The sequence below is a fragment of the Schistocerca cancellata genome, chromosome 7 (assembly GCF_023864275.1).
Source record: "Schistocerca cancellata isolate TAMUIC-IGC-003103 chromosome 7, iqSchCanc2.1, whole genome shotgun sequence".
Lineage (NCBI taxonomy): Eukaryota > Metazoa > Arthropoda > Insecta > Orthoptera > Acrididae > Schistocerca > Schistocerca cancellata.
The window spans coordinates 341,881,312-342,025,490 of NC_064632.1; the positions used below are offsets into that span (position 1 = coordinate 341,881,312).

At 40.2% G+C, this 144,179-nt stretch overlaps 2 protein-coding genes across 2 annotated transcripts; both read right to left on the minus strand.

Annotated features, from left to right (window-relative positions):
• Nucleotides 1-2,203: 2,203 nt before the first annotated feature.
• Nucleotides 2,204-55,134, minus strand: LOC126092426 (leucine-rich repeat-containing protein 1-like). The gene is made up of 5 exons (XM_049908021.1): nucleotides 54,954-55,134; nucleotides 54,656-54,869; nucleotides 19,246-19,486; nucleotides 15,633-15,823; nucleotides 2,204-3,255 (listed from the first exon to the last, which is right to left on the minus strand). Exons 1-5 carry the CDS (start codon nucleotides 55,095-55,097, stop codon nucleotides 2,996-2,998), a joined length of 1,050 nt encoding a protein of 349 aa, XP_049763978.1. The 5' UTR covers nucleotides 55,098-55,134; the 3' UTR covers nucleotides 2,204-2,995.
• Nucleotides 55,135-62,655: 7,521 nt separating this feature from the next.
• LOC126092156 (cleft lip and palate transmembrane protein 1 homolog) lies at nucleotides 62,656-108,538 on the minus strand. Its single transcript, XM_049907625.1, has 11 exons — nucleotides 108,358-108,538; nucleotides 107,901-108,119; nucleotides 81,208-81,366; nucleotides 80,027-80,224; nucleotides 73,527-73,644; nucleotides 72,918-73,020; nucleotides 70,187-70,419; nucleotides 67,089-67,264; nucleotides 66,137-66,383; nucleotides 65,429-65,596; nucleotides 62,656-64,978 (listed from the first exon to the last, which is right to left on the minus strand). Exons 1-11 carry the CDS (start codon nucleotides 108,466-108,468, stop codon nucleotides 64,794-64,796), a joined length of 1,917 nt encoding a protein of 638 aa, XP_049763582.1. The 5' UTR covers nucleotides 108,469-108,538; the 3' UTR covers nucleotides 62,656-64,793.
• Between the last annotated feature and the right edge of the window lie 35,641 nt (nucleotides 108,539-144,179).

Below are 144,179 nucleotides of genomic sequence, written 5' to 3' on the forward strand. Positions count from 1 at the left end.
GGCACAAGGGAGTGTCCTGTAGCCACTCATGATTCCACCCCAAAACATGACAGAACTGCCTTGATAACATGGGCACAAACATTGTCGTCATTGCCTCCACATAAGTATATCAGTGTTGTGAAGGTGGAGACTAATAGGAGTCTCATCAGAAGAGTGTATGTGTCCCACTGGCGGCTAATCTACAAAGAATGGTTTCGTGGCCATGTGGCATGAGCCCTCTCCAAAAAAAATTTAGAGGAGGAGCCTTGAGAGGTCCCTGCACATGTAGCCTATTTCGTATCATTTGTGCTGTCACTTAACTATTTAGAACTACAAATGTAGATGTGTAGAGCTGTGTTGAAGGGTTTCAGCCTGCTGTTGTACACAGATATCATTCCACCATACCTGTTATTTTTCTTCTGCAGCTACTTCTTTGATCATCCTCAGCTGTTTCTGTTGCTAGAAACTTGTTCCAGATTCTGGAGACATCACTTTGTCTCAAAACAACATTCACTGTGATGTCTGTCTGTCTCATTTCCTGGTCAATTAGCATGACTATATGGAGTCTCGGACTGAATGTTATTGCCATTCAAACCATCCTGAAGCAACACAACACTCTTAATGACATGCAGCACAAGTTCTGCATTTTTTACAGATGACACGGTTGCCATAGGCTGCATGCACATACTGTACCCTTGTCGTAGAAATATTGACTGTTTCCCCTAGAATTACATTACAAACTGACATCATAATGTATTTCTGGATGACAGTGTTATGTATTATAGTTTTGGCAATATCTAACATATATTTTGAACACTGTAACTGACTAACATATATTATCACTATGCATCCCTGCTTATAATTCAGAATGGGGTTTTATATTCTGGTGCAAAAGTCATTAACAGATTGTCATAGATATCAGCAGAATACAGGAAACTAAGTTAACCTTGTATCAGAAAATTAGGACTTGGACTATGTAAATTTCGGTTAATACTAATGTGCACATTAAAAAGCTTTTAACATTACAAGTATAAAGAAAACTGATAGTGTTCTGTGTAAAGATAAGTAAAAGCTCAGTTTGAAGTATTAGATGAAAACAACAGCTGACTAGTGTAAGAGGAAGATTAATGCCTTTTTTCAAAGTAGTTGTGTGTCTCTTAATATCCCAGGAGGAATGGTCAATATTTAGGGGAATGACAGGAACAATAATAATAATAAAAATTGGGCTACAGCACTTGTTTATCTTTCATTCTGTGAAACAGTTCTCTTCTACAGAACAAGTGCTCACAGCTCATAAGTTATGGTTTTAGCACCTATGCTTACTATACTTTTTGACTTCGGATAATCATTCCTATCATGTCCCTGAATACTGATCATTCCTCCTGGGACATCCTTTACAATATAAAAGTGAGTCACACGATTATCAATTTGAATAAATTACAGCTAGTTGGAAATGGTTATTAGTATACTTAACAGAAATTGGAAGAAGGTACCCCACACAAATAAAGAAGTGCAGCAGAAGTGATCTACAAAACTACCATCCAATATCGTTGACATCCATTTGTTGCAGAATATATTTGGAGCTCAGACATAATGAGGTATCTTGAACAGAATGACCTGATCCACCTCCATGACAATCAGGAGGGATTCTAAAATCATTTGTCATGTGAAGACCAACTCACATTTTCCTCACGACACCCTGAGAGTGACAGATCAAGACAATCAAGTGGAATTCAGAACTGCTGGTGGTACGGCAAGTGTGCATGAGATGTGCTTGCTTTTGTGTGTGTTTTCTTTACTGAGGAAGGCTTTGGCTGATAGTTGCATGTATATCAGTCTTTTCTCTGTGCCTATCTGCAACTCAGCAGGTAATATTTATGATGAGTAGCTATCTTATCGTGTTCCTTACAGTGTTGTAATTCCAACCAGGAGTTTCCATTGTTTGATTTGAGCATTATTTCTTGAGTTCCAAAAAGTATTGGATTTAGTAACACATCTCTGCGTATCAAAGAAAGTATAATTACATGAGTATGAAATAAATTTGACTGGCTTGAGGATTTCTACGTAGGTAGAACACTGCATGTTATCTTGAATGGAAAGTCATCCAGAGATATAGAGGTAACTGCAGGTACATCCAAGGAAAGTGTGTTGGAAGCCTTCCTCACTGTTTATGTTGCATGTTAAAGATCAGACACATGATATTGAAACACATTTTGCAGGTCATGAATTTATCTATAATGGAGTACTACCTGAAAAAATTGAGACAAATATTAAGTCAGATTTTGAAAAGACTTCAATATGGCACAAAGATGAGCAACTTGCTTTAAGTGCCCAGATATGTAAAACTGTATACTTAGCAAAATGAAAAAGAGTCACAGTTGGAATCTGTGAATTCATGCAAATACGTGGGTGGAAACATTTAAAAGGATATAAAATAGAGTTATCTCATAGTCTCATTAATAGTTGAAGCAAGTGGCAGACTTCATGCCATTGGTAGAATACTGGGAAAATGCAATCAGCCTACAAATGAGATTGCTTACAAAATGTTCGTTTGACCTGTCCTAGAATATTACACAAATGTGTAGGAGCTATATGAAATAAGACTAAAGGAAGTATTGGATGTATTCAAATAAGGCACAAAGTGTGACTAATGTGTTTAACCCACAGGAGAAAGTTATGGAGATGCTGAAAAACCTGAATTATTGTATGAAAGCATGCTTGCAAAGTGTCAAGATCCATTATTAAGTGACAAATCTCAGAATATATCACAATCTCTTACTTACCACTCCTGTAGGTGCTATGAGGAGAGTTAACTAATTACAATATGCATAGGGGTGTTTAAACAGTCACTACTCCTGAACTCCATATCCAAATAATATAAACATAGTATTTCTCTCTGTATGACAACTCCGTATTCTTGAGAAATATTAGAATGTTATCATGACTTTATTTCTCATAGTAAATTATCTGTGAAATTCCTGTGCACAACACCAAATGTATCACCAGTGCATTCATTTTAAAAGTGTTGTATGATGTTTCTTGAAAAGCAATCACAATTTTTAGGATATCCTGTGTAAGTACAGCATTGAAAATTGAGTTCTGGGGTTAATACTGTGCTGCATGAGCGTGCACAGTATACACTGCAGTGGAGCTCCATCACCAGCAAAGGCTCAATGTCACTGCACAGCCAGATTCGTGCTGCTCCAACTAGATAGACAGGGACACCACAGCAGGCACATAAGGCTGCAGGCTCTGTGAGTCTGGAACCCTCCACATCTGCGAATACAGGTGGATAACTTTACTTTTGGTGTAAAGTGTCAGTAATATACTAAAATGTTCTAATGAAAGGCAAGCAATAGGTCTACTTAAATCAAGAAAGGCAACACCAGTTTCACAACTATCATTTAAAGAGGGGCAAATTATGAGTTTTTTTGAAATGAATAGTTCTTTGTCTGAAATGGATTCTAACCCCTTCACTGTTGTGGGTGTGCATACATGCCCTGCTATGCTGTTCCCCAGGGCTGTGGATGTGAATACATGCACTGCTTGTGTTTTCTTACAGTGCTGTGGATACCTGTATGCATCCTGAGCCATTGACATCTCACTTCTGCAGATGAGTTGCTTCTATATCATATTTGCTATCATTTGCAAAAAAACCTTGTTTCGGTATCTTGAAAACTGTATCTGTATCTGTCAATCCGAAACATTTCCAATGTTGATGCTATAGCACATTATAAGAAATACTGCAAAATATTAAAGACTGTAATACGGATGTCAAAGCAAATATATTACAAGGAAAAGATAGTCATATCAGATAACAAAATAAAGACAATATGGGATATAGTGAAGGAGGAGACCGGCAGAACCAGACATGAAGAGGAACAAATAGCATTAAGAGTAAATGATACATTGGTGACAGATGTGTATAGTGTTGCAGAACTTTTTAACAAACATTTTGTAACTGTTACTGAAAAGATGGGGTTGTCAGGTTCGGTAGATGCTGCTGTGGATTACCTTAGACCAGACATTTCAAGCAACTTCCATAATATGAATTTAACCCTCACTACCCCAACAGAAATAATGTCCACCATAAAATCTTTAAAATCAAAAACATCTAGTGGGTATGATGAAATATCAACAAAGTTAATTAAAGAATGTGATTCTGAGCTAAGTAACATATTAAGCTATCTGTGTAACCAGTCGTTTATCAGTGGAATATTTCCTGAATGGCTGAAATATGCTGAAGTTAAGCCACTGTTTAAGAAGGGAGATAAAGAAATAGCATCAAATTTCCGTCCAATTTCACTGTTGCCAGCATTCTCAAAAATTTTTGAAAAAGTAATGTACAGTCGTCTTTATAACCATCTTATCTCAAATAACATACTGTCAAAGTCACAATTTGGATTTCTAAAAGGTTCTGATATTGAGAAGGCTATCTTCACTTACAGTGAAAATGTGCTTAATTCATTAGACAAAAAATTGCAGGCAACTGGTATATTTTGTGATCTGTCAAAGGCATTTGACTGTGTAAATCACAATATCCTTTTAAGTAAACTAGAATATTATAGTGTAACAGGAAATGCTGCAAAATGGTTCAAATCTTATATCTTTGGCAGGAAACAAAGGGTGTTATTAGGAAAGAGGTGTGTGTGTGTGTGTTGGGGTTTATGGGCGCTCAACATCGAGGTCATCAGCGCCTAGGAAAGAGACATGTATCAAGCTATCAGGCATCATCCAACTGGGAACTAATTACATGTGGGGTCTCACAAGGTTCCATTTTGGGGCCCTTACTTTTCCTTGTGTATATCAATGACCTTTCATCAGTAACATTACCAGATGCCAAGTTTGTTTTGTTTGCCGATGATACAAACATCGCAATAAATAGCAAATCAAGTGTAGTCTTAGAAAGATCAGCCAATAAAATATTTGTGGACATTAATCACTGGTTCCTAGCCAATTCTTTGTCACTAAACTTTGAAAAACACACTACATGCAGTTCAGAACTTGTAAGGGGTGTCCCAAGAGTATATGTCTAACATACGATGACAAGAAGATAGAAGAAGTGGACAGTGTTAAATTCTTGGGATTACAGCTTGATAATAAATTCAACTGGGAGGAGCACACCACAGAACTGCTGAAGCGTCTTAACAAATCTCTGTTTGCAATGCGAATTTTGTCAGACATAGGGGATATAAAAATGAAAAAGCTGGCATACTATGCTTACTTTCATTCCATAATGTCATATGGGATTATTTTTTGGGGTAATTCATCAAGCCAAGCTAAAGTTTTCCGGGCACAAAAACGTGCAGTAAGAATTATATGTGGTGTGAACTCAAGAACATCCTGCAGAAGCCTGTTTAGGGAACTAGGGATACTAACTACAGCTTCCCAATATATTTATTCCTTAATGAAATTTGTCATTAAAAATATATCACTTTTTCAAACCAACAGCTCGATTCATGGAATCAATACTAGAAATAAGAATAATCTTCACAAGGATTTAAAGTCACTTAGTCTTGTACAAAAAGGTGTGCGTTATTCAGGAACACACATTTTCAATAACTTGCCAGCAGCCATAAAAAGCTTAACAACTAATGAAATTAAGTTTAAGAGAAGCCTAAAGGATTTATTGGTGGCCAACTCCTTCTACTCCATTGATGAATTTCTTAGTAAAACCAACTGATTTGTATATAAGTACAACATAACTTCTGCACAATTTCAGTGCAGTAATGTGTTCACTGAAAATTTGTGTGTGTGTGTGTGTGTGTGTGTGTGTGTGTGAGTGTGTGAGTGTGTGTGTGTGTGTGTGTGTGTGTGTGTGTGGTTGTGTGTAAGTATAATCTAACTTCTGCACCATTTCAGTGCAGTAATGTGTTCATTGTAAATAAGTATTACAGTAGTTGTATTACATGTTTATTACCTTATAAATAAATAAAAAACTTTTTTATTTTAAATTCAGTGCATTAGTATTTGTAAAATGACTCTTAGTGTTCATTAAAAAATGACGATCATTCCACTTGGGACCTGTGGAATGGTACATTAGCTTATTTGTTTTAGTTGTAAATATTTGTCATGTATTGTTTTTTTCTGAGATGTTCCACATCCTGGAGGACCTCCTCACTACGGATCAATTGGAATGAAAGTAAATCTAATCTAATCTAATCTAATCGTTTATGAACTATAATGATTGTTATGACAATATGATTCACAGTGAGCAAGGGTGTGTCATGCGCAACTATTCATTGGATATAAAAATCCAGTAATTCGAAAATGAAATGTGCTGTAGTTCTACTCAAAATTGAGTAAAATTTTGGTATCTTAACTGTAATTCATTCACAGCAACGTATGAGCTATAGTCAACCATACATGAAGTTTACGTAATGCATTTTTATGTTTGAAAAATCTTTAAAATTTTGTGCGATGTTTTACTTAATTTGATGCAGCGCAGTAAGTATGGTGGATAACGAAAACTAATTAAGTTCTTTATCGAGTGAAGACATCAGACTGTAAGATGTGCAAAAATCAAGCTTTTCACGTGATAGTTGTTATAAAATCAGATGATAAGAATTTCATATAGGCTGGAATGCTGCTATCTCTCAGCACAGTCACCAGCATTTGGCGAGCGGTACTGCCATAACAAAAACTACCCTCGGCACGGAATGCAGAGAGCATGTCAGTAGCAGCGAAAGGGCTAATGGGTAAAAGTCTAAATGCAGCTACAGTTCATAAAAGATAGAGCAAAAATTCTACTCACAAATGAGTGCATGACTGTCAGATTGGCGAAAACCTGGTGTTCCTTTGCTTCAAAGCAATAGGAGCAAAGAAAGGATACTTTAAAAGAATGACACACAGAATTGCTCCAGAGTTCCAGGTAATATGCACAGCCTGATGTTGTTAATTTCCATATCTTTCTCACTTATTTCTTGGCCATGGATGAGTTTTTCCTACTTGGCCCTTTAAAATATCTGAATCTTCTTTTTTATGCAGATGAATTTCTCCCATATTTCAAAAGCATCTATCTTTCACATAATAAATAATGTTGTGGGGAAAGGGAACCAAAGACTGCTGTTTATTGGCAGAACACTTAGAAGATGCAACATGTCTACCAAAGAGACTGCCTATACTACACATGTTCGTCCTCTTCCAAAGTATTTCCGCATGGTATATAGATAGATTTGACATAGGACATTGAAAATGTTTGACAAAGGGCATTGAAAAGGTTCGAAGGAAGGCAGTGCACTTTGTGTTATTGTGAAGTAGGGGAGGTAGTGTCACAGAGATGATAAATAAGTTGAGGTGGCAATTATTAAAACAAAAGTGTTTAGCGTTGCAGCTTTTTACAAAATCTCAATCACAAACTTTCTCTTCCAAATGCAAAAATATTTTGTTGGCACCTACCTACATAGGGAGAAATGCTCATAGTAATAAAATAAAATAAATTGGAGCTTGCACGGAAAAAGTTAAGTGTTTGTTTTTCTCCCACGTTGTTCAGGAATGGAACAGTAGAGAAACCACTTGAAGATGGTTCAGTGAACCTTCTGCCAGGCACTTAACCATGCATTGCAGAGTAGTCTTGATGCTGCCTAGCAAGATGATGTTTTGACTGGATGTTATTATGGAAGAAATGAATTCTGAATGTGCTATGCAAGTTATTTAGAACTCTATTCCTATTGGCACTGTAAGTTAGGTCTAACTTTTTTCAGTTCACAGATGTAACTGAAAATAGTGTTAAATAATCATTTCACTGAGAAGATTAACTGGTTCACAAGCTATGTAATAATAATACAGCTGTCACACACAGTACACTTGCATGCACAATTTAAGGACAAAAGTAACTTTCACATGATCTCTCACTGTGAGGTAACATAGCTCAATGAAACTTGGATCATATATAGAAAGAACTGATACCATATAGTACATAAAGTACCTTACGGAAATACACAATGAGACAAACAGAAGACAATAATTTCACTGAAGTCATTGCAATTTATGGTGGCCCCCTGAACATTACAAAAAGTGGGCCATAGTTCTTAATAGTGTGTGTGATCACTGTGGGTGGCAATGCATGCTGTGTGACATTCTCCCATCCTGCCATTTGTAATGCCCAGGAGGCCATCATGAGTCACTGTGACTTCAATGAAATTATTGTCTTTGAATAAAAGTGTCATTTTTGTTCATCTCACTGTGTATTTCTTTCAGTTACTCCTGTACTACTATGCAGCAGTTCTTTCTATTTATGACCCCACATTAATTGAGATATGTTACCTGGCAGTGATGCATCATGTGAAAGTTTCTTTCATCCTTACGTCTTGTGCACCAGTGTATTAATAAATTGTATATAATTTACTTAATGCATGCAGGTTTCTTAAAAATATAATCAGGTTGCATTTTTCCAACAATTTCATGTACAAATCAAATAAACCAATGTAAGTATTCAGTACAGTGCAGTACAGTTCAGTACAGATATATCAAATTCAGCACACACCATAAAAATCCACAATCATCGTACATCATGATGTTTAAAACATAGAGTTTTGATTTGATTTGATTTGATTTATTTCATCTCATAGCATACAATATTCAGATCTTGTGATCTGTTGTACTGGAGACAGGTCAATATATAATTTTACGGATTTAATTTACAGACTTAAAATAATACAAGTATAGTTATTAAACAATTTTCTAGCCGTACAATACGTTTACATTTTGTACAATTTTTTTTATTTATTTACAGAGACGTCTGTTGCCCTGTTTAAATTATCACCTCATCATTCATAAACTCCTACCCTGAATAATAACATTTTTCCACTAGGAGTTCATGTAATTTTTTCTTTAGATGACCATTTTCCATGCTCAGAATATCACAGCCCTTTAATTTATTGTATATTTTCATCCTATGTATTGATGAGTCATAAAATATAATTTTAATTGGTGTGGAGGGAGCATAAAATTTTGTTTTTGCGTAGTTGTGTGTGTTTGAAGTGAAATTCTTTGAAAAGTTCAGGTTTACTGTACAGGAAAATTAGAATTTCAAAAATGTATAGTACAGGACAGATAACATTTTAGTTTTTTAAACAATGAGTGACATGGAGTTCTTGGAAGTGCGGCACACGTCATCCTAATGATTCTTTTTTGAAGTTTTAATATCAGTACTGTATAACTTGAATTACCCCAACAGTAGCGCTCAACAAAGGTTAAGTTTCAGTTTAAGGACATATTAGTATCCTTCAACAATTTAGTGCCACTTCAGTATTACTAAATTATTCATTGTGCAGGGTGGTTATAAATAAACTTTCGTTACATGAGAGGTCCCCTATGATTTAGTGGAAACATTTGTAAGAACATGTGGAAGGGAAACAACAAGTTAACCACTGAGAGAAACACATTTTAATTTCCACATGAGAGGCTAACATTTGTTAATTGCATACTATGTTTACATTCCAGGTCACAAATGCTGCATAAAGTTATGACCATTTGCACCCATGACAACCGGAAACTATGCTAGAGGTTGCTCTACTACTGCCCGAAACAACAGTGGACCATGGAATATTCAATTATTGTGACACAGCTTGTGCACTGCTCACATGTTGTGTCCAGCATTCTCAGCCATGACAACAGTAAATTCTTCAGCAATTTGTGGCACAGTTGGCCATTGACCTCTCCCAGTAGCAATTTCCAAATCGGCAGTTAATTTGAATTTCGGAATCATGTTCTTCAATCCTGGTGCAGAAAGAGGACCTCTCCATATTCTTTTAATACATCACCTAGAAAAAGACAGCAACACTATTGCTGTTGTTTTGATAAAACAGCTTGTGGATTAAAGACCTGCTTACCTCGTTCAGACCCATGTTGACTGTCTGAGACTGTAATGCACACTGATACTGGTGTCTCAAAGGAAGATGTGACACTAACACTACTAACAATGCAAATCCTGCAATGCACAGTCTGAACATAATTTCTATGAAGTTGGGTACCCATATGATGAATAATTTCCTGTGTAGGGAGACTCAAGTAGCGAAAGTTTAATTATATCCACCTTGTATACAATGTAACTGACCAACTATTTAAATTTACTTTTTGATTACATGTAGTCGTGGCCTAATCTAAATACAATTTCTGTAACAGTGTAAATTATCATCTGTCAATCTATTTTTGTTACTCAAATTATTTACAACAAACACACTACTGTATCTTTTGTAAATAAATTTCATTACTTGTAGTGCATAAAAAGAGCATGAAAATTTTATAATGCTGTTCTCACTGATTGTTTATGAACTATGTTGGCAGAATTATCATATTTATGATTATATCATTTAATTGATATTTTTCACCAAACAAATATCTTCAGCTGAGTAATTTGTGCAAATTTACATTCAGAATCAAAAAACTATCTATCTGCCACAGATTTACCTGATGACAGAAATCAGCATAAGGGATGGTTCCATATAAACACGGGAGAACTGCCGGGGATGCTAGTTGTCTATAAGGGGTTGTAGTTGCCTGGTTTGTTGCTCTTTAATAAGTTACATGAAGACTGATGTAGATCATTGTTGGTTATATAGTGATTTCCACTGTCTCTGTCTGCTTGTATAGCACAATGCGCAGCATGCTAGCTTTCAATACAGGCAGGTGAGCCAGATATGGATTGAATACGCTTGGCAGATTTACAACCATGGGCTGGTACACTGCCGAGCCTTAGTTTCTGACACTTGCTGGTCCCCCAAATTCCACCTCAGAGGATACAGTACACACAAACAGTTGAAATAGAGAACACACGGACAAATGTTTACACGATTTGTAGACAGAGGGCGCATGCGACTTCCCTCTCTTATGTTACCATTATGTCTGTGGTGTCAAGGAAGGGCATCTGGCCACAAAATTAAATAATAAAATAAAATTTACCAAATCCTGAAAAATGTACTCCATCTTGGACAGGATAAATGCTAGGGGGAAGAAGAAGTGATTTCAGCTGTCACTACACCACACTGGATAAAGAGCAGCAAAACTTGAAACTCTGAGCTGATTTGGCTGTTACATAGGCTGAGTTAGCACAGTTGTGAGCTGCAATTAGCAGTAATAGCAATGACATACACAACACAGTAAGTGTAGAGGCATGCGGACAGTGCAAGGCATGAGAAGCAAGATAAGTTTAGAAAGAAAATGGTTAAGAAGACCACAAATGTTGTAGCCCTAAGTAATAATTGTGGGAGAGAAATGCCATAGCTGGTACAGATGTCATTGGTTGATAATTACCAGGTCACTAGTATTCCAAGCCAAGCACTGGGCTCATCATTGTTACCTGTAATTTAGTTAATGAATGTCCTTAGGGTACTGGGAACAGTTTGGACCACAACCTCAAGCATGCTCTATGGTTGACATCAAGTACATTGCTGATGATGTTCTTCACACTAATGTGAAGATCATATCACTCTTTAAGTGGTACACAAAGCCCTGTGGCATAAGTCAAATGAAGTTTGGACAGTCACTCGAAGCAGGAGGGTCAGGAAGTGTGGCGTTTAAACAATATGGGTGTGACAAATGTGTCACCTCACATTTAAAAAGAAGACCATTGTTACTTGTGATCACAGATTTCACCATGTTTATGGTATATGCAGGACTGGGGCAGAAAAGAAAGTAAGAAAAGTGGGAACTCTAGATAGCTAAGCGTTTAGAAAAAAATTGCATTTTTGGCACAGACCTGGCATGGCATGTGCCATTTATGTTTTTGTAGTTAACAGGTGGTGGTTGGCACACCAGGAAGAGCACAGAATGGTAATCTGAGTGTCGTGAGTTGCAGTCTTCATGTAGAAACGTTTTTATTTTCAGTTTTTATGTTACAATGCAAATAGATCAAAATAATGCTCAGTATATTGTATTTATTAACATTGTCATACAAGAAAAGGCAAAGGAAAATTTGGGATTGCACATAAATTTCAGGGAAGGGATTGTAACCATACACGAGAACTTCATATATAAAATTAGATACTTTTATTATTTTACAATGTAAGGTTTACACAGACTGAGGGACATTCAGCATAAAAACTGGGAAAGGGATAATTTGCTTGGTATCTTGCACACATTACAAACATCACATTTTTAAAATTATGTGGTTGATTTGTAGTTTCTATTCAACAATAAACTTGGTTTACATTTGTAAAAGATTCTCTCTCGTCACACAGTTTGGCAACAAATTATATTTATGTATCATTTCGTCAAATACTAGTGTGGATAGCTGGTGATGTACACTGCTCAACAAAAGTCTGGAATACTATTGTAAAATGCGGTCCAAGATATTTAGAGGTCTCATTGACCTAGGCACTTCATGGATTATCCTCTAATATTGGACAGTGTTTACTACTGGCATAGTTTGTAGCCATTTCCCAGTCATATAAACTTACAACTGCTACAGCAGCACACTGCAAGCAGTCCAATGTCAACAACTTCATTCACCTTCTGTTCAGCACTATGGTAACATGCCATGTACAGGCATACAACACTTTGACAGAGTCACGATAATGGCTTTTCAGCAGGTCATACACAGCAAGATGTTGCCGATCAGTTACATGTCACTCAAAGTGGTGTGTCTAAGGTGTGGAGTACAGAGAGATGAAAAATGTGAACAATAGATCTCACAATGGTCTTCCTCGTATGATAACACCAATGCAGGATCATTTCCTCCAAATGTTGGCCCACAGGCATCCAACATCAACTGCCAGAAATATTGGAAATGACTTCTCCCAGGCAACAGGAATTCATATCTCAGACCGAATAGGACATAGATGATTGAAATGAGGTGGTCTTCATTCCAGAAGACCACTGAAAAGTTTTGCACAGAACCCATGGAACTGATGCAATCAAAGGGGGCTCTTGCACATCAACATTGGACCGTTGCGGAACAGAGTAATGTCATGTTTTCTGACAAGAACAGAATTGGTTTGCGACCTGACACTAGACGTGTTAGAGTTTGGAGAAATGCTGGACAACACCAGGGACATTGATATGTTCGGGAAGTCCATTCATTTTCAGGTGGAAGCATAATATTCTGGGTGGCAATAGTGATGGGACAGTGGATGCCTCTAATTCATATTTGCAGCAAATCAGCTGGTCCCCGATACCTCCAAAAGGTCCTACAAATGACTGCAAAGCCCTACAGACATGACAACTTCATTCTAGTTGATGACAATGCAAGACTGCAACATACTCCAGCAGTGTCTTGGTACCTTCAAACATGCAACATCAACTGAATGCATTGGCCAACATAGTCCCTCCCCGATATGAATGCAGTTGGGCATGTATGGGACCTGTTGAAGGTGGCTGTTGCACATTGACAATCTTCAGGACCTGACTGAAGCTGCCATTGAGGAGTGGGACCTCATACCCCAAAATAAACTAGATGGTCTCATCTAGAGCATGCCTGACAGAGTGGAAGAACTCACTCATGTGCAGGGAGGAAACACTCATTACTAAAGACTGTTAATCACCATCAGGAGATAAAGATTTTCACTGTTTTTGTGTTAAAGATGTGTACTTTGAGAGAGCATGCTTTGTTTTGTAATGATTTTTTGTAACTGTCCAAAATTGTTCTCGTTTTCAGAAGGAATTATGTTTATTTTGTTAATAAGGTGCTGTACAAACTTAAGAAGTCATTGGCAGCAAACTCTATGATATTCCAAACTTTTGTTGAGGTGTGTACAATAAAGTGTAAGAAGTGGGAGAAGTAAATCTATGAGGATGAGGTGTGAGTCATGCTTGGGTAGCTCAGTTGGTAGAGCACTTGCCCACGAAAGGCAAACGTCCTGAGTTTGAGTCTCGGTCCGGCACACAGTTTTAATCTGCCAGGAAGTTTCATATCAGTACACACTCCGCTGCAGAGTGAAAATCTCATTCTGGAAAGTGTATATTGATGCAGTCTTCTTGCGATGTGATTTCTTTTTCTCTTTTGACAAGATAAGGGCAATTTTGAAGCATTTTCATCATGTTCTTCAGATGAAGATAAAATTGGACATCACAGGACTGCCCATTAGCAGATTACATTTGGGAGTGAGGAAATCAGTATTGCAGAATGGCAATCCTTCATCTTGAAAAATCTCATCATGCAACTGTAACTTCGTTTGTCCTCCTCATGAGTTGGTTAACATAAGCAATTTGTTCTCCTGTACATAAGGTTTCATCACATCAAATATAATATGCTTAGCATTATCTAGGTTTATTTGCAGTTCTCTCTCTCTCTTTTTTAATTAGAGATTCCGTACAGGGACTTAAGGAGTCAATCACACAATCCTCAGCTTACCATTCTGTACTCTTTCCACTCTGCAAGAGCACTCCCTGAAAACTACACTAACGTAAATCATTCATGTCTTGCCCGACCAGTGCCAAAAACATCATATTTTCACTATGCGTGACCAGCTGGAGCTCTCACTTCTGTTGCTTGCTTTTCTAGCCAAATCCTGGATATATCATAAATTTGGACGAAGCCAGTGATGAGTAGGCATGGTCTCCTTGTTAGTCATTTTATATATGGCCATAGTCTGCGTTATAATGCCTCTGGTAAAAGCTTACTTCCACCCTCTGTTTTCCAAAAACATCTCATTTGATCAAAGCAAGGTCCATCCGGTCTGTGTGATTTCCAGTGGTTTTGCTGGGCCTTTTTTAGGGAAAAATTATTTGAAAAGGCAATGTTGTAAAGAGCATATAGTTACATTTGAGAGAGCTACTAGCAAAGCAAAACACTTAAGTTTGGACAAAATTAAGAATTATGAAGAATACTCATTAAGTATATTCTGTCAGAATACAAAAAGTACCTTAAATAAAATTGATGACCTTGTAAAATCACTAGTGGAAGACAGAAAGATAGCTGGAATATCAGCAGATGTGTTATCCTTTTCATTACTGTGTTATTCTTGTCCTTAATCTACATAAATGATCTTCTAATGACTTGAAAGAACTCTTAAAACTAATATCAGCTGATGCCAAACTCTACCAAACCAACTCAGGTGACAGCTTCACAAGCCAACAACTGGTTCATTCCAAATGGCTTTAATCTTAATATCATAAAGACAATACTGTAGAATTTCAAACAAATAAAATTACCTGTTGTTATCAGGAATAGGTGTAATGGGCACACACTAAACAAAACACTTTGCATAAAACTCCTCAGGATCCAGCTGGATGACAAGCTAAAATGGAGTCAACACACAGAAGGACTGATCAAGGAGCTAGGTTCAGCATATTTTGTTATTGGAAGTATCTTTCATTATGTTAATTTGAAGACCAGCAGGCTGGCTTATTCTGGATATTTTGACTCTCTGTTGTCCTACAGAATTTCCCTTCTGGTGCAACACAGCTAAATTAAATGCAGTATTTATGCAGCAAACATGAACATAAGAATATTGCAGAAACTTCTTCAAGCATTTTTAAATTCACATTCTTTGTGTACTTTAACCCTCAATAGTGTTAGTTGCTAACGAGTAATGAGACGAGCATTCTAATGAAGAATAACAAGCATAAAATTTTGTAACAACAATACAATGCAAAGCATGTTCATAATTTGTGATTTTGCATTGCCGTTATTTTCTTGTACAACCGCATTGTATAGGACTAGTACATTACTTTTACTATTCAAGCTTTCATGCCATGCACATACTTTCTTCTACCTGTGAACACGCTGTGTAGTTTCCTAAGGCAAAGTTCCTGGAGTGGCGGAGCCTGTGGATGGGAACACTGGCATCGACAGCAGCCCAGCATAGGAGCGGGCAGTGGCAAGCTCATACTTGCAAAGCTGCTGTTTTGCTGCAGTATTAGGAGTCTTGGTTCTTTCAGCACGTAGCGCCATTCCTGGCAGCACCTGCCCAGAGAATATATTTTGACTATATTTTCACAAATACTACATAAAACCCAGGTGAATGACACATGAAATAAAACATTAAATATAGACCTTAGTGAAAATTTTACCAAGCTTCAATAATATGAGATTAAAAAATATGACAAAATGCTAGCTTTTTGAAATCTGAGGCTCCTCCATTCAGTACAAAAAGAATAGTAGGAGGAAGCTAGACTATTTAGGAATTAATGAAGCACCTCAGTCAGAACCCTGAGTCAGAAGAAATACAGGGTGTTACAAAAAGGTACGGCCAAACTTTCAGGAAACATTCCTCACACACAAATAAAGAAAAGATGTTATGTGGACATGTGTCCGGAAGCGCTTAATTTCCATGTTAGAGCTCATTTTAGTTTCGTCAGTATGTACTGTACTTCCTCGATTCACCGCCAGTTGGCCCAAGTGAAGGAAGGTAATGTTGACTTTGGTGGTTGTGTTGACATGAGACTCGTTGCTCTACAGTACTAGCATCAAGCACATCAGTACATAGCATCAACAGGTTAGTGTTCATCACGAACGTGGTTTTGCAGTCAGTGCAATGTTTACAAATGTGGAGTTGGCAGATGCCCATTTGATGTATGGATTAGCACGGGGCAATAGCCGTGGCGAGGTACGTTTGTATCGAGACAGATTTCCAGAACGGTGTCCCAACAGGAAGACGTTCGAAGCAATTGATCGACGTCTTAGGGAGCACGGAACATTCCAGCCTATGACTCGCGACTGGGGAAGACCTAGAACGATGAGGACACCTGCAATGGATGAGGCAATTCTTCATGCAGTTGACGATAACCCTAATGTCAGTGTCAGAGAAGTTGCTGCTGTACAAGGTAACGTTGACCACGTCACTGTATGGAGAGTGCTACGGGAGAACCAGTTGTTTCCGTACCATGTACAGTGTGTGCAGGCACTATCAGCAGCTGATTGGCCTCCACAGATACACTTCTGCGAATGGTTCATCCAACAATGTGTCAATCCTCATTTCAGTGCAAATGTTCTCTTTACGAGTGAGGCTTCATTCCAACGTGATCAAATTGTAAATTTTCACAATCAACATGTGTGGGCTGACGAGAATCCGCATGCAATTGTGCAATCACGTCATCAACACAGATTTTCTGTGAACGTTTGGGCAGGCAGTGTTGGTGATGCCGTGATTGGGCCCCATGTTCTTCCACTTACTCTCAATGGAGCACGTTATCATAATTTCATACGGGATACTCTACCTGTGCTGCTAGAACATGTGCCTTTACAAGTACGACACAAAATTTGGTTCATGCACGATGGAGCTCCTGCACATTTCAGTCAAAGTGTTCATAAGCTTCTCAACAACAGATTCGGTGACCAATGGATTGGTAGAGGCGGACCAATTCCATGGCCTCCATGCTCTCCTGACCTCAACCCTCTTAACTTTCATTTATGGGGGCATTTGAAAGCTCTTGTCTACGCAACCCCGGTACCAAATGTAGAGACTCTCCATGCTCGTATTGTGGATGGCTGTGATACAATACGCCATTCTTCAGGGCTGCATCAGTGCATCAGGGATTCCATGCAATGGAGAGTGGATGCATGTATCCTCACTAACGGAGGACATTTTGAACATTTCCTGTAACAAAGTGTTTGAAGTCAGGCTGGTACGTTCTGTTGCTGTGTGTTTCCATTCCATGATTAATGTGATTTGAAGAGAAGTAATAAAATGAGCTCTAACATGGAAAGTAAGCATTTCCGGACACATGTCCACATAACATATTTTCTTTCTTTGTGTGTGAGGAATGTTTCCTGAAAGTTTGGCCGTACCTTTTTGTAACACCCTGTATAGCAGAGCTATACAAGAGGGAAATCCTTGATGAATTTCTAACAACAGACATAATGAAACATTATACATATCCAAAGTGCTGCTAATAAATCATAAATAAGACTGGAATAAAATAGAACTAAAAGCATTTGTGACCATCAGTTGTATAGTGTCAGAGAAAATGAAAAGGTGACACAAAAATAAGAAGATGTACTTGTAATAAAAATTAATAAAAATGATTGCAGAAATAGGGGAGTGAAAGCGCAAATGTGATGAAGACCTGCATGTAAATTGAGGTCTGATCCATGGCAGGAGATCGAGTTCTGGGATGCTGGAGCACAGAATCCAATTCACACACATTGTGTAGCTGGCATCAGAATCACAGGTATCCCATTATAGTTTTGTCTCTATTACAACATTGAGTATTAGCAGTATAGACACACTATTCTTGTCCATTAATTGTTACTAACAGTTTAGTGGTCATCAAGCTGACAAAGAAAGCTGACACTCTGTTGTATGTCAGCTAACACGAAACATAGGTATCCTCATGAGTAACTCTCCTTTTGATGAGTTAAGCAGGTCTTCCCAGCAATGAGGCAAGAGTAATTAATGTTAAGAATGTGCTTAAGAAAAGTCTTGCAACTAGGTCAACCACAAGGGCATGAACCTAGTAGTAATATGAGGGATGAAAGTTGCAGTCTCCTCAAAATATATGTGTGTGTACTTTTAGACTTCAGTTACTGAAAATATGGCACTACTTTGCTTTATATGTCTTCAGCAAGAGGTATGAGTGGATGTGTAACAATTGTCCTAGACATAGAAGTTGATAAAAATTTAGTGTAGTGTACATAATAAAAATTTACAGTTGTTGTTGTTGTTTTTTGGGGAAGGAGACCAGACAGCGAGGTCATCGGCCTCATCGGATTAGGGAAGGATGGGGAAGGAAGTCGGCCGTGCCCTTTCAAAGGAACCATCCCAGCATTTGCCTGGAGCAATTTAGGGAAATCACGGAAAACCTAAATCAGAATGGCCAGACGCGGGATTGAACCGTCGTCCTCCTAAAAATTTACAGTTGTGTAGGTAATGGGGGTGATTTAACTGATAAAGATATTTCCTTGTTTTTGAAGGATACATTGAAAATGACTATATAAACTGACACCCTTTCCCTTTTGTGAAAATTACACTTCTTAAATTTTACAAAACTTGATGAACTGTGCTAACACTGATTTCCTTCTTATAGACATGCATTTAAGGGAGAAATATTGTGGATTACAACTTCAGATTGTGACTTTACATGCAAAGGAAGTTAAGTGTATTGTTACATACAATAGTTTTAATATTAAAATTGAAATAAAATGAAATGTTTGACAAAATAATAAAGATTTTTAGGAGTTGAACCACAGTTAATACACACATGCAGTTTCCACTGATTGCTATGTTTCTTACTCTCCCATGCCTTCAGATTTCCATGGCACATAATCAATTTTCATAGGAAAAGGGATTTCTTTTCAAAAGTGTCATTTTTGATCTTGAAGAAAAGACCTGGGACTTTTATCATAAAACTGTTAATAGCTGTCATGTTAACGAAGACTCTATGTACCCATCCAGTTTTATCCTTGGGAGAAGAGTCAGCATCTCTGCAGGCAAAAATGTGAGAGTTGTATTATTGCTGACATCCAGTTCACATCCAGCAGGAAGTGTTACCATTGGAAGCCACTTCAGAAAATTACTGGACACATTTAAGCACTGTAGTTGTGACAGTTGCCCGATACTATTAGGCAAATGTGATAAGTGGTTTCCATCAACAAGAAGGCAGCGAAGAGAGGTGAGTTGACCTAAATCTGAAACACATAACCCCAAAATGATAAGCTGACAAATTCAAGTTAAATTGTACATAATGAGATTAAAAAAAGTTGAAGGAAAGAGAATCTGGAATAAACATTCAAAATGAAATTCGTTGGCCATTCACAGAGAAGAGATGCACACAAAACTGTACCATTCAACAGTTTAAAAGATTAGGAGACTCACCTCAGTTTTCATATGTTCAGAGAAGACATCAGAGCTTGCTTATGGCAGAAAATGTAAACTTATAAAACATATGTCAAAAGTGTGGGCTTACTGGCTAGAAAACAGCACAAGTGAAAAATTTATTAGACTCCACAAAGAAAGATACCTTTTTCTTTGCCCATTGTTCTCATTATTCTCCAAAATCTTTGGTACTGCAAAACAAGCTTTAAAAAGACTCTCCATTGATTTTGGTTGGCAGGGAGTCTTGTCAGTTGAGAAAGTTTCCAACACTTCTCTATAATTGGAAAGTGTTGTAGGATGATATGCTAATCGCTGGGATAAGATGAGGAACACAAGGATCAAGGGAGAGAATGTTTGTAAACTACCCACATTAAATGGTTTGTGATCATCTGTCAACAATGTATTTGTGTTCAGCTTGGACAAAATCCCTCTGTAAAAATTTTGTGCAACATTATCCATTTCACCAGTGGAAATTTCATAATGTAGACTAATAGTGGACTAACAATCTTCAAATATTTTCTCTTATGTGCTCGTCATTGTCTTATGGCTAATTACTAGACAAGCCACTCTTACCACGCACTTCATATAGTTTTCCTTAGATGTTCAGTGCCATATGGTTTCTTAATTCGATTCTGAAGACCCACAAAGGTCACACAATTCACAGTGAGTTTTCCTCATGTCACTGTTATTCTCCAACATCTTTGGTACTGCAAAACAAGCTTTTCAAAGCTTTACATGCAATTATATTAGAACAAATAAGCCCTTGGTCACAAATATTAAGTCAAAATTGACCAGGTTTCAATTCTACCATGAGTGTCATCTTCAGAATTAAACTAACTGTTCTAAAACATAATAGGTATGTAAGACATTAATAAACTAAAGTGTGTACTGACTGGAAAGAGATGCAGTACTTCCAAGTCTTAGATTTTTTTTAGAATGTGACTTGTAAGTACTGCATCTCTTTCCAGTCAGTACACATTTTAGTTTATTAATGTCTTATATACCTATTATGTTTTAGAACAGTTAAACTAACTGTTTAATTCTGAAGACAACGCTCATAGTAGCGTCGAAACCTGGTCAATTTTGACTTAATATTTGTGACCGAGGGCTTATTTGTTCTAATATAATTCTGACACGGTCACTGAACCTTAGCAGCTATGTTCAAAGCTTTACATACAATCTGGTTGCCTAGGAGTTTTGTCAGTTGAGAACTACACTGTGCAACAATTACCACGTTCACAACAGCTCGCACCATCGGGGCATGAGGGCCGCCTTGCCTACTGGATGGTGCACACTTGTGTGGCATCATCGACCCTCACAGTGCCAAGGCTCATACCGTCGGCCTGGCTTGTAGGTTAAAAGTGACACTCTGGTCAGGCTCTCAGCAGATGTTTTGCTGTCATTTAGACTGGTTCGTCCATGAGTTGTAGTGTGAAATGAATTTGTTCCAGCACATCAAAATTTCATCTTTATTACAGTAGCATTTTGATATTTGATATTTTTCTTTTTGTTCACAAAGGTAAGTTAATGATTTAATTTATTTGATAAAATCAATTAGTCACGGACATACACAAGATTTTTTGCAGAAGTACCTGGTCCTTTTAATGAAATTGGGGGTGGGGGGAAGGGGCAGGGGAAGGGAGGGTGTGTCAAAACATTTCTGGCTATGCCCTTATCTGTTCTAGGTATTTTACAAAACACAGTGTCATTTCATGTTTGTATTTTCATTTCTGTGGATGTTTTCCAACAGTGAATAAACGAGTGCTTTGGGCATGTTCTGTTGTTATTGTTGTGGTCTTCAGTCCAGAGACTGGTTTGATGCAGCTCTCCATGCTACTCTATCCTATGCAAGCTTCTTCATCTCCCAGTACCTACTGCAACCTACATCCTTCTGAATCTGTTTAGTATATTCATCTCTTGGTCTCCCTGTACAATTTTTACCCTCCATGCTGCCCTCTAATACTAAATTGGTGATCACTTGATGCCTCAGAATATGCCCTACCAGTTGATCCCTTCTTCTAGTCAAGTTGCGCCACAAATTTCTCTTCTCTCCAATTCTATTCAATACCTCCTCATTAGTTATGTGGTCTACCCATCTAATCTTCAGCATTCTTCTGTAGCACCACATTTAGAAAACGTCTAGTCTCTTCTTGCCTAAACTATTTATCATCCACACTTCACTTACATACATGGCCACACTCCATTCAAACACTTTCAGAAACGATTTCCTGTCACTTAAATATATACTTGATGTTAACAAATTTCTCTTCTTCAGAAACGCATTGCCAGTCTACATTTTATATCCTCTCTACTTCGACCATCATCAGTTATTTTGCTCCCCAAATAGCAAAACTCATTTACTACTTTAAGCGTCTCACTTCCTAATCTAATTTGCACAGAATTACCCTATTTAATTCGACTACATTCCATTATCCTCGTTTTGCTTTTGTTGATGTTCATCTTATATCCTCCTTTCAAGACACTGTCCATTCTGTTCAGCTGCTCTTCCAGGTCCTTTGCTGTCTCTGACAGAATTACAATGTCATCGGCGAACCTCAACATTTTTATTTCTTCTCCATGGATTTTAATTCCTACTCCAAATTTTTCTTTTGTTTCCTTTACTGCTTGTGCAATATTCAGATTGAATAACATCAAGCATAGGCTACAACCCTGTCTCACTCCCTTTCCAACCACTACTTCCCTTTCATGCCCCTTGACTGTTATAACTGCCTTCTGGTTTCTGTACAAATTGTAAATAGCCTTTTGCTCCCTGTATTTTACCCTGCCACCTTCATAATTTGAAGCAGAGTATTCCAGTTAACATTGTCAAAAGCTTTCTCTAAGTCTACAAATGCTAGAAATGTAGGTTTGCCTTTCCTTAATCTACCTTCTAAGATAAGTCGTAGGCTCAGTATTGCCTCACGTGTTCCAACATTTCTGTGGAATCCAAACTGATCCCCGAGGTCAGCTTCTACTAGTTTTTCCATTCGTCTGTAAAGAATTCACTTTAGTATTTTGCAGCTGTGACTTATTAAACTGATAGTTCAGTAATTTTCACATCTGTCAACACCTGCTTTCTTTGGGATTGGAATTATTATATTCTTCTTGAAGTGTGAGGGTATTTCACCTGTCTCATACATCTTGCTCACTAGATGGTAGAGTTTTGTTAGGCCTGACTCTCCCAAGTCTGTCAGTAGTTCTAATGGAATATTGTCTGCTCCCGCCATGTTTTGACTTAGGTCTTTCAGTGCTCTGTCAAACTCTTCATGCAGTATCATATCTCCTACTTCATCTTCATCTACACTCCTGGAAATGGAAAAAAGAACACATTGACACTAGTGTGTCAGACCCACCATACTTGCTCCGGACACTGCGAGAGGGCTGTACAAGCAATGATCACACGCACGGCACAGCGGACACACCAGGAACCGCGGTGTTGGCCGTCGAATGGCGCTAGCTGCGCAGCAATTGTGCACCGCCGCCATCAGTGTCAGCCAGTTTGCCGTGGCATACGGAGCTCCATCGCAGTCTTTAACACTGGTAGCATGCCGCGACAGCGTGGACATGAACCGTATGTGCAGTTGACGGACTTTGAGCGAGGGCGTATAGTGGGCATGCGGGAGGCCGGGTGGACATACCGCCGAATTGCTCAACACATGGGGCGTGAGGTCTCCACAGTACATCGATGTTGTCGCCAGTGGTCGGCGGAAGGTGCACGTGCCCGTCGACCTGGGACCGGACTGCAGCGACACACGGATGCACGCCAAGACTGTAGGATCCTACGCAGTGCCGTAGGGGACCACACCGCCACTTCCCAGCAAATTAGGGACACTGTTGCTCCTGGGGTATCGGCGAGGACCATTCGCAACCATCTCCATGAAGCTGGGCTACGGTCCCGCACACCGTTAGGCCGTCTTCCGCTCACGCCCCAACATCGTGCAGCCCGCCTCCAGTGGTGTCGCGACAGGTGTGAATGGAGGGACGAATGGAGACGTGTCGTCTTCAGCGATGAGAGTCGCTTCTGCCTTGGTGCCAATGATGGTCGTATGCGTGTTTGGTGCCATGCAGGTGAGCGCCACAATCAGGACTGCATATGACCGAGGCACACAGGGCCAACACCCGGCATCATGGTGTGGGGAGCGATCTCCTACACTGGCCGTACACCACTGGTGATCGTCGAGGGGACACAGAATAGTGCACGGTACATCCAAACCGTCATCGAACCCATCGTTCTACCATTCCTAGACCGGCAAGGGAACTTGCTGTTCCAACAGGACAATGCACGTCCGCATGTATCCCGTGCCACCCAACGTGCTCTAGAAGGTGTAAGTCAACTACCCTGGCCAGCAAGATCTCCGGATCTGTCCCCCATTGAGCTTGTTTGGGACTGGATGAAGCGTCATCTCACGCGGTCTGCACGTCCAGCACGAACGCTAGTCCAACTGAGGCGCCAGGTGGAAATGGCATGGCAAGCCGTTCCACAGGACTACATCCAGCATCTCTACGATCGTCTCCATGGGAGAATAGCAGCCTGCATTGCTGCGAAAGGTGGATATACACTGTACTAGTGCCGACATTGTGCATGCTCTGTTGCCTGTGTCTATGTGCCTGTGGTTCTGTCAGTGTGATCATGTGATGTATCTGACCCCAGGAATGTGTCAATAAAGTTTCCCCTTCCTGGGACAATGAATTCACGGTGTTCTTATTTCAATTTCCAGGAGTGTACATTATCTTCCATTTCCATAATATTGTCATCAAGAACATCGCCCCCCCCCCCCCTCCCCCATTCAGTTATCAGAGTAAAAATTTGCTAAAAATAAATAAAACTGTTGTTATTTCTCCCATTAGCTGACAGATGTTCATTAATGAGATTTTGCTTTCCTTTGTAACTAAATAATAATAATGTTCTAATTTTTCTATAAATAATATTTCCTGGGGGCAATATTTAATATTTTTCTTCTTTTCCATTTTTTATATGTCGGCGAGTCCATTTATCAGGCCATCTGGAAGCAGAAAGAGAAAAACCTACACTGCAGATGAAGTCATTAACTGCTTAGAGTATGGAAAATGGACAGATGATGAGCTAAAATTATTATAAGATGAATCGAATTCAGATGAGGATGAAGCAGAACCTGCTAACTTTCAAGGTGTACCCTGTGCTACAGACATACCTGGTGCTACTGAAGTATCAGGTGCTAATCTGACAGCAGTGGCAGGGCCTAGTAATGAGGCTTCAAAACCTTGCACAGTTTCTCAACACCGCCAGGTCCCCATATCACTCATTTGTCTTCCTGAAGACAAATGGAGTGAGGAACCACCAGATAATAGGAGGAAGATATCTTTTACTGGTTCTCCAGGACTTTTGGAGACCCCCTTCCCTATCACACCAATATTATTTTTCTTCTTGTTAGTTGCCCAATACTTGTTTAAATAGTGGAAGAGACAAATGCTTTTGCCTTGGAAGTGTTTTTCAACAGTGAAAATGAGCATGTTATATAATTTCTTGGAAAGATACGACCTTCGAAGAAATGAAAATGTTTTTGGGCATAATATTTTACATAGTGTTTGTGCAGATGAATAGGGTGAAGGATTATTGGAAAACACACTATCAATTTAGATTGTACATCACTAAATACTTACAGACGAGAAGCCTACATTTTGCCAGAAATTATGCTGGAATGCCATCTAACAAACAAATTATGCCAGTGATAGATCATTTTGATAACACCATGGAGAAAAATATATTATCCATGGAAAAACCTCTTGACAGATGAGTCATGTTCCGTTGAAGAGGGAGTCTTAGGTTTTGCCAGTACAAACAGGAGAAGTGCCATAAATCTGAGATGAAACCGTGCATGTTAGCTGATCCTAATGGGCTTATAAATAAACTCCAATTATACAGTGGTGCTGAGAACCCTTTATAGGAGGGAAGGATCACACTTCAAAAGAAGATAGGGGGGGGGGGGGGGGAAGGACTATGCACTGGTACTCATTACTCCAATCGGGTGGGTGATCCACAAGAAATTGTTGTGATGAAATTGGAAAAAAGAGACTCAGTTTCATGTTTCAAAGAATATGGCATATATGTTTGTAAATGGAAGGACAAATGGGAAATGCTGGCCATATCCAAGGAATTCGAGGAAAGATGGTGGACACGAGAACTCACCCTGGAATATCCATCCGAGACGATTGCCCAATGCGAAAAATACGTGAAAGGGATTGACAGTAGCAATGAAATGCTCGCCTGTTATCCCATTTCCCACAAGACATTGAAATGATATAAGAATGCTGGACTTCATGCATTTCATCTCATGTTGGAAAATGCACACTATTTATACCTGAAATGTGTCACAGAAAAAATCAATCTTCACGATTTCCAGCTGGCCATTGTTTCAAATTTGCTCCCAGAACAAGAAAATCATGCAGTAGAAATTGCATGGACAGGAAGAAAAAGAGAATGGATAAATTTGGTTTTGCCCTCCCTACTTTATGGAGTACTATAAGCACTAGCCTTTTCATTGTTGTTATTACTTTTTTGTTTTGAAACTGTAGGAAAATCACATGTGCTATTTTATAATTCTGTTTCTCCATTATTATACGTCTAGATAAATTATGTATATATTGTCAGTACTGTATAATTCTTGTATATATTCATTCAGATTTTGAAATTCAGATTTTTGAATATAGATGTAATGTTCTATTGTTATGTATTTGCAGTTGTGTGGGTCCATATAACTATTCCCCTATATAATAAATATATTATTTCTATCAGTTATTATTTGACTCGAGTTTTCTAAAGTTCTTATGTGTCAACCTGAATAGAGAAGCATCCCATTAAAAGTAAAAATAAAAAGATTTTTTTGACACTTTTATATATATTTTATAAAAACATCAACAAAAAAGATCAAAATATGAAATATACCATTCAGAATATGAATGAAAACTGGAAAACAACAATTTTCAATATAGACACAGGTTCCCTGCTGGTTTTGTTACCATAATGTCACTGTTTATGCTGGCAGTGTGTACATGCTACTGTGGCATCATGTCAAAATTATATTGATATGGTGGTGTTTTTTTCAGAGTATATGTTGCATTGTTGAGTCATTTAGTTTCAGTTCAAGTTGAAAAAAGTCAGGTCCAAATGGAAATAAACTACGGTACTAGTAGACCATCAAGAAGGTGTTAAAGGACCACTTTTTCAAAACCCCATGATTGTCTCCCATTGTGATGCATAAGTTTGAAATTTGACTCAAAGGTATTTACTACCCTCCTCTGCAATGGTGCCAAAGCTTGGCACCCTGTGATGTTACACTCAAGCTTGGCAACACTTTAAACAGCAAGATGTCAACACATGGGAAAAAAAAGAAAAAAAACTGCAAGGTGTAAGGTGGGTTCACCATGGTTCTGCTCGATGGCACTGTAGATATGTTACATGATGATAAGGTCATGACACCCCCTTTTACCCATATTTAACCCCTTCTGCCTCTGCAAAGGAGGTCAGAAGCACGACATCCAGTATTGAAATCATGAGGTCTTTTTAATGATTGGCCGAGGAAAACATTTCAGACACACTGCTGCAGAGGATCAAAACAAAAAGGTCTTAGGGAATGGCAAAAATTGTGTCAGTGAAACTACTACGCCCCTTGTGGTGCTGATTCCCACACATTTTGTGGTTGAAAGTGACAGTTGGTAGTGCGATGAGCAACAGGACAATGTTCTTGAAAGTTGTTGATACTGCTAATATCTCTTGGATACTTCAGCCCTTGCCTAAGGAAATTTTGGGCTAACAACCGCTTAGTTCAGCAAGACCCTCGGTGGCACCTGCCCACATTAACTGAGAATTTTAAAAATGCATCTTTACAGAGAAAACCTGTGAAGTAGCCCTAGGCACCTGCAGGCAGGCAACTGACATTGAAGGGGTGTCAGAAGGTTCCTGCCTGCAGGTGCCTAGGGCTACTTCACAGGTTTTCTCTGTAAAGGTGCATTTTTAAAATTCTCAATAAATGTAGGTGGGTGCCACCAAGCGAATTGCCAAACTTGGTGCTCTTAGACGGACCCTTTGATATTGTATTCGTTTTGATCCTTTACAACAGTGTGTCTGAAATGTTTTCCTTGGCCACCCGTTAAAAGACATCATGATTTCAACACAAGATGTCATGGTTCTGGCCTCCTTCGCAGAGGCATTCACACAATCTTGCACCACTCCAGAATCATACCACAGAGGACATGAAACAGGAGGGCTGACAAATCATAAGTACCCTCTTTTGCTTCAGATCCAGTTCATATTTTGTCAAATGGTTTTGAATGTTCCCCAGCAGTGTCACCCAGTACACCAGAGCAAAAATTGTGGTCACACTGCACTCCAAAAGGGAGCAATCACATTTAATTGGGTTGCTGGCCCATGATGTTCTTAGAAAAGGGCTGAAGCTTGCAGGAGGTGTCAGCAGTGTCAAAACCTGTCAAGAATATTGTCCTGTTGCTGACCGCATTGCAAACTGATGTTTTCAACTGTGAAATGTGTGGGAATTAACATCCCAAGGGAAGGAGTGGTTTTATTGATGCCCTTTGTGCCATCTCCTAAGGCCTTTTTCTGAGCGGTGGTGTGTCTGAACTGTTTTCCTCAGCTACCTATAACAAAACTGCATGATTTCAGTGCTCGGTGTTGCAGTTCTGACTTCCATCACAGAGGCAGCAAAAACAATTCAAACAAATGTCACATATAATTACAAACTATGTAGGAAAGCTAATCCAGTGGCAATAGAGAGTTTTTGAAGCCTTATTAAGGAACAAGAGTGGCAGGATACTTGTAGTGCTGATAACATAGATGACAAATGTAATGTTTTCCTTGACACATTTCTCATGCTCTTTGAGAGTTGCTTTCCACTAGAACATTCTAAATGGGGTACTAGCAATAAACGGCAGCCTGGGTGGCTGACTAGTGGGACAATGATATCATGTAGAACAAAGCAGGAATTGTATCAAAATGTTAGAAGTATTCACAATCAAGCTACAGTAACCCATTACAAACAGTATTGTAAGGTGCTTAAAATTTTATTAGGAAGGAAAAGACTATGTGGTACACAAATAGAATAGCTAATTCACAGGATAAAATTAAAACTATATGGTCAGTTGTGAAGGAAGTGTCTGCTCAGCAGCACAAGGTCGACAATATAAAGTCAGTTCATAGTAAAAATATTTCTGTTACTGATAAGTCAGATATATGTACAGTATTAAACTACCATTTTCTGATCATTACTGGTTAATTAAATAAAACTTAGTTTCTACAGGGAAACTCATAAATCTCTTGCAAAGTGCCTTTCCGAGACTGGTGTCTGAAATACTTCTCTGTGATACTAACAAGGTGGACATTGAGTCAATAATTAAATCACTGAAGACTAGGGACTCTCATGGACATGATGAAGTGCCTAGTAGAATACTAAAGTACTGTGCTGCACATTTTGGCCTTGTACTTAGCCATATTTGTAATTTTTCCTTTAAGAATGGTCAGTTTCCTGAATGATTAAAATACTCAGTAGTAAAAAAAAGCACTCTGTCTTCAGACCACAAGTGGCTCATTGGGACCATCTGACCGCCGTGTCATCCTCAGCTGAGGAGTGTGGTCAGCACACTGCTCTCCCGGTCGTTACGATGGTTTTCTCTGAGCGGAGCCACTATTATTTGGTGGAGTAGCTCTTCAATTGGCATCACGAGGCTGAGTGCACCCTTAAAAATGGCAACAGTGCATAGCAGCCCAGATGGTCACCCATCCAAGTGCCAGCCACGCCCAACACCACTTAACTTCGGGGATCTGATGGGAACGTGTGTATCCACTGCGGCAAGGCCGGTGCTGTACTCAGTAGTAAAGCCGCTTTATAAAAAGGGAGAAAGGGATAAGGTAAACAATTTTAGACCTATTTCTATGCCATCAGTGTTTGCTAGAGTTATTGAAAAGGCTGTGCATGTAAGGGTAATTAATCATTTTATATCACATAATTTGCTGTCAAATGTACAGTTCGGCTTCAGAAGTTATTTAACAACAGAAAATATTACATTCTCTTTTCTCTGTGAGATACTGGAGGGGTTAAACTAAAGGTTTTGAACTGTAGGCATATTTTTTGATTTAATTAAGGCGTTTGATTGTGTTGATCACAAAATATTGCTCCAGAAGTTGTACCATTACGGAATACGGTGAGTAGCTCACAATTGGTTCACCTCTTACTTTAACAACAAACAGTAAAAGGTCATTATTCACAGTGTTCAGAATGGCTGTGATGTGGGGTCTGAGTGGGGTACAGTCAAATGGGGAGTGCCCCATGGATCAGTGTTGGGGCCACTCCTGTTCCTTATTTATATAAATGATATGCCCTCTAGTTTTACAGGTAATTCTAAAACATTTCTGTTTGCCAAAGACATTAGCTTGGTAGTAAAGCGTGTTGTGTGCAACACTGGCTGTTTCAAATAGTACAGTTCATGACATAAGTTTGTGGCTTGTAGAAAATAGACTAATGCTAAATCACAGTAAGACCTGTCTTTACAGTTTCTAACACACAATTCAACAAAACCTAGCATTTTAATTTCACAGAATGAGCATATTGTTATGCCAGAGCCAAGGTAGCCCCTGACGGCCAGCAACCTATGTTACCCCACAGAGGATGAGGTTGTCTACGTCCAAGGCATACCAAAAGCACCACGGTAAACACCAGCTATTTACATACAAGGTAATGGAATCAGACATTCCGAGCATTACTTCCTGCAGGGGGAGCTCGAGCCATGGCCTGCAGGAAGTATCACTACGCCAAAACCTGATTGGCCAGAGTCAGCTATTTAGGGGCTAGAACCAGCCCTGAAGTTCAGTTCACTCCGGATGCCGACCTTGTGTACTTTGATCGCTGAAGATTACGTCTTCGTCTCTGAATTGGACTCTTACTAGTGTGTGTTACCACGAACCTTTGTGGAAAATTAGAAGTGAACTTTTGTTTGCCTCAATTAGGAGACTTTTACTGGCATTGTTATTGTTACCTTTCATTTGTTGTTCAGTAATCAACCTTGTGAACTTACATCAATAAAAGTTGTGTTTGTGAAAAATTGCATATTGTCAGTCACAACACAAGTGGCGACGAGTTGGTGCCTATGTGTGTCTTCCTCATGACGGAAGTTGTACTTCAGCAGCTGCTCCAAAGTGTGCATGACTTACTACAAGGTTTTCAACAGTTTTTCAAGAAATCTCAGGATACACATGAATGTTTATTTACGGAACTCTTGCAAAACCACCCGGTTCTGCCACCTCCACCATTTCTGGCTTTCAATGAGGATGCTGAAGACTGGGAAACATACAAGAAGTGGCTCCAGCAGCATTTTCAGATCCACTAGATTGTCCAAGAGGCTGCTCATCATTCCTACATTTTGTCCTGGAACCAGTCCAAAGTGTATGTGTTCTCTTGATGAAACTCCAACTTCGACCTCCAATTCTTTGACTTTCTTCCAGATTTGTGAGGTTCTCGCAGCTTACTACCAGTGAAGGTTCCAAGTGTTGGCTGCCAGTGTCGAATTTTACCAGTGTCGCAAGAAGGCTGGCCAATCCTATTGCCAGTGGGCACCAGAACTGCAAGGTCTCAGCTGGAAATGTCACTTCAACACACGAGTCTCCAAAGAATCCTACACAGATGAGATGGTTCACGACCACCTCATCCAGGCCACCCCTGAGGCAGCTTTCCTACTCTGGACCAGATTATTGATTTAGCATTCAAGTAAGAAGTCTCTATGAGGACCAACAAGCATTTGGAATCCTGGGCGGAAATGGTGACCCTCAGCGACCACGATGCCTCGGAACCCGTCACTCTAATGCAAAGATTTGGGTGACCCCCTGGCGCCCACACCTCAGCGTCTCCTTACTTATAATAAGCAAGCGATCACCCTCTTGGGTCAGTTCATGACTTCTGTCATGTATAAATTGGTTCGCTGGGAAGTTACCTTCCTTGTGGTCAACAATGCGGACACGGCGGATCTCTTCGGGTTGGAGGCCTTCCGGGCCTTGGCTTTGCCATCGACAACAATTTTCATCTGGTGTCTTCCCAGGTTCTGTTCACAGCAGTCAATACCTTGTGCACAGAATTCCAGGACCTCTTCTCGCCAGGCGTCAGCTGTGCTCAAGATTTTCATGCGTTGCTCCAGCTGAAACAGTCTCCCCACCCGAAGTACTTCCAGGCCCAGCAGGTTCCCCATGCCCTTCAGAAGCCTCTTCAACAAGAAATGGACCAACTAACCATGGAGGGAGTCATCACTTCAGTCCATCACAGTTCGTGGGCAACACCCTAGGTCGTCCTCAAGAGACCAGATGGGCATCTTCAAGTTTGTGGTGACTTCAAGGCTATGGTTAACCCTCAGCTACAGGTTGAACACTATCTTCTCCCGTGACCCGAGGACCTGTTCTCCTAGCTCACAGGGGGACAATTTTTTTCGAAGATCGATCTTGCCGAGGCCTACCTCCAATTACATTTAGATGAGCCTTCTACTCACTTGGCCGTCATCAACACACTGTTTGCGCTGTTCCGGTTGAACTGCCTCATATATGGCATCACTAGTGCACTGGCCATCTTTCAGTATTACTTGGAACAGCTCTTGCGGAATGTGCCAGGTTGTATAAACTATCTTGACGACATCGTCGTCACCGGCCGTAATGCGGTTGATCATCTCAGTCATCTGCGACAATTGTTCCTGCACCTGCAGACTGTGAGCCTAAGATGCAGCCTTTTCTCAACCTGCTATATTCTACCTGAGTCACATCATTTCCCGGGATGGCATATCGCCTACCTCCTCCCACATCACCGCTATAACGGCCCTTCCTCGTCTGCACAACACCCACTAATTGCGGTCTTTCCTGGGTAAAACTGCTTACTATCAAAAGTTCATTGCCTCTGCTCCCCACATTGTGGCGCCCCTCCATCACCTATCCCAAAGGAACGTGCCTTTTCATTGGTCCCCAGCTTGTGAATCGGCTTTCCAAACCTTAAAGTGGAGGTTGCACTATGCTGCGTGTCTCATGCCATATAGCGCCTCTCTTCCTCTCCTCTTGGCTACAAACACCTCAGACTATGGCGTTGGGGCTGTCCTTTTGCACTGTCTCCTGGATGGATTGGAATGCCTGGTGGTGTACATATCTAAATACCTTACAGAGGCCCAATGCAAATATTTCCAAATTGAGAAGGAGGCCCAGCCATCGTGTTTGCCTTTACCAAATTCCTCCCGCACCTTTACGGTATGTCTTTTCACTTAATCACTGATCATATGCCCCCGTGGCCTTATTTTCCCCATCAACCCAGTTACCCATGAAGACTTCCCACCACCTGCAGTGATGGGCCCTATTCCTTTCACGTTTTAGGTACACCATCCATTTCCGGCCCACCTCCCAGCATGCCAACACCAATGCTATGTCTCGGCTCCCTTCGGCCAGGATTCAGCATTTGATTCGTCGGACCTCCTAATTTTTCAGGTCGATGACAACATACAGGATGCATTCCCAGTCACAACTGAGAGGGTGGCCGCAGCGACAACCGCAGATCCGCTCCTCCAACTAGTGCGCTGCTATGTTCTCTGCAGCAGGTCAATGCTTCCACCGCCTTGCACCCAGGCTGACCTCCGATTCGTCTTCTCCATCCGCCATCAACTGGTGGCCATCCTCCATGCAAAAAATGATGCCAAACCATGAGTCATTGTACCAACTTCCCTGCAGTCCTGGATTCTCCACGTCTTACATGAAGGTCACTGGGGTATTGCCCAGACAAAAACCCTCGCTCGTCGATGAAAACCCTCGCACGTCACCATGTCTTCTGGGTAGGCATGACAGCAGACATGGAGCGCATGGTCTAGGGTTGTCAGCAGTGTACCCAGGCCCTTCCCACAACACACTGGTCCTTCCAATCCTGGCGGGCCCCCTCTCTGCCATGGGAACGCATTCCTTGGCACTTACTGGTTACTTGTCACGGATGCCTATTCCCACTTCCCTTTCATTATCTGGTGCTCCCCTATCACCATGGAGAATACCATCATGGCCCTATAAAAAATGTTTTATATTGAATGCCTTCCCGTCACCTTGGTATCAGACAACGGCCCACAATTTTGCAGTCAAGAGTTTGCCAAATTCTGCCACGATAATGGTATCCACCACGTCTTTACCCCTCCTTTCCATCCCCGTGCTCGCAGTTTTGGGCCCTGGCCCAGCTGGTTTCCAGGGCTCATTATCCGGCACTGTGGTCAACAACTGTTTCATGTATGTCTGGATGACAGGGTGGTTTTGCGTCACCGCAACCAATTGCTTCCTCGTTTCCTCGAGCAGCCGCAGCCCCAAATGCCGGCTCCTCTCTCTCTCCCATTGCTGGTCCCTTCCTTGGTGCCTCTGTTGATGCCCTCTCCTCAGTTGGTGGATGATCTTCCTGGAGATAGCCAGCAGATGCCGACTGCTAGCCCCACCCTGCCACATACTCTGGACCTGGGACCTTCCCCAGAACCCACTTCCTAGCCCCTCTTCAGTGCTGCCTCGGTTGAACGACGTGCATGTCCTCATGCTGCTTGCCCTGCCCAATTCTCCAGCGGCCGGGTTCCACTGCCTCCTTCAGGAGGACTTAGCTGCAGATCAGCCTATGGCACTGGGCTATATTGGTACTCTTTCCCCCGTCGTTGCCCGTGCCACACCAGCTTTTCTGAGGCGGGAGAGCTGTTATGCCAGAGCCAAGGTAGCCACTGAGGGCCGGCAAACCATATGACACCACCGAGTCTGCAGGAAGTATCAGTACACCAAAACCTGGTGGCTGGAGACAGCTATTTAGGGGATACAGCCAGCCCAGAGTTCAGTTCACTCCAGATGCCAACCTCGTATACTTCAAGCGCTGAAAATGATGTCTCCATCTCTGAATTGGACTCTTACTAGTGTGTGTGTGTTACCACAAACATGTGTGGAAAATTAGATGTGAACTTTCATTTGCCTCAATTAGGAGACGCTTACTGGCATCGTTATTGTTACCTTTCACTTGTTGTTCAATCATCAACCTTGTGAACTTAACATCAATAAAAGTTATGTTTGGGAAAAATTGAGAATTGTCAGTGGCAACACATAAAATTCGTGAAACTGAACAGTTCAAATTTCAAGGTTTTCAGATAGATAGTGAACTGTCATGGAAAACCCAAGTTCAGGATCTTGTTCAAAGACTTAATGCTGCCATTTTTACTACTTGAACAATATCTGAAGTGAACGTTCAATAAGAAAATTAGTCTACTTTGCTTATTTTCATTCGCTTATGTTGTATGGTATTATATTTTGGGGTAACTCTTCCTATTCTAAAAGGATTTTCTGGCTCAGAAACGTGCAGTTCGGGCAATAAGTGGTGTCGACACCATGCTGTTTGAAGTGTCGCCAAGCACAAGGATGCCATGCTTTTGCACCATTAGAGAGGTAGGTTGTAGGTGCCTTTGAGCCAAATTCCAAACTTTAGTGTCACAATGGTAGTCAATTATGGGGTTTCATAAAACCGGTCCTTTTATTATGTTGCACTGTGTAGCTACAGTACAAGAATATGCTAATCGATGCAGACAGTAATAAATTACTCTAAAAAGTTTTGAAGAAACTTCACGATTTGCATAGTCACTCACAATAACAATAGCAACAGCGTATAAGAAAAAACAAATGAAGCTTTTTAAACAGTTGTTCTGATATTACTCATCTCTGATGTTTTGTTTTCTCAAACTGTATTTGTGTTGTGCAGTCTAATGAGACAAGACATTCGTAACTCAAGCAATTGTAATACATTGAAGAGCCAAAGAAACTGGTACACCTGCCTAATATTGTGTAGGGCCTCCGCGAGCACACAGAAGTGCCACAGCACGACATGGCATGGACTCGACTAATGTCTGAAGTAGTGCTGGAGGGAAATGACATCATGAATCCTGCAGGGCTGTCCATAAATCCATAAGAGTATGAGGGGTGGAGATCTCTTCTGAACAGCATGTTGCAAGGCATCCCAGATATGCTCAATAATCTCCATGTCTGGCGAGTTTGGTGGGCAGCAGAAGTGTTTAAGAAGAGTGTTCCTGGAGTCACTCTGTAGCAGTTCTGCACACATGGGGTGTTGCATTGTCCTGCTGGAATTATCCAAGTCTGTCGGAATGCACAATGGACATGAATTGATGCAGGTGATCAGACAGGATGGTTACGTATGTGTCACCTGTCAGAGTCGTATCTAGATGTATCAGGGGTCCCATATCACTCCAATTGCACTTGCCTCACACCATTACAGAGCCTCCACCAGTATGAACAATTTCCTGCTGACATGCAGGTTCCATGGATTCATGAGGTTGTCTGCATACCCGTACACGTCCATCCACTTGAGACAATTTGAAACAAAACTTGTCCAACCAGGCAACATGTTTCCAGTCATCAACAGTCCAATGTTGGTTTTGATGGGCCCAGGTGAGGCGTAAAGCTTTGTGTCGCACAGTCATTAAGGGTACGTGAGTGGGCCTTCAGCTCCAAAAGCCCAAACTGATGATGTTTCATTGAATGGTTCACATGCTGACACTTGTTTATGGCTCAGCATTGAAATCTGAAGCAACTTGTGGAAGGATTGCACTTCTGTCATGCTGAATGATTCTCTTCAGTTGTCATTGGTCCCATTCTTGCAGGATCTTTTTCCAGCCACAGTGATGTCAGAGATTTGATGTTTTGCTGGATTCCTGGTATTTGTGGTATACTTGGGAAAAGGTCATATGCGACAATCCCCACTTCATCACTACCTCACTTAAATCTTGATAACCTGCCATTGTAGCAGCAGTAACCAATCTAACAACTGCACCAGACATGCAGGGGTGTTGCCAAGTGCAGCACCGAATTCTGCCTGTTTACATATCTCTGTATTTGAATACACATGCCTATACCAGTTTCTTTGGTGCTTCAGTGTACAACTGTATCATAAAAGGAAGTTACCTGTTGACATATTAAGAAGTTTAATAGATTTATAATTAAAAAAAGAAATTTTCTTGGTCAGTACATAGATTTTCGAAGGATTTCAGCTTTCTTTCAGTCTCTAGCACTGAAGGTGCTGCAGAGCAAAAGAAGTCCACTAATAAGAAAAGAAGCACAGTTATTTGGATCTATTAGCTAGTCCAAAATGTAATTAACTCATGACACAGGCGACCACAGAAATTATAATACATACAATCCATTAATAAACCAAAAAGACATTTTAAAAAACCATGTCATTTTTGTGTCCTAGTGAAGGATGTGATATAGTCAAGCTAGAGATCAGTAAAAAGAGATTTTTTGAGAAATTTATGAAGAAGAAATTGGAGTAATATTCTGTTGTCCTTGAAAATGAGAGTCAACAGCTACAAATAAGTCACAGTGTGTATACTTTTAAAACACAGTGCGCATGCTCATGAGTCAACTGACAGTGTTTTTTATTATTACAGCTACAGATTGCAACATGGAAGAAGTCTGATAAGTTCACAAGTTGGAAGAGCAACAATGTCAGTTTGTATGACCTGTGACTGGTACTACTTTCGCCTTGACACATCAGTAACAGCCTTCCATGCAGCCAAGCCACGATTGCCTGTCCTTCCCGCTTCCATGATGCATTCAAATATGCTGACAGGGTGTGAACAGCAACAGGTTACCTTCGCACTAGCAGCTCGTCCCCATGATGCATGTGCCTACACAATTCAGACAAGATGTATCTGTGATGAACAATTTGTTTTTCTATTATTTTTTTGTGGAATAATAGCTCAACAACGAGCAATTTAATGATGAATGGATTTTTTTAAATTAGTAGTGCAAGTTAGTGGTTTGGTATTGCTACAAGACTAATACTTATTAGAAGCATATTGCTGAATTTGCTGTATGCCTGTGATTACCCATAACATGGACAGTTTACCAGAAGTATTTAGAAAACTGGAAGAATTAATTGGTTGTCTAATTCAGACTCAAAAAATGAACTGAATGCAAAGATAGAATCTAGTAATAATACCCTAAGAGACAAAGTACATACCAAACAAGAAACGACTAAATAAGAATTATCTGCTAGGTTAGAGGCTACTAAAAATGAACTGTCTGCTAGGCTAGATATGACAAACAACCTAAAAACTCATATCTCAGGAAAATAAAAATATTAATGCTAAGATTTCAGAATTGCAGATAGCCATAAGTACTTTAAAAGGAGAGTTACCAGCAGAGACGAACAATCAGTGTGATTCAATACTTAATGAGGTCAGTTTGCAATTTCGTGAATTAAATAATGACAACTAACAAATGAAAGAATTTACAGAATAGTACTTTAACAACAGTTATGAGCAAATCTCAGACACCTAGGCAACTGAATGTACTGAAACAGACTAAGAATTTGAATGTAATCATGAGCCCCCACCCTGCTCTTACTAATTTGGAGGAATGAATAAATGAACTAGTTGAGCAGAAGCTGCAAGAAAAAATTAACTCAACTTAAAGCACATCTAACTCTGCCCGTGATTTAGTTAAAAATGAAGGGGAATTTCTAAAACTGTAAGGAACTGGAGAAAATAAAACAAAAATTAAGCAGATGCAGGTTAAAGATAATGGACTATCAGAAGATTTAATTGAAGAACTTCAACTGGGAAATGAGACAAATTTGTCAAAACAGTTTGCTAAATTTGAACCAGTTGAAGTACCAGTACATCAGGCCTATTTTTTGAGTGTGTTCTCTTGATCCTTTCCAAAGAGGTGGGAAGATTCTTAGAAAATAGATTTTGCACTTAGTTAACTGGTAGGTGCCATGGCTGAATGGGAGAACCACCCGTCCAGAAGAGTTTAAGTCTTGAGATGATTTCCAAAAAAAATATAAAAAGAAATGTTGATCAAAAAGCACACAAGAAAAGTTAAACTGAAATTTCAGATATTTCTACCTTGTGCATACACTAAACAAACTGAGATGTGGTTGTCAATTGGTTCATTCAGAAACGTGCCCTGGGGTACATTTTCAATGCCACTGACAGGTAGGAATGATATTTAAGTACCGTAGATCCTCAGCAGATTCTGCAATCTGTGCTGATTTGGCGGACTGACAACTACCAGGTTCTGAATTAACTGCTTTAGTCTTACCTATTTAGTTTTCCCTGTAGCAGATGCTTGGGCTCTTACCTTCCTATCATCTATGAATGAATTTTCCTTCTGGTGTCCTATCATAATGATATAAACCATACATATGATGCAGAGAAGTAGAATCATGGAAATGTTTATTCTGCCAAAACTGTTATGAACTTCCATAGACATAAAATTACATTAATTAGTAAGCAAATATTAACTACATTTACTCACCATCTTTTATTATAATACCTAGTTGCTCATTTATGTTTACAACATAATAAGTTGATCCTAATTTGAGTGGAGCATCAAGGTCATTGTATTAATGAGCAATATTAACAGATCAGGTGAAATCACACTACAAGGAGAAATTTCTTCAAATAGATGAATAGGGAAGGAGAGTGTACTTCATTTTTTGAAAGGTTTAGAGTAGTTTGAGAGATATGTATGGTGGGGCAAAAGGTTAGTTGACCCAAGGGAGGGAGGGCCTATACTGAGGTTAGGTGGATCCATAGAAGGGGTGACCTATTTCTTGCTGGGGGGAAAGATTTTGAGAGGAACAACACCACTGAAAAGATTGTAAGTGTCTGAGAAGTATCTTTCTACAGAAATAGGTGTCTAAACTGTTCTAACAGAAGTAAGGAGTGGTAATAAATTTTGTTTCCCACTTGTGAAGAGTTCTCCAAACCAGTCAAGTATAGGAAGATTTACCTTGATTTTGTGGATTAGTGAAAGAGATGTGTCCATACATCCATGAATGTAAAAGCAGATGTCAGAGATTTGTGACTGATGATGCAGGGTTGTGATTATCTCACAATATGTAGCTCCCAAGATACAATAAGCAATGTTCATTTAAAATGAATGTACATGACCCAAGTATAAGCTTCGGTAAATCACAGCAACTAGTCAGGGATTACTTCATTAAAAATAATGAGGCAACATAGAAAAATAATGTAAGATTGAAAATTAAAACCAACATTATTTAATTTCTCTCATATGTGTAGTCTTGTCTATTGCAATTGTATTGATGTAACAATTAGTTAACCAAAATGAAATGTTACCTATCAACTGTTTAAATACATGGAAGCAAATAATTCATCTTACTACAAGAAGTAAAGTGGAGATATTCCACTAATAATCAGTAATAAGTATCTTATTTTACTTTATTTTTATTAGCTAAAATTATAAAAGAAGCACTGAGAAAAATATAGTACATTAATAGAGGTTAAAATGACATTAACAGCATACATGCACTCTGTAATGCCAATCACAAAATAAGGCAGATGCATAGAGATTAGCAGTCATTAACAAAAAGAAGAGCTATGCTCTTTTGTGTTGAAAATATGTTAGAATTATTAAAAAAGATAAGGTGGTAACATTTATTTGTTATGTTAACTATGTGAAAGGAATTAGAAGTTGTTATGAGTTATTTAAAGAAAGTAACTCTCAACATCTTTCATCTCATTGTGGGCATATGAGATCTAACCCATCATTTTAAGGAAAATGATTGTTTACACAGTCTGTTCTTCTAAATGATGAAAGGTGAGTGTGATATTTATTTTTTTATTAATAATTAAGTTTCAGACAGCATATTGTGGGAGAAATGGTCTATTAATAAGTGCAGGTAATACGTGGTACATACGTACAGTATATCTGCCAGATGTGACGACGAATTTGGCATCCCCATGTGCTGTGAGCCCAATTGTAGTTAGATGTCATGGATTGGAGGTGTTTTGTGGTTGTGGAAGAATGCCGCTCACAATAACAATAGTGATGTCATAGAAGAAAACAACAACAAAAAACTTTGTAAACAGTCATTCGCTGATGTTTCACTTTGTCAGACTGTATTCACACCAGCAGCCTTTTCAGAAGTTGCAGGGGCACCAGTCTGGATGATTGACTGATCTGGCCTTGTAACACTAACCAAAACGGCCTTGCTGTGCTGGTACTGCGAACGGCTGAAAGCAAAGGGAAACTACAGCTGTGATTTTTCCCGAGGGCATGCAGCTTTACTGTATGGTTAAATGATGATGGTGTCCTCTTGGGTAAAATATTCCAGAGGTAAAATAGTCCCCCATTCGGATCTCCGGGCGGGAACTACTCAAGAGGACGTCATTATCAGGAGAAAGAAAATTGGCGTTCTACGGATCGGAGAGTGGAATGTCAGATCCCTTAATCGGGCAGGTAGGTTAGAAAATTTAAAAAGGGAAATGGATAGGTTAAAGTTAGATATAGTGGGAATTAGTGAAGTTCGGTGGCAGGAGGAACAAGACTTTTGGTCAGTTGAATACAGGGTTATAAATACAAAATCAAATAGGGGTAATGCAGGAGTAGGTTTAATAATGAATAAAAAAATAGGAGTGTGGGTAAGCTACTACAAACAGCATAGTGAACGCATTATTGTAGCCAAGACAGACACGAAGCCCACGCCTACTATGGTGGTTCAAGTTTATATGCCAACTGGCTCTGCAGATGATGAAGAAATTGATGAAATGTATGATGAGATAAAAGAAATTATTCAGATAGTGAAGGGAGACGAAAATTTAATAGTCATGGGTGATTGGAATTCGAGAGTAGGAAAAGGAAGAGAAGGAAACATAGTGGGTGAATATGGATTGGGGGAGAGAAATGAAAGAGGAAGGCGTCTGTTAGAATTTTGCACAGAGCATAACTTAATCATAGCTAACACTTGGTTCAAGAATCATAAAAGAAGGTTGTATGCATGGAAGAATCCTGGAGATACTAAAAGGTATCAGATAGATTATATAATCATAAGACAGAGATTTAGGGACCAGGTTTTAAATTGTAAGACATTTCCAGGGGCAGATGTGGACTCGGACCACAATCTATTGGTTATGAACTGTTGTAGATTAAAACTGAAGAAACTGCAAAAAGGTGGGAATTTAAGGAGATGGGACCTGGATAAACTGACTAAACCAGAGGTTGTACAGAGTTTCAGGGAGAGAATAAGGGAACAATTGACAGCAATGGGGGAAAGAAATACAGTAGAAGAAGAATGGGTAGCTCTGAGGGATGAAGTAGTGAAGGCAGCAGAGGATCAAGTAGGTAAAAACACAAGGGCTAGTAGAAATCCTTGGGTAGCAGAAGAAATATTGAATTTAATTGATGAAAGGAAAAAATATAAAAACGCACTAAATGAAGCAGGCAAAAAGGAATACAAATGTCTCAAAAATGAGATCGACAGGAAGTGCAAAATGGCTAAGCAGGGACCGCTAGAGGACAAATGTAAGGATGTAGAGGCTTATCTCACTAGGGGTAAGATAGATACTGCCTACAGGAAATTTAAAGAGACCTTTGGATAAAAGAGAACCACTTGTATGAATATCAAGAGCTCAGATGGAAACCCAGTTCTAAGCAAAGAAGGGAAAGCGGAAGGGTGGAAGGAGTATATAGAGGGTTTATACAAGGGCGATGTACTTGAGGACAATATTATGGAAGCGGAAGAGGATGTAGATGAAGATGAAATGGGAGATAGGATACTGCATGAAGAGTTTGACAGAGCACAGAAAGACCTGAGTCGAAACAAGGCCCCGGGAGTAGACAACATTCCATTAGAACTACTGAAAACCTTGGGAGAGCCAGTCCTGACAAAACTCTACCCTCTGGTGAGCAAGACGTATGAGACAGGTGAAATACCCTCAGACTTCAAGAAGAATATAATAATTCCAATCCCAAAGAAAGCAGGTGTTGACAGATGTGAAAATTACCGAACTATCAGTTTAATAAGTCACAGCTGCAAAATACTAAAGTGAATTCTTTACAGACGAATGGGAAAACTAGTAGAAGCCAACCTCGGGGATCAGTTTGGAATCCGCAGAAATGTTGGAACACGTGAGGCAATACTGACCCTACGACTTATCTTAGAAAATAGATTAAGGAAAGGCAAACCTATGTTTCTAGCATTTGTAGACTTAGAGAAAGCTTTTGACAATGTTGACTGGAATACTCTCTTTCAAATTCTAAAGATGGCAGGGGTAAAATACAGGGAGCGAAAGGCTATTTACAATTTGTACAGAAATCGGATGGCAGTTATAAGAGTCGAGGGGCATGAAAGGGAGGCAGTGGTTGGGAAGGGAGTGAGACAGGGTTGTAGCCTTTCTCCGATGTTATTCAATCTGTATATTGAGCAAGCAGTAAAGGAAACAAAAGAAAAATTCGGAGTAGGTATTAAAATCCATGGAGAAGAAATAAAAATGTTGAGGTTCACCGATGACATTGTAATTCTGTCGGAGACAGCAAAGGACTTGGAAGAGCAGTTGAATGGAATGGACAGTGTCTTGAAAGGAGGGTATAAAATGAACATCAACAAAAGCAAAACGAGGATAATGGAATGTAATCGAATTAAGTCGGGTGATGCTGAGAGAATTACATTAGGAAATGAGACACTTAAAGTAGTAAAGAAGTTTTGCTATTTGGGGAGCATAATAACTGATGATGGTCGAAGTAGAGAGGATATAAAATGTAGACTGGCAACGACAAGGAAAGCATTTCTGAAGAAGAGAAATTTGTTAACATCGAGTATAGATTTAAGTGTCAGGAAGTCGTTTCTGAAAGTATTTGTATGGAGTGTAGCCACGTATGGAAGTGAAACATGGACGATAAACAGTTTGGAGAAGAAGAGAATAGAAGCTTTTGAAATGTGGTGCTACAGAAGAATGCTGAAGATTAAATGGGTAGATCACATAACTAATGAGGAGGTACTGAACAGAATTGGGGAGAAGAGGAGTTTGTGGCACAACTTGACAAGAAGAAGGGACCGGTTGGTAGGACATGTTCTGAGGCATAAAGGGATCACAAAATTAGCATTGGAGGGCAACGTGGAGGGTAAAAATCATAGAGGGAGACCAAGAGATGAATACACTAAGCAGAGTCAGAAGGATGTAGGTTGCAGTAAGTACTGGGAGATGAAGAAGCTTGCACATGATAGATTAGCATGGAGAGCTGCATCAAACCAGTCTCAGGACTGAAGACAACAACAACAACAACATTCACACCATGCAATCTAATGACACAGGGCATTTGTAAACATATCTGTTGGGCGTCATCTGCCAATGTGTAAAGAAACTTTAATAGATAATTGAAAGAAGGAATTTTCTTGGGCAGTATTTGGCTTGAGGATTCAGCTTTCTTTCAGCCTCTACCACTGAAGACATTGCAGAGAAATAGAACAAAAGCACTGTTATTCAGATCTGATTAGCAGGTGTGAATCATAATTAATTCATGACATAGGCAACCACAAAAACTATATTATGTAACCTCATACTGACCAACTAAAAAGACAGATATCTACCAGATAAGGAGGTGAATTTCCAACTGTTCTGTGGACAGCATTCATTCATAATGTTACAGTAGCCTGGAAATGTAGCCTTCTGGAACACTATGAGCAAGAATTGCTTTCCAGATAGGGTCATGATGGATGCTGTTAAATTTATTTTATGTTTTTTTACTTCCAGGAATTCTGGTATAATGACTGATTTTTATGTCAACATTTTTCTATTATCGTATGTGAGGCATACACTGTATATGTTGTATTGTGGCCCTTAACAACACACTGGTTTGAGGAAATGTGGGAATGTTTTGTAGACGATAAATTCCTTTAAGAATTTTGGTTGTATGCATGAGAAAGTGGATTTTGAGGCAAGGAGTGGTGCTTACCCACATCTCCTTCACCTTTACAGGCATCTTAATCAATAATACAGTTGAAGAGTACTGTAAGAATCCGAAGTCCTCTTCACCCTAGTATCTTCCACGTTCCAGATGATACATTATTTGGCCCCATCAGCTTCTGTTCTTCATCCTACTCATAGCAGCTCAGGCTGCAGTTCATTTAATGTGACTAGTGACTATGACAGCTAACATTGTCTACTGCTCCTGGGGAACAGTCTTCACTCAGCGAGATCAGCTATCTGCAGCGAGCAATGGGCCACATGAGATGAGAAGTCAGTCACAGTGCTCAGAGAGCAGTGCAGCTACAACTGTCTGTGGAAGTGTAGACTCAGCACCATTCCAGTTAATGAAATTGTTCACTACAAAAATGTTACTTAGAGATGAACAACACAAAAAACTGATTGAAAATGTCTTGAAGTTTCCTTCTTATTTTGGTATTGGTAGTCCAGTGTATAATGGCCATAACATCAAAGACAGTGCTTGGAAGAAAACTGAAATTCATCCAGAATTCAATTAAGAATGATATCATGTACACTCAGTGTCAGTGGTTTATTAACAATGAGGAGCAGAGTTCTATCAGTCACTATACAGTCAGGAAGAACATTCCTAATTAATTCTTGTAATCCGATTATTCTGCCAATGTACTGGCCCTGCATGGATGTTAAAATAGTTTATAATTGATTCATACAATGACAAACCTCAAATATTGGGCAGACTACTATATGATTTTTGGCAGCTTAATTTGGCATGTTTCATAATAAGGTATGTTACTACTTTCCAGGAATGCAGCACTAAGGAGAATGTACAGACAACAAGCCAGAATGATTAAGTCATTTGTCATATTTGAGTTTATGGGAAATGGCATATGAAAAATGTGAAATATGTAAGAAACATGAAAAAGTGTTTTAAGAAACTCTACAAACATGATATGATGATAATTAAAGATAAGTATCTGATGATTGACAATAGCTGTTGGCTGAGAAAAGGGTTTCAGAATATTTTCATTCAGTCAAACTGACTTGTCTCCTACAAGAATAAGTGGTAAACAATGTCCGAATTTGACAGTTTAGAAGGAGCTGGAAACATTTTGCCACTTCTGAAAAGTGTCCTATATTACTTTTGTCGAAAATTTGGCTGAATGAATTACATCATGAGTTACACCAAGAGAATTTAAAGAATCACAAAAATTTGTCTGTTGCTTTCCATAAGATCAAACATCAATGAACAAGACTCTTATGTGCATCCAGGAATGCAGCAACACAACTGATAAACAAATATTGGTAAATGGAGAACAAGGAGCCACCATGGGCAGGGGAAAAACTTGAACATTTTTCATTGATGGATACAATAAATTCTACTTGTAATCAAATTTTTCAGCTGCATCTTCTGATCGTCAGATGAGGATGGCTGCAAAACCAAGAAGCACTAAAGTATTTCAATGTACTGACATCACACTTTGTACAGGTCTGTTGATGTAACTGTGGGATATTTTAATTACAAACACCAACTATCTAAATGACATGTTTCATTGCCATGAACAAAAATCAGAAAATTAGAATACATTTGCAGATGCAGCATGGAAGTTACATATTGAACAACTGCACTACTTTCAATAGGGTAGAACAGGTAAACTATATGGAATGTGACATAATAATTTGCTAATAATTATTGGTGAGCCATTACGGTGAAAGAAGGTAAGAGAAAATAGAGGAGCATCGAAGATACCCATCAAAAGAGGCTAAAAAAGGGAAAAGAACCTTATCTTCAACTTCATGTCAAATATATGGTTTCCTTAAATTGCTTAATGCTAATACTGAGATGGTTGCTTTGAAGAAAACACAGCCAAATTCCTACTCTATCCTCCCACAATCCAAGCTTGTGATCAGTTTATGATAACATCTTTAACCCTAATCTTCCTTCCTTCAAGTCAGTGTACTAAGAAATGACCACTGGGTGATTGTGATATGGTATCATTTCTTGGAGGAGTAGATTGTAAATGATAGTCAAGTTATTCTACAGTGTTGCCTGTTTCCTTAACTTTCACACTGTACAGTTAAACTGTTAATTTCAGTTTACTTCACAGAAGTATATCAAACATTCAGCATTATGATTTCTGCACTTTATGAGGAAAACTCCATATCACACCCCCTTCAGAATTAGTGGTAAGAGGGCCGACTGGATAGCCCGTCAAAAACTGAACACAGATCAACAGGAAGAAGGTGTACTGGTCAGTGAAAAAAAAGCAAAATATAAACAATGCATGGGCCAAGAACAGGAAGTGCAATATTGAGCAGCTGGGAGAAGAAATGGCATTGTAGTTAATTGGTTACGATGTTGGACTGCTACATGGGCGAGCCGTGTTCAAACCTCCCGACACCTTATTTGTATGACTGGTAAGTAAGATATGCCTTCTTGCATGATATGGGTGTTTGTATGAATGTGAATGTGATCACTCTTAAGGAAATGATGAAAGTATAATAGTTTGTCACATAAGTTGCAACAAATGAATGCAACAGTTTCACAATCTCACGGTTTCTCTGTGATCTGTCAAAACATATGTTTATAACATTTTTTTGTTGCATTCATTTTGGAAGTCTTGACTTTTGAATTCCTTTGTTGTAACATAGTTCAACCTGTTTATTTGTTGTTTTCATTTCTGTGAGACGTTTATGTGGTACCTCACCTGCTCTCACTATTCATCACATTTACTTGTGGCAATGCCACATTCTTACCACATGATTCATATTTTATAGTAAATGTACAGTATGACAACTGCCAAGACTACAGATAGAGAACAGACAGCTCATATGTTGTGGGGAAAAAAAAAAAGACAGTGGTACGAGGGAGTTTTGAACACAACTTGGCAGCTCGGCAATCCGACACCTTGACCACTTACCCATGACGCCGTCACTGTTTAATGGTGCTTTTTATTGCACTTCTTGTTCTTGGACCATTCACTGTTTCTATTTTGCTTCTTCCTGTTTCCATGCTTGATCTGTGTCCAGTTTTTGACAGGCTATCCACAGGGCCATCTTACCACTAAATGTGAGGGGGATGTGATGGGGAGTTCCCTTGTTAGGAAGATAATGATTAAACCATTGCTATTGAGCATTCTTGGACAAAGAATGTGGATGTAATTGTTGATTCCCTTCTGTATTCTAGCACAACATTAAAATTTTGGTGCTCTTGAAAATGAAATGAAAACAATGTCAATGCAGATGATTTTTTATGTGGAAAATCATAACAGTTCTTTTGAAGTTTTAATCATCATCAACATATGTGTGCCTTACAAGTGATGATAACTGATTAAGTACCTCTATGAACTGCTCCTGGCTGAAGTGGAAAACACCAATCTACTGCATGCCACTGCACCTAGTGATTTCTGGCAATGTGTGCTGCATTAGCATGCTTAAATGAAATGCATTTACTCTATCAAAATGTTGGCTTCATTCAAAAACTGCAGATGAGCACAGACTCACAAGGTTCAGAGTAAAAATAAATACAAAAATAGAAAGCAACAGATCCATCAAAAAGGAAAAAAGAAATGTAGGTTATGAGAATTATACAATGGGAGGGCTGTACCAGATTACAACAAACAACAAGTTCAGTGTATTAGAAAACAAATACTGTGTAGAAGACAGGAGAAGTTATTTAGTGAAGGAAATAATTTGAATGGCAAATTATGTTGCAGGCACAAAGAAATCGAAGGAAAATCTCAAATGATACAAGGCTGCTATTGAAAAGGAGGCTAGGGTTTCAAGTAAATGACAATAAGTTCACAAGAGAATATGCTGAACTAAACAAAATTATTTATTAAACCAGCAGCAGCTGTGAAATGATGCAATAAAAATTTAGTAAGTGGAACAATTGAGAACAATAAAAGTATGAAGGAGGCAAAACAAAACTGTATGTTGGGTAAACTCCACATCTCATCAATTGAGTTTGCAAGCAGCAAATTCCTACCAGCAGAGAGAAAATTTTAGTATTTCAGGATTTCTTTAAATGTTTGTATACTTTCAACAGGGGAATGGCAAATACATATGGATGTTTGTATACTTTCAACAGGGGAATGGCAAATACGTATGGTTAATCATGAACATAGTGAAATTTGAGATATAATACCAGGTGTAGTTGTAAATCTACTACTTATATCACACTCCAAGCCACCTTTTCATGTGTCTCCCATCGTTGTGAAAGCAAACTTCTTGCACCAAGTACACATTTAGTACTATAGGTTTTCTCACGGATGGAGGTACACATGCGGATAATGATGATGCAATCATTTAAGAACTGATAAAATAATCACCACATTTTTATAACCCTTTTCATGCTAATGTATAGAAGAACACAACTAGTTTCAATGCCATTTGCCAGTACAAAACTTTGTATCCGACACCACTCATCGTACATGACCTTGAATCAATTATTATTATTATTATTATTATTATATGCAGTAAAGTAATCCTTGCACATAACATGTTCACAAGGTGTATAAAGCCATTCAAAGGATGGAAGATCAGGGTTTTAACAGCTCATCAGTGATGAAGTCACCAGATGTGGATCACAAGTTCAAATCGGGAAAGGACAAACACAGAAATTGGCCAGACGTTTCAAGGGAACCATTCTAGAAAACACCTTATGCGATTTGGAGAAGCAACAGAAAATCTGGATGGCCAACCATTCTAGGAAACACCTTATGCGATTTGGAGAAGCAACAGAAAATCTGGATGGCCAATAGTTATTTGACCCGTCATCCTACAGAGTATGATTCCAGTGTCTTACCGCCTCACTTAGTAAAGACATTCAAGGTATGAAGAAACAGAAGGTGCTGTGACAGGATGGTTTTTCATTTGAAATTATTAGAGCTGAAGGAAACTACCTAATAAGATTTACAGACTGTTTGTGAAAGAATACATTTGACCAAAATTGGGACAATGCTGCTATTATTCGCCTTCACAAGAAAATCTTGTGGAAGTTGCAAGAAAATTAATTACATGTTTTCAAAACGTAGTATTAGATGTGTATGAAAAGAAAAGCTTGCAAGCTGCTTGTATTAATAGAAAAAAATGCTTGTAAAAGCTATTAAATTGTAAGGCAGAATTGTGGGCTAGTACCTGTCTTCAGAAAATGAAACATCAGTACTCCTGGTAACACATGAAAGAATACACTATCCGACCTTTTGGAACTATTAGTACCTTCCTCACGTTTGGAAGGTTTAAAAAGGAAGATTGGTTGGTTTTTAAAGTTAAAGTGAGCAAGCTGCAAGGTCATCAGTCCCTTCATTGTATATGTATCAAACCAGGAATAATGCTCAGGAGGAGGATACAAAATGCAAACCCTGGGAAGACTGACTGTAAGCAGGATATATTAAGACAGAGATAAAATCAAGAAGTAGGGGGGGGGGGGAGTGAGAGGGGGTAAGGTGGGTGAGCGGCTCTGCCCAGAATGCAGTTGGAGGTCCCCAGAGCATGGTATGTAGTGGGAGACACACACTGCATCCCACCAACACCACCTCACTGTCCATTGCCCCAAGAAAAGGAGCAGCACAGACAAGGTGACGAAAGTTTGGGAAAGATAAAACATTACAAATGGCAGACATAAAAGAACAAGGAGAATAAAAATGTGGGAAGGGTAGGGGCCAGGTCAGACCAACAAGCAAGGGCCACCGTGGGCTCCCTGGGCCAGAGCAGTTGGGGGTACTCCTCCAAACCCTCAGGTGGTCAATGAGGCCAAAGTGCCTCATCTCACTGAGATGAGTAGAAAGCACCTTCTTGGGTGAAACGCAAAACCGGGTCAGCCATTTTGGCATCATCCACTAGCACCAGAAGTAATGTGTCAGGAAGATTAAGAGATTGCCACAAAGCAGACATATTTGGGTAGTCTTTACGATGTGGGGCACTGTCAAGCGGGCACTACAGCGACAGTAAGTTGCGTCCTCACATTGGAGAATGTGGCTGTGGGTCAGCCAAGTGTAGCCAATGTGTAGCTGACAAAGTACGGTGGATTCCTTGTGAGAAGCGCAAAATGGAAGACTGCCGTATGGTTGTGTTCTCCTTTATTACCCTCAGCTTTTTGGGGAGTCCAGAGTGAACTATTCCGAGTTCCAGGCATCCAACAGTTGATGGTGTAGAGTCAACCGAAGGTCCAGTTCTGAACCCCCCCCCCCCCCCCCCCAATTCCAAAATCAGCATCCTGGTAACCAACTTTGCCAAGCAGTCATCATGTTTATTCCCTGAAATCCCAACATGTTCAGGGATCCAAACAAAGTCAACTGGCCATCCAGCTTGATGGATGCCAGAAAGAGGATCCTGGGTAGTTGTGGCCGATGAGCGATGAGGGTAGCACTGGTCTATAGCTTGGAGCCCGCTCAGGGAGTCGCTGCAGATTAGAAGCATCTCGAGAGTGCAAGAATGAGCACGGCTAAGAACTCATTTGATGGCCACCAATTCAGTAGTGAAGACACTGTATCCATTCGGCAGGAACATAGTTCACTGCATCTTGCTTGTGTGTACGTGAAACCGGTTCGTCCATCAACTCTTGGGCCATCAGTGTGTACCACTTCCAAACCTGGAAATTTATGGACAACCAGGAACAGGTGGCAAAACACCATGGGGGCAACTGAATCTTTTGGTCCAAAGCATAAATCTGGACAGGTCTGAGGTTGGGGTACATGCCACGGGTCATAAGCGATTGCCCTCTGACAATAAGTGACAATGGGGAAGTTCAAGTTCAGAGCAGAGACCCTGTAGTTGAACTGTAATTGTGACTCCAGTTTTGGTTCTCTGTTGAGGAAGGTGAACCTCTCTGCTAGGAAAAAGGGCATGGTAGTCTGGATAATTATGGGAGCTGTGAACATGTGTGGCATAATTGATTAGCTGTTGTCGGAGCCTGATCTATAGTGAAGGTATCCAAGCCTCTGTGAGTAGGCTGTTTACAGGGGTAGTTTGAAAGGCTCCTGTTGCAGATCAGATCACACAGTGGTGTATCAGGTCCAGAGACTGCAATGCTGAGTGCGATGATGCCAAACCATATGCCAGATGCCAATAATCAAGACGTGACAGGATCATGCCTTTGTAAGGCTGCAGAAGTGTAGTGCGGTCTGCACCACGCCTAGTGTTACCGAGGCATTGAAGTGTCTTCAAGGCATATATACAGACAAGAAAAAAATTCCTGGATTTTTTCCGGTTAAAAATATACTTTCTGAGGTGAAAATAAACTTTTTTCCAGGTGAAAGTACATTTTTCTATGTTAGGTTATGATATACTTTCCCTCGGAGCTGTAAAACTTACCAATCTTTGGAATGGTGAAGGATTTATACACTGGAATAGAACATTCTGGCACTTTAGGAATGGTTTAGTATTACAAAAGTATAAATGGGAATTCCACCAATTACATGATGGTAGCTTCCGAAGCACTGAAATCGAGAGTGCAATGTGCTTTTGTCAGTCAATCATAGATCATATCACATGATCTCACCAGCCAATGACAGCAGATATTTAGAGCACAGGAAACATGAAGTGAGCTGATAACAACATCATTGTTAAGTAAAGTGAACACACAAATAGAAAAATTTAATGGTTTAAATATATAACTGTAAGAAAAGCTAAGCTTTCGCATGTGATACCAATTGTCAAAATCTTTTTGCTGTTTTTTTCCTGAGGGTTTGGTCAGACAGGATCCTAAGAGCATCATTCTAAATTTCAGCATTGACTATTATTGACGAGCACAATTATAAATTTCACTGCTGTGCACTATAAATTCTGTCAAACATTTCCCATAGTAAAGACAGTTACCTGTGGAATTGCTCGAGAACTTACGTCACACCTTTTTTTAAATGTAATTATTCTTTTTGCCATCATTATTGCATAATTTGTAATCTATGAAAGAACTAAAATAAATATAGAAAACTAACCTTGAAACTTGGTCTTTTTTAGAGTGTATTACCATTTTAAGATGTATCTAACACAAATGTGCCAGTAAAATTTTAAATAATGGCGTAAATGCCTGATTTTCTGTGGATGAAATGTTTCTGAGTGACTTGTCCTCAGTGTTAAACAAGAGTTTAACATGCTATGATTTAAGAAATCCATTTTGCGGTCATATATTTCTGTATTGAATGAGTTCTTTTCTGCTTTAGAGACTGCTGGGACCATATGAGCACCAGTGGGAGAATGTTTCATCCACTTCATATGCAAGTCGTTCGTCATGGTTCCGCCGATGGGCACATTCTCCTTGGCATATATTGAGAGGCTACTACCATCGAGGCACTTGATGAACTCATTGTCAAATACTGGAAGAGTATAGCCTGGGTATTTGTGCATGGTTAGTTACCCTGCCTCGAGATGTTTTATCCCCTGGAAACCATCAGATACACAGCTTGCAACTGTGACTGGGTGCCATGAACTTGGTTAGCCGTTCAGTAATATAGTGGGATGCATATAGCTGAAGACTTAACTGCACAGAGATGTCTATAGAAGGCTTTTATCTGGCAGTGGGCAATATGTCTGGAAACTGGATACAACAAAAGCTCACGAACACTGTGACTAAAGTAAAATATGTGACAGAGATCTCAGAATCGCAGTAGATCAAGAGTCATGGCAGACAAGGTAATGGATTTTCTTAATTTCTATCGTTCAACTAGGTTTTGGAAAAAGTCATCCAAGAATGGTGAGAGAGACTGAGCCAAATAGAAGGTGGTGATCAGTTCAGACTGGGTCCCAAATTAAAGAGTATATGCTGATTGTCTGTCCTTTGCTGATGACATAGCTATCTTAAGCAGAAGTCAAAATAGAAAGCTCAGCCATCTAAAGGAAGCAGCTGAGACAGTTGGTCTACAAGTTTCCTTCAACTAAATGAAATACATGAGAAACCTCTATAACAGACCAAAATGGAACAGTGACTATGGAAAAATTGCATGGGTCAAGGAATTCAATTATGTAGCTGATGTGATTCAGGAGAATGGGTTGCAGCAGGAAGCAATCAATGCTACAGTCTTAAAATTAGATGGGGCTATCATCTGACAGAAAACTCTTCCCCGAGGCAGGACTTAATAGTTCCAAAAGCTAGCATAGTATTTGTAATTTTGTAGATGTCTACCAGCAGCATTTAACATTTCACCTTCTGAACATAAGTATTGACCAGCAATTCAGTATAAAATTCTTCGTTTTCTTGAGTGAATTTTCCTTTTGATAAAAAAACTACAAGTAGGCACTTTACATTCGAGCAAAGTTAAGACAGGATATTGTGTTGATTATACCAGAAGGAGTGTATGCATCACAGACCTTAACGATGAGGACAAAGGAAGTCATCAGACATTGACAGAAAGGGAATGGTGGATAATGAGAACGAAAATGAGCAATGGAAGGTTTATGGATAGGCAAGATTAAGACCTAATGAAGAATTATACAGAAAGACAGAAGTAATAACATCACTAATTAAAGAGAGATGACTGCTATTGTATGGGCACATATGCAGACTTGACAATGATCAGCAGATCGCAAGGATAAGTTACAACTCAAACAGAAATGAGATTGTTTCAAAATGCACAAAATATTTGCAACAAGCTGATATTTCAGAAAACACAGATGTAAACAATGTGACTTTAAGATAGATTGTACACAACTATAGGGAATTCAAAAGGACCAAGAATCTTGAACACTGAGAGGGCCTCTGTCAAATTAAAGGAAGTAGGTCACGACAGAGAGACTAAAGAAGTTGTCAAAAAATGCAAAGAGAGATACACCTAAAAACTGAAAATGTTTTTGAATGTCAATCCTATCCATAGAGGTGCAATCTGGATAAAAATAAATATTCATAAGCACTTACTGACTCAGCTTTAAAACAGTATTTAGCATCCAAGCACTGAGGGGAAAAGAAAGAACATAGAAATACGAAAAAAAAGCAGTAACCACAATGCTGCTTACATTTTCCTAAAATACTACAAGACATTAGCAACTGCTTAAAAAGTCTTGATATGTTGTACGAAAATATGACTATCACAGGCAGTCACTCTTGCAGGTATTCAGAAACAACACAAAAAGCAAAAATAAAAGTTCTACCCCCCTCCCACCCCTCACACACACACACACACACACAAAAATAAACCTGGTTGCACACAGGAAAGGTGGTAATTTACAAAGTGTAAGGTACTGCTGACAAAACAGAATGAAAAGTAAATAAATTACCAACATACCTTTAGGCAAATATACAAGTCTATTCCTGGAGAGAGACAATTCTTGGAGGTTACTTAATTTGCAAAGACTTTCTGGCAACACAGACAGGAAGTTGTGCGCAACATCAAGAACAGTCAAATTGCACAAATCACCTATTTCATGTGGTAGAAAGTTCAGCTTATTTTGAAACAGGTATAAACCAGTTAGCTGCTTCAGTGAACCTATCCAAGTGGGCTATTAAAAACAAAATTACTTTCAAGTGTCAAATATTAAATCAACAATTTCCGGAACTTCCATCTGTTTTTCTTTCATACTAACCAATGTAGTGATATGATTCTCTTTTAAATACAGATCTGTTATACATTCTGCATAGTGTAGTTCATCAGGAAATTTGTCAAAGTCTCTGTAATTCCAGTGCAGAATTGTTTTTTGATGTACTTCTCCAAGCAGCTGACAATCCATTAGAGTACTACCACAACATCTGTGACATTGAGGCAGATGGAAACAGGGCATTCTGCCAAGGAAAAAAAAAAATTGTGTCGGCATCAAAATAGCTCCTTGCTCCTTCAGAAAAACCTTGGAAGAAACAGTTTGGTTCTGCTACTGATTTTCCATCTCATAAATTTTGAATCTTATATTTGTAATAGAAGTTAAATATTGTAAAAACACGCCATCAAAAGTTATAATTGTTTGATGCATGGTGGAAACAACAGGATAACCAATTATTATTATTATTTTCAACAAGTGCAGAAGAAATACATGCTTCAGCTGAAGAATCACTGACTTGAATTTAGATAGATTTAACCAAATGAACCAGTCCACTACTACACCTAAAACTGTTGATTTATAACAGGGATACTACAATCAAGGGAAATTGCACCAACTGACATGTCACAGATCTGAAGCAAATATAGACTACTCTGCTCAAGATTGTTTCAAAGAGACTCATTTCCAAAAGTAGAAACGAAACTACCGTTGCAAGCAATATCAGTTTATGTTGTGGTGCAAGCAAACTTAACAGGCATGTTAAAGTATGTTAGACACTTATTAATGAGGTGTTAACCATAAAAATTCAAATTATCGTAAATTTTTCTGAGCATGATAGCTGCATAAAAAAGATGTTTTTAAATATACAAGAACTCTCTCCGCCATAACAGACAATAGTAAAATGTGCACAGTGGAAAGAAAAGATGATCACGATTCAGATTACAGCACTTATTTTTTTTCTTGTTGTACGATTGAGATGCCTAATAGGATTGAATTAAAGATAAATTTCTATGCAAGAAACCAGGTCAATATTAACAGTCTTCGCATAACATGGCATCTGTTGCAGAAGTATTATACAGCCTTTTCAAGCTATAGTGTATTGTTGAGTTATCACATATACAAGGTGTGTCCCAAAATTCGTGAAATATATTTAAAAGAAAGATTTATTATTAATATCTGTACCAAGGGTTAATATTCTTCAAAGTACTGCCACAAGCAACCGCACATTTTTTCCACCAACTCTCCCATGCTCAGTACATGTCCTCAAAGGGAACCTCCTTTAAAACTGTTGTCACAGTCACTTTGATAGCATCAATGCTGTCAAAACGGTGTTCTTGACCTTAGGTAACAAAAGGAACCTGGCCAGAGCGAGGTCAGGACTGTAGGGAGGCTGTAACAGTGTTGTCTCGTTATGCTTCTCCAGGAACTCAAGTACACAGGGAGACGTTGCTAGATGCATTTCTATGAAGCAGCAGACAGGTAGTGGCAATGTCTTTGGGTGTAGATGTCACTTTTCTACAATGTTTTGAATGTTCAGTTTCAGCTAACAGACAAGCTCTCCTTCGACAATCAACATTCAACAACCCAAGAACAAGAGTCACATTATCCAGAGCTGGTCATCGTCCACAATTGATATTATGAAAACTTCAACTGAAGAACAAAATAAATTACTTTGTTTTTTAAAGCATTATATTGTTATAAGACCATTGCAATTAGTTTCTGGTTTTGTTACAGGTATCATCAGCGTTCAAATTCATAAAACACAAAATTGTAAGAATATTGTAATATCCCCATCAAGAGACATTAACAACAACAACAGAGCAGACACTACAGTTAAACTTAGTCAGGTGCCAATAGCGTGGCAGCAGACACGCATTGTCTGACTCGTTGATGGCCACGAGAAAAGCATGTTGTGGCAGTTCTGTCTAGTACAACACACCGTGTGCACACAGTGGTATCGTGCCTAGTTGCTACTCGATATTGGACCCTGCTTTGGACTCTGACATCCTGGCTTAAGTAATCTGTGCTTGTTCAGTGCTCCTCTCATGACAATGTAGGCTTTGTTCATAGATTACGAGCACACATCAGGTGCAGATTCTTTAGTGGCGATGAGTTCTTACCCTATTTTGTTAAGTGTTGTGTTTGCCTTCGGCTCCTGCCTTACAGATGCAAAGTTTGTGAAACTGTGGCAGCGGCAGCAGCAGCAGCAGCAGCAGCTGTCACTCCAACAGCAAGTTTGTGGCTCAGCAGTCTGCTCTCCTGCAGTTTGTCTCAGCAATAACAAACAGCAAGTTAGTAAGAGATCACTCCCCTTCAATGAGGTTTTGGGGAGCTGGGACAGCTACTTCTGACTTGCACTGTCCAGTGTGTGATATTTCCAGTGAGTGGAAACGTGGTTTGCTCTTGTCTCCTAATGGCTGTTTATATGAAGCATCTGCACAGATGGTTGGCCAATGCGATTTAAGCAGCTACTCTTGGAACCTAACGAAGTGCCTTTCTAGTGATCTCTCTGCTCTGTTAACCGAATACTATGGTCAGCAGACACACTTTGTTATTGGTACACTTCAGTGTAACCAGTGTCAAACAATATTGAACAAATGCTTGGGCAGCTGTCTTGCAGGATCTCGCACCCAAGTGCAGTTTTACACTCTAGAACAATAAAGTTTTGAATGCAGAATAGCTGATTTGGGATGTGATTGTGCATCTTGCTCTTGACAGGGAGGTCAACACTAAAGCTTTGCACCAGTCTGATCCTAGTCCCGTTGAAATATTTAAAACTGCTAAATGTTTCGAGGTTGATTTGGCAGCTCAGCATGCTTTTACAAACAACTTTCACATTTCTCAGTTTGTTAGTCGTCATCTTGTAGCAGTCAGCTGATGTTCTGTCTCATTATCTGCTGATTATGCTTCCAAGTCTTACTAGAGTTGACAGGCATCCAGATTATTGGCATCTTGTGAGCCACTTCAGTATGTTGCTCAGTCTGCCCTACCTCAATGCCAAAGACCATAACACGATCCCTCCTTTCAATGATCATATGAACATGGAAATGGCAGATATTGAGCTAACCAATTGTACGAGTGTTGACTGAAAAGTAATGCCTCCACCTTTGTCACTCTTCAACAGTTGGTAGCATTGGTACGCAGCAGGTACTGGCTTGTTTGGTAGCCTCTCTTCTACAGCTCCAGTTGGCAGAAAGCCTTAGCACTGAACGGTTGTGTTTTTACAGAATAAAGTATGAAACCCTGCACAGATGGCTGGCCGATGCGATTTAAGCAACATGCAGTCATCGAATTCTTGACAGGAGAAGGTGTCACCCCAAGGAGATACATCAGAGAATGAAAGCAGTTTATGGTGATTGTGTTGAAACGAGTACTGCGAGCTGTTGGGCGAGTAAGTTTAAAGATGTTGAAGTAGGAACATCTGACCTGCGTGACAAAGAGTTGGATGTCCTGCGACAGCAACCACCGAGTTTCACAAGCAAAATGTTGACAGATTGATTTAGGACAATTGTATCACTCCGAGAGAAATTGCAAGCACAATTGGCATTTCACAAGAACGTGTGGGTCACATTATTGCTTTGCTTGGTTATCGGAAGATCTGTGCATGATGGGTACCCCAGATGCTGACTCCTGAAAAGAAAGTGCACAGACTTGAAATTTGCCAAGAACTCCTCTCGCGTTATGAGAATGAAGACACACAGTACTCATTAACACAATCAACATAAACTGCTTTCATTCTCTGATGAATTTCCTTTGGGGTGACACCACCTCCTGTCAAGAATTCAATGACTGCACGTTGCTTAAACTGCATTGACCGACCGTATGCACAGGGTTCCATACTTTACACTGTAACAACACAACCGTTCAATGCTAAGGCTTCCTGCCAACTGGAGCTGTAGAGAAGAGGCTACGGAACAAACCAGTACATGCCGCATACCAATGCTGCCAACTGTTGAAGAGTGACAAAGGTGGAGGCATTACTTTTCAGTCAACCGTTATTGATAGAAAAGCAACTCCACTTAGTAGCGGAAAGGCATCAGGAGCAGATGACATACCTATAATATTCTACAAAAATAAAGTGAAAGAACTTGTTCCCCTTCTAGCAGCAGTTTATCATATATTGCTGGAGCAACGAAAGGTACCTAGTGACTGAAAACAAAGGTTTGTAGAACAGATGCACAAAATTCCAGGCCTATGTTGTTGACATCAATCAGTTACAGGATTATGGAACATGTTTTATGCTCAATAACTATGCCTTTTTGGAGAACTAACATCATCTCTATAAAAATCAACGTGGATTTTGCAAACACAACCTTGTTAAACTCAGCTCACTCTGTTCCTCCTTGAGATCCATAGCTCTGTAGACAACAGTGCTAAGGTTGATGCCACATTCCTTGGCTTCAGGAAGGCACTTGACACGGTCCTGCACTAGCATTTGGTGGAGGAGGGGGGGAAGCACACTTACAGGGTATTGGACCTGATTTGCAAATGGAGATTTTCTTGCAGACAGAACTCAACAGGTCACACTTGAAAGTACAAAATGGACAGATTTAAAGGTAATTTATGGAGTACACCAAGGATATGACATTGAATATGAATGATCTGGTAGAAAATGTCTGAAGCTCTTTAAGATAGTTCGCAAATGCTGCAGTTCTCTATAACAAATTGGCAACGTGAGTAGACAGTACTGATTGGCAGAATGATCTGCAGAGGATTGACGAATGATGCAGGCTCTGGCAGTTGACTCTGAACATCAATAAGTTTAACATATTTCACATACATAGGAAAAGAAAGCCACTACATTACAACTACACTATTGATGAGAAGCTGCTGAAACCTGTACCTACATTAAAATATCTAGGAGTAACTATCCACAGTGACCTTAAGTGGAATGGCCATATAACACAAATTGTAGGAAAAGCAGATGCCAGAATGAGGACCATAGGAAGAATCTTAAGGAAATGTAACTCATCCACAAAGTAAGTGGCTTACGAGACACCCATTCGACCGATTCTTGCATACTGTTCGGCAATCTGGGACCCTTAACTATGAGTTATATTAACGACACAAGATCTAAAAGACCAGCACATTTTCTTATGGGTTCATTTAATAGCTGCAAGAGCATTACAGAGATACTCAACAAAGTGCAGGGAGAGATGTTACAAGGGAGGCAATGTGCATCATAGGGAGGATTACAACTGAAATTTCAAGGATTTAATAGCCCCACCAACATACATTAGCAATAACGAAGATGCTGCTTGGTCTGGCCCACGGATGGCCATAAGGTAACCAAGCTGCTGTGGCTAAGTCTAGTATCATTCACTGTGTGCACTCATTTACATCATGACTAGTTGCTATTTGGTACTAGACTGTGCTTTGGAACTGGATATTTGTATTAGTTCCCGGTGGCATTTTTCAAAGATAACAAGCACGTATCAAGTGCAGATTCTTTGAAAATCGTTGAGTGTACACAACAGTCTGACAAGCATTACTAAAGAACTGACCTTGTGTAATAAACAGTGTTTTTCCAAGATTTTCTGGGGATTTATGCTTGTGTGAATGTTGGTACAGTTCTCCTCTGTGGATACTCAGTAAACAGTTGTATAAAGAAGTTACTCAGACACCTCTCTTCAAGTCCTGTGAGTAGAGGTACATAAACAACCCCCTATAATGGATGATTGTGGCTTTAGCTCAAAGCCAGAGAAGAGTATATATCACTCTGATGATACAGTGTTCCACTAAATGGGCAAAACAAAAACTGTTGATAATTTTTAGAAAAAGCCATACCTCCAGCACACAAGTCAGCTAATGTGTACACACAATATGAAAATTAATCAGCCCATGCACTACTGAAACAAGCTGCTGCCAGAAGCAGAGTAAATAACTTTAAGAATGTGGAACAAATTATATTACAAAAAAATTTGCAGGGCACTACTACATGCAGCTTACTTAATTAGACTATGTGTCAGGCCTGATGGAATAATGGAAATTGCGTGCTTATACACAGTCCAGTCACATTAAAGTGACCAGCTGTCAAAAGCCTGAATAACCACCTTCTGCAGTGCGGACCACTGAAAGAACAAGCATGAAACAAGTCAATGAGAACCTGGAAGGTACAGACAGGGATGTGCACCCATGCCAACTCCAGTGCTGTGGCCAGCTGCACTAGATTTCTCAGTTGACGATCCACCTGGTAGAGGTGGTCTCTCACATTCTCAATTGGGTTTGAATCCGGGGAGTTTGATGGCCAGGGGAATACAGTCAACTCATCCTGGTGCTCTTCGAACCACACACGTATGCTGCAAGCTTGGAAACAGGTTGCACAGTCCTGCTGATAGATACCATCGTGCCCAGGAAAAACAGACTACATGTAGTGGTGGACATACTCCAGAAGGATAGATGCATACTTGTATCCATCCATTGTGCCTTTCAGAATGACGTTATCACCTAAGGAATGCACAAAAATGTTCCCCATACCATAACATACTTCTCTGTCCTGGACCCCTCCAACAATTGTTGCAGGGTGTTTGCTTTCAGCTGTTTCACCAATGGCCATCTGTCTGATGGAGCATAAAATTTTATTCATCTGGCAAGGCCATCTGCCACCTCACAGCAGATGTCCAGCTGCAGTATTATCATGTGAATTCCATCCTTCACTGCCACAGAACAGCAGTCAGAATGAGTGCATGAGCCAGCCACCTGTTGTGGAGGCTAATATGCAGCAACACTGACTGGATGATTGTTGAGGAGACACTGTTGGTAGCCCTGGGTTCGCCCAGGCAGTCGGTTGATCAACAGTTTCATGTCAATTCATATATACATAATCCCTGCAGCTGTTGTTCATCTGTCATCTATGGCCAATGGGCACCACAGTTATCTTGGAACTGGTTTTGGATACCGCCATTTTGACAAGCATCATATGCTATAAACACAGTGGCATGCAATCTGTTTACAAATTATGCAGTTTCGGAAATGCTTCCACTCTTGGTCCAAACACTAGTGATCATGCCCTTTTGAATGTCAGATAAATCACTCCATTTCTGCATTGCAACAATGACTGCACTGCTGCCGCCCCTCCCCCCCTCCCAAAAAAAAAAAAAAAAAAAAAAAAAAAAAACACCCACACACACACACACACACACACACACACACACACACACTGCTGTGTAATACAAGGGGGTGGTCACATTAATATGGTTGGATTGTGTACAATGTGCATTGCTGCCATCATCAGATAACCCGACACTGAAGGGCACAACATGGTGCTCGGGTTAAACATGTTAACAATCCCTCCGCAGTTTCAGCTAGTCGAACATGTTTAACTCTGAGAAGCAGTTACCTACATCCACACAGTCTGAGGCTGTACTTCACAGTTGATGACAAAAGTCTGGCACAAAAATGTTGCCTTATAGTACAGCCTAAACCAAGAAAACTGATTTCACCGAGAAAGTTAACACCAGCCAAGACATCTGCCATAAATTTAATGCTGCCCTTTCTGCAGTTACTGCACTTGCACAAAGTTGTGGTTTCTACAATATGACAATTTCTCACCTTTATATAACCTCCTTCAGTAACAGACTTTTATATAATATGATGTTTCACTCTTCTGACTATGACTACAATACATTTTAAAATAAAACTATGTGCTTGACAGGAATATCACTTCAAAATTCAATAATATGGATCATCATTGCTGTTAGTCAAAGCGACAGGGGAGAGAGTATTGCAGAAATTAAATGAAACCCCCAGAAGGTTAAAATATAACATGAAGCAGAATTTATTTTTCACTTCTGCTATAAACAGACCAATAAATATATCTATTTTACACAGTTTGACAGACAACATATGAATTTACAATTAACATAATTTGACAGTTCTGTTATTTTTTATTATGTAAATTTTTACAAATCAGGAAACCATTAGGCAAATGTACTTGCATACCTATTGCCTGATTATATCTTTGGTAAAAACAGCAATGAATAAAAGGACAAATGCACAATGTTCTGAAATTCACAAAAAAGCACAGCTAAATAATATTCACAATGAAAGGTATGCGATATTCAATGCAATTTGTAGGAATTATACAAGTATATATACCACTGCACAAACACACAAAAACTTTCATGCTTCACCATTTTAAATATAATATATTCCTCATGCAATCACTTAATACTGGGGAAATAATCTGGACAAAACGTCCAGGTTATAACAACTATATTAAAATATTCTGCACCAATATGTGCAGTAACAATTTGCAACATACTACACTGTTTGTTGCTGTATGAAGCACTATCTGCACGGCCCACTCTCAGAACACATAACCAAGTCACAGTATCATTACTGCACTTTACATTGAAACATATAAAAGTGCTTCTATAATTATTTCATTTGTGGCACATTTGTAATAGGAACACTGCCATTCCACAAAACTCAGAGAACACATTTCTTAACAGATGGTCATTGCTATCAAACATCCTCTGTTGTAGAAAGGTTTAAAGCAATCCATATTCTTATAAGGCAGTTCTATTTGCATAAAAACAAAACAAAAAGAATTATCACTGCTACATTATACAAGGACATGAGGTTCATTTGGTAGTGGAGTAATTAGATTATGGCTTCCCACAAAGGAGTGATAACATTAATATACCAAATCTGAATGTATTTTGTGTAGACAAAGGTTTCTGTGAATGCTACACTATTTTTCTATTTCAGTCCCCTGGTATCTTTCTTGTAGTTAAAAAGACGTACTTACAATCAGATGAACTTTTAGCCAAAAGACGCTACTCACTTACTGATTATCTTTTAAGACTACCCACTTACAAGAAATGACAACAGACTGGAGAAATTACAAAAATAACACCCTTCAGCACACTGTTACTGTATTTTGTTGCAATAATAAACAGTACAGCAACTACTTGCAACTTATATTTCATAAACACTATTTGAGACTACTCTTCACTCCACTGTGATACCAACTTAAACACATCCACACAGAATATGTAATGAATCCATACATGATGGTGCATGCTTTGTCATCTATGAAGAAGGTACTCATTGCAATCTGTAACAAAATTTTAAAATTCAGTGGTAGCACTTGCCACTTCCCTTTTCTACAATAATTCTTCTTCCATCACTCTGCAATTTTCTCCCATGGAAAAGTGAGATTCATCACTAAAAATAAGGTGGAGGAGATGGAGATCAGCAATCTGTTCTTAAAATCAAATTTACCACACTACTGAGTTCAAAGCCAACTGCCCACAGTCCATAAATGCAATTTCCCCCCCCCCCCTTTCCCCTTCTCCTAACATTCTATGACTTTTTACTAACAACAATGAAAGAGGTTTTTGGAATGTTGAAAAATGTGTATATGCACATGTTTACAGTATTCTAAATATAAACCTAAAACCAATTTTATTTCCACAAATAACCAAAAACATATTTGTAATACACAGCTGCTTTTGTATTTAAAAGCATAATATACCTTAAATTGACAAGCTTACTTTCTTTTATTATAAAGACAAAAAATTATACGAACTAATTTTCTTATTCTCAGACAGACAATTTTTCAACTGTGTGGACAGGATGCCAAATAATTTGACAAAATTAATTGAAAATACATAGTGACTCACAATATAATGCCTCACTCCCCCTCCCCCTGTCTTTGGGCAATTCAGAAATAGTTACTTAAATCATTACATGATCACTGTAGCAAACACTAAAAACTGTGGGTATAACCGAATGTATAAAAGTTATAATTCAAATATTGCCGAACATTACTGCCATTAATTCTGGTCAATCCTCCCATAAAACATATGCTCTCCGAGCTGACGTGCCACCAAATTTGAAAAACAGACATTCTGTGTATTTTATATTGCATTTAACCACTGTTTACTAATCTGTCTTCTTCTGTGAAGGATCCTTCACCTCCTGAGCAGTAGCAGCTATAGCTGCAGGTACGCCATTTGCTTGCGAAGATGCAGCAGCTTCCATCTCGGCTGAGAAGCCAAATTCATTTACCCGCGTAGGGTCAGTCTTATAAATCCAGCGCTGGTACAAGAATATGCAGAAGACAATATCTGTAATGTATCAAAAATCACTTACATAGTTACTTCCAACACCAGTGATCAAAAACAACATATTAACAAATATCTGATTCTACAAACAATAATAATTAGTAATTTCAACAGTATATACCAAGTTACTGCATTCCTTACACTTGTCATTACGAGACATTAAAATATTGAAATACATCATTATGGATAATACAGTAGGGTAACAAGGCAGCATGAGGAATGATTTACATATTTCAATTCTGAACTAATTCATTACAAACTGATATTACACACACACACACACACACACACACACACACACACACACACAGGTTTAAAAACTCTTCACAAATAATGTGTCGATGCAGTCTTTACATTCAACAGGATAAGACATTTGCGTACACATAAAAAGACAGGTTCACTGCATAAGTATGGCAGCATGTTAAGTATTATTTAGAAGTATACAGTACGTACCATCTCTGAAACAACCTAATCTGTACAACGTTGGCATTTTGATGACAAATGCGAAAATGTCATCAATAAATGTGTTAAGGAACTTGTATGACAACATTCTCCAAGGTAAATGCGCAACAGACTTCAATTTATAATTGATAAACAGTTGAGGAGTCATCATAATGAAACCTGTCAACAAGCATTTGACAAGTTAAAATCTAATGCAGTAGTAAATACATCTAAAAAATTCACAAAATGGATATTTGCAAAATGCAAACACGAGTATCAAAGATGTGATAAATACAAAAAAAACAGTTTTTTTTTTTAAGTCTAAGTATTTAGATGATCAATGATATGTATTTGGGACACTTATCAGTAGAAATGATGATTTAGTTTTCAAGTATTACTCAGCAGTCTACAGACAATGCAATGCAAACTACATACAATAAATCAATTAAAAAAATTACAATAAAACAACTCAGGAAAAGTATGTAGCTATTGCATTGAAAGTTAGAAATTTTGACAATAATCATAACTACAGATGACATGAACCAAGACAGTGCTCAATAACTATCCAATTGTAGATTGTCTACCAGTCTATTGAGAAGCAGGGCTGGTTTTCCTTATGTCTTCTATGGTTTTCATATATTTGGGAAGTATGTAAAACTCAATTTAATTAATGTTCTTAACAATAAATTACCATTTATATGCAGCAAAAAACTATCTTACCAAATGTGAGAAGGAATCCATACAACATGTTGAGGACAAAGGAATACCATCCTTTATGTTCCTGATACAGCAAAGAATAAACAGCATATCCAAATAACAAAGGGTACAAAGCCCATGACAGGTATTTGAATGCCATCATATCGTACTCTTTTGTACTAGATTCAACATATGAGCCTTTATCCGTAAACGAAATTCGTGGAATAACACCAAATATTCTAGACTCTCTGTTTATGTTTATGTCCATGACCTGAAAGCAGGATAAAGCTATTATAAAAATTTAATGAAACATAAAAGTTCTTATTTGGACAGTCAGCACAACATACATACAGGCAGTATTTATGATTATCTGAATCCAACAATGTAAATGTTTTATGCCTAAATATTAGGGAATGAATTAATTCGTTTTGTTGTACTGTGATGTTGCAGCAGCTATTTCATCATCTTTTTGCAACAAGAATAGACACAAATTTGGCGTCATTTCTAGACTGTATAAGAAAGAAAGATATGGTACTCCACACCTAAGCAAAAAAAATAAACTTCAGCTATGCTGAAGCAGACTGAAATGCAAACAAAAAGTGAGAAAGACAGTTCAAAGAGGTCACTGTTTCAGTGAAAAGGAATGGGCAGTGCATTTAAATTTAATTAATATTCAAGCATTACACTTAAAATCAGATATGAACTGAAGAGGAAATAAAGCAAGCAGTATATTATGTAATGTTGACTAAAAAAATTGACTATCCTGATCATTGAAGGACATACAAGACTTTTTTTTACATTTTGAATCTCTTACATGCACAACATTTTCATGACTATCAAATATATTGTAACAAACCTACAGAAGCCTGGACAAGTACACTAGAGCCTGCTAGAAAATATGTTTTGACATATTGTTTTCAGGTCTAAAAATTTTGCTCCATGTATGCTTACATTTCTTCTGTATAACAAGTCTCACCTTATGTATTTTCCAGACCTCTATTCCAAGCCCAACAAAGCAACTTAATTTCACAACAGTGTTTGTGTCATTATCCAGAACATACAGCAGGACAATCAGAGATTGAAATACATTGAAGAATACTGATCGAACTGAGAGTCCTTCCAAAGACTTCCTGTTGTTCCAGAACTGAATATCTGAAAGAGACAGGTACTTGCATTAAAGTCATGTTCAGAACAACACCAGTCCTGTGTGGCAGATTAAATGAGGAAATAGAATAGATAAATACAGAGCAATTCATAATTTTGTCTTGTGACTTGTAACTGTATGAAAATACTTTAAACAACAAGTACATTAAAAACTTAAATTTGAGATGACATCTTGAGAAAATGACAACTTTATCTATGTGGCAGAAATTTCAACGTAAATGGTTGTCAAGTCAATTGTACTACCAGTTACAAATAAAAACTGGATGAATGACCACTGTTTATAAAACTCTGAATACTCTGTTCATGTCATATGTAGCTCTGTACTGAGCCCACAAAACCCTCCAATTACAAAACAAATTCCAATCACCTACTTAATATTTCATCTATGGTAAATTACTTTAAAAGCTTGGCCCCAATTGAGCACTCAAGTGCACTATTAAGAATTTATACTAAATTCAACTCCACTATTAATTTCCAATGGTTTTCTTCTCCATTGTAGGGGAACATGCATCAATATACATCCTGCAACACAGCCTGCTCAACACACAGATCTATAAGAAACTGCAGCCTGGCAACTAGGCAGATGCAAGTGGTTATCTACCCACCAGGCAGCCCTATTTCACTGCATTCACAACTTATTCTGTCACCTGCTCAAACCTTTTCTCACCAGTAGTACAAGACATTTCAATCACCTAAACATGACACTTCAGTGGGAGGATACACTGATTATTAATGAATGCAATAAAATTATTGCATTCATGGATAAAATGCCTAACAAAGGCAGAGAGGTACAGAAAACTTTACCTTTTGTTTAAAAAATGTCTTTCTTCTCCATAATTATTTACAGACATTGCTTTGTGTCTTACCAACAAAACTGTGGGCAATTTCATGATAGTTTTGAGACAGGGTTTCATGACTCGGGTAGTCTACAAAATAAGATGAAATTGAAGTCAGTTCTCAGTTGCACCAGATACTGTAGCTCTGGATACACAATTAGAAATGACTAATTTACAAAAATGTAACCCAATATTATTGTCTGCATTGTCGACTGCCCACGCATGAGCCACCTGCCTGTTCCTGCACGCAGGCACTCAGTTGAAGCCCATGATGCTGTTAGGCTTCAGCCCAGTAAGGCAGACTGCTGATGTGTAAGCTGTTTGCCCACCCTAGCCTGCAGGCACCCATCTGCCGGCACTCAAGTTGTAGCTGATGGCTCTAAGACACCCACCTATGCTAAACATCTCAACCATATGTTTTAATCATTCTCTCCTGCCTGTTTAACAGCTTATTTACTTATTTCATATCAACACAGACAATAGATCTTCTCACCATTGATTGACATTTTTTGCTTAACCATGGTTGATGATAACAGAGATTCCATATGGTTGTATTTCCTGTGCAGCCAATTGTTGTTGGGTATTATCCTCAGTAACAGATTGTAGTCCGCTGCTCGTGGTCTTGCGGTAGCGTTCTCGCTTCCCGAGCACGGGGTCCCGGGTTCGATTCCCGGTGGGGTCAGGGATTTTTCCTGCCTCGAGATGACTGGGTGTTGTTGTTTTCATCATCATCATTCATCCCCATTACGGTCGGAGGAAGGCAATGGCAAACCACCTCCACTAGGACCTTGCCCAGTACGGCGGAGCGGGTCTCCCGCATCGTTCCCCTACGCTCCGTCACGGAGTATGGGACTTCATCATCATCATCATCATCATCATCATCATCATCATCATCATCATCATCATTTACAAACTATGTCTAACTGCAGAATAAATACTGAATAGTCTTTGCACAATGTACTGATAAGTGGTAAGTTGCGAATACAAAGGAGCAAGAATGGACTGAGCAAGAGAAAAAGCTAACATGGCTCCTAATAGGTCAACACACATGGAGAGATGTAGACAGGCAATGGACTATGCATAGAATTGTTCAAGCCTCTTTCTACACACAGTACGCGTACACTCTTTATCTCAAATGGGGCACCCTACATAAAAGAATGTAGTATCCTGTGACCTACACTATCAATGAGTCACAACCAGAATTAAGTGAACTCCTGCAAATATCTGGATGTAACAATTTGTACTGATATGAACTTGAATGGTGACATAAGCTCAATCACAGGTAAAGTAGGTGGTAGATTTCAGTTCATTGGTAGGATACAAGAAAAATATAGTTAGTCTACAAAGGCGATTGATTACAAAATACAGATGTACTCCATCCTGGCATACGGCTCACATGTGTGAGCCCCACACCAAACAGGATCCACAAGCAATTTTGAATGTATACAAAGGAGGGTACCACGAATGGAGCAGCTTTATTTAACAAATGGGAATGTGTCACATAAAGAACATCAATCCCATAAAAGTATGCTTGCAACATGTCAAGAACTATTATGAGAAATCTAGGAATATATCACAAACTCTTCTGTAGCACTCCAGTAGGGACTGTGAAGACAAGATTAGACTAACTGCACTGTGCACACAGGCATTTAAGCTATCACTCTTTTAGCACTCCATATGCTCACGGAATGGGAAGAACCTTCAAATGTGGTACAACGAAGTACCCTCTCAGTCATGCACTTCATAGCGGTTTGTGGAGTATAGGGAGGTAACAGTGTATTATAGGTCGTAACAATAATGTTAAAAACTTCCAATTAAAGTAAAAGTTCTACCAACTTTTCAAGGTTTGACAGCCCCAATTCTGCACTTTGCATGAACTTATTCCCATAAAAAAGTCACAGCTTTCAAGCTCTTGGTCTGAGAAACACAAAAGCCAGAGTGTCAGTCCTACTCCTTTGGATGCCATTGTCATCTACAAATTACAATTAATCATGGCAATTCTGTTTTGTTACATATCACCAGTCACTTGTAGAGAGTATTAATTACAACAGACTCAATGAGTGGGTGAACTAACCATTTTTGAAAGCCAACAGTTCAAAGACACTGTGCAGGATTGACACAATAACAGTAAGAGCCAACAAATAAGGTGATGTCTCCAGAAGAGCCTCTTTCAAGGAATCCTGGTCCTCATCATCCTCGTCAGCTTCAGTTAGCATTGATGGCCAGCGATTGCGCATTGCCTGTGATGAGTATAACTGCCATTTGAAAAGTGACAGTGGCTGCAAGGTTAACTGTAAAGGCAGTACTCTGAAACATTAAAGAGAATATACATGAAAAATTATCACACACACACACACACACACACACACACACACACACACACAATTAACTTACAACACTTCACTTTGTTGGTTTTTCTGACATCTAAATCTATACCTAAATTCTGTTGCAAATCATTGTATAGCATATATCTGACAAACCTTTACTGCATCATACATAAAGCTTTTTTAAAGGTCGCACAGTATGGGAGGCAACCTCTCATAGGCTTCCAAGACTGCTGTATAGCTTTCTTTGTACAGTTCCCATAAAAGATGAGTGCAAGAGAATGCAGTATATTCCTAGATTGTTCTCAAAATGCATGTGAAAAATTCATGAATCTATAAACTTTTCTCTAACACAAAGTCTATTAGAACACTTAGTGTCAATATTCATCCACTAGAGCTTTTGTCACATGACTGTCACCCTCATTTCCTCATCACCTCCTATAATAGCATGGAAGACATCCAGAGAGCGCACACTAGTCGTAAGCTTCAATTTACTCACTATTTAACCAGGTCTGCTAACTAGCCATACTCCAATCAAATCACTGCCCCCCTTCATTTCTCCAACTAGGGTCAAAGTTGCTTGTCACTCCCTACAGTACTACCCGAAACAACCAGGGAGGAACTTATTAGACAGACACTCTAAGTTACTTGTCACCTGATCAGATCTGCTGACCAGTTCTACTACAAAATGATTGGAGGTATGAAGAAAGGAAATGTGCCTGGAAATTATGAAATATCAGTAGCAATTATTAAAGCTGAAGGCAAAATAATGCAAAAGAAACTCTCAAAATTAATTACAGAATGCCTGTGGAAGAAGACACTTCTCAAAACTGGAGGACTACTATAACTATTCGTCTTCACAATATACACCAATCAACTTCCTCTCCATATTATACTAGGTAGTCACTGAAATTATCATAAAAAATTTGTGCTTAGGTAACAGAACAAGTCAGGAGTGGAAATAGTTCGAGACACCACCACCTAGATGATAGAGCCTGACAGCTAAGGAAAGACATCATGTGCCTGAGGCTATGCCACAAGCATTAACTCAATCTCCAGTGAAGTCACTGACTAACATTGCAACTGATTAATACCAGACTAAATTTCACTATGATGGTTTCACCCGATACAAATGAAATTATTATGTATTTTTACCACTAAAAGTTTATTTCTACTGTTTCTTTCCTTCAAATCTACATGTAAAATTGTGTCTTAGCGTGTAAGTTCTACTTGTGCTTGAATAGTTTTACCATAAAGTCTTACAGTACATCATCAGAGCAAACGAAATTATAAAATCTAATCTTGCAATTGTAAATAATTACCAAAATTCCACTAAAACTTTGAACAAGTTGAGGACTACAGCAATAGGGGAGTTACAAAACAATTCTGAAGAGCGATACTTGTTGCTGCGCGGTAACAAATACCAGTAAACCAAAGCTGTTAGAACTACGAGAACAGTCAAATGATCCACAAATGTCTGAACCCCATGAAGAGCTTGCCCGTTATGAAGAAAACTGCTAAATAACTTTAAATATTTATACTTTTGAAAACAATAAGAAGCTAACTTGGAACACCACACACACACACACACACACACACACACACACACACACACACACACACACACACACACACACACACACACCCCTAACATCACTGGTTAGCTTGTCTGCCTGCTCGCAAAGGGAGGTGTGCACAGCATAAAATCACGAGGAGGAGCTGAATGGGAGAGAGAGATACAACAGGGGGGAAGGGGGGGGGGGAGTAGATTTGAAGGTAACACCAAAATCTGATCAAGACTAAAAATAATGTTTAACTAACACACAGAAAATAAAATTTTAGAAATTAATAATAAAGTCTTAGTACAAGTTGATCAGCTTGTGGATTTAAAGAAGGTGTAATACAAAAACTGGATGGACAGGACAGGAAATAAATAGAAGAATAAAATGCCCAGGGAGTGCCTCTAATTATCAAAAGGTGGTTTCTAAAATTATATTCCAACTTATGATAGTGGTATATAGGCTTTAAATTCAAAAATTGTTGAGGGCGGCTCAGTGAACAATGGAGAGGTGCATGTTTGAATTACTAAGAGAAGGAAACAAATTTATACAAGACAACAACCAAATTTAGCAGGTAAACTGTACTGGAACACAATATTACAACTGTAATAAATATGACAGAGGTGTGCAGACATGTAGCCAGGTGAATAGTTGGTTGCTGGGTCAAGAATATTTTATGTGGATTCCAACAGACAAGTCAATGCTATGAATACAATATGACTTCCAAATTGAACCAAGAAAATTCTAGACATGCTAGCAAACTACAACCAAATTTTAGTCCATTTTTTGACCTCTTGACACACAACATACTATCAAACAACTCAATTTAATTTCGGACTTCTTATAAACAGCGGCTTGAAAGTAAAATATAACTAAACCTTTTACTTAAGCACAAAAAAGTCCAGGAAGGACGGGTACTTACTTTGTTGACTGGTTTACTGGCTGATAATCTCTTAACAAGTTCCAGAACTCATTCAAAAATATTACCGGTTTGTAGTATTCACCACCAGGAAGAAATTCAATATCTGAAATTTATGATATGATCTTTTTTGAGAAAACCACAAACTATGATTGCACAATAAGAAACACACACACACACACACACACACACACACACACACACACACACACACTCTCTCTCTCTCTCTCTCTCTCTCTCTCTCTCTCTATCACATTAATGACCACTATATGAAAGTAAAAACTTCAAACAACATCTGCGGATTATCTGGAAAGCTATTTCTGTCTGGAGTTCTATTACAGTATTCATATTGGACTAAGAAACAATAGCAGTACACAAGTACATTCAAAGAATGTGAAGACCATTTCACACGTGAAACAATAATTTGCTAAGGCTGAATAATGAGCAGGAAAATCAGAGGACATAGCCTGATCCTCCTATCATTCCCTAGACCGAACAGAATAATGCACTTAGCTTTTGAGACTGAATTCTGATTATTTAAACAGGAACTACTTGAGCAAAAATCAGTAGAATATTTTATTTGCAACTTTTTCTAACACAGCATTTACTTACACTCATCAAGGGGCGGTGGAACAGATCCTTGGATCCAGCTGGTTTGATCTGTTACTACATTCACAGTCAAATTTGGATGCCAGTGCGATATTATTTCCTCTTTCATTGTCTCTGCTTTCTGTTAGAGAAAAAAATGTGGGTGTTATGAATTTAAAAACAAAAATTTCCATAGTAGCTAGATAAAGAATATTTAAGAAGTTATCATGAACAATTTTCAAATTTTGGCTCCCAAATTAAAATTTCAGTGCATATAGTGTAGTACAAGCTAGAAGCAGTAGTGGAAATATATATAAAATCTGAGCCTCATGCAGCTACATGAACTAACAGGACAATTAAAAATCCTTTGAATGGTGACCAGTAGTGGTTGAAAATAAGCAGACTAAAGCATTTGGCGTGAAACTACCACGCATCTACATCTACATCTACATCCATACTCCGCAAGCCACCTGACGGTGTGTGGCGGAGGGTACCTTCAGTACCTCTATCGGTTCTCCCTTCTATTCCAGTCTCGTATTGTTCGTGGAAAGAAGGATTGTCGGTATGCCTCTGTGTGGGCTCTAATCTCTCTGATTTTATCCTCATGGTCTCTTCGCGAGATATACGTAGGAGGGAGCAATATACTGCTTGACTCTTCAGTGAAGGTATGTTCTCGAAACTTTGACAAAAGCCCGTACCGAGCTACTGAGCGTCTCTCCTGCAGAGTCTTCCACTGGAGTTTATCTATCATCTCCGTAACGCTTTCGCGATTACTAAATGATCCTGTAACGAAGCGCGCTGCTCTCCGTTGGATCTTCTCTATGTCTTGTATCAACCCTATCTGGTACGGATCCCACACTGCTGAGCAGTATTCAAGCAGTGGGCGAACAAGCGTACTGTAACCTACTTCCTTTGTTTTGGGATTGCATTTCCTTAGGATTCTTCCAATGAATCTCAGTCTGGCATCTGCTTTACCGACAATCAACATTATATGATCATTCCATTTTAAATCACTCCTAATGCGTACTCCCAGATAATTTATGGTATTAACTGCTTCCAGTTGCTGACCTGCTATTTTGTAGCTAAATGATAAAGGATCTATCTTTCTGTGTATCCGCAGCACATTACACTTGTCTACATTGAGATTCAGTTGCCATTCCCTGCACCATGCGTCAATTTGCTGCAGATCCTCCTGCATTTCAGTACAATTTTCCATTGTTACAACCTCTCGATACACCACAGCATCATCTGCAAAAAGCCTCAGTGAACTTCCGATGTGAGCTTCATTGAAACTTCTGACAACTCACAGGAATGATCCAAGTATGAACTCAGAGCCTTGATGACAGGCACAGTTTGTTGCAGCGTACACTGTAATCTGCTGTTGGTTGCATCCTGCTCACTTAATGACTGCCGGAATAGCCTCTTCAGTATATCAAACTTGGCCCCCAGGCAAACACAGTATGTGCACCTGGTGTTCCTTATGTCCCTTACTGCAATTTCCTGAAGGTGCCATTATTCACCGTAAGTTTGAACTGCCAAAAATTAATATACCCCTACCACTTTGCAGTTGCCTCCTCCTGACTCTGGGCAAAGCAGGTGTTCTCAAAATGGATGACTTTAGTTCCACTGGTTCAGTTTCATGAAAAACAGCACCTCGAACTTGTTGGATAGAGGAATCTGTATAACACCCTGAGTCCCCCCTTGGTCCTTGTATACCCTGTATAGGACACCTAGATCTACCATTGACAAGCCACTTGCTGTTATCTCAACACACCGATTCACAGCAGCTACCATTTGTTTGACAGTAGTTGGGCGATTTCCAGCTGCTTACAAATGTCAACCAACTTCTCCTATGTTCGAGAACAGCAGTAACAGTGGGACAGCATCATGGTCCTGCAATGTATTACAAGGCAGTGAACAAATAACTAAGTCTACTGATCATCTTTTAATCTGTTGAGCTAAAAAGCTGCTAAATCCCTACAAGAACTGAAGCAAATACACAAAACGGGATTGCTATTAAGCAACACAAAAACCTGCGGTAAAAATTACTGGTTTCCTAAAATGTTTTGAGATTAATTAAAGTTGAACAGCAAACTTTAAAAACAGACTTAATTTACAATAACTGTAGATGACATATAGGGCTACTCCTCTTTGAGGGAAAAATAGATATAACACACTATGTTAGTTACAATATCAGCTGTATTAACTAGTTTACAAATGACAATTTAATAATACGAACGCCCAGGACAATGGTTAACTTCAGAACATTCTCAAAAAAGTATGTTTACTTGCATTGGTATCCACTGAAATTTGGAATGGTCTATTCTATGGCAATAACTGAATTGGCAATGCTCATTTCCTACAAATTAAGTTATCCATAACTTGTCACCTACAAACATTCTCAAAAATATAGTTCTGTAGGCATGTGGAAATTCTCGAAATAACTTATTTCTCACTTTACTATACAAGGAAATTAGAGAACAATTGTTTTGAATGAGGATAGGTCTAGTGTTGTCAAAAAGCAAGAGCAAAAGTAAGTTTAAGCTTACAATTGACAATTACAGTACAATTTTATCAGGATACTCGCAAATGTTCGAAATTTCGCAATGGATTACAATACAAACAACTACTGATACAATCAATGTAAGATTGCGCAGAAGCAAAGTGAACAGTAAAATAAGCAAATCAATAATTTCAAATCAACTCACAAATCTAGCACATGCAATGTTTCACAATGGAAAATTCCAAGGTTGGCATTTACATATAAAAGAACTTACAAATTGCACAGACTTTTTACTTAAATTATTCTGTGACAATTTCTACACTGGCAAGCAAAAAATGAACATTTTTGAACACTGCAGTATCAGTTTATCTCAGTAATAATCATGAAAACATGCAGCACCAACAAAAAACACCATTGCCTGGAGCAGCTAACTTTGACAAGAAGTGTGCACCGAGGTGAGTCTGCTCAATAAATTTGGGCAGCTCACGGGAACACAATGGTAAGCGCCATCACCGTGTATTTTGCGACAGGCTGCTACTGATCCCTCCTGTGAGGTGCACAATGCAATACATTTATTTGTAATTCTAAATTCACTCAACAGATGACAAGGCAAAGCTTACTGGTAAGCGCTAGTGTGTGTGTGTGTGTGTGTGTGTGTGTGTGTGTTGTGGAAACAAAGGAGTGCTTGTGTGTGTGTGTGTGTGTGTGTGTGTGTGTGTGTTGTGGAAACATAAAGGTAAGCGACAGAGAAAATGGCGGCTAGTAAAAACAACCTGTGTACTACTTCTGAGATTATGGCAAGATTGAACATAACACTGTACTTAGTAAGTTTCATGAACATAATTGCAAGTGCATGTACATACCATTATGTTCCTGAAGTACATGATTTCTGAGGTTATATTAGAATCACTACTTTTGGTTAAGTGATGTGTGTATGCACATTTTTCATGCACATTATTAGATTTAATAATATTAATGGTAACAATAATAGCAATTTTTGCTGTTATACATATTAATAGCAAATCAGATGGTATTGCCCAAAACAATGAACAGTGTACTACTGCACAAACAAGTCACAAAGGGGCGCTCAGAGAGACGAAGAGGTCATCTCGGAAAAGGCTGAAGTTCGATACTCAGTGCAAAATTAAACAGCAGAGGAGTAATTTCGGCAAAGAATGTTTCGTGTAAAGAGAAACTGTAAGTAAAAAAAAGTGAGAGAAATAATTGCCAGTGCCCTCTTAAGTGTTTTGAAAACGTAGGAGATTCAAATGTGATGAAAACGTTCAAAACATTTAGGGAAATAGGTGATTTTAATGTTCAAAATGCATGTTTAGTTGGTGCAATGAAATGTAATGTAATGTAATGTCGCACGGTGTCAAAGAGTAGCTGGTGAATCTCTGAGAAATTTTACTATTTCCTAGCATTTAGAAGTTGGCGGCAGTGATATTAAAGTCTGCAAGAAAGACTTTCTTGCCATTCATGGTCTGCATAATAATCGTGGTAGCATGGAAAATATACAGAAGAAAATCTCATCTGGATTCAGCATGTCACACCAGGACACACACGGTAAGCATTCCATGTGTCCACATGCTTACTCTGAAACAAGTTTTAACCATGTCACTCTGAAACAAGTTTTAACCACGTCAGGGAACACATCGACAAAATACCGAAATACTAGTGTCACTACAGATGCTCAAACAATGGTGGCAGATTGTACCTGGGCACAGACTCAACAATTGCCTCCTGTTACGATCACTACAAGAATGTCTTCTACAAGTAGAGATTCTGTACCTGCAGAAAAGTACAGGCAAATTTTCACTGAAGAATATAACATAGGAGTAAAATCACCAAAGAACGATAGGTGTAAGACTTTTGACACGCTAAAACTGAAAATTGAGAGTAGTGTTGACCCCAAGCTGAAAGCAAGTCTTGAGTGTCAGTTGGAATTACATCAACGTCGCACAGAGGCTGAGCTGGCTAACATTGGAATTCTGACAAAACGAGCAGAAGCAGACAGTAATCTTCACGTTGTGACTTTATTTGCAGTAGACTCTCCCAGATGTGGGCCAGCTTTTTACAAAAGGAAAATTTTGTTACCTAACCTGAATGTTTACGACTGTGGCAAGAACAAAGGGCACTGCTTCTTGTGGAAGCTGCCTGTGGATCAGAGGATTTTTAAGCTGCCTTTTACATTACTTTGATGAATACAACATAAAAGGAGAGACTCATTGTGATATCTGATAACTGCTGTGGCCAAAATAAGAACTGGAACATGGTTCAGTTTTGGAAGTACCTATTTTCAACTGGAAGATTTCATGTGATTCAAAATCACTTCCCCGTTACTGGGCACACAATGTTGCCCTCTGAAAGAGATTTCGCAACAACTGAAAATTATGTTCACCGGCAAGTACAAGATGTGTACAGTCCAGATAAGTGGTTGGATATGATCCAAAGTACACTAAGAAGAATCAATTTTTGTGTATGATATGAAAAGAGAGCATTTCTTTCAAATAGGCCACTAGAAAGAAGCATCTGTCTTAAGAAAGCAGACAGCTGACGGTTGAGATGTCAACCTGAGGAATGTGGAAGGTGACCTCAGAATTTCTGTCATCTTTATCCATAAAGCGAGATGTTCTGTCATGACATCTGGCACGAAATAAGTTTCAGAAAACATGGAAGGCAATACCCTGTTTCTATCCTTCAACTTAAATACAATGGGCCAAGACTTACTGAAAAGAAGAAAGTCTGACATCCTGTTGCTCTTAGATTACATACCTCCAGTCCAGCATGGATTTTTCCTGTCACTAAATCTAACTGTTTCAGACAGAGAACACTTCAGTGATGAGAGAGATGAATGACAATGCAGTTTGAGTAAAGTGTTGAATAGTTGCTGTAAGTTTTCATAAGTAATTTTCTATCACCACGTGTTTTTAATGATGTGTGGTTGTTAAAACTTAATCACATCTATGCAACCATAATGTAATACTTTTTGTATATTTCATTTGTTTTAGACTGTTCTCAGTTTTATGTATGTCTGCGAGACGAAGACATATGTTAAATGCACAACAGAATAAAAGCAATGTTTGAAAAAAAAAATTATTCAAATTTGTATGTAAATTCTGACATTAAATTCACAGTATCTCGAAACTATGATTTTGGTGCTTACCATTGTGTGCCCCTGAGCCATTCATTTGTGTATTTCACTACATAAATTTATGTCTATGAATGAATGAAAATAGATTCTTTTCCATCTGTTGTTCATTACTTCAAACTTACTGGTTTCAGGCGACGACATCCATTTTCAGATCATTTCTCGTAATAAAAGAGTTAAGAGAAATGATCTGAAGATGGGCAACACTGTCTGAAACACGTCAGTTTGAAACTATAAAAACAGTGAATGAAAGGGCGAAAATAAGTATCTTCAACTGAATGTTGTCAATAACTCCATGTTGCCAAGTACATCCATATTTGTTGAATTATTGAGTTTGTATGTTATGACTGCCATACCAATGTGCACTTTCGTGGGTCTCAGCCGAGCAATGCACACCTTATGACGGAACTGTTGATGTAGGCGGTTTAGCACATTCTCCTACCTGCTATAGCATCACTATTTCCATATCAGGGATCTTGCACAAGAGTAATAAAATGAGAATAAGAGACTTGGCATTTAACAGAAAAAAGATATGATTAATTAAACAATGGAAAGTCCAGGATGGAACAACAACCTGAAAAAGATAGATTGCTACTCACGACATCGATCTGTGATCAAAGCCCCCCAGCAGCCAGAAACAGTAGCCGTGTGTGTGTGTGTGTGTGTGTGTGTGTGTGTGTGTGTGTGTGTGTGTGTGTGTGTGTGTGTGTGGCGCGCGCGCGCCCGCACATTTTGGAAAGGATGACTTCTTTGTCTGAAAGCTTAAATGTTTTAGCAGTTTTTTCACTTAACCTATCTGCAGCTCACCACCAACTCTGTGTGGCGAGTACCAACTACGCTTTTCTGAAGGTTAGATTTAGACTCCCTTACCTTTACTTCTTCTGGTGTGGCTGCTGTCTCTCCCGTTAATAAATTGTGAGTCTTTGTATAGCGCAACTTCTTGAACTTGTTCAACATTTTTCTATTATATGCAACTTGAGCTCTAGCCTTGTTAGAATCTGGGTTTGGTGGCTTTCCATGTCTTGTAAGAAATACGTGAAGATACAAGGATCCATTATTCCTTACATTCTTTAAAAAAGAAGAGAGAACATAGCATTTATTGTAAGATATGAATATGGTCATTTTTTGAACGAAAATGAAAATATCTAATTAGAAAAATAGTGCTACACACAGAAGCATGGATACTTGAGATTCTGAGACTGTTTTTAGTAAATACAAAATATTGAACCAACATCTGTTTAGTATTTTTTTAAATCTTTCAATCAACAGATCAATTACACATTTAGTAACTGCTCTTTACATCTGTAATATGACAGTGTGCTTCCAGGTGTTCTGCATGGCATAAAATTGTAACAACAACTGAGCAGACAACAACCCAGAAGCACGTTATTAGTCAATCATGCCAAGAAAACCTGAGAGATCACATCTGTAGTATGAATTCTATGACTATTTTTCCACATCACAATAACAAAACCAATCATTTTCTGATCAATAAAAACTATGATAAAGTACACAATTAAAAAATGCTTAACTAGTACCAGTGCTCTTCAAGCACAGCTACTGCTCTAGTAGCAAAAAGACCACTTACAATGTGCCACAAGAAATAGCACAGTGTCTATTAAAACAACCTGCTCAGCGTACACCCACAAACATTATCTACCCTCTCAACATACATGGGTACATTAATTTACATGGTTTGGTATCTTCTTTAGGTAAATATTATTTTGTTAATAAGTGACAGTTTTAGAAGTTGGTGCAGTTGTTTACACTCATCAGTGATTCTGACATCTGCGAATTATGTCTATTTTCTGACAGTATCTTAACTCTTACTTTCACAAATTTGTTCTTGCTTCATCCAGCAATTTCTATTTGTTCACGTATAAAAAAAAAACAGGTGACACTGATCAGCTCTGCTTCACTTCTGCAACTGTTTATGTAAAATACAAAACAAGATGTTCAACAGTTGGCAGTAAACAGCCTTGATCAGGAGAAGAAATCACCAAATTTATTACTACACAGCTACAAGAAAATTGCACAAGATATTTCATTACCTCTGATGCAATAAGCTCAGTATTGTGAACGTATGTACCATCTCCATTGGGACCTGAATACCAGTCTCCATATACTAAGCCTTCCTTCTTCCAAATCAGTGCATCTGGTTCATCAAACTCTTTGAATGTTTCTTGCTCTGAGACATAGACATAAAGGTCCTGAAAAAATGGAAAGAGTTAAGTAAGAAAAGAGCGTGATCAAGTTCTCCATATGAACAGTTTGAAACAAAATTAAAATTCTTTGAAAAACTTTTCCAGGTACGTGACTCATCTTGTTTTTTATAAAACCAATGTTTTGTCCATTATTGCAACTGGCCTTCATCAGGGTAATTTAATTACTACTGGGCCAAGGCAGTGTTCAGATATTATATACTGTATTTACCTGATAAGACGAGGTTTTTTCCCAAATTCATTATTCAAAAAATACAGGGTCATCTTATATTCGCAGATTAAACTATTTCTACTGAGGTCAATGTTTCTAGACTGTTTAATAGTGTTTGTCTTACATTTGCAAATAAGACTTTGGCTATTGAGGTTGCATACAAATTATTTTGAAGACCTTCATTCGAACAGACTTCACGACTTCCCAATATGCCAAGGCGCATCATACAGTATCAACCTTGCTCAAACAATCACGTGACATTTGACATGTGGACCTAGTGCAAGGTATAGTCGAGATACTGAAATAGCCGCTAACAACCGTCTTGCTTAAAAATTGACAATTTTATGAAACACAAGAGGAAATACCATTAAATTTTATCAACATACAAACTTTTATTGTATTTGAATAGGCTTGTAACACTGTATTCATACATTTATGCTGCTTTTTACATAAAAATAACATTCAGGGGCAACAATTTTGTCCTTCAAAACTCATTGAGTCTGAACCCAAGTCAATATTTTATTTGATTATGAGACACTAATTACATACCAAGCGATTTGTAAATGATAAATTTGGTCTCTCTTCATGTATTAAAATACCAGGGGAAAACGTCACCAGCTTTTAATCAGCTTTAGAACAAGGTAGTGACATTTAGATGAAATTAAAGGGAAAATTAATCCACAGCTGCATTTCTAACAAATGAAATAAATCACATTAAACCAAGGGTCATTTTAATCACAAGAATAAATTACAGCGGAAAGACCCATTGGAGAGAGAGTACCTAATGACATCACTAAATTGCGGGATAAGGAAAAGTTCTAGAATTGGACTGAATTGTGATTGCTATCTTTTATTTGCGTATTTTTGTTGTTGCTTATAGCCCTCATCCTGGTATATACTGCCATCCAAGTTTCACTATTACTCAAGTACACCAATACGGAAGGGTTGGAGGGCGAACAGTATTGCAGCTTGGCCCAGAGCTTGGATTACAGCGAGAAAGGGAGTTATGTGTTGACAGCAAATTTCAACATGCTGCCAGCCACGAGATATAAACACGTGTTGTAAAAAATGAATAAATTGCTCTTACTGTCATCCTCTTTACATTGTACAAAATATGAAATTAATACAATTTAAATTTTACCCATTTGAAAATCTGAAATTATTTATTGTTTTTATTTCTTTCTAACAGCAATTAGCTCTATTTGTCTTTCCACATCATACAAAGCATCCATCACAAAGGCAGTGGCAAAAGGCTGACACAGAAACAAGCATGGGGTTTCTCCTCTTCGTCCTGATCCATGTTTAATGGTGTAAATACAACACACATGCAAAAGTTTTTCATGAAACCACATTAAAAAGATACTTGGGATTGCAAATACATTAAAAAACTTAACATCTGGCAGAGAACACAGAATCATTAATGACAGAAAAACATTGTACTGAGAGAACAGGATCTCTGTTGGGACAGGCAAAAATGAATGGAAGAAGTGGGAAAACTTAATTTACTTTTTAATGCTGCTAGCTTCATAGTTCCCAGTCACTAAATGAGGCAGTGATTTTTTTCAATACAGTTTGAAATGTTAAACTAATATCCCTGAGTGCAATGTGATGTATACAGTTTGCAGAAGCCAAGTTGTACCCAAATCATCCAAAATCCTTTCACATGAGAAATGAATAGTAATCTGATGCATTTTATGTTCAAAAGGAACTGATGAGTACACATGCATGCTTATCAAGTACTTTCTTAGGCTTTACACTGATTTCTTTATTGATTTCAGACTCATTTCTTTCGAAACTAGGCATAATTTTTATATTCTTTGCCATTAGCTGCTATTTATTCTGGCAAAAGACTTTTTGACCTTTTCCTTGCTTCTTTGTCTTGCATGTATCTATCAAGTTTCTCTTTCTTGGCTGCAACATTTAGTCCTCTAGCATGTCTGACACTTTCTTCTTTATGTGTACATCTTAACTCACAGCTAGCATATGTTCCACTACATTTAGCATGAAACTCAATTCCTGTTCAATTTCAGCTAGCACTTCTGCATCATTAATGTGTCATTGTGCTAATTTTCAGTTCTTTAATTCACTTTTCAATGAAGAAACAAATATCAGTGCTGACAATTAACTTGTCTTACAAATTTACTTGTTTTGACTTCTACAAATCTACCAGTGCACACTATTCTAATTTGCTCTACAATTTCCTGCCTAAAAAAGAAAAACAGTTATTTCATACCAGATTACAAAACACCGTTATATATATTTACAGCTTTGAAATATGGCCTCCTTTGCATTTTGAATGTGCTTCTCCACTCCATGTACACAAAACACAGTGTGTTTACGTACATGCCAGGTGATTACAGTACACAAAAGACCATCACTTTTTTTAATCAAATCTAAGGAGAGGTGCTAGGTCTGATAAAGTAAATTTGACAAAAGACAATATTTGACAAAAGTTCCCTATTACATTATGTCCAATATATGTGACAAAGCAACTATGTTGAAGAAATCTGATAGTGTAACACCGGCCTAACACTGAAAGTACTTTCTTCACTCCTGCCCAACAATTTTTTGCAAAGAGCATAAATAAAAAATATAATTGGATGTTGGTAGTGGAGAGGAAGGGGGCTGATTTTGTTTTCAGATTGTAATTTAATATTTAAATTTAATGGCTAACACTGATATCATGTTCTGGTGTTTGCTATAACCCCGTATGCAACATTTGGATATGTGCTGTAGCACCAGGCTGTCAGCACGCTACACTTCAAATAGTCTGCTTATGGCAGCTACACGGACTGGCCACCAGAAACCGCCCGTGGTGGGTCACAAGATCAGTGCACACCAGTATGACATTCGCCAGACCACCTACAGAGCCCTCCTCCATACAAAGACAGCACACCTGGCAGTCCTCCTCAGATTGTGTTCTACTGCTTACTGTACTGTTTCTACATTTGTCATTTACTTCAATATGGATCAATAAACTTCTGTTCTTAGTGGCCGCACTATTGGTCATGTCTAGCATTATGACAATTGGCGACAAGTGTGGTATTCACTTCTATGTGCTCAGTTTATTGATTGTTCCTTTGGTTCCTCTGTCCATAGAGCCAGTACTCAAAACTCACTGCAAGTGCGGCAGGCTCATACAGTTGCTATCACTAACTTGTCTGCCACACTGACTACACAAACTATCCCACTGTCTGTGTACCCGCCACTGTTCCCCCTTACAACAACTTGTACGAAAACTGGGAGGCTTATGAGAAATGGCATCAGCATCACCTCCACGCCTTTGGTGTCACTGATGCAATATGTGGAAGGCTTTGCTCCTTTCTTGGATTTCTCCTAGTGTCTACCAGATGTCTTGTCAGTTAGGCCTGCTCCAGGAACCTGCATCGCTTCCATTCGAAGAAATGTGTTGGTTTTTGTCAAATTATCACTGTAAAGAACTCATGTCATTGCAATGCCTGTAGAGTCCTATCACCGACATGAACAGTTTCACCAGTCCTACCGTGCCTGGGCGGCCGAACTCCATGGCCTCAGTTGCAAATGTCAGTTTGCTACTGATGCTCATGATTCCTATGCTAATTCTGCTGATTCTATAATCAGTGACACCATCCTTCAATTGGCTCCTGACAAGGAGGTGCATCAACTTGGGCTACAGTGTATGAAGACATCTTTGGCTCAAGTGTTACATATTGTTCACTCTTTCATGATATCTCATATTGCCGGTGATTAAATTGAGCCTTTGTGTGATGTCACTTCAGTGCTGCAGTAGATCCTGCTCCTGATCATTGGGTGTCAGTTCTCAGATTGGGGAGGGAGGGGGCACTGCTTAAGAATAACAATAACTGATTACTGAAGTGCAAGTGAGGGATAAAGCGCTCAGACTATAAGTGGACATGGGTGTAGCTGTGAAACTATTTAACTCTAAAACACATGTGGACTCATGATCTCTACCATTGTCTCTGGTTACTTGACGTTTTGCGAGTTACAAAAAGCAGCGTACACCAATTCAGGGGCAATTTACGGCTCCCACTGTATTAATCTACGGTTTGTTCCTTGGCTTTTCTGGTAGCACACCTCGTTTCCGACCAGATCCCTTTCCAGCAGTTAGATTCTTGGTGATTGAGTTTTTCTCTTTTTTTTCAGATGGATTAGGTTGTGCAACTTAATTTTACAGCCTACATTACCCTGAAACCTATGGCAGGCCGCACTTTTCCTGTATCTGCCCTATTCCAATGGCCTCAACTGATCAGGCGAAATCAGAATTCAGGCTGACATCGTTGGGGGTCATACAGCCTACTACGGCAAGTGAGTGATCTACTGCCCTCGTGACTGTTATAAAAATGAATGGTCAGCTTCATGTCTGTGGTGACTAAAGTTCCTGTTAACGCTCTATCAAATCTATCACTGACACCTACCTTTTGCCCCGTCAGGATCAGTTACTGGCCAAACTTGCAAGGCTCCAGTTTTCCTTTAAAACTGTTTCATCTAAAGCCTATTTACAGGTTCCATTGGATGAGGATTCAAAATGACTCCTCGTGATTAACACATCCTTCGGGTTGTACCAATCCCAGCGTCTCCTGTACGTAGTGATTTTTTGGCTCTTTCTTTCTCTTTTTGGAACTATTGACAATGTCCGTTCCGGGGTGCATCAACTGACACTTTATCTGAAAACTACCTTGAGCAGTTAAACAGAGAACCGACTCGTGGCGATAACATATTAGACCTTCTGGTGACAAACAGACCCGAACTATTTGAAAAAGTTAACGCAGAACAGGGAATCAGCGATCATAAAGCGGTTACGGCATCGATGATTTCAGCCGTAAATAGGAATATTAAAAAGGGTAGGAAGATTTTTCTGTTTAGAAAAAGTGACAAAAAGCAGATTTCAGAGTACCTGTTGGCTCAACACAAAAGTTTTGTCTCAAGTACTGATAGTGTTGAGGATCAGTGGACAAAGTTCAAAACCATCGTACAATATGCGTTAGATGAGTATGTGCCAAGCAAGATCGTAAGAGATGGAAAAGAGCCACCGTGGTTCAACAACCGAGTTAGAAAACTGCTGCGGAAGCAAAGGGAACTTCACAGCAAACATAAACATAGCCAAAGCCTTGCAGACAAACAAAAATTACGCGAAGCGAAATGTAGTGTGAAGAGAGCTATGCAAGAGGCGTTCAATGAATTCGAAAGTAAAGTTCTATGTACTGACTTGGCAGAAAATCCTAAGAAATTTTGGTCTTATGTCAAACCGGTAGGTGGATCAAAACAAAATGTCCAGACACTCTGTGACCAAAATGGTACTGAAACAGAGGATGACAGACTAAAGGCCGAAATACTATATGTCTTTTTCCAAAGTTGTTTCACAGAGGAAGATTGCACTGTAGTTCCTTCTCTAGATTGTCGCACAGATGACAAAATGGTAGATATCGAAATAGACGACAGAGGGATAGAGAAACAATTAAAACCGCTCAAAAGAGGAAAGGCCTCTGGACCTGATGGGATACCAGTTCAATTTTACACAGAGTACGCGAAGGAACTTGCCCCCCTTCTTGCAGCGGTGTACCGTAGGTCTCTAGAAGAGCGTAGCGTTCCAAAGGATTGGAAAAGGGCACAGGTCATCCCCGTTTTCAAGAAGGGACGTCGAACAGATGTGCAGAACTATAGACCTATATCTCTAACGTCAATCAGTTGTAGAATTTTGGAACACGTATTGTGTTAGAGTATAATGACTTTTCTGGAGACTAGACATCTACTCTGTAGGAATCAGCATGGGTTTCGAAAAAGACGGTCATGTGAAACCCAGCTCACGCTATTCGTCCACGAGACTCAGAGGGCCATAGACACGGGTTCACAGGTAGATGCCGTGTTTCTTGACTTCCGCAAGGCGTTCGATACAGTTCCCCACAGTCGTTTATTGAACAAAGTAAGAGCATATGGACTATCAGACCAATTGTGTGATTGGATTGAGGAGTTCCTAGATAACAGGACGCAGCATGTTATTCTCAATGGAGAGAAGTCTTCCGAAGTAAGAGTAATTTCAGGTGTGCCGCAGGGGAGTGTCATAGGACCGTTGCTATTCACAATATACATAAATGACCTGGTGGATGACATCGGAAGTTCACCGAGGCTTTTTGCAGATGATGCTGTGGTGTATCGAGAGGTTGTAACAATGGAAAATTGTACTGAAATGCAGGAGGATCTGCAGCGAATTGACGCATGGTGCAGGGAATGGCAACAATCTCAATGTAGACAAGTGTAATGTGCTGCGAATACACAGAAAGATAGATCCTTTATCATTTAGCTACAAAATAGCAGGTCAGCAACTGGAAGCAGTTAATACCATAAATTATCTGGGAGTATGCATTAGGAGTGATTTAAAATGGAATGATCATATAATGTTGATTGTCGGTAAAGCAGATGCCAGACTGAGATTCATTGGAAGAATCCTAAGGAAATGCAATCCGAAAACAAAGGAAGTAGGTTACAGTACGCTTGTTTGCCCACTGCTTGAACACTGCTCAGCAGTGTGGGATCCGTACCAGATTGGGTTGATAGAAGAGAGAGAGAATTCCAATGGAGAGCAGCGCGCTTCGTTACAGGATCATTTAGTAATCGCGAAAGCGTTACGGAGATGATAGATAAACTCCAGTGGAAGACTCTGCAGGAGAGACGCTCAGTAGCTCGGTACGGGCTTTTGTCAAAGTTTCGAGAACATACCTTCACCGAGGTGTCAAGCAGTATATTGCTCCCTCCTACGTATATCTCGCGAAGAGACCATGAGGATAAAATCAGAGAGATTAGAGCCCACACAGAGGCATACCGACAATCCTCCTTTCCACGAACAATACGAGACTGGAATAGAAGGGAGAACCGATAGAGGTACTGAAGGTACCCTCCGCCACACACCGTCAGGTGGCTTGCGGAGTATGGATGTAGATGTAGATGTAGATATCTTGACAACATCATTGTAAAGGGTGCATCCATGCACGGGCATTTACGCAACTTACGCTCCTTATTCCCAGTCTTACACACTGTCTCAATAATGCGCAACTTGGTAAAGTCACACTTTTTTTTGAATCATCCATTGTATTTCTAGGGTTTGAGGTTTCTCAGAATAGTGTAAAACCTATATGTCATCACTTTGCCACTGTCACAGCTCTGCCTTGCCCTTCCAATGTCAAAGAAAGCATTTATAGGGAAAACTGTCTACTATCAAAAATTCATTCCGGATGCAGCCACGTTTGGCTATCCTCTTCTCGACGAATTGCTCCACAACAAGTCTTTTTCAGTGGTCACTGGCCTGTAAGCATGTGTTAATGCTTTTAAAATGTAAACCACATTCTGCTCCTTCCATCCTGGTCACCTCTTTGTCTTGGCTACAGAGACCTCTCAATATGACCTCTGAGCAAGGCTGTTTTTCCACATTGCTGTGAGGACAGTTCGAAATGTCCTATAGCTTACACGTCGAAAATGCTCAAGTCTGCTTAGCAGTGCTACTCTGAAGTGGAAAAGGAAGTGCTTGCTATCATCTATGCCTTCAGGAAGTTTCATGTATTCTTGCATCGGTCTAACTTCTGCCTCATTACAGACCACAAGCACTTGGCTTCATTGTTTAATCCTTCTGCTTCATTGCCCGACAAATCAGTACATCACCCCCAACCTTGGGTCTTCTTTCTGTCTCACTATAACTATGAAATACATTTTGGCCTACCATGCAGCATGATCAGGATGAGCTCCTTCGTTTTCAATTAGATGTTGAGGCGCAACATACAGTGTATGAGTTTCCTATTATGGGCTCTCAGATCGTTGCTGTTGTTGTTGCTGCTGCTGCTAATCTGATTTGCATCAAGCTGTTCACCTCTTTCAACACGGTTGGCCAGACAGGCCTCCAAGTAGGCTTTCTGATGCCTTACATAACTATTTTGCCCTCTGCATCACTGCCTTTTGGTGTTTGATGGTGTTGTCCTCTTAGCTAAAGATGGGCTGTTGCCCAGGGTTGTGACCTCAGGTGCCCTACGGCAGGATGTGCTTCACCTCCTCCATCTCTGACAATCAGAAGGATCTCTCGTATCAAGTCATTGGCCCACTGACAAATGTTTTGGCCTGTGCGGCTTGTTGTCACCTGCACTCAGGACGTTACACAACAGGCAGTGCTCTCTCTGTGTGGTCCACACAGGGAATGCATCCTTGTTGATTTTTTGGGACTATTTCTCGATAGTTGTCAATGCTTTCTCTAAATTTCTGTGTTATCTTCTGCTGTTCCACGTTAGTCCTCTCAAAACTATTTTTGTACTGAAAGATTGTCTTACTTGCTCAGGATGGATAACAGCCTACATATTGTCTCAGACCTTCCACAATTTCTGCAGCCATCAAGGCAATCGCCAGGTAACAGCTCCCCCCCACCCCAGAAAAATTGGAGGAGAGGCGAAATGTGTTGTCCGTATGTTCAAGGTTCAAATGGAGAAGTACGTAATCGAATCTTTTGCAGACGACACCTTGACGCCCTTCTTGAGTTTTTATGCTGGTGAGGGACCGGAGTCCAGCTGAGATGCTCTACGGTCGCCAGCCATGTATGCTTCTGAAGTTGCTCGTGCCAACCCACCAGCATCCGTGTAATCCTTGTCGAAATTCGCTCCTGGCTCCACGGTCTGCGCTTGTAGGTTTGGCCGTCACCCAAAGTGGATTCTGGTCATGGTCTGTGGCTGCTGCCTCTGTATGGTGGGCACCAACAAGGGACTGGTGGAACACCACTGCCACCTGTGTATGGAGCACACCAGTGAGGGGCTGATGGTGCACCACCGTAATCAGCTGCCTCCTTGCGCCAAGGCAAGGGTTGCAGCTCCGCTGCCTTTGCCTCCCTCAGTGCCTATCCCAGCATCGAAGGATGTCCCTATGGCAGGCCAGACTCACCCCCCTTGTGAATGTCTCTGTCTCCTGCCCCTCCTCCTGGTTCCGGTGCCCCGATGCATGCTGCAGGCCTTTTCCGTGGTGCTTTGATACCACTTGCACATTCACCACTGGCTGGGCTGGCACCACCAGATCCGTCACCACAGGTGTTCCCAGGACACCCCCCCCTCCCCCCCGAGTGGCCGGCATCTTCACTGTCAGAGCAGTTCCAACACATCAACGATTCAGACATTGCAATGCTTGCAGCACCCATATCACTGGTCCTCCTCATAGTACACTGCAGGGGTGGGTGTGAAGGGAAGGGGCAATGGGGGGGGGGGGGGGGGGCAACTGCTGTATATGTCTGGAGAGAGATGCCACTTCCACACCTACTCAGCAGTTCCAGCCTAGAATATTCTTCCATTGCCACCAGCATCTGCCACAGAGGCTGCAAGGGTATTTTCAGTCGCCCTGATGCTTGCATCAGATAGTCCACTGTATCAGCTGTACAGCCTGGCCACCAGAAGGCACAAAAGCAGTGCGCACACCACAACATTCAACCGGAGCCCTGCTCTATATAAAGACAGCCTGGCTGGCAATCATTCTCAGATTGTGTTCCAGTACTTACTGTACTGTTTCTATGTTTGTCATTTACTTGAATGTGGATCAATAAACTGTTTTTCTTAGTGGCAAGACTGTGTACGATTAGATAGCTAAGACTACAAAAGCCCTTTATCATCTTCATATTTGAATTTTGAAGTGACAGCTTAACTAGCATCAGAGCTATCGCTAACTGTATTTGTTTATCACATTTACTTTGGTGTTCTGTCACACTTTGGATGGATGGATATGTTTGTATGGGCACATGACAGCAAGGTCTGTAGCACCTGAGCAATAACAGATTGAAAGGAGTGTCAGTAAAATACACAAAACAGGAAGATAAAACGGCACGTGAAACACAGGTAACAAAAGTTGGAAAACTATGTGCGTACCCGCACAGGATCACAGAATGAAGTATTGCATCGGTAGTAAAACATTAACTACACAGGAAGAAAGTGGTATAAGGAGCTAAAACAATATAACAGATGGATGAAGCTGGCTGATTGCAAGGGAAAAAAGGAGAAGCCAGCCACTCTGCAACACACTAAAACCTCGAGCCTAAAAGTTTAGGCCTGGATCTAGACACATCACAAAACTTTAAAACCTTAGTCACACTCGCCTCATCAGCTAAAATCTGTTGTAGAATTTTAGAACACGTTTTTTGCTCGAGTATCATGTCGTTTTTGGAAACCCAGAATCTACTCTGTAGGAATCAAAATGGATTCTGGAAACAGCGATCGTGTGAGATCCAACTCTCTTTATTTGTTCATGAGACCCAGAAAATATTAGATACAGGCTCCCAGGTAGATGCTATTTTCCTTGACTTTCGGAAGGCGTTCGATACAGTTCCACACTGTCACCTGGTAAACAAAGTAAGAGCTACAGAATATCAGACCAGCTGTGTGGCTGGATTGAAGAGTTTTTAGCAAACAGAACACAGCATGTTGTTATCAATGGAGAGACGTCTACAGACGTTAAAGTAACCTCTGGCGTGCCACAGGTGAGTGTTATGGGACCATTGCTTTTCACAGTATATATAAATGACCTAGCAGATAGTGTCGGAAGTTCCATGCGGCTTTTCACAGATGATGCTGTAGAATACAGAGAAGTTGCAGCATTAGAAAATTGTAGCGAAATGCAGGAAGATCTGCAGCGGATAGGCACTTGGTGCAGGGAGTGGCAACTGACCCTTAACATAGACAAATGTAATGTATTGCGAATACATAGAAAGAAGGATCCTTTATTGTATGATTATATGATAACGGAACGAACACTGGTAGCAGTTACTTCTGTAAAATATCTGGGAGTATGCGTGCGGAACGATTTGAAGTGGAATGATCATATAAAATTAATTGTTGGTAAGGCGGGTACCAGGTTGAGATTCATTGGGAGAGTCCTTAGAAAATGTAGTCCATCAACAAAGGAGGTGGCTTACAAAACACTCGTTCGACCTATACTTGAGTATTGCTCATCAGTGTGGGATCTGTACCAGATCGGGTTGATGGAGGAGATAGAGAAGATCCAAAGAAGAGCGGCGCGTTTCGTCACAGGGTTATTTGGTAACTGTGATAGCGTTACGGAGATGTTTAACAAACTCAAGTGGCAGACTCTGCAAGAGAGGCGCTCTGCATCGCGGTGTAGGTTGCTCTCCAGGTTTCAAGAGGGTGCGTTTCTGGATGAGGTATTGAATATATTGCTTCCCCATACTTATACCTCCTGAGGAGACAACGAATGTAAAATTAGAGATTCGAGCGCGCACGGAGGCTTTCAGACAGTCGTTCTTACCACGAACCATATGCGACGAACAGAAAAGGGAGGTAATGACAGTGGCACGTAAAGTGCCCTCCGCCACACACCGTTGGGTGGCTTGCGAAGTATAAATGTAGATGTAAAATAGAGTGTAGATCCCCACCAATATTTGCTTCTGCCCTTGCATCACATTATAAAATGCACTCTGTTAAAATGTGATGGATAGAGATATGCACGCCACAAGCATCACAAAACCGTAGTGAAAAGCTATGTTTCAGAGGGCTGTCACACGCAATATATATATTACGTTGTCCAAATTGTGTATGACACTTGTGCTCTTTTAGCCATATTAGTCACTTTCCTCCAATGTAAACTAATCCGGATTAACAGATAACTTTATAGAAGTCCTCGTGCATGCCACCTAGCAGGAGCTTCTTTGGCAGACCCCAGCAAGTCTTTGTTGTTGCCTCGATAGATTGGTTTAATGACAACTTAGCAAAAATTGTCTGCAACGTGGTCAATGACTCCCTGCACTTAGGAGAAGAACAATACAAAGGTTTTCTTCTTCCTGATCTGTCAATCCTTTTCTTTGCGAATATGATTTTTAATGATGGGTACTCCCTTGCAAACAATTTTGAAGATGCACCACAGCTTCTGCAGGTCCACCATAATGTTGTCTGAATCACAGATTCAGTAAGGCCCTCGACTGACATACGTGATGCCGAATTATTCTGCTGAGGATGGTGGTAAAAGATACCCACCAGTGCTAGTGGACTTCCATTTGGTGACATGTTCACTTCTACATCAAGAGACAAAAGCACACTTTTCTATTTCCACCGTTAAACCATTTCTGTGACTAGTGGGCTGGTTGGGTGTTAATGGACTAAACAGCAAGGTCATCAGTACCTCTGACAGTGGGTTGTTTGTATGGAGCTAGTGACATTTACCAGAAATGTGACTGGATGGTGAAGGTAAATAGGAGTGGCAATATCAAAATATTGAAGACAACACTGATGACAGAGCTGAGAAATAATTTACAAAGGAGTAAGAGTATATGGTATAGATTGGGCCAGTACATAGGTCAGGGAAGATGAAGGGCCACCTCGGGCTCATCTGTGGCAGGAGAAACCCTACCTGCATCCAACTGCCAGCCAATCTGATTACACTTTGATGATGAAGCCTGAGTATAGTTCAGGGCTCAATGCTGTGTTCAAAAGACTGCACCTGAATACAGCTCAGACAGCAATCTTCTTGGCACATGAAATAACTATTGCTCAGAAACTGGACTCATTCCTTATCAGAACACAGTGTGGATGTCTCACAACCTGTCCCTTGACAGGTGCTGCCTTCTGTTGCCAATTTCTAGGATTATTTTGAAAGAAACATTAGTGACTGTAACAGCTGTTGTCGTAAATGACAACCAATATGATTACATTGACAATTTTGCACATGAGCTTGTTAAGCTTTGCAAATTTCTTGTAATTCTGCTACAAATACATTATATTTTTGAGTGAGCAAGAAATTTTGGAAGCTCAAGAGAAAGATACTGGTCAATAACTTATCTCACTTTTTTTGAGAAGGATGATTAAACTTCCTGTCTCATTACTTTAAGATTTTTTATCCATCAAAGAAACAAAGTAAAAATCATTATTTTAGATTTTTTACCTATCAAAGAAACAAAGTACATATGAAAAATAATTAATCTTTTTCTTTGTTTGTATTACACTTGAAGATATGTCAATTACATGTGTGTCAGTATCACTTTAAATAATGGCATAAATGGCCAGTTTTCTAGGTCTGACATTCTTCCAAGTGGCTGATCTTCAAATGGTTAAGGATGAAGATAGTTACAGAGATACATAACAGGAAAAGTCAGAAGATTAAAAATGTAATGGACTTCAATTGGACTTTCAACAGAGACAATGCGGCACATTTGTGTTCCCCAGAGCTCTGCATGTGACCGAAGCTGCCTCTCCTGCAGACCTCCCACCCCAGATTCATTATAGTCGCAATATTAAAGAGGGGGACCAGCACTCACTATTCAACAGAGGGCAGTCACATCCAAAAACAAAACAGAATAAAATATGTATGATAGAGACAGCTGGTAAAGGAGATAGGGTTGAGGGACATCCAACCTGAACGACCCGTGTCGCTGCCCCAAAGGTAATTTAAAACATAATATCTAAGAATAAAAACCACTTTCACGGAGACAGCGGAACCAATTCAATTGTCGAATTGTCCACTAATATTAGATACAAAGAATACAGCAGAACTTGCTTAGCATGGAGAGCCAGAAGAAGAGTGCATTTCATCATGATAAGAGCTGCTGTCCAGAAGGTTTGCAACCGCAATGTGGGAGTGGCTCAGTAGATAAAATACGACTACGGGTTAATGTTGTGAAGAAGAGTGCATTTCATCGTGATAAGAGCTGCTGTCCAGAAGGCTTGCAACCGCAATGTGGGAGTGGCTCACTATATAAAATACAACTATGGGTTAATGTTGTATGGTCAATGTGGAGGTGACATACGATGGTGGATTCCTTCCCCACTCCTGCAAGGGGACTGCCTATGGGATTAGTTAGGAAGTAGTATTGCACAATGGAGGACTAGGTCTACCAATTTCAAAGAGAAAGGTGGTGTCAAGCCACTGCTGCTCCTTGGGTTTAACTGGCTGGGAGGGCTTCACCGATTCAGTCTCCGGGACTGAGGAGGATCGGGAAGCCCTTCGACCTGCAGATTGTGGGCACTTGCACCACTGTCGATCGTCAGCCTTCCCGCCGGTGGAAACCTGGGAAGGGAGGGACCCAAGGGACCCCTTGCGAGCGTGAGAAGCCGAAGAAGTTGGACACTTCTTCGGCTTAGAAGCGGGGACCGACATCCCCGATGGGGGGGATGGTGTTGCTCCTGAGGTAGGTGGCACAGGAGCAACCCGGTGGGTAGAGCCCCCCACTGGCAAGGGGGCAGGAGGAGTTGTACCACTCGTCGATCCGGCCGGAAGGCTCGAAACTGATGGGGCTAGCACAGGTGTTGTAGCAGCGGCGTAGGAAGTTGTCATTCGCACTGGATGTAATCGGTCGTATTTCCGTTTGGCCTCAGTATAAGTCAGTCGGTCCAGGGTCTTATATTCCATGATTTTGCGCTCTTTCTGGAATATTCTGCAGTCTGGCGAGCAAGGTGAATGGTGCTCCCCGCAGTTGACGCAGATGGGAGGCGGGGCACATGGAGTATCGGGATGAGATGGGCGTCCGCAATCTCGACATGTGAGGCTGGAAGTGCAGCGGGAAGACATATGGCCGAACTTCCAGCACTTGAAGCACCGCATCGGGGGAGGGATATAGGGCTTGACGTCACATCGGTAGACCATCACCTTGACCTTTTCCGGTAACGTATCACCCTCGAAGGCCAAGATGAAGGCACCGGTAGCAACCTGATTGTCCCTCGGACCCCGATGAACGCGCCGGACGAAATGAACACCTCTACGTTCTAAGTTGGCGCGCAGCTCGTCATCAGACTGCAAAAGGAGGTCCCTATGGAAAATAACACCCTGGACCATATTTAAACTCTTATGTGGAGTAATAGTAACGTTAACATCCCCCAACTTGTCACAAGCAAGTAACCTGCGTGACTGGGCGGAGGATGCCGTGTGTATCAGTACTGAGCCAGAGCGCATTTCAGACAAGCCCTCCACCTCCCCAAACTTGTCCTCTAAATGCTCGACGAAGAACTGAGGCTTTGTGGAGAGAAAAGACTCCCCATCAGCTCTCGTGCAAACTAAGAATCGGGGCGAATAACTGTTACCTCCATCCTGGGACTTGCGCTCTTCCCACGGCGTGGCCAGGGAGGGGAACGTTTTCGGATCGTACTTCTGAGCATTAAATTGAGCCCGAGAACGCTTAGAGACTGCTGGCGGCTGGCCGCCAGCGAGAGATGATGTACCACGCTTCATTGCGGGTCATCCGCCCTGATGCCACCTACTCCGACCAAGGGCCCTCCCCACGGGCGCCACCCAGCCACAGCAAAGGCCACCTGGCAGGATGGCCGTTGCCGGGAGTCCTGATACCCCAGGAGGATAGGCATCTACTCCTTGGCATACGTGGGGAGTTAACGGCGCAGGCATCAGTAGAGCGATCCCTGTGTTGTCAGGGGGCTACAACCAAGAGGGTACATGGCGGCCCCACCACAACGGACTGGCTACCGTGCTGGATCTTAGGTGCAAAACTGTCCAAGGTCGTCGTCGCAGTTAAAAGAAACACTGCAGAGGGCAGCGTGGTAATCGCACCCAGGGACGTATCCCCGCCCTAAAGATCGAAAACGAGCGGGACACCATTGCAACGACGTGAAAGCCGGCTAAAGGTCTAATTGCACGACGGATACAGTGCACCTTGTAAGGCGCCCTTCCCCAATTGGCTCGCTCTTTGGAAGAATTTAGAAAGATGGAGGTCAAACCCGAGAGGGGACCATCACATAAGGCCAAAACATGTGAGACTCCTTTTAGTCGCCTCTTACGACAGGCAGGAATACCGTGGGCCTATTCTAACCCCCGAACCCGCAGGGGGGGCACCTCAAGAGGTGAGGGCTAGAAACCATAGAGCATTAAGCTCCCACGTGCAGCTAATCTGTAAATATGGGGCAGCCAAATCAAGTTTTTATCAAAGAGGAGTCCCAAAATAACAGGTCTATGCTATAATGTGCAACCACTAATTAGAGTTCCGGGTCAGGATGGACTGTGGTACGATGACAGAAATGCACGAGCCGTATTTTTGCAGGAGAGGAAAGAGTCCCAGTACAGACCCTTCAGAGTGAGACACTTTTGGTACTGGTATTCAGCCAAGTCTACTTAGTGGAAACTGTACCAAATGCAAAAATCAATGACCTGCAGCTCTGGACTGACCAGTGGTCCAGCAGATTGCTGGCCTTTTGACAGCAATGAACAGTCTGATACTCAGCACAAAGCCCTGTGGGACACCATCCTCTTGGACTCATGGGGAGCTGAGTGGACTCGTGGGGAGCTGAGTGGTGAACCAGTTCCACCCCAAAACAACTGATGGGATAAAAACTGACGAAAAAAAGCAGTAGGGAGCCTTGAAAGCCCCAGTCATGGAGAGCAAATAAAATGTAATGGTGCCAAGCTGTGTTGTATGACTTGTGTTAGGTCATGAAAAGACTGCAATGAGGTGGTGGTTACAAAAATCCTGTTGGACTGCCATTTACAACATAACCAGATGGCCAGCTGTGGATTGTTCCTCCTGGAAACTACACTGATGGGGAGGGGGGAGTCCCAAGAACCCAGCATAATCAGCAGGCAACCATGTTTCTAGCAGATTGCAAATCAATTTGGTGAGGCTAATCAAGAATTAGTTGTTAACAGACATTCATTATCTACCCTTTTGAATATATAGTTGAAGACCCAGATTTCAGCCTTTGATTAACATTTGGATGTTGGATCATCTGATTATAAATCAAATCAGGTCTTGGGGATCGTATAATATAACGCAAGTCTCTGGAGCAGGTTCTCAGTCAGTAAAAGGTTCATTACACTGTGTTTCTCTCCTTCGGGCTGTCAGGTGCATTTTCTCTGGCATTTTGGCAGATACTTTTAATTTCACTTTTGTAAAACATGGCCCAATGACACCATGCTCTTCTTACGACACCCATCAACAGAAAGTGTTGGTTTGTGTCTATTACAAGCAAAATTATTTTTAAATCTGAATTTTACGTGGCTATTCAATAGTGGTCCCAAATTAATGTAGTGAATTATTTGTTTGATTGGTATGTATTAACAGTAACAGTAAAACATGAAAAATAATCAGTACTCCAGCAGTGACTGAACTGTGCTTCTCTATGGCAGTAACAGTCAACATTGGCCAGGGCACTGCTGTCACTGCTGGAGTACTGGTTAATCTTCGTGTTTTTCTGTCCCTTTTAATGCACGTCATTAAAACAAATATCACACTAGACTAATTTGGGACTACCCTATTGAATGAGCATATAAAATTCAACTTTAAGAATCATTTGTTTTGCAGCGAGAAATAAACTGACACTTTCTATTGATGCTGGGCATCACATGAGACATGATGAGCAGTACATGTTTGGGTTGATTCCAGTTAAAATGTTGCAAAAATAAAACTGCAAATATCTGCTGAAACACCAGAGTAAATGCACTTTATGACTCTTAGGGGAGAGACCCTGTATAATTCATTATGGCAAGGGGTGATAGAGAGGGAAATGTGTTCAACTTGTTATTTATGTATTTTGTATACAAAGAGGTTGCTGAATCTGTTCCTAACTCGGCCACAATGCATGCAGCAAGAACCCATGTGTTGATAAAGACCACCCTGGCAGAAGAGACCTGGTAGAGTTCTTGATCTTTGGTGGCCCAAAAGACTAAGGAGCTCAACCCACACACAGCACCACCAGCATTACTTCTTACTATGTTGAGTTAGATAGCGGGACTTCATGTGAAGCCACATAAAAGTGAGGTGGCCAGTCTGGAGGGTGTCACTTCGCTTGAGATGTTATAGAGCTCTTTGGTGATCCTGAATAGCTGTCGGGATGTCTGGTCCTGTGAGAGACTGGCTGGATGCAGAGGGATCCGCAGAAAGGTGAATAGTAGCTCCAATAGCGCAGGTGATATCATGCCGCCTGCAATCCCATGATTGCAATCTGACAAGGAGCGAAGATGACAACAGAGGCATTCTTGGAAAGGCTTGTCTGTTCAGAGCAGCAACGGAAGAAGAGCAAGCAGCTTTAGGACCCGCAGTCCTGAGACTCCTTCAGCCATTGGCCAAGAGAAGGGTTTTGATAGGCAACCTGTCACTGGTGGAAACCAGAGGAAGGAGCTGCTTCTTCAGCCGGATGCAAGAAATGGTTCCCAAAGATGGTGCTGGTTGATTCAGTTTTGAAAAAGATGAGGCAGGAGCAGCAACAGTTCTGACTTTTGCATAACTTGTCATCAAGTTCAATGGATGCATGTGTCCATATTTTTTTCCTTGCCTAAGTATATAACAGACATTTCCTTTTGTTTTCCTTTATTAAATACTGGACAATCCAGTGAATGTGAACAATGGTGTTCTGTACAATTTCACACAAAGGTGTTTGTTCAAAACAGCAAACTTCTAAAGTGATCTTCCAGTTTCTGCATTTTGGGTTGAACATGCTCATGGATGACCCTTGTCCAGAGTGAAAGCATGGGGAACATTGCAAGGAAGGTGGGAGTAGGGTTTCGTGTCTCACATGCACACCATAACTTTTTCCGAGCCGACGTTCCTTCAAGAGCTAAGATGAAAGCATGTGTATCTTTTCAGTTATCTTTTGGATGTTTTTGTATGCAACAGTTAAAATGTAAACTTCATCATTCTATGTTATTTACAGTGCACAGAGGATGTTCAGTGCTGTATTAACTTGGCACTATTTAAGGCATTCCTCCCGTTTAGGTATACACTACAGAAAAAATTTTGAAAATGGGAGATCAAACCAAAAGGAGAGCCACAAATTAGCAAGCAGAACAGAGAGACACAGTCCAGTCAACAAGACTGACACCATAGTAAAGAATATAACAGATGTAAGGATAGTGTGAGATAGGGGATTGCAGCATAAGAAAGAAGTAGGTGATTCAACAGCTTTGGGCCCCATACTCACCATACACATACTCATTAATGCATCGTGGACACACTGTGAGGTACGTTTCTGTGCTGTGTGTTGCGGTGGAAATTGCAAAGGCTCCTTTCTCCATGGGGCACGATAAGTAACAAAGCCAAGTTGTATGTAGACATGGAATGAAACGGAAATTCTTGAAATGCTTCCATGAAGAGGTCCACCAGTAATGGTGAAAAGACTCGTACGTACTCCAGGAAGACCTGCAGAGGATTAATGCATGGTGCGACAGCTGGCAGCTTTCCCTAAACGTAGATAAATGTAATATAATGCGCATACATAGGGGCAGAAATCCATTCCAGTACGATTATGCCATAGGTGGTAAATCATTGGAAGCGGTAACGACCGTAAAATACTTAGGAGTTACTATCCGGAGCGATCTGAAGTGGAATGATCACATAAAACAAATAGTGGGAAAAGCAGGCGCCAGGTTGAGATTCATAGGAAGAATTCTAAGAAAATGTGACTCATCGACGAAAGAAGTAGCTTACAAAACGCTTGTTCGTCCGATTCTTGAGTATTGCTCATCAGTATGGGACCCTTACCAGGTTGGATTAATAGAAGAGATAGACATGATCCAGCGAAAAGCAGCGCGATTCGTCATGGGGACATTTAGTCAGCGCGAGAGCGTTACGGAGATGCTGAACAAGCTCCAGTGGCGGACACTTCAAGAAAGGCGTTACGCAATACGTAGAGGTTTATTATCGAAATTACGAGAGAGCACATTCCGGGAAGAGATGGGCAACATATTACTACCGCCCACATATATCTCGCGTAATGATCACAACGAAAAGATCCGAGAAATTAGAGCAAATACGGAGACTTACAAGCAGTCGTTCTTCCCACGCACAATTCGTGAATGGAACAGGGAAGGGGGGATCAGATAGTGGTACAATAAGTACCCTCCGCCACACACCGTAAGGTGGCTCGCGGAGTATAGATGTAGATGTAGATGTAGAGGAGAGGGCAGGGGCCCCGATAACTACTACTATACATTTCCACTTTGACCAGTGATGTTATACTGGACCCAAAGACCCAACACACACAGTATATGAAAATAGTGACCAATACTTGTATATGTTTCCATGCCTCTGAAATGTAATATGAATTATAGAATTGTGACAACTCTCTCTCTCTCTCTCTCTCTCTCTCTCTCTCTCTCTCTCTCAGGAAACACAAGAGAGAAACAACATACAGCTAAAAATTACAAAGCATAGTACGGACATCTAGAATTGAGTTATAAAGCTCAAGTACACACAACAATGCTAAAACAATTAAATCCTGGACCATAACACTTTACACATCTAATGGAAAAATCATGAAAAATAACTAAAAATGGAATTGAAACTTTAACTGAGCTACATAACTAAAGTTGCCAAAGCAATTAAAAAATAAAAAATAGATATAAAAGAAATCTTGCCATATTCAGAAAAAATTGCCAAAAATTTGTGAGAACTAATGCTTCACTCATACAATGTAAGCTAAGCTCCTAGGTGTCACCAAACCTCACCCTCTGAAACCATGCCACATTCATAAAGAAACAGTCAAATATTTGTGAGAACCAAGATTATCACTGCTATTCATTTCACTCACAGTAATTTAAGTTGTGCTCTTAGGTTCCAGCCAAACCGCATTTGGAAATCACCAACATGTTCAGAATAAACAGCATAGTTTACCCAAATAACTAAGAGAACCACAGATGACATTTAATAACAGGCTGCTTATCTTGTTCACGTCAAACTCACAGTGTCACATGAGAGCGGCTCAGGGTGACACCTGGAACTGCACACTACAACTGGGTAAAACTCTATAATAGGGCCAGTAGCGTACTTAAGTGTTTCGAGCAGGAATGTTGTCAGCACTTGCCGTGAGGTATGATGGGAACAAAATTAGGTGTGTCAGACAATGAGAGAGCAGCAGGCAGATGTGTTCCAAAGTAATACATTCAGAAGGATGGTCAAAACACTGCTGTAAATGAGGATTATAAATTTAATTGCTCCTTGTTTTAGTTGCAGCTGTTTAAACTGTGCTAGTTCCTCAAACCAAGGACAGCATCACAACCCATGATATATTCATAAAATCAATGAAATGTTTCTCTGCTCTGTGTTGCTATGGAATCAATCTGCATGAGCACCCTAGGTGGATCAATGTTTTTAATTAAATCTTGGGAGAAGGTAGGTGGATCAATGTTTATAAATATATCAAATATGTGACTATTATGAATAAATAATGATCCACCTGCCTTCTCACATGATTTAATTAAAGAAATATTAATCCATTTACTCAGTGTGCTCGCACAGTTCAATTGCGAATTCATTTCACCACCACATTTGATGCATTTTCATGTCTCTGCAATTAAACCACGAGACGTGCACCACCATAAGTCCACTTTATAGCACTCGCTGCCATAATCACAAAATATTTCTCTCAAAACTCACTAATACACCAAAAAACAACAAACAAGACAACAGTATCAATTTCGGCACCAAAAATACACTGCCCCTGTTCTCACCTCTCACTGTTATGTCAAAGAATCATCCCACTGGCTATGTAAAACTGACATGCTGCTAACCTACGAGTGTTAGATAAACACCGCAATGATTGCCCCTGGCCCTGATCTAGACTTCAGCCCTAGAACTGATGCAGGGATTCTATTTTAATGCCATCTGTACATCCATAAAATTTCCCTTCCCTGTTAAAATTCTCATCTCTTCCATCGGTACAATATTAAGATAGAGTGTCCTGTCGACGCCAATATTGTTAGACACATAGCTGAGATTCAGACTGAGGCAGGTTGGGAAAAGTAATTGGGCTTACACTTTTAAAGAAACTATTTTGATGTTTGTCTTAAGCAATTTCAAGGAACAGGAAACCTAAATCTGGATGACCTGAGTGGAATTTGAACTGCTTCCTCCTAAATGCAAGTCCAGTATCTCAAGATCACAACACCTCACTCAGTACTGATAGGACTCCTGAAAGAACACTTGTTTTCTCTGTTCATTTTAACTGTAAGCACATTATATATGTAAGCCATGAGTGTGCCTTGCATTTTGCTGTGGTGTCCATTGTATGTTTAAGCTGCTCTGCTTGAATGAAAATGATTATGTTGTTGCTTTGCACGTCTGCAATGGGTAGTCACTCTTCTCTCTATACAATTGGTTTCAGCAGCTTTCAGGGGCACAATACCCACCCATTATGACAAATTTCATCTAAATTTATGCTATTTTTAAGGCTTGACCTGAAATTAAAGTGACAGAAGTGGAAGTGTCATGCATGAGAGAGAGAGAGAGAGAGAGAGAGAGAGAGAGAGAGAGAACGAGGCATTGATTTGCCCAATGGAAAGAGTACAGCATGATAATTCAAAGGTCAGGGGGTAGTCGCCCTTTGAGGAACCATTTTTATCTTTTTTTTTCTCGGTTTTTACCTTACTTATAGAGCACGTAAATCAAAATAATGCTCAAGGTATTATATTTATTAATACTGTCACAAATTAGAAGGAAAGGCAAAGAAAAATTTGGGATGCACAAACTCACATCTAGGTGGTTTAAGTGACAAAGTAAACCTGAGTCCCTTGCCCAAACTGTCCACAGGGGCATCAATGAGGCTGTGATGGGAAAGGCTGACCAACAGCTGTGACATGTCAAAATTGTGTTTATTCCTTTCAGTTTGTTTCTGATTGTAAATTTTCTTCTTCTACTAGCTGGAGTTACTTATGCTCATTCTGGTGGTTTGTTGTAGATCAGTCCAACTTTCTACCTTTTTGCCATATCCGCTTCACAATCACTGCTTATGCCAAAGAACGCTATTAAAAGTTGTGTCTGTCTACTGAATTTCCACCACAAAGGACTCTGAACTGTTTGTTCAATGAAACAGCAGACCTCGGTCAGTTTGAGGTATAAAGGGACCAAACTACAGGGTCTTCCGTTACTTTTTCCTCATGCAAACAAGGCTAAAGTTAAAACAATTCCCAAAAGGAGTCATGGAAAGGAAAAGGGTAGAAAACTAATGAAGAACCAAAAAAAAAAACAAAAAAAAGAAAGATGCTAACCAAAAGGAGAATATATACACAAAGGAAAAGTAGTGGAAGCTATTAAAATAATATAGCAGGTGGCCAAGACTGGCTGATGACAAGAATAAAAAGGATGACTCAGCCACTCTCCAACGCACTAAAATCACCAGCCTCAAAGAGAAGGTGAAATGAATACACATACGGACAAGAATACCAAGGAAAGAGTGAGGAAGAGTTAAAATGGAGGGAGGATGGCGGCCTGGGAGAGAAGGCCAGATAGTGTGATAAAAACCCCCTTACAAAGAAAATGTAAAACACCAGCCATTGAGGCATTGCCACCCAACATAGGAGGCAGGGTGCTGGGAAGGTTAAAAGTCTGCTGCAGAGTGGCTAAAACAGGGCAGTCCAACAAAATGTGGATGACAGTCATGTGGGAGCCACAGCAACACAGACGGGTCCTCGCAATGGAGTAGGTGACCATGTGTTAGCCAAGTATAGCCGATGCGGAGCTGGCTTGCATGGATAACTGCCACACATTCATTATCTTCTTGAAAACACATAGTTAGTTTGGTGTATTATGGGTGCACCATTCAGTATGGTAGAACTATTTTGCAGGTATTTGTCTTGCACATAACTAATTTTGAAATATCTACTGAATGGTGGTAAAAAGTCTGTTACATATAATTTAAAGTATATACACTGATAATCAGATGAAAATTACTCCAGTTAACTCTACACACCTCACAACTGAGGTCCTCCAAACAGCACTTTCTCCATCATGAGTGAGGTGTTCACCACTGACGAAGTGCCATAATAGTCAGTCAGTTTGCAGTGCTCAAGTACTGCACAGCAGCCAACACACAATTAACAAGCAGAATGTTGAGTCTTGTTCACAGTCCGGTTAACTATCCCTGATTATAGAGAAGGGCACAATGTCCTCTATCCCTTCTGTACCTTGCTTCCTGCTCAAACTATCATTACCAAAGGTGTGGTTGACAATCATTTAAGCAACACTGTGACTGAAGATGATACATCATTCAGCGTAGTGTCTCATCACAAACCATTCAGGCTTCCCTAAAAATTATCAATTTATGATTTTGCTTAACTCCAATATAAAAAGTTATGTGAGCCCACTACTTTTTCTGACTGCTTCCCCCCATAATCATTGAAATATATACAGGCGTCTATCCTCAGCCTAGTGCCTCCCATGCTATTTGTCAGGACATGTAGGCATTGGGGTCCATGAGGTACGGATCTTCACCACTTTATTCCATGAACAGTTTTAACACACATACCACACCAACCCATCATAACTTTGTTTGTCACCCTAACACCATATAAGTACGGACTTATCAAGACTCCATTGCAAGTTGAGGAAGACACTTGCTCTGCATCCAAAACTACGACCATGCTAGTTACATAATGTAAGGCGTGCCGCTCTTCAGCAACCCTTGTGTGTGGTGGGAGCCAGGGGGTCCGCTTGGGAGGAGACAATCGGATACTGGTGTGTGCGTGTGTGGTTGTGGTGGTGACGATGGGAGGGGGGAGCCACTCTGATACCAGTGTGTGCTGACTCCAGTAGTTTGTCAGCAGTCCAAGATAATGAGCACACAAGTCTGATGTGTGCTAGCATCTAGCCCTTACAGATATAGTTTTAATGTACAGCTTTTCTTATGGTCTGACACTTTTGGAGCTACCCCTAATTATGTTTATTCTAAATAAACAGATTGAAAATACGGAAGCGTCCGATCCCGTCCGTCTGCTTTGACCCATGACGTCACAAATATGGTGGAAACAAAAATAAACACACACACTTGCCACAAGAAGCCTAATGACACTAATGGGACAAGCGCAGGAAATGGGGTGTTTTGGGTGGGGGGGGGTGGGCAAACTAAATATAAACAAATTTAGACGCCTTGCGTAGCTACAACGTGTAAGTGAAGACAGCCATGCATGAATACCCAGCCACCTCCCCAGGGGTCGTAACCCCTGCAACCCATAGAAGATAAAGATGCTTCAGTAGCTGATTAGTGTGTCTTTTTTAACAAAAAAATCTCACGGGATAGAACGAACAGATCAGAAAGATAAATATAATAAACTAAAACAGAAATTGGAGGAAACAGATAATTAAAATAAGTAATAAGCGTTTTTAAATAAAAAATATCTCACGAGATAGAACGAACAGATCAGAAAAGTAAACAAAATAAAACAGAACTGGAGACAGCCACACTCAAACCAAACTCCACGCCGTCATGACGCCACACACGACAACACCCTTACGTCATGGGTCAAAGCCGACGCGTGGGATCGGACACTTCTGTCGACCCAACAGATTTACCCAACCTCAAAAAAATCTTTCTGGTCATTTCATACAAAGTTTGCTACACTAGTGTCCTCGTCTAGCTTTCAATACACTCTTGATCCAATTATTGGGAACATTTAGTTTTGAAACCAATGGCGCAAGTCTTATGAAAACATAACTATGGTCGTCACAGTAATGCCAAAGCATCTAGCTCATGCCTTCCATTTCACTCAATATCTGAGGTCCACAATCTGTTCTAACAACAATGTTGCTGATTTTAACCTGTCCAGCAAGCCACAATAAAAACCTCAGATCCCAGTAGGCCTACTGTTATTGCCAATTCAGATGTGAACCAAACACTGCAATTGATTGAACCCTGTGGTCTTGTCACTACTGGGACCATTTCTTAAACATGTTAACCTACTCCTATGGATTTTCACTATGTATCACAGAAAAGTACACACCAAACGAATGTAATGATTTGCTCACATGTAATAGATCTCCAAAAAAATCTGTTTAGTGGTATTCTGTCCAATTTTATATTATCTAGCTGACCAATTTAAAAGGCAGCATGTTCACAAGAAAAACTTTTGTGAAGAAAGGATTAGGTCATAAGTCATCTGCAGTGCTCTAATTGGAGATTGATTAAAACTCATTTCAGCAAGGTTGGCAAGGAAACTGGGCCAAGTATGTAGCTCCCCCCCCCCCCCCCCCCCCCACACACACACACACACACACACACACACACAGAGAAAGAGAGAGAGAGAGAGAGAGAGAGAGAGAGAGAGAGATAGGGTTGAGTCCTCAAGGCAAAATACAATACTAACAATCAAGGTTTGCCAATACTGTGACAGGTTGGTTGCAACAGCTGATAAAATGTTTGGGATATCAACAGTCACTGTCTCTGTTAATGCAAATTTCTGGTGACACTACCCACAACTGACTCATGGTACGGGGGGATGGGCTTGACGTATCACTACATCTCAGCGTTTCATTATGGGTCGTTTGTAAAATATACGTTGGCACAAAGGAGTTAGTTGCTTTGCTGTTAAAATCATGCAACTGAGTTATGACTAATGATGCCATTCTGGGTAGTTCTGCAGTATGCAAACTTACCATAATAGTTCCATTCTCAAACAAATTAATTGCCGGTCTACGGCTAGTAGAAACACCCGCTGGAGCATTAGGATCTGGTGTCTGCGCAGGAGCTCGAAAAAATGAGGTTATGAAATATATGATAAGTGCCCTAATAATCAGCGATTTAATAATGGCGAAAAAGGACTCCCATCTTGTTGGCTGATATCTCTCCCGTTCCTGGTTCACACGCGCATTAAACTGAAACAAAAGCAAGTATTTAGTTTTCACAGTACAAAAATACACCAACCATGGCGTGCCAGTTATTTTATGTACATATATAAAACACACACACACACACACACACACACACAAAATCAAGGGCTTCTTGTTTATTTTCACGCAGAGTCACATGCTTTCAGGTGTGCAAATGACACTGAAATCTTGTTCACAACATCACAGTATATTACACACACGAACAATTGGAAAATATACTTACGTCGTTTTGCCCCTCTGTCTGAGCATTATCTACAACTTCCCCGTTTGCATTCACCAATACATTACTAGCCACATTCTCAACTTCACCACCAGCAACAACTCCATCAGCCATGATTATCGAGCTCACTACAAAGTACAAATGAATAAACCTTGACGACAGCCTGACGCAGAGATTGTTGTGTTACATAGCATTCATCTGAGGTGAACGTGCAAAGTTCATGATCATGACGTCATCGGAACAGTGGTAGGATAAAAAGCTTTAAATTGAAAGTATCACCTAATAATTAATCCAGAAATATATATTAATAAATTTATATATAATGTATACCAGTGGAGAACACTAGTATCGCCACAACTAAATTTCTAGTTCCTTAATGTAGGGGCGAATCAAATGACCTCGCTAGTTTTTCAGCTTTCGTAAGTGAACCTGCCATACCTCCACCTAATGAGTAAGCATTTTGATTAAAAAACTATGCATACTAACACCTGACATTTACAAACATAAATAAGTAAATGCAAGTGCGTAACCAGCTTTGGGCAGAGGATACTGTTTGTTCCAATGAGTTAAAATTTGAAGCCGACGATTTGTTCACAACGGTCTGAACGGAAGCTCCCTAGTTCTGGGTCGGCTGACGGCGGTAGTAACCAGACGACATCGGCCACGAGCGTTTTCTGTCCGACCGCTGCCAACATTAGCGATCTTACAATAACTTTGCGTACTGTAGTCAAGAAGTCATTGTCGTGCCATATCCATAGAAAATCAGTAAGCATAACAGTGACGTATTTCCTCGCAACGCCTCACACGCTCCTTAGGTGTCAACGTTCAGGGAGACGGTGGATGGGATGCTCTGCTCCACCTGCGAATTAGTTCAGAACGTTCAAACTACAGATGCCCTCCCACACCACCACACTAGAAAAAAAAAAAAAAAGACAGCCCCGCCAGAGAGACAGTTGAATTAATTCAGTACCAGATTTTAGAAGGACAGAGAATGTAATGGTCATTGAATAGTAGCAAGTATACCTAGAGATTTGAAATTTCAAAAATATTTCGTCATTCGACGCAAAATTAACATCGGTTACCCCCGCCCCCTTCCTTCCCCCTCTCTCGCTCTCTCACTGAATGTGCAGGTCATAGATACATTCTTGATGCCTTCACTCATCTTACTGTCACCAGACTGGAGGTTGGTTTTAATAGTGTTGCACTGTATATGGTAATGTTAGAAACAGTATTAACGCCGCCATCCACAGTTCCAAGGAATAAAACCACGTACATATTAAGACTGGTGGCTACTACCAAGGTCGGAACAAGTTCTATGAAAAATAAAATGATTATTGTTTCTGTCACAGTTAAAAACAATCTTCACTAGCGTGACTCGCACACATTAATACAAGGCGCCCCACTCATGTGACAACTAGAAAAATACAGAACCAGCAAATACAATTACACTACTGGCCATTAAAATTGCTACACCAAGAAGAAATGCAGATGATAAACGGGTATTCATTAGACAAATATATTGTACTAGAACTGACATGTTATTACATTTTCACGCAGCTTGGGTGCATAGATCCTGAGAAATCAGTACCCAGAAAAACCACCTCTGGCCGTAAGAACGGCCTTGATACGCCTGGATATTGAGTCAGACAGAGCTTGGATGGCGTGTACAGGTACAGCTGCCCATGCAGCTTAAACACGATACCACAGTTCACCAAGACTAGTGACTGGCGTATTGTGACGAGCCAGTTGCTCGGCCACCATTGACCAGACGTTTTCAGTTGGTGAGAGATCTGGAGAATGTGCTGGCCAGAGCAGCAGTCGAACTTTTTCTGTATCCGGAAAGGCCCATATAGGACCTGCAACCTGCAAGGGATCGAATGAAGGGTAGACCCACAGGTCGTAACACATCTGAAATGTAATGTCCACTGTTCAAAGTGCCGTCAATGCGAACAAGAGGTGACCGAGACGTGTAACCAATGGCACCCCATACCATCACGCTGGGTGATACGCCAGTATGGCAATGACAGGTACGCGCTTCCAATGTGCATTCACCGCGATGTCGCCAAACACGGATGCGACCATCATGATACTGTAAACAGAACCTGGATTCATCCGAAAAAATAACGTTTTGCCATTCGTTCACCCAGGTTCGTCGTTGAGTACACTATCGCAGGCGCTCCTGTCTGTGATGCAGCGTTAAGGGTAACCACAGCCATGGTCTCCGAGATGATAGTCTATGCTGCTGCAAACGTCGCCGAACTGTTCGTGCAGATGGTTGTTGTCTTGCAAACATCCCCATCTGTTGACTCGGGATCGAGACGTTGCTACACGATCCGTTACAGACATGCAGACAAGACGCCTGTCATCTCGACTGTTGGTGGTACGAGGACGTTGGGATCCAGCATGGCGTTCCGTATTACCCCCCTGAACCCACCGATTCCATATTCTGCTAACAGTCATTGGATCTCGACCAGCGCGAGCAGCAACGTTGCGATACGATAAACTGCAGTCGCGATAGGCTAAAATCCGACCTTTATCAAAGTCGGAAACGTGATGGTACGCATTTCTCCTCCTTACACGAGGCATCACAACAACGTTTCACCAGGCAACGCCGGTCAGCTGCTGTTTGTGTATGAGAAATCGGTTGGAAACTTTCCTCATGTCAGCACGTTGTAGGTGTCACCACCGGCGCCAGCCTTGTGGAATGCTCTGAAAAGCTAATCATTTGCATATTACAGCATCTTCTTCCTGTAGGTTAAATTTCGCGTCTGTAGCACGTCATCTTCGTGGTGTCGCAATTTTAATGATCAGTAGTGCAGATTACATTAGATAAGTACTTTAAATTGTTTCAAAGATAATATTAAAGGCCAGTCAACATGCAACGATCTGTCTGCTCAGATATCTGTGAATGTGTTATAGTGGAAGTGGAACATTAGTAAAGGTAAACCTTCCCTAATGCATGTGCACTATCACTAAAATGATCAGTGAGAGCTTACCATAAACTGAAAGAAATACATCTACTAATGAAGGTGTACCATCACTGTACTCGGCTAGGCAAAATACAGTAGCATACTATCCACTAGCGAAGGTATACTACCACTGCTCCCGGCTTATTAACGCTGCATCCAACAATTATACCACGCATCAGCATGAGTGTAATTGTCGTCTGCTCGTTATTGTTATATTATACAGCAGTGCAGTTATGCTTGACAGTAGTGCAGTTATGATTCACATCAGTGCAGCTATAGCTGAATCAGTGAACTTCTACGAAGATCTTAGAGTGAAATGGGGAAATCTCAGTTATAATTCTTTCTGCATGGACAGAGAAAAGTATGAGTCACTTATCAGATAGGCTAAATCACTAAAATCTGGAAGGCAATCACTAAAAGTTTTTGGAGAGATATGAAGTGCTGGAAGTGAATGGAGTAACCAAGTTAATACAATCTATAACTGAAGACTGTAAGACTAAATACTGTGTTTATGACGAAGAACTGTATGATATCCTGCATGACGCTCATGTAATGACTGGGCATGGAGGACATGACCAAATGATGAAATGCTTGAAGTCAAAGTTCTGTAATATGACATACAGAGAAATCCAAATTTATTTTAGTTTGTGTGAGCCTTGTTTACAATAGCAAAAAGGACAGAAATAGGAATAGTAGTGAATCCAATACTATTCAAGAAGCTAAATTCCAGATGTCAAGTTGATCTCATTGACTTCCAATCGCAACCAGGTGGAGATTACCAATTCGTAATGGTTTATCAGGACCACCTCACTAAATTTGTTGTTCTCAGGCCACTGAGGTCCAGAACAGCTGAAGAGGTGTGTGATAACATTACTGACATTTTTACGTTGTTAGGCATCACCTCAATACTGCAGTCTGACAATGGTAGAGAGTTCGCCAACAAAATAATGAGCAGCTTAACTGAACTATGGCCCTATTTTAAGATTGTACTCGGTGAACCTAGACACACTCAGAACCAAGGCAGTGTATAGATAGAAAATACGCTAACTACATGGACGCAGGAGCACAATACTGTGGAGTGGAGCTGTGCATTAAGATTTGTGCAGTTAATGAAGAATAGCGCTGTACATTTTGCAATTAAAAGGTCTCTGTACAAAGCAATGTTTGGCTGCCCTCCTAAACATGGTTCGTCTTCAACAAGTTTACCCCCTGAAGCACTTATGAATCTTCACTCTGAGGATGACCTTGAAAATGTAATTAATCAAGAGAGTGTTAGCAGTGAGACAGGGACTGAAACGTTGCAGCATAATGATCAAAGTAAATCTCTATTGCAAGAGGATAACGTACCAAAAGGAACAGAGGTTGAGAACAGACAGAAAGAAAATATTCCTGACAGTAATGACTACTGCCCGACTGATTTAGAAGAGACAACTCGTGCTATTGAAAAACACAGAACTGAAGCATACAAGTACTTAGAAGAACAAGTGAAAAAATGCGGCAGTGTTCAGATCGTTGCTTTCCAACAGTGGAAAAGGCCTGTACTGTGAGAGTTCCAGTTCCCGACTTCGATAGAGGAAGAGATGCTAGATCAGTCTTGGGTGTCGTCCTCGAGAAAATGGCCAATGGCTTGTACCGGATTGGGACGAGAGATGGTGTGCTGAGCCAACTATAAGCAATTTGATCCATGTGGCGTGCTTTGCTCATGGTGTACATCGCCTTGCTAAAGAAGTATGTTCCACGTTTGTGAATGTAAATAAACTGATATCATCCATAAAGAAAGGGTTTCTAAAGGCTCCTGCTCGCATCAAGACCTATAAAGAAACACTACCAAATTTGCCTTTACCTCCTGAACAGTGGTAGCTCGTTGGGGTACGAGGATCGAAGCTATGTTGTTTTACAATTAATATCCCAAGGCCATTAGAGGGGTAGTAAACGACTTCGATAGTGCACAGGCTTTGGCAGTTTGCCAGTGCAAGGGAGCTTTTAATGATTCCAGTATTAAAAAAGACATTGCTGTGATTAGCACTCATTTTCCCCAGATATCTGCAAGTATTAACAAGCTTGAAACTCAAGGTTTGGCGTTGAATGAATCTATTCAGTTAATATAAAATTTTTCTAGTGAACTCTTCATTGCCGGAGGTATTTCCAAGAAAACTTAAAGAAAATTTTGAAAACATTTTAAACAGTAACTCAGGCTTTGAACTCTTGTGCCAAATCGATAGTTTTATTAAGGGGACAGGTACAGTTTTACCAGAAACAGTAAGTGTCAGCATATCACCCAAATTCAAATACTACTGAGTTACCTCAGTTGATGTAGAACGATCCCTTTCTGCTTATAAAAACGTTTTGAGTGCTCGAAGACCCAATCTTACTACCGAACATTTGGAACAGAAATTGGTTGCTTATGTTTACAATAGTAGAGAAATGTAAAATAAATTGTAAATGATGCTTTGGTCCAATAATATCAATTAAAAGTTAATGCTGTTCAAAAAATTCGTGATTGTATGTTGTTTTTTTAAATAAAGCATTAAGGAGTTTTTCAGCGTGCCCCTCTGCGTGCGATATATTTCGAAGTAGGTCCTGTGCATATCGATTGTTTCGCTGCGACACACTCGCATCCCATCTGCTTGTTACCGACAACAGTAGCAAAGAAGGAACGATTCTTGAAATACGGTATGCATCCCCATTTTGCAAATTTTTAGAAAATAATCCCAGAATGGCGCCCTTCCTAACCTGTACCAGAAAGTATTCAGAAAATGATATCAGCTTTCTAAATGACCGATTTTTCGCGTGGCTGGCTTTCTTTCTCGTAATTGATACGCACAGGTTAGACTTTGAGATATAGTGCACGTGGTAGTTACCATGTTTTTTCATTGTTTGCCCTTGCATGTTTCAACACTTTTCATGCATTTTTAAGCATTTTCATGCATATTTTAAGATTTTTATAATGCATATAATCCGGTCTCTAGTTACGACGGTGAAGCTGGGTTCACACATGTAAGAAAAGTGTCACAGCTAGTGGCATACTACAATAGGTTGAGAGAACTCTCTTTTTTCACTAGCGCAACTTAAGAGATGCAACTTTTGTCATGCTACAGAACGTTCAATTAGGCTGTACTTTATTACACCACTTTTCTTCCACCACTGGCCCCTGGTGGCTATATTTCAAAACACTAACGTTCTGCCACACTGTCACAGCTATTGTGGAGCAATTGCTGCTGTACTCTATTCGATTTTAGTGTGTTTTCATTTCATTACTGAAAAAATTAAAAACAACGGTTGGCCAGTACATTTTCGTAGCTTCTGAAGAACAACAACCTATGTTTTAATTTTCTGTAAATTTGTGATGTGTGTGTGTGTGTGTGTGTGTGTGTGTGTGTGTGTGCAACATTTGCAAACCAATGATATACAGCTATCCCACAATTTTGAAAGATTTTTAGATGAGTAAATAAATGAAGTTAATATGCAGTCAAAAAAGAGAGTTGTATAAACTTTGTGAGTTGTGTGGCAAAGCACTATATAAATCATGAATTGTTCGTAGAAAATAGCCCCCAAGTATGATGTGGTAGCTGTTAAACTAAAAATTAGTTATTCAATATGCCTTCATCAACCAGTAGCCTACAATAAGGTTCTAAAATCTTACAAAAGTAAGGTGTCTGCAGACGATATCTACACGCCAGGTGGTGGTTAGTTTGCCATAGCAGACGGCATTTTCGCCTTAGAATGTTATTTCTTTTGCAACTGAGTTTGTGGTCCCTGTCTTATACCTGTACGAATTCTATTTTCGAATCTACCATTTAACTCTTGTCACAGCTCTAATGCCATAACTTGCATTATAACGTTCATATACGCCCATAAATTGCGATTTATGCCATATTGAAAGCTGTGCAACAACACAGAATTTGTGGCGTCCTGTGTGAACGGTAGCTCACGATGCTACCACAGAAAGCCACAAGCTGTAACCCACGTTAGATATGTGTGTGGCTCAGGCTTATAACATTAAAAACCATCCATGTAATTTCAGTTAACGCCATATGAAAAGCTGTGCTGCTACATAGAATTTGAGGCATTCCGTGTGAATGGCAGGTCATAGTGTCACTGCAGAATAGGGATGGGCTTAAACTGTGATTTACCGATATCACTGGTTTCTGTGAATGCTGCTTTTCGATAACGAATTAACAACTTGTATCTCTCTGCTCTCCACCAATGCTATTTCTGCGACTTCTATGATTTTTGCGATTTATCGCCATAGATGATGTAGATGTTACATTGTTATTAGTCGCATGTAATAAGTGAACTGTGTCAACACAACCAGGAAACATGTTCTCGCTTGTAAAGGTGATTACTAGTCAGTAGCTAAGGTTAACCTTTCAGTATCCCAACTGACAAAAGCTTATGTAAGATGGTATTGTTAATATTTGCGACGATTCTTCCTCAGTTGTCACATAATATACGAAAGTTATGCTTGATCACAGAAAAAATTTCGTCTCAGCAAAACAGTCAGTAGTAAGTATGTTTTATATTTGTTCTCCCTTTGGCTTTAATTTTGTATTAAGGAATAAGAGAGAAAGTATTAAAACTGTGTGCTGAGACATAACACAAGTTACCACACAGTAAGAGTTGACAGTTAGAATACAGATTCTCACCACATTATAATATTCACGGGTATCTGAGCCACATTTTCAGTCACACAGTATAGTGGTAATTCAAAATATCATAGAGAGCAGAACTGGAGATGATGCCACACAGTCTCTAGACAGTCTTCATCAGAAGTGAGCTTAGTTTCTAATTGAGATCGTTTATGCAAAATGTGAAATCTCCCCCCACTCAGATGTTTTCATTACTGGAAATATTTGCAATTGTAGAACTTGAATAAGATTGCTAGTAATTAATAGGAACAAAAACATTTAATAACCCTCATTGGTTTTCCAAACGCAGTTCCCATTTCGATTACTGGTTGCTCTATGTATCTATGCAAATCTAGAAGAGATAATCATGAAGATTCAAGACAACTCTTGAAGAACTCGCAGCTTAAAAGAGCAATAACTGACAAAAAATGTGTGCAAAATGAGTACTGGAACAGTGTTTCATTGAAGACATTACACGATTTGAAAGGGATGATAAGTAAATGTGAAATACGCTCTGAGTGAATAATGAATATCTCATTCTCCCCTTTTTTAAAGCCATCCCATACCACAACATCTTCAGCCATGTAGTTATTGATAAATATTTGCTAGAATGCGATATTTGTCCATCTGTTCCTCCCACTGTAGACTGAACTGTAGCATCTCGGTTAGGTTGAAAGTCGCATGTTATAAGGTTGACAGTGTGCAAGTGAAAACATTATTGACAGTACTGACATTAGAGTTAAAAGCTGACATCGGGAATAGTTTTAATGCAATATTTTAAAATACACACAAAAGTTTAACAGTGTATTGTACTGTCAGAAAAAAATCTGTTTTGCGAATATAGTTACTAAACATTTGCTAAAATTACATAGTAGACCCCAGATTGCATTTTTAGTTGTTCATGTATGATAATTGGTATTATGCATCAAAATACTCAATGGAGCCTTGCCCATTATCTAGTGTATTCAGAAATTACCCTGTAGCTTTAGTTTTTTTAGTAAGTGTGTTTAAATACTTCACGAAAATCCAGATTATACTGTAGGTATATCTACTAGCACAACCTTTTTTATTTGTTTTTTTTTCTACTTCAACCACCTCATCCCATATGGGTGGCAGGTGGGCTGTCAGTGGTTCAATTCTCTGCCGTTCAGCCAAGCGAGTTACAAAAATTTTAAAGAGAACATACAAACAAAATTTGTGGCTGTTTTCTATTTTCCAGCAAAAATCAAAGACGAATAGTTAAAAAAACGGATATATATACATTTTGAAAACATATCACAGGGGGTAAAAATATTCTGATAAAACACTGAAGCACTGCACATTCACTGAATATCTGAAGGACCTGTACAAGGGATATAAGTATTACTGGAGGAGAGAGCGAGTTCCATAGGTTTGAGGGGCGTGGGTAGAAAGATAGGGGTCTGATAGGTAGGAAAGAAGAAAGGAGATGAGAGGTAGGAATTGAGGTGTATAGTGAGAAATACAGTTGGTGGGGAAGACAGAGAGTGAGGAGTAGTGTGTTCTGTGCTAAGGGCATTATTTTCAGTAGGAAAGGAATGGGGATAGATGGGGGGGGGGGGGAGCCCTGATGAGGAATGGGATATGTGAGGAACAGCTAAAATTGGTAGGATGGATAAATATTGTGGTGAATCTCATTTTCTGGGAGAGAAAGTTGGTTAAAGTTACATTGGGTATGATGTGGAGTGTTTGTAGGTGTAGGGACATAGGCATATGTTTCTGATGGTGTGGCAGCATATTAGGTTTCGTGATGAGAGGGGAGACAATGGGGTGATTGGAATCTAGTTTGCAAACAGTATAGGGGATGTAGAAGTGTTCGATGTGGGTGAGAAGGAGTGGGACTTTGATGAGATCGTAGAGGATCCAGGTGTGGAAGGTAAACAGATGTGGAAAGCAAGGCAGAGTGCGTGATGTTTGAGGATTTGGAGGAACTTATAGAACTTTGGTGCATGCAGTATTTGCACAGCAGAGGATGGGCCATATCGGGAATTTTTAGGTGTGGAGAACAGTGGAGGGGTGTAATCCCCAAATTTGGGTTGCTGGTAGTTTTAGTCTTTTGTTGGATAGTTAGTAGGTGAGGTTAGTCGAAGATACTTTAGTGTGTTAGTTAGCTGGATAGGATGGTCATAAATGGGGTGGTAGAAGTCATTGAGGAAGAAGGAGATGGTGTGTCACCCTAGAATTATTGCCTGGGTTTTGGAGGGGTTGATTTTGAGGAGCCACTGGTTAACCCAGGAGGTAAATTGTTGACGCGGGTTTGGAGGGATCGTTGGGATTTCAGGAGTGAAGGGTAGAGAGTTAGGAAAGTGGTGTCATCAGCATACTGAAGGAAGTGGACTGGGTGGGGAGGGGGTTGGGCAAATTGGCAGTGCAGAGGACATAAAGGGGAGGAGAGAGAATGGAGCCTTGGGGCACTCCTGTAGAGCGATGGAAGGTACAGGAATTGGTATTGTTAACAGTGACAGGGGGTGGGCTATTAGATAGAAAGGCGGCAGTAAGGTAGACATAGTTAACTGGAAGTGTGTATGTCAGAAATTTGAAAATGAGACTGGATTGTCATACATGATCATAGGCTTTCTCTAGGACTAGCAAAACCTTTATTTGGCATTCACATTCGTTTACTGCACAAATTCTGAAACAAGTATAAAATTTTTCTTAGAGTAAATTAGCTTCTAGGTTCATTTCTTGGACAATAAGTGTTTTATACATCCGTACTGTGAGATACAAGTTTCTAGGAACGAATTACGAACGTCCTTCAACTGAAAGCACATTGTATTGAATGTTAACTGCGATTTTTAGTTGCTACTTGCGACTTCTAGTTGCAACACATTCTAATACATACAGTCATGACACTCACTGGTGAAAAAGTTGTTACCGTTTGACAGCTAGAGTGACATTATCGCTCCAAGTGGTGAGGAAGCAGGCAGCCATTTGCATTGTAAGGACACTTTGTTTTTAGTTATTTTTGTACATAATTAATGACATAGTGGTTATATATTTGCATACCATGGATTAGTAAAATACCAAGAATTATGAATTATCGGGAAATAAATGTAAAAAGAGCGGAATCTCATTGATTCGATGACATAAGCTACAACTTATTCATGAACATATTCGAAAGTTCGAATATGTATATAACTGCAGCTCACTCCGCTGAAAACAAAACAATATAAACACATATTTCATGCATGAGGAGCACATACTAGTGTTGTTGCCTGTTCTTATCACCATAGGTACTTTTATTGACATTTAAAAATTTTTTGTGGAGTCTGATTTGCCCATTCTTACACATGACTTGAGTTTCTAATACACGAATGTTTTTGTAAGTGTAATTACCTTTACTTCAAAACGAATATGTTGAAGATTCTTGCCGTTGGTGACCCAGATGCAGCAACAATTCTGGAATTTTTTTGTATGTCAGTCCTCCTGATTGAAGCTTTGAGTGACTTCAACCATTCAGTTGTGTAATTAAATGTCACACCTGCAGCCGTCCCTTCGATGTTATTTATTATATAGCTGCCAGTTTCCGTGATTTAGCACATCTTCATGCTGTAAATTACGCAAAGGGGGTGAGCTCTATTGTATACAAGATTTCATCAGTGGCCAACATCTATGAACTGTACATAATGTGAAGGACAATCAAACAATTTAAGATTTTTATGAAAATTGAGTTAAAGTCCAAATCTTCAATAGCTGTTCATTGTATTTGCACTGTATGTCAACCGGTCTCATACCCAGGAGGTATAACTTCAGGTCATATAAAACTAATACCTCATGTGGTGTGGGCCGGCCAGAGTGGCCGTGCGGTTCTAGGTGCTGCAGTCTGGAACCAAGCGACCGCTATGGTCGCAGGTTCGAATCCTGCCTCGGGCATGGATGTGTGTGATGTCCTTAGGTTAGTTAGGGTTAATTAGTTTCGATCCAAAGCATTCTCATCTATTGTTTTTGTGGCACATGAAATATTATTTTTATATGACCGGAAGATATATCTCCAGGGTATGAAACCAGTCATCATACAGTGAAAAGGCAATAAACAACTGTTGCGGATTTGGACTTTCACTCAGTTTTAATTTAGACCAATTTCCCATATCTGATTTTAAACTGATTCAGTGTTCTTCACATTATTTACAAGTTTTTTGGCTTGGCTGTGCGATCTATACAGTTATTTATGAACTGGTTTATGTATACAACTGTAACAATGATGTTGTGTTTGCAACATCAAGTTGATGGCTGCAGACGCAACGTTTTTGTCATAGTAGTCTATGGAAATCAGTTCACAGATATTGGGAACTGATGGAATCTTGTATACGATTGGAGGTCACTCCGCCAGCATCATTTATGGCCTGAAGATGCTGTATTGAATCACTGAAACTGTTAGCTATCGAAAGGACGGCTGCAGGTATCCCATTTTATTAAAATTGTGGAGTTGGTTTCATCTGTGTTGGGAAAAAAAATTTACTCCTTTGGGACTTTTTTATCACGCCTCTGTAGTTTTCCCTTCAGTTACAGGTGTTTTGGCAGATTTGGTACGATGGACAGTGCAGGTATTACATTTCACACAGGTTTCCTACGTTCCCCATTCACAGATTTGGCAGAAAGTATAGAGAACAAAGCATTGCATTGTTGGGTAGATATATGGCATCTTTCTGCAAAGGATCAGGTTTTCTGGTTCTTATTAGCAAATTTTAGATGTTAAAGGAAAACGACTTCCTTCAGTAAATATCTATACGCTAAAAAAAATCGAAAATAAAGTGACTTGTAAGGTACCGTTTTATACCTCCCAAAGTCATTAGGGAATTAGAGAATGACAAATGTGGTGCCTTTTGTTTGATTACCGTCGATTTTTACGGCCCTGCCTACGCTATCTATTGTAATAACGATGTTGCAAATCGATATAAACTACAGTATTCATGTGATTCTTCAGGCTTTCTCAGCGATCTGTTGGCATGTTGAATAATCGGGATCTCTGGCGGATGTTTGTGTCGTTCTCGTAAGATATTTCGACGGCATAAATCGCTGTCTTCTTCAGGTGCTACCCAAGAATCGTTCTTGGGTGGCGAGAGTCCAGTATTTGTGCCTGGATGCTCCGTAATCGGTCCGCGCCGTGTCAAGTATTCTTTCCGCGGTCCGCGCCCGCCAGGCACGACTCCAAACGGTCGTTTCTGGTCGCCAGTGTTCCGACTGCCGTCCGCTTCAGCCTCGGCCGCTCTCTGGAGTCATGTTCGTTATCTCAGGTGTGTCAAATCCGACCTGTAATGTCTGGTGCTCTGTCTCATGTCTGTTTCCTCGGTCTGCACTTCTGTTTCTTTCGAAATCTCAAAGCGTCCTACGTTGAGTTTTCAGAAGCTCAAGAACTGGATCCCAGGCGGTGCTGAGCTGGTATCCAGTGTCAAAGTTGATGAGAGTTTCTTTGACCTTTAGCTCAATGGATTGTTTTATGTCACTGTCCCAGTATCTTGGGTTCCATGCAATAATCTTGGTGTCGCTGCAGTTAATCGACTGACTAAGTTCTAGACAGTGCTCCACTATGTCTGATTTTGTTGTCTGTCTGAGTCTGGTGTGTCTCTGGTGTTCTTTACACCTGATGTCCACAGTCCTGGTGGTCTGGCTGATGTATGACATCCCACATTGGTATGGGATGTTGTAAATACCTGGCTTGTATAGCCCCAGGCAAGATGACAAAGGTATGATCTACATGACTCACTTCATCTTGTGGGAGAGAAGAAGAGTGGGCCGGCTGGAGATAAAGGTCACAGAGAATCTCATCAACTTTGGCACTGGATATCAGCTCAGCTCTGAGCTTGAGCATCTGAAAACTCAATGTAGGACACTTCGAGATTTTGCAAAGAAAATGAAGTGCAGACCGAGAAAACAGCCATGAGACAGAGCACCAGACATTACAGGTCTGATTTGACACACCTCAGATGACGACCACAACCGCAACCACAACCGCAGAGGATGACAGAGCTGGGAGCAGACGGCTGTTGAACACCAGCGGCCAGAGGACCTTTGAAGCCGCTCCTGGGGGCCATGTACGGAAGGCCCAGCAAGATACAGAAGTGGAGACCGAGTAAACAGCCACGTGACGGAGCACCAGACATTACACATTGGCTTTTACACACCACACATAACAACTTCTTTTTGTTGTATCGTGGTGTGTAACTTTGACGAATCCAAGTGTATTTGTGTGTGGTTTGTTTTTGTTTTGCTCTGGGATTCGTTTTTATTTACTAATCGTTGGAATTTGGGGCCATGGTAGGAGCAATCAAGCCTTTTGGCTCCAAACCATCCTCAACTGACAAGGCGTGGGAAAGGAGTGTGAGGTACTGTGCTGTGGGTGCTGTTCCCCACTGCTTGATTTCACTTTGTTGCACCAGTCGGCAGCCAGGCGTGCGTTTTGCTCGCTGTTGCCTGGACGAATGCTGTGGTCGTACTGACAGCTGTCGGCAGGGCGCTGTTTGTCCCACCTGGGAGAGACACACTGCTGGTGACGGGTGTCATATGAGCATAGGCAAGGAGCTGGTCTGCACCTATGTTCTCCTTTTTCATTGCTGTTTAACTTATTGTAGTTTTTCTAAGATTTATAGATCTCAATCTATCTGATTTAGGGTGACCAAACAGCCAACAGAGGGGGCAGGGGAGGGCTAGATTAACTACACTAGTGCTCTAGACTAACACAAATGCTTAACATTACTTTTGAAACACTGGTGTGCATGGTACAACTGAATTTACCCGAAATCAACATCAGATGACACTTTCACTCATGATTGATGTACCCTTTTGGGAAGAAGCAGATATGCAGTTATGGGAAAACTTTGCTTTTGCACACTTTGGTTTATCTACACTTTCAGGATGGAATTTGTTGCTGGACAATTTTTAATTTTACATATTATACAACTATCTGTTGGTTTATGGTTCTTTAATAACTTAATCTATTGGATTTTGAATAATGAGGCATGGCACCCTCTGTCTATGCCATGTCCTATGTCTTACTATACTTACGTCTCTTAACTGTCTACAGTTATTTCGCATGATTTCTAGTTTTTTATACAGTGCATTTACACTGCACTCGTGTAGAAGGCTGTGCTGTCCGCAAATTGGGCAATTCTGGCATGTGACGATATGGAATGTCATTTGTGTAAATGTTGAACAAGATGGGTTATAAAATAGACCCCCTGGGGGATGACAGCCCTCAGGGGCTTTATTGAGGACCGTTTTCCATCTACCTCAATGAGGAATGTCCGATCTGTCAGAAAACTGTCTGTCAGTTTTGTGTACACATCGGGGATAGTGGTGTGGTGTTTCATTTTGAAAACTAAATTCTCATATCACACCTTGTCATTATCCTTTTCCCTATTCGAGGAATACTGCTGCTGTTGAGTTTGTGAAGTTGAAGTTGTGTGTTGTGTGTTCAATGAGTTGTAGGATTTGCAGCTCTGCAGAGATTTTCTGGAACCCGAATTGTACCTGTCTAATAGTTTCGTCGTTTGTGAGACATTTATTGATTCTGTCCAAAAGTACTCTTTCGAGCGTTTTCCCCATTGTGGAGCGTTGGCTGATCGGGCGATGGATTTCTGTTAGTTTTGAGTTTCCCTGCCTTTGGGATCGTAATAACCTTTGCTGCTTTCCAGGCCGCAGGGAAGTGTTATAGCAGCATGCAACTATTGATAAGTGATGTTAAAATGACTATCGGTTTCCGAGAGAGATTTGTTTGAAATTTTGTCTAGTCCTGGTGTGGATCTACCCTCCCTTCAGGCTAATATTTTCTTTATTTGTGATGACATTGTAAGTTCTGGTACTGTTTGTGTAGGTGTGTTTTGGTTTTGAAGGTTTTGTACTGGTTGTGTGATGTTTTTTTTCCTCAAGTTGCTCCGCAGCTGCGAGGTCGATTTGTTGTAGTGTGTATTGCTCCTCGTATATGTCCACAAACAGTGCGGCTTTTAACAAGGCCCTTTTTGCTGGACACTGCTGTCGAATGGTTTTGATTAGTTGCCATTCATCCTGGGATTGGAGGCAGAAGGTCTCCATCTTGTCTCCCCAGGTCTCCGGCCGCCATTCCTCTAACCGTTTCTCGAGTTTACGAGATTAGATTAGTTTTTCGTTCCATAATCTGTGCTGAGGAGATCCTTGTGGATGTGTAACTTGTCAAATAGCTGAAATAACAATACTAATAATATGAATATATACAATACATCATTTGTTTCTATCAAAAAATTCGTCAATGGAGTAGAAGGAGTTGGCCACTAGTAAGTCTTTCAGGCTCCATTTAAACTGATCTTTATTTGTAACTAAATTTTTTATGTTTTCTGGCAAATTATTGAAGATGAGTGTTCCTGAGTAGTGGACCCCTTTTTTTAACTAAAGTAAGTCCTTGTGCAGATCATTTTTGTTCCTGGTATTGTATGTATGAACTGAGCTGTTTGTTGGAAAAAGAGATATATTATTTAGGACAAATTTCATTAAGGAGTAAATATACTGAGAGGCAGTACTTAGTATACCCAGTTCTTTGAATAGGTTTCTACAGGACGTCCGTGAATTTACTCCACAAATAATAAATATTACACGCTTTTGGACTCTGAAAACTTTTGTTTGACTTGAAGAGTTACCCCAAAATATTATACCATATGACATTATGGAATGAAAGTAGGCAAAGTATGCAAGCTTTTTCATTTTTATGTTGCCTGTGTCAGCTAACACTCGAATTGCAAATACAGATTTGTTAAGGCGTTTCTGCAGTTCTGTGGTGTGCTCCTCCAACTGAATTTATTATCAAGTTGTAATCCCAGGAATTTAAGACTGTCAACCTCTTCTATCTGCTCTTCTTCATCCTTTATGCATATGCTGGGTGGAAACCTTGTACAGGTTCTGAATTGCATTTAGTGAGTCTTTTCGAAGTTTAATGTCAGTGAGTTGGCTTTAAACCATTTATTAATATCCATGAAAATATCATTAGCAGATCTCTCTAGAACTACACTCGATATACTATTTATTGCAATACTTGTGTCATCTGCAAACAAAACGAACTCTGCGTCTGGCAGTGTAACTGATGAGAGATCATTAACGTACACAAGAAAAAGCAATGGCCCTAAGATGGATCTTTGTTGGAGACCACATGTAATTTCTTCCCATTCTGATGATGACCAATGACTTAACTCACTAGTCCCTTTGTTTCCTGTTAGCGTGGTATGACTTGAATCATTTTGCAGCACTGCCCGTGACACCATAGAATTCTAATTTATTTAAAAGGATGTTGTGGTTCACACAATCAAATGCCTTTGACAGATGAAAGAAAATACCTGCTGCTTGTAATTTGTTATTTAATGAATTAAGTACATTTTCACTGTATGTGTAAATAGCCTTCTCAATATCAGAACCCTTCCGAAATCCAAACTGTGTTCTTGATAATATGTTATTTGTGGTCAGATGGTTGAGAAGCTGACTGTACATTACTTTTTCTAAAATTTTTGAGAACGCTGTGAAATCGGTCTGTAGTTTGATGGTATCTCTTTATCCCCTTTCTTGAATATATGCTTAACATCTGCATATTTTAGCCAGTCTGGAAATGTCCCAGTTATAATTGACTGGTTACACAAGTGCCCATTATCTTTGCTGCTGTTTGGACTGTTTCTTGCATATAGCAGGTTGTCTGTGTTTGCATGTGTGTAATCTGGATGTGTTTCGAGCGTGTTCATGGGTTCTTGGGTGGAGTTAGTGGTAGCTCTGTACCACTCGTGTCTCGCCAATTTTACGCTCTTTACGTGTGTTTTGTCTTTGTGCTTTGTTTTTTGAGGGCTTATGCTGTAGGGACTGTCTCCCTGTCGGTTGTCTGCGCTGATTGATGTATTTTTGGTGCTCCGGGCAGCCCTTCCAAGATGCCAGATGGTCTTCACCATATAGTACGCGTTTTGGTGACTCGTTTAGAGGTTTTTTGTAGTGTTTTGTGGTTTGGAGACCCGCGTATTTGACGCACCTGGCTGGCATGTTGCAATAGCTTGCCATGTGTTTCAAGTACTGGCAGCAGCGGCGTTGTGGCTTACCTGATTTGGGTCTGTAATTTTACACTGTCACTGCTGTACAAAGGACGAACCACAGTTTATATATCCTCTCTCCACCCGAGCCTCCAGGGAGGGTGACTTTATATGTTGGTTCCCCTATGAGCCTTCCCGAGTTTGGTACCCGTTTTTTAAACTAGTGAATGTAGGACGACCTAAAGCCTTCCTCTACGAGGGTCCATTTCAGCACCTCCTCCAGGACCTCGGGACACCATGAATGACCACATTTAGTTCCCTTTTATCGAGAGGTTGGTGGTGGAAATGCAGCACATCCTTTTCTCTTAAGAAGGCTACTGCGGCATAGTAGTCTTCCAGGGGTGCAAAAAATGGTTCAAATGGCTCTGAGCACTATGGGACTTAACATCTATGGTCATCAGTCCCCTAGAACTTAAAACTACTTAAACCTAACTAACCTAAGGACATCACACAACACCCAGCCATCACGAGGCAGAGAAAATCCCTGACCCCGCCGGGAATCGAACCCGGGAACCCGGGCGTGGGAAGCGAGAACGCTACCGCACGACCACGAGATGCGGGCCCAGGGGTGCAAAATGATATTTTACTGAATCCGATTTTGCTTTTAATTGCTTTGTTAAGTTTTGTGTATCTGTCTAGCTTATACACTACTATGGGTTGTACGCTATTAGGGTTAATTCGGTCTTCTTCACTGCCGGTGTGCCACTGTTGCCCTCGATGTCGGGAGTCGAGCTGTCATCGTGTGCGTCGACCTGCAGGTAGTTTTGTTGGTCTGTTGGTGTGTGGATGTTTGTATCACTTGGGAGTGCAGTTGTGTATCGCCAGGTGGAGGTTGCTGTAGTATTTGGCCACCTGGGGTGACGATCGTCTCATCATCATTGTCCGCTTCCCAGAGAACGTGGTATTTGTTCACACTCTCGAAGCAAGGGATGTGGGCGATAGCATGTGGGGATATACGACCGCAGAGAGCGGCCGAGCCGGGAGCGTACGGCGGTCGGAACACCAGCGACCAGAGAGGACCATTGGAGTCGCGCCTGGTGGGCGCGGACCAAGGTCGAGACACTCAACTCGATCCACCCAAGGACCATTCTTGGGTAGCACCTGAAGGAGACAGCGAGTTACGCCGTCGAGAACGACGTGAACATCCGGCAGAGACATCGGTTATTCAACATGTGTACAGTATTCTTTCCCATCCAATATCGTTTTCAGAAGTGTCACTTGCTGACCACTTGGCGTGCTGCTATCACAGCGGGTAACAAAAAGTATGGTAGTATGTGGTTGCAATTTGTCACAGAAATCGCAGTGTTTATACTTGATAGTGTGTCACAATGAAAGACAGCAGTATGAACTTCGGCCAACAGACAGCACATGATGTTGTATGTTAAATGCTACTTTTAGTTGCTATTAGCGAAATTTATTTGTGACTGAAATCATAGCCAGATACTGTTAAGTTGTTATTGTGATATCTATGACTTCTGTGGTTTGTAACAGGTGCGCAATTTTTTGCCCATCCCTACTGCTGCAGAAAGGCACAAGCTAAGGTGTCACACTACAAGTGTTTGTGAAACCAGCTTAAAGTTGGCGTTCACTCACGGTCCATACACACAGAACGATCTGTCTGCTCAAATTTCTGTGCACATTACGTCTGCACAGACAGATCATTACATGTGAACAGGAGATTTGCGCAGATAAGACATGTGCATAAACCTTGAAGTTGGAGTTGGGCAACAAGTTTAAAGTTACACTCGTTGGAGTTGGACATTTGAGCAAAATACGTCAAATCTTTGGGCATCAACCACATCTGTGCAGTTTGAGTCAGCTGTTTGATCAGTCTGGTGTTTCTCGTCTTTGGTGCACAGTGAAGTTTCAAATGTCAGATACATGTCAGAGCTATAGAGAGTTCATTACCAAAGTTACTGAACTGTAAAGGCCACAGAATTTGTACGTGGGCATCCAACACATTTCCAAAATACTGACTGTATTTTGAGGTGTGAAATAGAAGATCCAAAAAACTGATAATTGTGAAAGCAAACATCGTGAGCAGTAACTACTGTGTAATGCAAAATTTAAATTAAGTATATCAGATATGAATAATTAATTTCTTTCTTTCTTCCACATAAACATAAACTTAATACTAAATAAATTGCCTGCATCAGAGCTGTTTTTAGAAGAGTTACATTGTGATGTTCTGTGCCTCAATGAACACTGGCTCACAAAAAAGAAAGCCAGTTGTACACTCCTGATGACTACAGATTAGCAACTGCTTATTTTAGATCCTGTGTGAGGAAAGGAGGTGTACGTGCACTTGTCAAAGGTATACTTCTGAGAGCCTGTGTAAAACTTAAAATGTAATAGATTTTAAGGAGTTAATTCAAGAAAGAGAATTTTAAGCCCCTGTTTTTCAGTTCCCTGAATGTCTGGTTATTGTGGTATCCATATACTGCACTTCCAGTACTGACTCAAAAGTTACAGTGGACCATATAAAGAAATTTTTAATGTTTTTACTTAGATACTATACATATAAAATTCTTATTTTCAGTTATATTGATACATATGTAAACGTCCTTGATTTTGAAACTAACCATCTGTTAGATCGCAAAATTTCTTCTGTTTCAACAGTAGATTCACAAAACATAATAGATAATGTTATCACCAGTTTGTGCGAAAGAATGTTGCCTTGGATGTTGTGAAGCCCATTCTGTCTGCACATGATGGCATATTTCTAAAACTAAATGGACACAGTAAAGTTCTTGAAGAAACAAAACAACCCAGAGCATGAGGCAGCTAAATGACACATATGTAATAAATGTGACACATGACAGTAGGAGTGCAGATTGGAATTCCACTGTGATGCAAATTGACACACTTATGATGGCATTTGAGTGCTTTCTATACACTATTGTAAATATGTTTATTGAGTTTTGACCACTCAAAACGAAATCGAATTGGTTATATACAAAGAAGCAGAAAAAATTTTCCTTTAGTTGGTATACACCTTAGCCCCATAGATAAGGGATCCTACTAAGAGCGCGTATAAGAAATCCTGCGTAGATATTCACTATAAATCTTCTTATAACAGGCTAAAAAAGATGCAGGAGAGAGCTAATTGTTGCTAAGGAAAAGGGCAATCATATATTATGTTCTTAAGTCAAGTGACAAATAGCAATCAGCTTGGAATGTAATTAAAATAGAAACTAGAGCCACTAAGAAAAATGACCCACTCCCTCAAATTCAGATGAGCTTAATAATTACTTCATAAGTAATTTCTTATGACAGATGAAGTCAAGACCAGTAGTAAACACATAAATACAAACAGACTGCTTGTTTCTCAGAAAGATGGAGCTAACATCGGTTTAGAGTCGTTTCAATGGAAAACTATCTACCCTAAGGATATAATAGCCTTAGTCTCCGAGCCAATATTTCTAGAATGGGAAGATACCTATGAGTTGTCTAACTCTATCCTTGAAAATATCAATAATACAATCTGTCAACCATTGAGTTTCCATACAAATATAATGTCCTAAAAAGATGTATTTAAGTTAACCACAACATTTTCTCTTTATAAAAAAAAGGGGACAGAAACAACTGAAAACTGTAGGTCTATTGCAATAATGCCAATAGTATCTAAAATTATTGAAGCCATAGTAAAAACTAACTGAACGATGTTTTGAAAGTAAAAACTTCTTAAACAGTGCCCAATATGGATTTTGAAATGAATTCTATATAATTATAGTAGTTTAAGGTGTTATGTTATGTGCCTTACGTCACTTTGAAAATAGATAACACATGCATGCTACTCTAGTGGATCTTAGCAAGGTCTGCAACTCAGTTTCACATAAAATTTTAACAAATAAATAGAACGTTATGGAATAAAAGGCAGTGTACTGGTACTTTTGAGATCCTATTTAGCTAACTGAAAACAAATGGTGATCATAAATCTGATTTTCTGAATATAAGTTATGTAATTCCGCAAGATTCTGTGCTGAGACCTTTCCTGTTTATTATATATGTAAATGAATTACGAAATATTGTACCAGGTAAAGTAGCAATGTATGCAGATGACGCCACTTTCACCACATCCCATACAGACGAGAAGATCATGGCACAAATAATGACTTCTTGATGAAAGAGGCAACTCAGTGATTCAAGGATAATACACTACTGGCCATTAAAATTGCTACACCAAGAAGAAATGCAGATGATAAACGGGTATTCATTGGACAAATATATTATACTAGAACTGAAATGTGATTACATTATCACGCAATTTAAGTGCTTAGATCCTGAGATATCAGTACCCAGAACAACCACCTCTGACCGTAATAATGGCCTTGATACGCCTGGGCATTGAGTCAAACAGAGCTTGGATGGCGTGTACAGGTACAGCTGCCCATGCAGCTTCAACACGATACCACAGTTCGTCAAGAGTAGTGACTGGCGTATTGTGACGAGCCAGTTGCTCAGCCATGATTGACCAGACATTTTCAATTGGTAAGAGATCTGAAGAATGTGCTGGCCAGGGCAGCAGTCGAAAATTTTCTGTATCCAGAAAGGCCCGTACAGGACCTGCAACATGCGGTCGTGCAGTATCCTGCTGAAACGTAGGGTTTCGCAGGGATCGAATGAAGGGTAGAGCCACAGGTCGTAACACATCTGAAATGTAACGTCCACTGTTCAAAGTGCCGTCAATGCGAACAAGAGGTGACCGAGACGTTAACCAATGGCACCCCATACCATCACGCCAGGTGATATGCCAGTATGGCGATGACGAATACACGCTTCTAATGTGCGTTCACAGCGATGTCGCCAAACACGGATGCGACCATCTTGCTGCTGTAAACAGAACCTGGATTCATCCGAAAAAATAACGTTTTGCCATTCGTGCACCCAGGTTCGTCGTTGAGTACACTATCGCAGGTGCTCCTGTCTGTGATGCAGCGTCAAGGGTAACCACAGCCATGGTCTCCGAGCTGATAGTCCATGCTGCTGCAAACGTCGTCGAACTGTTCATGGAGATGGTTGTTGTCTTGCAAACGTCCCCATCTGTTGACTCAAGGATCGAGACGTTGCTGCTCGATCCGTTACAGCCATGCGGATAAGATGCCTGTCATCTCGCCTGCTAGTGATACGAGGCCATTGGGATCCAGCACGGCGTTCCGTATTACCCTCCTGAACCCACCGATGCCATATTCCGCTAACAGTCATTGGATCTCGACCAACGCGAGCAGCAATGTCGCTGTACGATAAACAGGTATCGCGATAGGCTACAATCCGACTCTTACCAAAGTCGGAAACGTGATGGTTCGCATTTCTTCTCCTTACACGAGGCATCACAACAACGTTTCGCCAGGCAACGCCGGTCAACTGCTGTTTGTGTGTGAGAATTCGGTTAGAAACTTTCCTGATGTCAGCACGTTGTAGGTGTCGCCACTGGCGCCAACCTTGTGTGAATGACCTGAAAAGCTAATCATTTGCATATCATAGCATCTTCTTCCTGGCGGTTAAATTTCGCGTCTGTAGCACGTCATCTTCGTGGTGTAGCAATTATAATGCCAGTAGTGTAGATTAAAGTTAAATGGTAATAAAGCAGAACACACACTTTTCTCCCCCAGGAAACTTGATATTGATGTGCACAATCTCAGGGAAAAGTCTGTAAAATTGTTAGGCATCCGTCTCGATAATAAGACACATTGGAATGCCCAGATAGAAAAATATTACAGTTAGTTATCTAGAGCAGTACACTTGATAACAAAATTGAACAGCTTTGTCAATCAAGGCGTCATCCTGATGGTGTATTATGCATTTTTCCATATGCATTTGAACTATGGGCTAATACTTTGGGCAAACCCAACTTGAGCTACGAAAGGCATCCTCTGGCACAAAAAAGTAATAATATGCATTTTGGTCTACAAAACACAACATCATGCAAACAATACATCACTGAATACAAAATACTTACTGTTCCCAGTTTGTACGTATTCCAGATTCTTATTTATGCCAAAGAGAATGCAGACATATATAAAAATATGTCCATACTTACGAAACCAGGAACATAAACCTTATAAGTTCTCCTGGACTAGGCTGTACAAGACTAAAAATAAATATTCACAAATTGACATGGTGTCCCTGAATAAGATACCACAAAGTGTTAAAGAACTGTCTCACTATAAATTTCAAATGGTTCTGGAATGATGACTAAAGGGAATGAGCTTCTACAACATTGAGGAATTCATATGTAATAGGGTAAACGATTTAATAATTAATTATAATGTGAACTAACTGCTGAGCATTATAAGCTGAAAAATACACAACTGTAAATGGACATCTATGTAAGTTAAATATGTAATACTATATTCTGTTGTAACATTATAGTTTGTGAAGAAGTAACTTGCACCAGACGATGTCTCATACAACAGAAATGTTATCTTAACAGAAATAAAAGGATGTGATATGCAAGTAGTTGTTTGTGGAAAATTAAGAGCAAAGAATACATCAACCAAGATAAGAAGGCAGCTGCTTATAATTCTTTAATAGAGGAGTTACAACAGTTGGCCTTAAAGCAAACAGGGAATAGTAATAAAAAATAAATTCGTTGCAGACTTTTTACCTCAAAAAGCTAAGCAAAGTAAAGAAATCTATTCGATCTGGCGTTGGGGAGAATGAAACATAATTATCAAGTTTGTGGTATTTTAACATCCTCTGCTTTCTGAGTGATTCCAATGCAGATGAATCATTATGAAACATAGTTATCTTGTAGATAACAGTAACAATTACTTGTGTTTTGCAACAGTGTTCAATTGTCTACAAGACAAAAAGCATACAAGTAACTACTGAGGGAAATAACTGCAGATGCTAACACAAAGTGTTAACCAATTCCTCTTTCAGGTGCTACTGATAGAAATCATTTAATCAGACTGAGGTGGTGTGATCGATAATGTCATATCAAGCCAAAAGAAAGCAGAAAGTTGTACTTAATAACTGAATCAATGTAGACAGGGAAGATTCTTCACTGGAGAAAGTGACTTATGGGGTTCCATAAGGCTCTATCTTAGATCCACCACTGCTTCATATATATGTCTAAACAATACACAACAGACCAAATTAATTCTTCTTGCAGAGGAGGCTCATATTGTAATGAAGTCAAACATACATACAGCAATACAAGAAATGGTAAATAACGTTCTTAAAAGTACTATTCACTGTTTTCTGTGAATGGCGTCACTCTCAGTCGCAGAAAGACACAACATATACAGTTCTATACATCTAGAGGTACTAAACCAAAGATAAGTGTCAAATATGGAAAGGATGTAATAAATAGGGTGGAAAACTCAAAATTCTTTGGTGTCCACATTGATAAAATTTTAACTGGAAACTGGGAAATAACACGTTTTGGAACTTCCATAACAACTTAGTTTAGCCACATTTATGCCGTGAAACACTGAAAATCTTGAGGAGAGACAAATTAGTAAGTTGACATATTTTGCATATGTTCGTTCAGCATTCTGGAATAATTCACCTATAAGGAAAAAATTCATTGCCCAAAAAACATGCTGTAAAAATAATATGTGTGCTCACCCACAATCATCTTGTAGACATTTACTAAGGAGATAGACATTTGTACCATTGCTTCACAGTATATTTATTCCTCCATGAAGTTTGTTGTAAATAATCTACTGTATGTCATAAGGAACATACACTGATGGAAAAAAATTGCAACACCAAGAAGGAGTTTGTGACATAAACGAAAGTTGATAGGTGGGTTTCCGCATCTGAAAGATGGTGTTTATTCATACACTCCTGGAAATGGAAAAAAGAACACATTGACACCGGTGTGTCAGACCCACCATACTTGCTCCGGACACTGCGAGAGGGCTGTACAAGCAATGATCACACGCACGGCACAGCGGACACACCAGGAACCGCGGTGTTGGCCGTCGAATGGCGCTAGCTGCGCAGCATTTGTGCACCGCCGCCGTCAGTGTCAGCCAGTTTGCCGTGGCATACGGAGCTCCATCGCAGTCTTTAACACTGGTAGCATGCCACGACAGCGTGGACGTGAACCGTATGTGCAGTTGACGGACTTTGAGCGAGGGCGTATAGTGGGCATGCGGGAGGCCGGGTGGACGTACCGCCGAATTGCTCAACACGTGGGGCGTGAGGTCTCCACAGTACATCGATGTTGTCGCCAGTGGTCGGCGGAAGGTGCACGTGCCCGTCGACCTGGGACCGGACCGCAGCGACGCACGGATGCACGCCAAGACCGTAGGATCCTACGCAGTGCCGTAGGGGACCGCACCGCCCCTTCCCAGCAAATTAGGGACACTGTTGCTCCTGGGGTATCGGCGAGGACCATTCGCAACCGTCTCCATGAAGCTGGGCTACGGTCCCGCACACCGTTAGGCCGTCTTCCGCTCACGCCCCAACATCGTGCAGCCCGCCTCCAGTGGTGTCGCGACAGGCGTGAATGGAGGGACGAATGGAGACGTGTCGTCTTCAGCGATGAGAGTCGCTTCTGCCTTGGTGCCAATGATGGTCGTATGCGTGTTTGGCGCCGTGCAGGTGAGCGCCACAATCAGGACTGCATACGACCGAGGCACACAGGGCCAACACCCGGCATCATGGTGTGGGGAGCGATCTCCTACACTGGCCGTACACCACTGGTGATCGTCGAGGGGACACTGAATAGTGCACGGTACATCTAAACCGTCATCGAACCCATCGTTCTACCATTCCTAGACCGGCAAGGGAACTTGCTGTTCCAACAGGACAATGCACGTCCGCATGTATCCCGTGCCACCCAACGTGCTCTAGAAGGTGTAAGTCAACTACCCTGGCCAGCAAGATCTCCGGATCTGTCCCCCATTGAGCATGTTTGGGACTGGATGAAGCGTCGTCTCACGCGGTCTGCACGTCCAGCACGAACGCTGGTCCAACTGAGGCGCCAGGTGGAAATGGCATGGCAAGCCGTTCCACAGGACTACATCCAGCATCTCTACGATCGTCTCCATGGGAGAATAGCAGCCTGCATTGCTGCGAAAGGTGGATATACACTGTACTAGTGCCGACATTGTGCATGCTCTGTTGCCTGTGTCTATGTGCCTGTGGTTCTGCCAGTGTGATCATGTGATGTATCTGACCCCAGGAAGGTGTCAATAAAGTTTCCCCTTCCTGGGACAATGAATTCACGGTGTTCTTATTTCAATTTCCAGGAGTGTATTTCGCGCCACTTGCATAACAGTGGCTCTAGTAATGCTACTTTGAGAATGCAAATGACTTTGTCTTTAAATACGTGCAGTAATGGTCGTGAGTGTTAGTTACCTTGAGATTGGACATGATGAGCTGATGTTAGTCAAGAATGCCTTTAAAACGACGAAGACGCCATTATCAGTACCTACTGATTGTGACTTGAATGACGTCCTGTAACAGGGCTACGAGAAGCTGGATGTTCCTTCTGCAATACTGCAGAAAGAAATGGTAGGAATGCAGCCACTTTACATAACTGCTGGCAGCGGTGATCATGCGGCACTACTGAGAGGGAAGACCATGATGATATTCGTCGTATGGTTTTGCGGCGTCATACTGCACCTGCAGCAGCAATTTGAGCAGCAGTTGGCATCACAGTGACACAAAGAACTATCAAAAATCGCTTACTTCAAGGAAAGTTCCGAGCCAGACGCCCTGTAGCGCGCATGCCATTGACCCTAAACTGCCGCCATTTGCGATTTCAGTGGTGTCATGTGTGAGCTCATTGGAGGGCGGGGTGGAGGTCTGTTGTATTTTCCAATGAAAGCTCGTTCTGGCTTGGAGCCAGTGATGGACTTGTGACAGTTAAAAGAATGCCAGCTGAGGGCCTGGAACCAACCTCACTGCGTGCTAGACACACTGGAGTTATGGTCTGACGGGCGATTTTGTACGACAGTGGAACGCTCCAGTGATTAGTCAACGCCCCCTGACACCGAATTTGTACATCAGTCTGGTGATTCGACCTGTTGTGCTGACATTCATGACAGCATTCCAGGGGGTGTTTTCCCACAGAATAACGCTTGCCCACGTACCGCTGTTGTAACTCAACGTGCTCTACAGAGTGCTGACAGGTTTACTTGGTCTGTTCAATCACCAGATCTGTCTCCAATTGAACACATGTGGGACATTATCGGAAGACAACTCCAGCATCATCCACAAACAGCGTTAACCGACCATGTATTGACCGACCAAGTGGAACAGGCATGGAAGTCCATCCCACAAACAGACATCTGGCACCTTTACTACACAAATGCATGCGCGTTTGCATGCTTGATTTCAACTTTTGGCGGTTACAACGGTTATCAGTGTGCCAGCATTTCACATTTGTAATGGTGTATCTGGCACTTACATTAACCTGTGATATTGCTATATTAATGACTTAAATATCTTACTTAGATAAATGTATTCCCAAAATTTCATTACTCAAGGTTAATTATTTTTTGGTGCTGCTTTTTTCTGACAGGATAATTACTATACCAAGAAAATGAGTCCACATTAGGGTCTTCTTTAGCACGGAAGTGGTGAACACTGCTGCTGCCAAAATTTTTGATCCCTGATATAAAATGAGTGACAGACAGCAAGGTAAAATTTGAGAACAAACCGAAACAGTTCCATCTTAACAGTTCCTTCTGTTCTATAAAAGAATTTCTGTTTTTGTAAGCTGTAAAGGTGGTGGGTAGCAATTACTAACTCGGATCTGTATTTTAAAAAAATGTTTTCTGTAGTTATGCAATGACTTGTTCCACATCGTTACGATTAGTCATACGAATGATTCGTGGAATATGAAACCAAGTAACTAACAAAAATGTATGCAGACAATTTTCTCTGGCTGCTCACTACAACTGAGAAAATAAATGAAAAGCAGGATACTAACTAGAGCAGTATCACTTACACTAAGATTCTTGGTAAATGGAGTCAGTTAGTATAGTCTTAAATAATTGTTACCAATTTCGACCATATAAATGAGCTTGTGTCATCCTTAGTCCATTCCCGCCTGAAGGCAGTAAGTAATTGAATTTCTCTTTTTCCTCAGTTCTCCAGTTGTAACGTCGAGTTATTCTGACCTTGCGCTATGGATCGCCTGGATCTCACAGGCTTCTGTGATATATACAAAGCTGGTCCAGAAAGTGATCTCAGTCAGTAGGTCAAGAAAAAATTATTTACTGATCAGAACGGTACAATACATAAAAATTCTGCAGAATAGGACCCTCCTGCAAGCCAATACATTCTTTTGTCAGCTGGGTTTCCAAAAGTTGATTGCGTCCTGAAAGCTCTAGAAAGTCCATTAGACCACGTGTAACAGTATATTTCACGTTCTCGATTTTTTTAAGTATGTCCCAAGTAGGGGAACAAAATCAGATGTTTGCTGCGGAAAGGTCGAGACTGTGGAGGGGGGGCTGGGCGGGGTGGTCTAGGGCAGCATTGCCAAGTTATCTTTTATAATATAATCCTTCACTAAGGAGGAAGTGTTGCTGGGCTAATGTTTTGGTGGAGCTTCTAGGAACTGGCGCTGTCTGATCTAAAAGTGTGTAACCCTTTTTTTCCAGCCTTTTCACCGTTTCCACTTAAAATTCGCCATTGGCAGTCTGTTCAGTAGGTACAAACACAATTATGGACGATACCACTAGCATCGAAAACGGCAATGGGTATTGCCTTCACTTTGGATTTGCTCACATGTGCCTTCTTGAGGTAAAGTGACTGTGAGGTGTGCCACCTGAAGCTTTGTCTCATCATTTCAGGTACAAATTCAAAAACCTACGACTTATCTCCTGTTACAACATTGATCAAAAAAGTAGCATCGCTTCTACACAGTTCCAGTAGTTCTTCACAAACCAGAATTTGGTTGGATTTGTGGTCGTCAGTCATAATTTTCGGTCCAGTTCTGCTAACAGCGTTTTTTTTTCTGCAGTTGTTGGTTACAGCCTTGTGGACAGTGGAGTTTGAGTTGTAAATCGAACATTCATTCTACGGTCTGTGTCCCAAAGTACATGTACACAAGTCACACTATCTTCATTCATGATGCTGAAGGGCGTCCAAAGCAAGCTTCACCGTCACCGGCATCCCAGCCTTCCAATACGCCTTCTGCCATCGAAACACTCGCAGTTTTGACAGACATTCTATTCTCCATGAGCGCTGATTCAATGGACACGTTTTGACAGCGGATTTCCAAAGTTCTGCGCCAATTTGTATTTCGTACCAGCATGTTTGATCAAGTGAACAGTACATCGGGGTTGCAACTGTACTAACAAACGCAGATTCATGTAGGGGCCCGTTCTAACTCTCTGGAAATTTGGAGAAAACTAGAATTAGTCACCCAACTATCTACTTTCAATTAATTTTCAGAATAACCATCCAAAAAACACAGACAGATTATCACAAGTATGAGACTTTGTTTATGATTTTTGGCAGGATAACGAAAAAGAAAAAAATATTCTTGTACAAAAACGTTATTAATTTTTGCATATGAATTACATGCAGACAATAATTTTTTCTTTGCTTTCGATTTGTGTATTTTTAATAGTAGTTAAAAGTGGATAGTTGGATGGCCTTGAAAAGAAGTTGTAAGTGGGTTGTTGCAAGCATAGGAACCTACATTTTGCATCTGTATGAGGCATTTGGGATGAGTACTATTACAGAATACAGACAGTTTGAATATTGGAATGAAACTGTACATTTAATTCTGTGGTCCATTATGCCTTGCACCAAGTGGGTAGAAAGACTGAACTGCAATTGTTCTCAAGTGGACCTGTTAGAGCAGAATTACTAATAACGAACTGTGTGTCTTTTGTACCGTTATAGACCAAACCTTTACGTATTTTGATAAATAGTACAGACGTTTTGGTATCTTTAGAGAGTTATTTTACTTTGGTATTGAGCTGTGATGGCTCGTATTCCGAGCTGTTATATCTTTGATTACTGGCGCAATCTGTTTTCCACTTTGGTCGTCTGATAGTTGACTCTTTAGTTAGAGGGGGTTGGAGGCAGGTTGTTGACAGATGGTGGGGCAGTGACAGAGAGAAACATGTCACGAGTGGTGATGTGCCATTAAGGTGCCTTTTTGTCGGTTGCTCATCCAAGTGGGTGGCTACTTATATGGGACCATGAACGGTAGGGTAAGGGGGAGGGGGGTTATGGCCCCACATTGCTGGTTGCCTATATCAGGGGCAAGTATATATTCAGAGTAAACCTATAGTTCTGTTTCGATTGACAGGTCCTTAACCTATTGTTTGGCTAATAAGATTGTGACCCCCTTAGGATAATCTGACCTTTAGATTGACAGGTCCTTAACCTATTGTTCAATTAAGTGGTTTTCCACGAAACACCCAACCCTCCATCTCGACCTCCCCCGCACCTCTGGGAACTACCCACAATGTGTAAAATATTGTTTATTTAAACAATTTATGGGATACGAGGCAATGTATGGAATATACACTGAAGCCCAAAGAAACTGGTATAGATGTACGTATTCAAATACAGAGATATATAAACAGACAGAATACGGCACTGCGGTCGGCAACGCCCATATAAGACAACAATGGTCTGGCGAAATTGTTAGATCGGTTACTGCTGCTACAATGGCAGGTTATCAAGATTTAAATGAGTTTGAACGTGGTGTTATAGTCGCCGCAAGAGCGATGGGGCGCTGCATCTCTGAGGTAGCGATGAAACGGGGATTTGCCCATACGACCATTTCACGAGTGTACCGTAAATATCAGGAATCCGGTAAAACATCAAATCTCCGATACCGCTGCGGCCCGAAAAAGATCCTGCAAGAACGGGACCAACGACGACTGAAGAGAATCGTTTAATGTGACAGAGGAGCAACCCTTCCGCAAATTGCTGCAGATTTCAATGTTGAGCCATCAATAAGTGTTAGCATGTGAACCATTCAACGAAACATCTTCAATACGGGCTTCTGGAGCTGAAGGCCTACTCGTGTACCCTTGATGTCTGCACGACACAAAGCTTTGCGCCGCGACTGGGCCCATCAACACTGACGTTGGACTATTGATGACTGGAAACATGTTGTTGCCTTGTCAGCTGAGTCCTGTTTCAAAATGTATTGAGCGGATTGATGTGTATAGGTATGGTGACAACCTCATGAATCCATGACTCCGCATGTTCAAGCTGGTGGAGGCTCTATAAAGGTGTGGGACGTGTGCAGTCGGAGTGATATGGGAACCCTGATACGTCTAGATACGACTCTGACAGGTGACACGTGTGTACGTAAGCATCCTGTGTGATGACCGGCATCCATTCTTGTCCATTGTGCATTCCGATGGACTTGGGCAATCCCAGCAGGATAATGCGACAGCCCGCGCGTCCAGAATTGCTACAGAGGGCTCCAGGGGCACTCTTCTGACCTTAAACACTTCCGCTGGCCAACAAACTCCCCAGACATGAACATTATTGAGCGTATCTTGGCTGCCTTGCAACGTGCTGTTCAGATGAGATCTCCACCTCTGTACTCTTACGGATTTATGGACAGCCCTTCAGGATTCTTGGTGTCAATTCTCTCCAGCACTACTTCAGACATTAGTCGAGTCCATGCCAAGTTGTGTTGTGGCACTTCAGCGTGCTCGCGGGGGCCCTACATGATACTAGGCAGGTGTACCAGTTTCTTTGGGTCTTCAGTGTAGTTTATTATTTATGTAAAGAATTTGTCTGGGAATCGACTGCAGTGTATGGAATATTGTTTAAACAACGTAGACAGTGTGTGGAGTATTATTTAAACCATTTTGGGATACAAGGTGTTGTATAAAATATTTAAGCAATTACGGCGCTTCTACATTCCGATCGTGTAAGGAAGCACATATTTAAACCGTCTCAGATCCCTTAAACATATCTAAAAAACTTTCTCGCGTATCGTCACCTACGCAGGCTGCCCGAGCCAGGATGTGCCGGAGCGACTTAGAAGCACTATCGAGCACTCCGCACAGCTGTCGGTTGTCGGCTGCCATCTCAAGTAGTCACGTCCTGTTTCTGCGTACATGAATTAACCTGTCGGATACCAGCGCTCGTGAGAGATGACTTCCTTCCAAAGCAAACACCTGACTGGTATCTATTCTGAAAGACTGGTGAAGTTAGTAAACAATTAATTTCCTTTCATACGATCGTGATGTAGGAAATATAAGGCGTACGCGGTCGCTATTTCACACACACACAAATTGGTGATATCGCAAAACTAGTAGCAGGCTGATACGAAATACACTTAAAAGAATGGTCGCCGCACACAAAGAAAGAAAGAGAGAGAGATGTAGTTTGCTTTTCGGATGACATGGGAACTAGCATGGGATATATCATTCCGCCATGGACTCTAAACTGTCTCAGTCTTCCTGGTACTCTTTCTTGTGGTATACTTCACCAACTGCTTCAGAAGTTATTAAATCTGGTGCGGAATATCTCTTCTTGAAGATGCCACAAGTGTTGCTTCAGAAGATGTGCCACAGGAAATATTAATTAAATCGTTAATGTAGGCATTCAAACAATTTGCTTCACACAGTTTGACACTACTCGACGTAAAAAAAGACTGATACTACACATTAGTTTGCGGGCATAAACAACAGTACTACATTTTTGATGAGAAATTTCATTAAATAATCCAAACCTATTACTATTTGGAGTCGCGGTTGGAAGCGGTGATATATGAAATCATAGTTGGAATTTCAAATTTCGACATAAATTTATACCGTCACAGTTACTGAATTTCCAACCACTACAGGTCTACTAAGTGTATTTTTCTTTTTAAAGCGCTATAAAATCTCTAAACTGGTTCTCTCCGCTATACCGCTGGAGTCACGACTGGAAGCGGTGATATATGAAATCATAGATGGAATTTCAAATTTCTACATGAAATTATACAGTCGCAGTTACTGAATATCCAACCACTACAGGTTCTCTCCGCTGTACCAGGACGAGAAACGAGGGTGCGATGGAGGAAAGGGTCTACTGTGTGACAGGATAAAGATAACAGCAAATACCGCTACAAAACAGAGTCCACTGCGATATACTGAGAAGCTCTAAACACGACACACTTAAACCACGATCCAATCCATAGCAGTAGCTGACATGGCTAGATGTCGGAGATCACTGAAACATTCGCACATCCCGCACGCTCATGTCCCGAGGTGCACATGCAGCACACCAATCCTCTCATACGCTGCTGGTCCCAATGTTCAGAGGTCGGTGCAAACTTCCGCCGCGGTAGTAGAGATGGGCAAACTCGTTCATCCTTGGGAACTAGTTCACTGCTGATCGTTCTTTTTTGGGAACCTTTCATTTTTACTCGTTCACCGTTCATTTGTACTTGGTATATGGTTCTTATGAAAAACTGAAAACTAGTAGTGTAGGTGACTGAAGGATGGAGGGCACCAAGAGGGGGCACTTGCCTCCCCCCTGGAGTATAGAGTTTTTATTCATTACAGAATTCTTACGCACTTTTAGAAGTAATTTCTGTGATTCTGCAGAACCTCTCGTTTAGCCAACTGTAGCGTTGTGTGGCTGATCGCAGGGAAATAATACAGGGTGGCGCACGGAAAACCGGCCCCGAGTACAGACTGCTCGCCAATTACGGACGATGTGTTGCCCGTTACGAGCAGATACAACAAACAGACAAACATGTAATAATTAGGCAGTGAAGAAATAACAAGCTAATGCAAGCAACAATTGCGAAACTTCGATGACGATGTGTAGAGAGCTGGAGAAGAGAACATGAAAATCTCACGCGACGCGCGTAGCTCATGTACTCTTGTAAACCTGTTGGTGGCTGTTTCCCAAATTAATAGACCACAAGTGTCTTGTATAAAATTCTTCGTTTCGATTCCCACTACATAGCTATGCTACGTTGTTAACAATAATCGTTTACACCCTATGTATACTTCACGTTGTTTCTGAGTTCGTAGGCGAAGTAGAGACTTTATGGATGCATAAAATAGAATGTGGTTTTCTCATCATACTTGCGTCACACGCTTAGTAAAAATTAGGTTTTTATGTTGCATTATTAAAGTTAATGCAGCAATAATAATAATAATAATAATAATTAAGTTCGCAGTAATAAAGTTTTTGGTTTGAAAGCTTCTTCTGAACAAATGTTTTTGACATAATAAGTAAATACAATTTTATGGCAATCTATGTCTTTTCAAATGGAGAGGCACCGCTTTTCTTACTAAGCCAAAATGACCTACAACCCACTTTTTTTTTTCAAAGAAACCAAACTAGCAGGTAATGCAAATTGGAAACAACCATACTTAAAAATAATTAGAGCCTTCCTAAATGTAATATTTTGTATATAAAAGATACACGAAAATCGTTTAATACTAATTTTCTTACACTAAAAATTAAGCAAATTATTGAAAGTTAGTTGCTAAATCAAGTCGATGAAACCAAAAAATATATGAATAACAAAACAAACTTGCCTTGTTATAAGTATGTGTTCTGCTGTTCATCGATATAATGAAGTGAGCTGATATGCCCTTTTGTTACCTGAAAGTTTTTGTGAAAGCTCACTTAATTTTTTTTCTCCCCCTCTCTCTTCTCCATTATCAAGGGAAAAATGTGATAACATAAAAGTGCAAGAAAATTGTGTACAATGTTGGAAATGATGAAAAAGAAAATCTCACTATGCTTCCTCCTCCATGTGAAGAGTATTCTTGTAATAATAGCTAATAGCATACCAAGAACGTGAGGGTGTCACAGTGGAGATTTGTTTTCTGGTACAGACATCTGATACAACTATTCCACAGCAAAATATACTTTCAATAGGTGTGGTACCAGTGCACTCCCGTAGGATAACAGCATATTATGTCCTCCAGGAATCACATTGGGTACACCACATACAGCATAAACTGTACAGCAACTACAATGCTTTGTGAGCAAGTAATAACAGTCAGTATCTTTAATTTTAACGTAACTCTTAACTCCCATAATTACCTGCTTATAGGTGTGCTTGTACTACAGGTTATTGGTAAAGCAAATACTAATTGAATAGGTCTTCACACTTTTAATACTTAGCAGAAATTCTGAAAAAAAATAAATTCTTTTGTTACTTTATCACCTCTATGGCGAATGAAGAGGTACTGACTGGTTTCTTTGAACATTTAATAGAAGCCTTCTTTTTACCTGCAATTGATAAAGAGCCATTCCAAATTCTGTACAGAACA

Bases quoted from the DNA above. Each gene is read 5' to 3' on its own strand.
- LOC126092156 (XM_049907625.1), bottom strand. From the start codon at position 108,468: ATGGCTGATGGAGTTGTTGCTGGTGGTGAAGTTGAGAATGTGGCTAGT. The intron at 108,120-108,357 runs GTAAGTATATTT...CTTTTGTTTCAG, and splicing joins AGACAGAGGGGCAAAACGAC to TTTAATGCGCGTGTGAACCA. The intron at 81,367-107,900 runs GTAAGTTTGCAT...CCATTTTTTCAG, and splicing joins TTGAGAATGGAACTATTATG to GACCTTTATGTCTATGTCTC.
- LOC126092426 (XM_049908021.1), bottom strand. From the start codon at position 55,097: ATGGATTGTCAGCTGCTTGGAGAAGTACATCAAAAAACAATTCTGCAC. The intron at 54,870-54,953 runs GTTAGTATGAAA...TGTTTTTAATAG, and splicing joins AGAATCATATCACTACATTG to CCCACTTGGATAGGTTCACT. The intron at 3,256-15,632 runs GTAGAAGAAAGT...CTGTATTCGCAG, and splicing joins ACTACACAGCGTGTTCACAG to ATGTGGAGGGTTCCAGACTC.